The following is a 130,416-nucleotide window of genomic DNA, read 5'->3' as shown; positions in this document are numbered from 1 at the left end:
AAATCAGTGAGTCAGAAGTACTTTCTTCTATATCAAGTGTAGTCAGCTGCTTCTGTCCTGAGCAGAGGTCCTAATTCTTTTCCATCACTCTCAGGAAAGGTGTTGGTCTTTGCTGTTCCTATCACCAAAAGCCACTGTATTAATGCCATGGCTTATAGCCAGCCACAGACTTGACTGCTTGAAGGAACTTCATCCTTTTCCTTCAACAGCCCCGGAGCTTTGCACTGCAGAACCTCTTCTTTGTTGTTGGATGATATAATCTCAAAAACATGTCTGGATCTTTAACCTGCGTTTTGAACAGCTGCTCTGCAGCAGAGGAAGCTCAGAAGTATCTGGTGACTTGTGCAATGGGCTGTGCTGATCTTGTGTAATGTACACAAGTTGCAACAAGGGAAATTCCAATGAAATACTAAGATTTTTTTATTTTTTGTGTGTAAGGGGAGGTCAGACACTGGGACAGGGTCCAGAGCAGTTGTGGAACCTCCGTCCTTGGAAATACTCGGAAATGGACTGGGCAAGGTCTTGAGCAACCTGTGGCTTTATCTGAGAGTGGCCCTATTCTGAGTAGGCATTTCATCTTTTGCAGAATATATTAGTATGTGATTGATTGGCTTAGGCTGTCATTCTACTGGACTTGTGTGTTGCTAGATGACCCAGTCATACACATCTGATGTGGACCAGAGGTGAGTATTTGCCTCTGTTTATGACAAACTAGCCATAAGATGTGATAATGATTTTTTTTCAGCACTCTTAGCACTGGCTCTGTGTGCGTGGAGGGAAGGTAGTAATAACTTTTCCAGCATAAAGCCTAATGTTGCAAAGTTAACCAGTCAGATTTTTTTTGAGTAAATTGGAGCTACCAGAGGTCTTATTCAGTTGATATGTTTATAAATAAATTTGCAGCAGATCATTGCTTTGCATCAGGGCACCACAGCTTTTTTTGGTCTGATACCATGAGCCCCAAAGATGGATATATTGTGTCATGAAACTTTGGCCTCAGAGGAAAAAGAGATTAAAGCACACAATTCTCCTAACGACTCTTTGAGGAGGGTTATTGCATGACATCTCCTTTTTTATGGAGAGTATCATCCTGGGGATTTATGCATTGCTGACCCCTGCTGCGCAACCCATTAGCACTTTCTGCCATACTAGTAATAAATATCTAGTAACATTTATAGTAAATGAAAAAATATGTTAAAAAGGTTATAACAATGATAGCATTATTATAATCTGAGCAATCATCATTTTGTGGCTTCCCTCAGCAAATGTTCATCTTTAGTACAGCAGTTCTGCAATGATTGCGTGTAGTCTGAGCTCTGTTGATTTTTAGTGGGGTTTAAATCCCGTAACACCAAGTGCCTTACAAGACTGAATGTTTGGTCCCTTTAGACTATACAGCACATAAATGAGACCGAAGGATTGCCTTGTGTGGCTCCTCATCACTTTGGCATGTGATTGTCAGCATATGCAAAGGCAAGTGCACTGAAGGGAGCATCCCAAAAAGGAAATGAAATGTAGGCAAATATTAAAAATATTAATTGGAAGGTTTGAGTCAACCCAATAGACTTAGCTGCAGACAGCCATTGACTTCCTTTTTACACTGAACTAACTATTGCCTGAACAATAATACACCTTTTTGTGGCTGTAGCTTCAGTGTTTCTGTGTGTTTCTGCTTGAGGAACTACTGTCACTTTTTGTCTAGCAGCACATTAAATGGAGAGTAGTAGTTCTAATTTTTTTTGTTTCTCATTCAGTCTCATTTCCAGTCAGACCTGGAAAATAAAGTAGCATGCATTAGTGCCCCTGCCAGAAAGGCCTTCAGCTATAGTTGTCATAAAGCAGAGATTATTTCGAGATGAATGGTCAGAAAGCTTTGTTTGGTCTCTATGCCTCTGCTTCTGTGAACTCTAAATCATTGCAAGTTTTTGTAACTGTGGTAAAGTTTGAGGAAGTTGAGTCAACTTTAAGAAATCCTTGCCTCATCATGTGAGACAATAACTGATGGGGTGCATGTGGCTGTTGTAGTGCTGAGTAAAGTGGATACACTCCCCCACAACCCTTCAGCCTTTCCAAGCTCATGTAAGCTCACCAGAGGTAGCACATGCCAAGGATACTCGTACCTAGCATCCTTACTTGAAGAACTGTCCTTAGGGAGATGTGGTAATCAGGGTAAATAGTGTCAAAAGGACTTGGAAAAAATATACATGCACTGAATCGTGCTCACTTTGCACAAACAAGCTACTATGCCGTAATTGTAATAAGTATCTTAATTGTTCTTTGATTTAAGTTGTCTTCAATCAATGGGGGCTGCTGAGACTGACTCAATTGTCTGTAGAAGACCTTCCTTTTTTTTCCCTTAAGCTGAGCTAGCTGCTCTATCTGGCAAGCATAAGTAGTAAGTTACTTCATGCCATCACCTTGTTCTGAGCAATATTTAGGATAGAAGCAAATTATTATTGAAGTAGTAGGACTAAGAAAACCCAACTTTTTTTTTATTTTTAATTTTTTTATGGTTTGGTGTGCTGTGATTACATTCTCTGATGTTTAATAAAGTATGAACTCTGGTTAAAGCTTTTCCTGCAGTTAGGGAATCCTAAACGTCACTTTCCAGTGTGGGATTCTCTGATGTCTCCTACTGGAATTAGACAGTGTATATTAAAGGATCATGTTAATGGGTCAGTGGGGACATTAGTAAGGTCTGTTTGTTGGCTATTTTCATCAAATTTACAGAAATATAATGTCTTTGAGTCTTCTGACATTTCATGTCCTTTACTGTTCTGTCAAATTTGGTTGATACTGTCCAATGTGTTTAACAACAGGCTTAAGACTAGACAGAAATCCACACATGTATTGTGCATGTACTGTATGCAGGGATAAGCTTTCTTTCCTTAGGAATATGGGCTACTGAGAAAAATCCATTTGAACTTTAAAGTAGTGGTATCACAGCAGGTTTTGTGTGGTTCATTTGATAGCTAGAAGGCTATTTCTGTGCATCTTTCAGGTACCTGAAGGTTCCTGGGGTTCCAAAGGCATAATATTTAAGCAATTAATACAGCACTAATCCCCATGGTTGATTGTACATCATTTCTATGAAACAAAGTGCTATAAAAGTGGGACCTGAAACTCTAGCATGTATAAGCATCAACAGCTAACTGTAAAACATACAGCCTTGGTCTCATAGGAGGAAACTAGTATATGAAATCTGAAAGGTCATTTATAGGCTTAACTGATGTTCTTTTTTTTCTTGATTTGTTGTACAGTTTATACATCTGAATATATTGAGAGATACGAATTACAAGTTAGGAAGTATTTTACTTGAAGAGTTATTTGAAAGAGATATATATATATTTGGAGAGGATATCAGTATTGAGCATCAGTATGTGAAGGTAAAAAGGTAAGATTATGTTTAAGCTTCTGGGGAAAAAAAAAGTTTTCTGAATTTCCGAGGCGAGGGATGACATGCAATTAAATGAATTGTTCATCTAAAAGGTGAAATTTTGGGAATGAAAGCCTGTAGCTTCCAAAACCAGACTAATGTTACTAGGCAGGCAGAAGGGTGACGTCTAATTGTGTGCAATACTAGTAATACACGCAAGACAATGTGGGAAGCAGAATTTTATATTGGAAAGATAGCATGAAGATACAGTTAATGAAAATAGGTAAGTCTTTGTTTATGGATTTTACCTCCCATAGTGTAGCTATGATGAATTTTTCACTGGTTATGCTTGTTATTACTAGGAAAGATTGTGAGACATTTCAAACATTTGGGAGCAAACATTTACTAGTTACACATTCTGCAAAAACATCTGGCCCTTGGGTGCAGTAGGTTCAGGATATGAGTATGCTTGTGCTCTGTATTTGTAATGTGAGTTCATTTATTAGAACAAAGGCAGATGGTGAGCCTGTACTGTGGGGAGGCACACAGAAGCATTAGTTGCAAAAATAAAAGCTATTAGTCACGTAAGGTGTTCCATTAGAGAGCTTTCTTCACTCCCACTTCCCAGGCTGGTGTGCACCATTCATTGTGTTTGCAGCGGGGAGAAAATACTGCTGCTGTGAAATCAGGGAAGACAAAGGCACAAGGAAAAGGGTGTGATTTTTTTTTTTTTTCTCCAAATGACTAGTGATTTTGTATACTTCTACTTAAATGATTGTGGGTTGGGAACATTTACTCCCTTTTCCGGCAAGACTTGGGTCTCATCTTTGGAAAACTGAGTCACTTTTTAAGGTCTTTGCCAAAGACGCAGGTGTAACCAATGCATCCTTGTAGAATATGTGAAGTGAAAGATTTGGAAAGGCAACTGTGTGACTGAAAATATAAATCCAGGTTTGTTTTTCTCCCTTGCCTTGTAAGAAGCTTTATACTTCACCGTCACTTCAGTGTTTTTTCAGAGTTCCCACTCTGGGGTGTCTGTGCTGTCTTACTCTTGTTTAAGCTAGATGTGCCCTATCAACTCCAGCTCAGGTTTCCAATGCCTGTAGTATCCAGAGAACTTAGAATGGGATTAACAGGGTAGTTGTAGGGAAAAGTCAGAGAATAGACAAGTCACAGCCTGCCTACTGTCTAGGCTGTTCTGCTTGTTTTATTGGTAAAGCAAATTTCATAGAAACATAAAAATACTTTGAAGAAGCCACAAAACCATTACCACCATTTTTTTCTGAATTACCTTCAGAAAGTTCTGAAACCTGAAATCCTGTACAACTTCTTAGACTTAGCAGTGACCAGCTGGCTGAAGTACCTAAACACACATTTCACATTCAGCATTTGAGAATGCTCTGTAATGTCCTTTAGGACCTGGCCCCAGGGAACATCACGTTTGTCACCTCTTGTCTGGATGAATGTGAATCACTTATTGGAATTTTAATATGCAGATGTTCTAGGCTCTCCATCTGATACAGTAGCATACCCTCTGCCCCACAGTGTGTGCCACCACTGTAAGTCTTTTGTTGGCTTTGGATCAGCTTCCAGTAACAGTTTCAGGCTTTGATTTTGATTTTGAAAGCAGCTAATAAATTAAGGATTAGCAGCTGTCTGTATCTAGCAATTTTTGATCTGTACTTGGCTGGGACATGGTGGCCAAGAGAAAGCCTGTTAGAAATAAGAATAAAACTCAGAAGAGTGAAGAACTAACTTTGAAGTAAACTGAAACAATCAAGGTGATAGAGAACCAGAATGTATTTTAGAAATACTGAAAGATCTTCCTCTTACAAACATACTTTCCTCTATACAAAATACTAGCCTGCCCTTTTACTCAAGGGACCCTTTCCAAGCCACTAAATAAAGGGTTTAAAAAAAAAAAAAAAAAAGAACATAACTGAACCTTAAAGGAAAAGAAAATACCACAAACAGACTCTACAACATGAGCTACGTTTATCTCTTAAAGTAGGCCAGTGTCATTCTCGAAAGCCCACTGAAGACGGGGTAAGCTTGTCTACTGGTACTGAGAGCTTTTACCTTGATTCCATAATGCACAGTTTATATTTCATTCATACAAACTTCTTATGGGAGCTCTTTGTCTGATTTGGTCACCAATAGTAGATCAGTGAGATAGAATGATATTGTAGTTACAGAAGATCTTAAGATGTATTAGTACTTCTGTAAAAGAAAGGCTTCTTGTGAATGACTGATGAATTGAAGGAGCAAGACTACTTTGTCAGTGCTAGCAGCATCATGGTTTGTTCACGTGCCAGGCTAGCCTATTGTTTGGCAGGAAATGCAATGTCAGGCAGCATTCTGTAGTACTGCAATAAAAATCCAAAGATTAATATCCTTAAAAAAAAAAAAAAGCAGCTTTCAAAAATTGAGGGAGAGGAGGTAGAATGTTCCTGGCATGCTCAAAAAGCCTGCAAGTAAAACTGTAGCTGCAACAGTGGCATTATTTGTTTTTAAATACCGAACAAAAAAAGTTGAAGATGTGCAATGCCAGACTTTGCTCCCGGGACACTCAAATGGTTTTGCAGCACAGGTAGCAGTAGTATAACTGTCTATTATTGTGATAATATGGTTTTGTTTCATGTACTCTTGTAGAGAGTTGGAAATATGTTACTGTTGACTACGGTCATAAATATGAGTAGAGTATGAGTCATAAATATGAGTAAAGTATGAGTAAAGTATGTGAAATTTGCTTTTGTGGCTTGATTTGACATTTCCTGGAGCCTTTAACATTGTATATCCTTACTTCAGCGAAGTTTTTCTTGCTATAGATTTTTATGGTGAATGTGTTGAATATTACAGGAGGTGGAAAGAAATACAAAGTGATGAGATGGTAGATTGTACAGGACTACAGGAGAGTCTCTGAAACCAGGGTGAATGGAGCCCAAATGTCAAGTTTAAGATATGGCATCTTCCGAAGAGGATTCTTTTGAACAAATCCCTTTAAAAATGTTCACTGCATGCTTGTTGTGGCAATACCTGGAGACCCAGGAACGGGACGGCATTGTTCTGGGTGCTGTAGACACAGAGAGTAAGAGACAATCTCTGTCCTAAAAATTTTAACTATTCAATTATGCAAGATGGGTAAGAAGAAGAAGAAAGGACATTATCCCGTCTGTGACAAGACACAGAGATTAATATTTTCCCTACTTCAAATTTAAATTACTGTGAAAATGGGACTGAAGAAATTGCTTCCCATGTCTTGGTTCAGTACCTAAGTAACAAGCCATCTTGCTGCAGAGCAGATCCTCTGTTAATGAGAGATACTAGCTCTGATGAAGAAAAACATGGTTCCTGAATGTCTTGTCACTGCAATTTGAAAGATAGGCATACCATTCCGAACCCTGCTGTTGGTTTCCTGGGAGATTTCAAGCCTTACCTCTCACTTTCTGCCCAGTAGGGAGGAGAGAATGAGCTTGGAGTGAAAAAAGGTACATAGAAAACCAGGAGCTGCTTCCAGTGTGAGTTCCAAGTCTTCCTATTTTTTTCTCCTGCTACAACCGTCAAGTTTTTTGAAGTCTAGCAGATGAAGAGGTAACCACAATGCATCCTTGAAAAGGAAAGGATTGGGTAAAAGGGCAACACCGGAAAGTACCTTCCCAGATTGGAAATGGACACGGTAAAAGGCTGCTGCTTCTATCAAAGTCAATGGGAAAACTTCATCTAACTTCCTTGAGAGCCATTGCAACTTCTAGATGGCAAAAAGAATCACACTTAAGCATGGGAAATCTAATGCATCCCCCCCCTTGCTGACCCTTGATGTTGGGAAAAGAGGATCCACTGAGACAGTCAATCCTGATCATAAAAACTGATGAAGTAGGTACTCAAAATCCATGAGATTAGGGGGTGGGGACAGAAAAAGTTATAAAAGTGCCTCGATGAGGGATACAAAATAAATTTTTTTTTTTTTTTTAAGCAGAAGTGTTTCAGCTAAAATTGCATGGTGCCAGGAGCAGACACTATAATAAAAATGTTAGTATGTTACAAGAAGTGGCAGTGCTGCTCTTCGCCTGATCTCTCCTGTCTTTTGTTGCTCTTTGCCTGATCTCTCCTGTCCTTCCAGTTTGTTTCTGGTCAGAACACAGCAAATCCAACACTCATGGAGTCTGTAAGGAGATTGGAGAGTTGGTGATCCCTGTGTTTGGCAGCCTGCTGGATTTGTAGCGTAAATCCCTTTATATTCAATAATTTTAGTGCAACCTTTTCTTCCACTGCTGTTTGAAGCCCGGGGGGAGAAGAAACATGGGTTTTAAAAAGGAAACTGACCTAAAAAAGGAAGGAAAGTTTGTCTGTCAGTGTTGGTTAGCAAAGTCTGTGGCTGACATGATATGTATTTCTTGAGTAAGGGTAACATTAGGTATTGTTTGCAATGCAGTGAAAAAGGAATGGCTTCTGTTACCGTCCGCTGTAGTGTAAAATAACTTTCTTCTCTCTAGACTGTCTCTACTTTGTCAAGCTCTTATCTGGCCTGGTTGGAGGCTTAGTCTCATGTTTTATGCCTAAATGTGGAGCTCTTATCAGGAAGTTACTTATTTGTGCAAAAGTTGGATTTTTTTCCCCTCTACCCTGCTGCATAGGTACAGTTTGACTAAAAAGGGTGAGAGAAGGGTGTTTGGGATTTTGTTCACAAGATGGCACTAGCCACTAACCAGTGCTGCCTTCCTTTTAACCCTAGCACTGAATTGTCTAAATCTTTAACACAGTGGTAGGAAGAGCTGGTAATGATTAAATATAGACAAGACAGCTAAAGTCTTTTCTCATACGCAGTTAAGTCATCTTTTTGTCTACTTAAATAGCTCTTGGATCTTAAAGAAAACGATTTTTTAAAGAAAATGTTGCATCTCAGAGATACTTGTTATTTAGAGGGAATGTTCTTAGCATGATGTGAGGGAGAGTAAGGTGAAATACTATTACTGTCAATGGCAGCAGGGGTTCTAATTGCCTCTACCCATGAGGCTACAATTGGTTGCATTGACAACTTGCGGTTTGTTTCTGTTTGAGTCCCACTAGACTGTTAACTTAGAAACTACAATGACTTAAGATACAGATTTCAAAATGCAGTACCTTAATACAACATTTTTTTTAACTCCTCAGAAATATTAGGCAAATTTCTGTTTGTATGAACTGCTCCTGTTTTCTTCCCACTTCTTTTGTTTTATAGATGAGCTCCTCTCCAGTTGAGCAGCCGCTCCAGCAGAGCTGCATAAGATGCACGTGACCAGAGAGGCGCTCTCTCTCATTAATTACGGTGTGAACTTGGCTGTAGTTTAGTTTGCCATTTTACAGCTTCTCCTACTCTGGTAATCCCCATTTTGTCTCCAGCAAGCCCTCCTCATTTCAAGGGAAAGAGAAAGAATACAATAAAATTACATTTACATCTTACTGGCTTTATATCTCGCTTTAAACATTGTGTGTTTAGTGTAATCCGTTACCAGGCAGCACTAATAAGCTACATGTAAAACTGCCTCAACTGCATTTTACGCAACAGTAATTCTTTTGGATATTAAATATTTGAATTAGTGTAAATGCTAATTACCTGCCAGTGCAGAAACCAATTTGTAAAAACGCAGCTCCTCTCCTTGCCTTTCTTACACTTTCCCTTCTCTTTATTTAGGACTAGCTTATCCTTGCTTTTTGCACAAGTGAGTGGGATCCACGAACCCTAAAATAAGGAGCTGCGTGGAAAGGCTTTTTAGAGCGAAACCTGTCACCAAGGAAAGCACAGAGGCTGTATCCTAGATGCTTCCTTCCCAGCAACTGGATGATAGGCAGAAATGGAGCAGACTAAGAGCTGCTTTTTCCTACTTCCCAGGACAGTGGTGAGTGGGACTAACTGGTGTGTTCAGCCCAGGAGATGTGTCTCTTCCCACAGGCAGCCTCTTCAGGCACAGTTCTTTCCTGGCCCCTCTCGAAGCAGCATGCTTATCTATTAAGTCGTCTTGTGGGCTTTCTTGCTCAGAGCCTTCTTATATATTACCAAGGGCCTGATCCTACAAAATGCTGACTGACTTCCATGGAGGGTCCGCAGCATGCCACGGGTTCAGGCCTTGAGACGTTTCAAGAAAAGGTTACTTTGGGCAGTGAGCAGGAACTGCAATAGGGGTTTACAAGTGACTATTAATAGTGCAGTACTCGAGTTCTAGATAGTGTATTATTCTTCCTTCTCGGTCCACCAAACTTGTCCTGATTTCCACTGTGTGGAAGTAGTATCTGGCCTACCATTTCCTCTCTAAATAGCCAGTGATCAAAAAGAAAAAGTGTCATTGTCATGTCAACATTCATGTGTCTGTACAGGCTGAGAGAGCAGCAGACCCAGAGACAAAGCCAGCTGAGAGTGTACTGGTGTAGTTAGGCAGTACAAGAGGCCTTCCCTTTCTGGTTAACACAGGCTGCAGAGGTGTCACAGAGCCATGGGACTGTGAAGTTTCCCCATTTAGGTCAGGATTGTGTTCATCTCTTTTCAGTAGACACTGAAAGAGCAGTGGAGCAGGGATGTTGAGCGGTACCCTGCACTGTGGTGTTTCTGTTGGCAGGTTGGTCTGTGTCACTGCCTGTGGAGCCATGGCCACCTCACAAGGGAGAAGGATGAGACTGGATTCTACAGTGCTTGCACCAAGCCAGGTGCTCAGAGCCGACAGCCGTACAGCCTGCAAAAGGTGTACTAAAACTGGCCTCTGCCCTTTGTTCAACAGGGTGGACCATCCTGGCACATACTTACTGAGGCTGCATCCAATTCACAGCTAGAGACAACACCGTAACCCTAGCCTTCCTGCTGCTCACCCCTCCAGCCCTCTTTAGCACCAGGCACGACAGCAGAATGACTCGGACAATTTGTATCCTGGATGTGCAGCGCTTTGCTCGGCTCCCAGCCTCACAGCTTCTTCCTTTCTGCCACGTTCCCAGCGTGAAACTGGGAACAAAAGGCATCCGGAGGCCTACAGAGTGGTCGCTCCCTCCTCTCTTCACAGAAGTTGAATGGAAGCACGACTGTTCTGTGTTGGAACTAATCAGTGGTCACAGCTGCCTCTGAGACTGTGCTGGAGCTTTGTACCCCTGAGAAACCGTGGCACGAGCAGTTGGAATTGGATGCCGTGCTATGCGGTGGCTCACATTGTGCCAGGCTAAGCAATTAGGGCTTGTCCACTGAATAAAGCAGACTGTGGCCAGGCTTCTTGGCAGTGTATGACTATCGTATGGCAGATGGTACACGGAGTATAATGGACTAAGAAAATATTCTGAGTGGGGAAAATGCCACAGCTAAAAATGCCACCACAGCTGACGTTCTCTGGAAAAGCAGAGGCCAACTGAAAAAGCCTTTTATGCAAACAGTGGGTACCAGCAAAAATGAAGACAGTCATGAGATTTTTTTTTTTTCTCACATTCTGAATCAGTCGATGTCTCTCAGACTTTTGAGGCATGCTTCACCCTCCAGGACATTAACCAAATAAAGATAAGAGGGGAGGGTGGGTTTTTTTGTTTTGTTTTTAACACGGGAATACAGAAAGAAAATGCAAACAGGCACCAGCTTTTTCCATCAGGGGAGTTAACATAGTCCCTGATGAATTGCCATACGCTGACTGGGATCTGAGGCAAAGCAATCAGAAAAAGATTATTAGTAGAGTAACAAAACTGACCAGTTATATTGATCAATTGTAATTTGCAAAGCAGAGGAAAACACCCAGACCAGTTTATGAAATTTATGAAGGCTGAACAACTGTCCAATACTGCAGAGGTACTAGAAAATGAAAACTACAGATCACAAGTAAGGAGATCTAATGCAGAAAGGCAGGCCAGAGCTCAAAACTGCATTCTCAAGAAACAAAATGTGACGATGCAGAGACTGTGGCGAACGTTGTGAGCCAAGACAATGCAGCATTTGAAAGAAGGATACAAGAACACCTGTGGGTTGTATTATTTGCTAGTGGCAGCAGTGTGTATAGGTTGGACTGGAGGATAGTGAGCTTCAGGAAGGAAGGAAAAGTGGATAATGCTGCAGCTGAAGCTATATAGACTAATCTCCCCTAAAGCAAATAAGACGTGTGTTAGCAATGAGTTAGCCAGTGGGGCACAAACTAATATAACATCAGAAATGGGAATATCAATGTTGAAACAGTGCTGATAAGGCTGAAAAGAAACAGATAAAACCTAAGTGATGATGGTAAGAGATGTGAATTGACTATCTTGATAAGTGGTGAGTGGGCACTATTACAGTTTGCTGGGGGGCAGGAAGGGGGAGGACGGTAATTGTAATGGGAATCTGGGACTTACCTAGTTGTTGACCTCCTTGTGTGGATATACACATTAGAGAGGCGGGGGGGGGGGGGGGGGGGGGGGGAGAATTTCAGAGTGTGTTCACAGATCAGCAATATTAGTAACAGCACCAAACAGAGATAGTCCAACTGTCCCATAATTCACACCCTTAGTAAAGTTCTCCTTGCCCTGAGGCTGAAGTCTGGGGAGAGACAGGCAGATTGACTACACTAGGAATCTCAAAATCAATAGGGGAGCTAACAGAATGGATGCCCATTTGCTCATTATTGTGGGAGAGGGCAAAAACCCAGAATGATCTACTTCATATATGAACCCAAAGAAATTTAATAAGCATTTAGAAAGGGAGCATTTTTCCATGACCTAGAAGAAAAATGCTTTAAGATGTCAAATATTTTTCTTAAGCTTAGTGCACCAGCAAAGTTCTGAAAGATGCTCCTAGCCTAAAAAAAGTGCATGCATGTATTCAAACCTCCTGCGTTCCTGTGACACTGCTTTCGCAGGCTGTAGCTAAACGGTGGGACTCGGACCTGCACGGTGGCCCCCAAATGACTGAATGTTGGGATAAGCTTATTTGTGCACCATTTCTCCTCCTCTCTCTTGAAGTCCCAGTTTTCATTAAAAAGGAGCATAGCTATGCAGGCAGGGGGAGAGCCAGAAGGGTCCCCGCAGATACTCCCGTGTGGCTGTATTATGGAGTATACTCATCCTGATAGCCTTAAGTTGCCATTTGGGATTTCTTGGCACTTGAGGGATTTCACTGGAAAATGCAAAGGACAATAAATGGTAAGAGGAGCGAAGGTTTATACAGAGAGCTGCTTTGGCAGCCTGGGTCACTGCATGGGTCTCTTCCTCTCACAGACAATTGTGAGATAGACATTTTATTAACTGACAGAAGCTCTGAATGATCAGGCCCATGCAGTGTGTGGATGCTGATGAGCACTGGCTGTGCACGGTTGGGAAGGGAAGCAGTGCTGCACCTTTTGGGAGGGTCCTCTGCAGAGTCCCATGTTGCACAGGGGTGCGTGGTTGCAGCCCACAGGCTGCAGGAGGCAGACCTCTGTGCCTGCTTGGCTCAGGGTGGTTTCTGAACCAGGAAATTGAGCCCACAAGCAAGTCATCTCCTATCCAGCCCTTTTCCCCCTTTTCCGTAACGTCCTTCTTTCTAATTCTCCTTCCCTTCATTAACTTGACTTGCCTGGCTTCTTTCTCCCTTCAGTGATACAAGCTACCATGTAACTAGCATTTGCCATTTGTACGTGATAAACATTTCCTTCCTCCTCTAGTTTTATTGCCTTTAGACTGCAGATGTTTGGGGGCAGATTTGACTTCCTTTATGTTTATGTGGTACTTAGAACAATGGAACCCAAATTTGGGCTGAAACTACCAGGATTTAGTCACCCCTGTTCTTATTTATCATTTATAGAAGAGAAGCTCTACTGGTAAATGCTCTGGCAAAAGCACTGCTGCCTCCCTTGGTCCCAGTTCCTGCTGTGCCTCATTTGCAAAGAGGATGTGCTGGAGGAAATTGCTCTACACCCAACATGGGGTTAATTGCTCCTTATTATACCCTTATTCAACATCTCTTTGTTTTTTCTTTTAATTTCTCCTTTTCTATTAAGCACTAACAAAAATGTTGACAATTCAGATTATTTTTCTTTTATGAGCAGTAACAGCCTTCTCTGGCTCCTTGTTACGCTGACTAGTGAGTTCAAACAGCTTCATGTCACTCTTCACATACAGCTATGCATAGTGTGTTATCCAACCTCTTCCCTTCAGCCGTTTGTTCCCATCTGAGCAAGCTCTTAGGCTACTAAAGATCCTAAATTGCATTAATTGGTCTGTGAGCCTACATGTAATGCAGTCTGGTTTGTGAGGCTGCACAGAAAGAGAGGAAACCTCATTCATTGTAAACTTACGTTTTAATTTCTTTCAGCCAAGTGGTGCTTGCAGACATTTGTGCAAGGAAAGCACCTGTTCTCTGTAGAGCCAGGACCAGTGCCTATTTCCCAATTTTGGGTCATGTTCCCTTCAGAAAGTAGGGGTGAGAGGAAGAGCAGCCCAGCTGAAGAGAAGAAGTGAGAGATTTGAGGATGAGCTTCAGCTGTTTGGCAAAACAGAGGAGAAGCCTGTTTGAATTACTGACTCCGGCATGTATGAGAAAAAGCACACAAGCTGGTGGGCTTTTGCTTTGGTTCCAAAAAACAAAAGTTGTGGGATCTTGTTACCACCAGAGAAGCATGGGTAGAGCTAATTATTACCTAGAGAGCTGCTTCAGGTGAGGATCCTTACTATAACATGAACCCAGACAAAAGTCAACAGTGGTGCAAGACAACATAAGTGCTACTGCTAGCTGTGCTCTAAGCAGTTTGCTTTGTTCCTAAGAGTTACTTGGCCAGTGGGATTTACACTGGCCGGGTAACTCTTGCCTAACTAACTTAAAGCTGGCTAGCAAATGGATAGTAGTGCCTTGCACACACAAAATCTGTTTGGGGAAACTTAAATAGCAGCTCCTGCTTCTTGAGGCAAGGGAGGATTAAGCAGTAGAGAGTGATGAGCCAGGCTCGCTAGCAGATGTGTATCGCTGAGCTTGTATACCGAGACTAGCTAGGGCTAAATGGCTGCTGACTGTGGTGCCCTGCAAGGATATGGGCAAAGGAGAAAATGCTGGGTTAAGCAGCTCTGAAGGTATTTTGGGCACTCTTGCAGTCTGTTAAGGACATGAGAAAAGGACCAGAGGGAGGTAGGCTCTGGTTTTCCTTGAGGCTGGAGTTTCTTGGCTGTGTTTGCTTGTTTTCAGCTCTGTGGTTCTCTCTGCTCTCGGGCAGGAGTGTAGCCTGGGTGTCAGACTGGGCTGAGAGCTGCAGGCAGTCAGAGGTGACTCCCCTCTTCTTGTTTTCCCCAAGCATCTCTAGCTGGCTCAAGGCTCTTGGTATAACATACCATACAGTAGCGTGAGGCTCAAACTCTTAGTCAGTATAAATAGTGAGGATTGTTCACTTGGCAAGACTTGGCTTTAGCTTTCAAGAAAGCTTTCATTGTCTTGCCCTGAGTTCCTTGGGTCCCTACAAAAAAGTGTTGTTCAGCTGGCCTTAAAGTAGGGAACAAACACCATACAAGAAAGACAAAACCCACTTTGGACACCATTAGAAGAGAAAATAAGCAAAGAATATGGAAATAAGGTTTCATGTACAACCTCAGCTCTCTAATCTGTGCTGTCTTCCCAATATGCAGCTCACTTCCAGCGTTTCCCTTTTTCTTTTTTCTTGGAGTCCTGGTTCAGGCTGTTGTATTACAAACTCAGTTCTTGTTACCAGAAGTGCAGCTCAGTTCCCAGTCGTCTGAGTTACAGAGCTTGAAACAATGTTATAAATAAGACAGTAAGAACCCCAAAACGAGGCTGTACTGTAAATCTATTTTAAGCCATTTTGTGGGGAGGAGGAGGATAGTTGGCTATACTATGCCGAAGCTGCAGAATTCCCTTCCCCCACCCGTAGTTCTTGTAGATGAAGAGGTGGGAAATGTACCGTGTTACCTGGAATTGATGGGGGAAACCTAATTAGGATTTCTTAATTTAAAAACTGCTGGACTTTTTGTATTTTAACAGAAATATTTCACGAAACTCTGCTGTGTTTCATGTGTGTCCCTCTTCAGTGCTTGTAGTTTTTAAAGGTGTCCTAGGTATAATGCACACAAAATATATTCTGGATACTGCAGGCAAGAATGCATGCATGTAATGACTGTTAGTATTCACAGGATAGGAATCTTAAGTCAGTAGGCGTGTTAGAAACACCTAGAAGAGAGATCTGCTCATCTGAGAAACCACACAGAACTGCAGACTCGAAAGCGAACTGTGTGGCAGATAAAAGCAATCAGTGTCTTGAACTTCTCGCTGACTTTTTATTGCTTGTCAGTCTATGTGTAAAACAGCTATGAGAACCTTTTAATACATCTTTTGGAAGGAAGAGTAGTTTTAAACCTCAAATTTTATTTCTTTCTCTGCATTTATTTTTCCCCTTCAAGGCATACAGGTGTTTCTTTTTGCTGTCTCTGTTGCATGCTCATATTGCAATCTTCCATTTCAGTGCTTGAGGCAGGGGTGGCAGCAACAGCCTGGCTCTTGGTCAGGCTGTGGCAAGCACAGGAGGAGGTATCTGGCAGATCGTACACTTGTTCTCTACCTCTGTTTTGAAACAGCAGTGGGATGGCTCTAGCCAACAGCTCTCCAGTTAGACTGTGTGGATTTGTGAAAATACCAGTTTAAAGTGCCTGGCTGAAAACCATGATTTAATAGAAAAGTATTTCAGTGCGCTTACTAAATTATTCCAATGTAAAGAATTCTTGCAGTTCTAAGAATAACCTTTCTTTACATAGCTCAAAAAAAACCCTACTGTTCCTTTTCTACTTTTTTTCAAGCAGTTTCTCATTGTAAACTATAGAACATAGCTTTCTTAGAGAAAGTGTTTCTATTTTTCTACCGAACAGAAGAATCGATGTTCTTTGTTGTGAAATCAAACTGTAAATATGTAACTACTGAAAGCTTGAAGTTTATCTCTTGCATGAGAAGGCAAATTCAGGTCAGGAATCCAAATGTCAAAGTTTTCTTTATGTACATTTATCTTAAGTTTTAAAGATTAGGATTGTGGATAAGTAGGAGGATACGGACTAATAACATTCCAGAGGAGACTTCTGAGCTCTGAATTTGGCGTTCATCACCAATGTCCAAGTTCCTAAAGTTTTGCTTATTTTTAAGCCATTTATTTGTTTTTTCTGTAATCTAACTATCATAAAATTAGGAAACACATTAGCCACACATCTATTATAAGAGTGGTTCCATCAAAGCCTGATTACAGTAATTTTTAAAATCAGATCCTGTAAGTGAAGTCTGTAGTATCTGTTTTCATCAGGATAAAAAGCAGCACTCTTTCTTGAAGAGGAATCGATCTGACTCTGCACACTTGGATACCAATTAGGAACAAATTCTCACTGTAAAAGCACAAGGAAGAGTGGGTGGAAGGTTGTTCCTCTCTTTAAAAAGGAACTGAAATAATACCCTTTTTACAGTCATGTTAATCTTACCATATGAATCACAGAATATACAATATCTTGAACGCAGGCTTTTGGGTGTGGGGAAGATGCACCTGAAAACAAGCCATAATCGATGAAAGGGTGCTGTGCTGCTCTGCTCCAGCAATGAAATACTGCTAAGTATTAATGCAATGCATTTCTTGTAGGTGAAGGTGTGATATGCAGAATTTTTGTACCCATTTATGTATTTTTGGTAGAGAGCCTGTTTCCTCCCAAAATGGCTGCAGTTACTGTAACCCTGTGTAAACAGTATCATTAGCTTAAAAGGAGCTTAGAATGATGTTGCTGTTCCCCATATGGGCATAAGGTCAGATCCATCTTGTACATCTTGCGTGAAACTTAGGTATTTGAGTCTCAGGTGTGCTCTGCTATGTTGCCTTCATCTCCAGCCTCGTGTGTGACTGGGATGGAGGAGAGGCTGCAGTGTTACGGTGCAGCTGGGGTAGGCTTTGGCGCCAAGGGACCTCTTGCTAGAAGGTGATTTTCTATCAGTAGCTTCATACCATGACGCTTCCTCCATCCTGCAGTTGGGAGCTAACCTTGTGCCCTGCCATGTGATGCAACTGGTGAAGCCTTTCGTGTTGGACAGAAAGAAGGTGGGAAAGGTCTTCACCTTTGTGCCCCTGGGCTCAGATGGGCAAGCAAGCTATAGCGTGTGGGTGGCTCTGCAGCAATTGTCTGTGGGCATACTCCTGTCCTTGGGGAAACACAGGGGACCTTGAGCTAACTTTGCCCTTCTTCTGGGTGTCTTTGTCTGTACAAAGAGGGTTGTACTACATTAGATCATGATTTTTGCATGTAGGCAAGTCATGACTACACCTCTTGCTTCTGTATCATAACATTGTCCTCCGCTGCTGATAAGGCTATGGGCAATCCTTCTTCTCCATAAGTGACCCGAAGGAGGTTACTCTGCACCCTCGTCCTTTGGGGCTCTTCTGGCCTCCGTCCCCCCCAGCTCTGGCATGTTGGACTGGCTTTCCAGCTAGGGAAGGGGCACAGCTCCTTTGAACTCAGTGGAGCTCTGCTAACGTATGTGAGTGGCAGATATAATCCATTATTGTTAGTGTTCCCAGGGGGTGGTATGCATCCAGGTGCTGTTACTGTAGGCAGGGGATAAGAAGCCACAGTTTTGTCCTTAATCTGTATCTTTGTAACGCTGTGGTGGGGGGAAAAGGTGAAGAAGCATCCTGCCTCCTCTCACTTCTGCTAGTATTTACTCATGGATGTGACAAGCTGTCATTTTCTAGTTTGTGTGAAAAGTGACACTTAATTTCCCTTCCCCCCATTGCAACCTTGCCAATGTATTTGCTGCATGCAGATATAGATTTGTGTTCATTTCCCTAGCAGATGTCACAGTGATTCAGTGCAAAATCTGCTTGGGGACATGATTATAATTGAATGGTTCTCCAGGAAGGGGAGATGAATGCATTGGTATTTTCTGCTTCTGTTACAATACTAGAGCTTTGTATTTCAGATCCTTGATTCAGAGTTTTAACTTTCCATTTTGTGCAAGAAGGAGGCAATGTGTGCAACTGTTTTAAACACTTCAGAAATTCTGTAGGACCAAATATAAATAACAAAAGTATCTGATCCTAAAAAATAACTTAGATCTATGCCGATTTCTACAATGAGACTCTGAATGTCCAGGCAGCGGCATATAGTGCAAGCTGCTATTTCTAAGGTGTTTTAGGCAAGGCTGGATGAGATGTACTGATATACCAATGTGAACTCAAGATGATGTTTCCTGCGCATTACCTAAAGGTGTTTAGGAACTGACTTTATATTCAATGCCATTGTGAAGTGACAGTTGTTTGATATTTAGATGCAAGAAAGTGTCTATGTGTAGAACGTGACTACTACTGTTATTTAAAGTAAGGTTTAATTAAATGCAGGCTCCTATTACTCAGAATTTTACTGAGAATGCTTATCTCCTTTCTTTCACTTCTGCATCCAATTTACATGGATAAATCATTCTCTGCTGAGGAAGTGGCTCAAGAAGGTTTGGCATTCTTGTAATGACAACCCAGGGGCACTGCTTCCCCCTTCAGAATACAAGTCAATTATATAGCTGCAGCAAAATCATACAGCAACCAAATTCAAAAAGAATAAAAGGCAATTATTAGCTGCTCACATTGCTGCTGCTATGCTATTGTTTGATAGCTGTATAATTGATTTGTATGGCTGTGATATGCAATCTCTAGTTTGTGTGCATGCTTGATGCCTATATATTCTTTCAGGAGTTCCCAACTGCCTGCTATATTCTGTCGTTACGAGTAGATGCTTACATAGCAATGTGTCTCCAGCTGGCTCTTGACCAAGCCTTCTCAGGGCTTGTGGAAATACCCCTCCTTTAATAAAGTTAATGTCAGCGGAGATTGCCACCTTCAACCATTTTGATATCCTTGGCACAAAGGAAATGCTGTTTCCTCCCTCTGGATGATTAGACAGCATTAAAGCTGCTCTGTCTGTGAAGATCAGCACACTGCTGGGTGGTTGTTTTTTCTCCCCTTCCCCCCCTTGAAGGAATTATTGCTCCAAAGGGGTGCCCACAAGGGGAGAGCTGTACTGCAGACTGCCCGACATCTGCTTTGTTCCTTTCTCTCTCTCTGCAAAATGCCTGCATCTGAAAATCAATTTCATCTCCTGCTGTTCAGAGAGGGTGTTCCTGTGCTTGCATCCCACCGCGCATCCCCGGCACTGTGCAACGGCAGTTGGAGGACCGATTGTGCCACTGCAGCTATTTTTATACTGGGACTCCCTCCCAGTCCTGCTTGCTGGGACTGGGAAGTGGTATGGATGCCAGACGGAGTTAGAGCAACTTTTGTCCCCGTGTGTCAGGACCACATTTGCACTGTTGACAGTTTTCCCAATTTGCTTGGGAAATCTCAGAGACAAGCCTTCTGGGTCCTCAGGATGTTGAGCACACTGAACCCTTTCTTGTGATGGTGACCAAGGAGGCAGATCCATCTCCTTTCTGGTAGGCTTGCTCTTGAGAGATCTGCATGTCAAACATATTCTCAGAATATTTTGCAATATGTGGATCCTTCTCCAAACAAGGGCTTGGATCATCCTCACGCACCTGTCAAACACAAACCCCTTCAACTACCTTCCTCCTTATCTGCATTTTGGCTGGTGACCATGCTGATTTCCTGAGCCATTCAGTCCATTCGCTGAAAACGGTCCTGGCAACAAATCACCTAGGCATCCTTTCCTGTCCTAGACACGGTGCCTGAACACCTCATTTTTACAAAAAGCAATGTGAAAACTTTAGAGAAATTAAGGTACCCTTTCAGATCAAATTTCAGGCATGTAAAATCCCACTGTCCTACCCAGAACCTGCCCCAGGTATTCATCATGCTTGCCATTTCCAGGGAATTCAGATAGTTTGCATCACGAGAGAGTTGCTTGTGCCTTGGCAGCCCGTCAGAAGTGTGGGTGCAGGGGTGTATGTATGGCTTCTGGTGCTAACAGCTCACTTGCAAGGAGTTACCCTGTGGGAGGGTAGGAAATGAAAAGATGGGAGGAAATTTGAGGAAAGGCCAAAGGAGCTAAAAGGGAGGCTCAGGGGTCACATTTTAGATCAGAGGAACATAGTCCCCAGTGTGGAGTGATTTGTGTTCATCTGCATGTTAATGAAGGACAATCTGTCAGGCTCCCCGTGGTCCTCTTGGGCAGGATTTTCCGAAGGGCTGAAGCGTGCTCCCTTATCTCTTCCTGCTGTTGTGGAGCTTGCTCCTGGGATAGGCACTGCCTGTTATAGCTGGGATATGGCCTGCCTGCACATCTGAGCTGGAAAAGTGCTGTTCTGATATAGTCACTGGCTCAGAATAAAGGAATTGTCACCTTACCTCCTTGTGTCAACGGAACAAGGAAAACAAAACAATGAATGGCCTTTTGGGATGAAAGGGAGCAGTTTTTTAATCCAGTTACCTGGCACATAGCAATCCTATGTACCCCTCACTCTTGAGGTCTAGAGGGCATCTCAAAAAAAAAAAAAAAAGGAAAAAAAGTGAGTTTTCTGACTGTTGGGGGGGTTGCAGGGACTCCCAAGGTGAAATGCTTCACTTCTGCCCCTATGAACTCTTATTCAGTGGGACTGTAAAACTGCCCTCATTTTGGAGAGGTTTCAGTGGAGAAGAATTGCTGCACCATATGTTAGTCTTTCCTAGGGTTAAGCATGTTTTCTGTGGCAAAAGAGACTCGTGTGGTCTGGGGAGGATCAACATACTCCAGACAGTACTGCAAAAATTCTCCAGTCTCTGCAACAGGCAAGCAAACACGACCCCAAAGTGGGAGTTGAAATGATGTAGCTGCATCATTTGGATAAACACTGGTGTTGAACCATAGCTAATGGCAAGTGCTATGGAACAGTTTATATATGAACAAAAGAAATCTGGTTTTGAAATAATTTATTACCATAGCAAGAATTACTGGTTTTAGTTATGTAACTCGTGCTATGGAAATCTTAGTGAGGTTTTTTCAAGGACTATGCAGTAGGGCATGGCTCCTAAATAGGTAATTCTAGTTCGAAATGAGAAAAGGCCTTTTGCAGAACTAGAGGAATAGAGCAAACGTGAAGCGTGCCAAAAAGGGGAGTCCAGAAGAGAGGCTAAACTGAAATAAAAAAAGTGACTCTTGGGGTCTGCTTTTGAATTTTGCCATAAGATTCTTATGTGCCTTTTTGCAGTCATTTGGCCTCTTTGTATCTTCATGGCTTTGCCTGAAAAGTAGATATAACAATAATACTAGTACAGGTCTTCTCTCAGTCTCTTGCCCAAAGCTACTTCTGTTGGCATTCTCTGGTACAGCACTTGCTTTTACCATCCAGGAGAGACCATAGCTAGCCTGGCCTTGGGAACAGATTGGTATATTGAATTAATATTTTTAAGCCTAGGTCTGGAACTTGTCTGCACCTGCTGGTAAAAGAGAAAAATCTGAAGCACTTCAGCTAATAGTGAGACCAGAAGCATGTGGTGCAGGTATCTGTAATCTGGTAGCTTTAAAGGTTTGGTCTTGTGCCTTCAGAGCTCTTCAGTTAATGGAGATCTGAACCACTCAGCATCATGAAACTCTGAAGACCCTTTCCCCCCTGGCTCCTGCATATCTATGCTGTACTTTCCAGACATAAAGTCAGTTTGTAGAAGCTGTAAGGATATTCCCTAATCTTCAGAAGTCCCCAGAGCAGTGGGCAGTTTTGTTTTCATTTTTTTTGCAGAACCTACGCTGTGTCTTCTTGCTGCTGCCTCTGTTCCTCCCTAGGTCTCTCAGGCAGCCCCAGCAGCCTCCTCTTTATGCCTGCCTTGTCTGCGTGGCTGAGGGACCTGTGGGGAAGAGCTGGTGAAGGGTGGGATGGGTGAAGGTCAGCCTGAGGATTGGTGTCTAGTCTGGGCTGCAATGCTGAGAGAGCGCTACTGAGACTGTGTTTTGGCGGTGGAAAGTTGGGGTGTGGGGAAGTGAATGAGAGATGGAGCGAAACAGAGAAATGAGAGGAAAATTTTCAGCTGGGGAGAGTGAATAGCAAATTCCACTTCTAGGAGAGGGATTTCCAGGACGTTAAGTTGGGGAGATCGGAAGAAGGGAAAAAGAGAAATGAAGGACAAAGACAAATTAAGGAAGGAGGGAAGCAATGGGTTATATGATACTTGAGATGGTAGAAAGAAGGGCAAGGTATTAAGACTGTGGAAAAAAAGAGGCTGAGCTTGGATGGTGAGGGAGAAGTAGAGATGACAGAGTTGAGGAGTGGGGAGCAGAGGTGAGAGGGAGAGCCTGTTATCTGCACTGCAATCCAAAAGTGTTTATTCAGCTCTTGGAGATGGGAGACACTTGGTCAGATACTGCTGGCAGCACAGTTGTGGCAGCGAGGCTTCAAAACCTGCCCTGTGTGACTGACTTTGGATCGGGGCAGGTTTCACAGCCTTGGTGCTGCTCTGGGCTACTGTTGGGCACCAAGGTGGCAATGCAGGGATGTGGCTCTGCAGCAGCATGCCCCTGCGGGTTGCGGCATGGGGGAAGGCAGGAGAGGGAATGCAGATAATCACTACTTCTTATCCTGATATATAAAGTTGGGTGCTAAAACAGACTCTACTTCACTCCTACACACAATGTGCTCAATCGCTTGATTTTTATGTAATGGGAAGCACTGAAGAGTATGATTCTGCCAGGCAGTGGGTGGAGGGCAGAAAATCTTGCTATTAGTGGTAGGAGAGGGGGGAAAAGGGGCTTTGTACACAGGAAGCATTTCACTATTACAAAGCTGAGATATTTTTTTATTTGAATATTTTAAAGGTTTGTGGATTTTCATACATATCTGGAAGGAGACACTTAAAGTGTGGACACTTAGGATCTTGCAGGCATCAAACTCAAATTTTCTAAACTGACAATTTTTTCTGTATCTAGATACTTGATAAGCTCATATTTTCTGGCACAAGGTAAATTAGGCTATAATGGGCCTGGAAAGGAAACTAAAGAGGAGGGTAGAAAAAACATTTCCTATTTCTCCTGTCACTGCTTATGGGTCAGCCAAATGTGGTTAGGAAGCAAAGAGACCGTGCAAAGACCTTTCTTAATACCTTGCTAATGAGGCTTGGCTGTGGAAGGGCCTGTCCCCATCTCTGGGCTCCCCAGCTGTTTCCCTCTTGGCTGCCAGTCTGCCTTCACAACTCAGAGGCAGGAGTTCCCCTTTGGTTGCCAGCCCTCATCTTTTGTTTCTCTAGAGATAGACCAGGGTTCTGTCTTTTCTCTTTGCACTTGAGCAACTTGATGATAATGAGGTCCCAAATTTTTCTGTAGCTACCTGGTCTACTCAGCGCCCTGTTTGAAAGCTCATTTTGAATAGGTGTCTGTTTCCCTGATCCTCTGGGCCATCCTTGTACTTGAAATGTCTGTGCTGTTTCCCTCTATTTAATCAATTAGCACCTGTAAGAAATGGGATTTGTGCAGGAAACCAAAGGAAAATTACTCCGTGCTGAGTGCACAGAGTAGCCATGCTGTGTGAGGGAAGGGTTGTGGAAACTGCCACCTTTGAACAACCGTTCATGGCTCTCACTGAAGTACATCGGACACATGAATACCCTGAACCAGACCCACAGAGGCTTCACTACCTGGAGTTTCTTGTTTGTCATTACATTTTCATAGTGCTGTGTTGCAGGGACTCCTGCCTTCATCTGTCAGCGTTGCGTTGGGTATCACAAGCAGTGTGGACTGGTGGCAAGAGACCAATGAGGGGATTTTATCCTTTAAATCTACCAGTGAGAAACCTGCTCATATAGTTAAATAGCCACAAGTCTGGAATCAGTCTGAACATTAAGCAAACAAAGGACTGGAAAAATGGGATGTATTCTTGCACATGGCTAATGTTATTTGGGAATTAGAGGTGGTTCTTTAAATAAATGTTTTAAATGTGGTTTGCATAGATGTCTAAGTATAAAGAATAAAAGATGAGGGTGGGTGTTTTTGTACTGAATAGCAATGATGTATCCGCACCACTGCAGAAGCATTACTGCATTGTCAGGCTGGGTAGAAGAGAATGGCACTTACATCTCATTTTGGCTCTCACAAGGCAAGACCTCTTGTCTAAGGCCTTATTTTGAGTGCAGACTAACATCTTTGCATTTGATCCTGCTCCTGTTGAAACTGATGGGAGACTACTTATCGAGGAAAGCAGACAGCAGGACTGGAAACCTGGGTGGATATATTCAACTTAAAAGGGTGCAGTATAGGGTTTTTCCCTGTTCAAGTATCAAGCACTGTAAAAGGGATCTTCCTTATCATTCAGCAGCAGATCTGAGGAAGAGTCTCATGAAACTCTGTTATTTTCTAAATCTGCAAAAGCAGCACACGCTGTATTTTGGCCAGATGAGCAGCGGGACTGCTCCGCTCCTCTGCAGATGTAGTGTCATTGTACTGATGGTTTCCAGTGGGAAATTCCACCCGCCACCTGCCTTGCCAAAAGGCAGCTTGGAGGAGGAGAAAATAAGTCCTGTGATGATGGTGGTTCTTTCCCAATGAAACGACAACAAGCAGGGAAATCCATCAAGCTTAGTTGTGCATTTTTTATATATATATATATATAGGATAGTATATGTGAGTCTGTATATATATTTATAAACTATATTGCATTCACACTATCTGTATAAAGCATCATCAATATCAGGCTTCAGAATAATAAGAAAAGTAGCTCGTAGGATATAAATGTATATCCAGTAGAAATTGGCCCAGCAGGTAATATTGCTAATAATCCTTGTATTTAGTTTTTATGAAAGAGATTAAGATTGGTGTGGCTAGAAAATAGATTGTACCTCTTTAAATGAGCCTCCTTTATTTGTAGCCTTGTGAAGCCTAGAGGGTATTTTTAATCATCCTTAAATGGTGCTTGTTAAAAAGAAGTGAAATTAAAGGGTATTTTGGGATGTAGCTTTTTCTTTAAATACATTCCTTGTAGGTGGGGAAATCTACAATTATTTGTACCATAGATGCTGAAGCTCCATGAATGTGTCTTTGTGTGCATTGTTTGTATGCAAGTTCATAAGGCGATAGCATCTTACAAACCTGTGTAAAAAAGATAATTGATTTTTAGCGCTTTCTAAAATGCAGAGCACAAGCATGCCGCAACCATTGTGAGTATGGAAGCGTGAAAATTTGCTTGAGAAATAAGCCAGAGGAAGTTTTGATTCTGACCACTTCTTAAGTGTTTAATACCCTGCATGTGCATCCAGGGAATTTAAATCTTCCATAAATGCAGTGCATATCTTCAAAAAATGTATGTGCTTAACCTCTTATCAAAGATTCAGATATGGAGGACCAGATCTTCAAACGTACTGTGACTGTGGGCGAGATCCTACTTAATGTTTAAAATGTTTTGAACACGTGCAATATACTTCTGAAAACCAGAAAAGCATACGGGGTTTGAATGTTGACGGAGCAATGTGTTTGCTTCAGTTTGGAAGAGGGAGATGGTAGCTTTGTTTTTAAATGAGGCTTTCCCTGAGCTAAACTAATTTCTGGTGTAACATTGCAAAAGTCAGTGTGGTAAACTGGCCTTCAGGATTAATTCAGTTAAGAAATTACATGGAGGATTTTATGTCCATAAATGTATTTTGGGGGCCATGTTTTTTACACTTTTTTTTCTCCTTAGAATTGGACTGTTAATACTTCTGCTGTGTTTGTTTGATGGTAAGTTATTTAAAACCAAATTGCAACAGTGCTTCAATATTTGAGGCCGGTTGGAAGTTAGCCTCTAGCATCATAATCAATGAAAGCAGAAGAATTTTTCAGAGCAGAACTATTTCTCCAGTCCCCTTGAGGAGAGAGGCAGTATTCTGTAAGCAAGGCTCTGTCTTGCAGGCTGTTTTCTCCACAAAGGTTTCCATGAACTACAAATGTGTCTTCAGTAATCAAATGTGCATTAATTAGTCCTGAGCTCTGCTCAATATGCTGTCAGTGTTCAAAAAGAGGAGATACTTGTTTCTGAGGAAGGAAATGCATCTTTGATTTGTATTTTAGGCCCTTGCCTCTAGTGCTTGGACAGAAGCAAGCTTTGAGGGCAAGTATGAGCAGAAATTTGAATGTAAGATGAGATTTGAAAAAAACCCCAACCCTTCCTTAAAATCCATTCAAAATCTACCATTATCAAATATATGTAAAATTACACTATCCATTCGTTTTGATTTCCCCCCCCCTAAATTAACTATATTCATTAGTATGTTTCCCCAAGCAGTTCTTCACTGATGCATACTTCTTCCCAGCTGATTTTATTTAAAATGCAACTTCTAGTTCCCCAATGTCTATTCAGAGATGTAATACCTAATCTACAAACCATCCTCCAGAACGAGGGAGAGAATTCCTCTCTTTACTGCTTCCTCAAAGTTACAGATGTTTCCCTCTTTCCCCTGCCAAATGCTGCCTGTACACTGAGGATTTCCCTGGGACCAAAAAATGAGGTTATCTAGCAACTTCTCCCAAAAGTAAGACTGTAGCAGTGCTCTTGGCCAGAGCGTCACCCTTTGCCAGGAGTTTCTGTGCTCCAGGATCTGGTGTTAATGATAAGGCTTGTACCCCAAATGCCTGCTGTCATGTCACAACACAGAGGTGTTGCCTGGTGCAATTAAATTGGTTGTTGAAGTAACTTGGATCATGGCTCTTCCTGCACCGGTACCTCTCCTTGTGCTTTTTAGGTGAGCTGTACCATCTCCAGCATAGCTCGTGTCAAGCTGTAGCGCGGCCCTGCACATCTGGGCTAATTCTCCGCTGCGGCCGCTCTGGAATCCCATTAGTGAAAGAGCAAGCTGTTTCTTCCTGCCTTAACTTCACAGTGCTTTGTTCAAATATTGAATGCTTGGGACCAGGGTTTTGAAATATTGATACAGGAGAAAGCACAGACTGTCTCGGTCAAGCCTCGTGCGGGCTTTACTCAGCTGCCTTGGCGCATGTGGGATGTGTGGGGGAAGCGAAAAGGTCAGTATGAGTGGCTTTCTGGGAGTGGGGTGGGGTTGGCAAGGTGTCTGGCTTTTAACAGATCATGTAGGAGAGATTTGCTGGGATGAGATCACTCATGACTTGGCAAAAGTAATAGCCAAACACCGTCGTCCACAGTTGACTTCTTGCACCGTATTGACTTAAGTGGAGCATGAAGCCTGCCTACGTGCTGTGCAGGATTGTTCTGGGATACTCGCAGGGCTGTGCCGTCCTTTGCACGTGACAGCGGTTTCAGCCAAAACTATTTCGCGGGGAAGAGAAAAAACTGAGCATGCAAATAACGTTCTTGAGTCTTTTATTGATCTTCACGTGTACTGAATAGTCTCCCTTTCCCTTTTCCGTCAAATCTTTCCCTTAAGGCCACTTTTCTGTTTATGCCTTAGTGATGTCTGCAGTGATGGCAGACGTATGACCTGTGCATTCTTCAGCGATTTTTTTATATCTAAATCTTTCCGATATATTGGTTTGATCTAAAATAATCTCAGTGGCCTTGGGGCTCTGTGTGAGATTTCAGAGCCGTGGGGAAAGGGGCCTGTGTATTCGTACCGTCTCTTGTGCAGCACTAAGCTCTGCGGGCAGCTCTCCCAACATGCTAATTCCACTGTACGGTTGAGGAAAGAAACAGCTTGCTCCGCCTTGATGGTAGCAGATTGATGAATTTGGCTGGAGGTTTTTTGAGCTGTGACAATCACGGGGACTGTCGTGGTGGCAATGGAAGAACAGGGTCCTCACGCAAACGTTACAAATCCCTTGGGGAGAGCATGTCTGTGCAGGAGCATTTCTGTACCCCAAGCAGCGGGCAGTGCTTTGCGTGACATTGCCGGGGGTCAGACCGCATAGGCTTTGGAGAAACATGGCATAGCTGCAGTAGCTGTTTTACGTAGCCTTGTTTTCTAGAAATGTAAGCGATAACAGCGGGATTGCCAGCATTAACTCTTCCATACATATGCTGCTTTGTGTTTCTGTGCTTTTTTAGGATGATGATAACTTTGGACGTTTGACCACCACGGTCTTGGCATGAGCCACAGCACACCAGGGATGAGAGATGCCAGGGCCCTGGGAACCTCTGGCTGTGTGTACGCATTGAATTCCCTTAATGGGCAGCAGTAAAACACTTGGCTTTGGCTGATTTGGTTTTTTTTTTCCCCTTTACATGATTTCTTCTGCTGTGAGAAATGAAGATGTTGCAAACAACCCATCTGCGTTTTTGCAACACCTCCTCTGTTCCTTGATTATTTTAGTTTGTTGGTGTCACTTTGCATGTTTATACTATTTTCAAACGTTTGTGCCACTCTCCTCTTCCTCCCATCTTTTTTTTTTTTTTTGCTTTACAGTGTTTGGAAGAGCTTGACTTTTCCAGGCTTTTCTTTTGCCTCCTTTTTTACCTTAGGAACATGAATTTTTATCCTCTTGTGCTTTGCTGAGATTTTTTTTCATCTTCAGTCTCACAAAGGAAGCTTCTTCACCACATCTAAACTTCTGTTTTAATTCTTTTAATTTTTTTTATCTTTTGAGGAGTTTTCTAACAAAAATGGGGTTAAATCAAAAGTGATACTTTTAAGGTGGAGGTATATTCCTCATCTGTTTGAAATGACTTGTTACCCGCTCAGAGGGAGTGAGGAAGTGGTTCGGTGTGGTTGGTGTGATTTGAGGAAGGGCCTTGGCTCAGCCAGTTGCCACTTCTTGCCTTGTTTTTCCTACGTGGGTAGCCTGGCCCATGTGCTTCGGTGGTACTGTCTTCTCCGTGTCTTGAGGAGGGAAAAGACAAAGCATCATGTTTTTCCTTTTCAATGACAAGGGAACGTGCTGTTAGTCTCCCTCTGGGGTTGCTGTGAGAAGGGAAGAGAAAGTAATTGTTTAAAATTTTATTTCTTTGCTGCAGCCCACGGAAGGGGTTTCAGCCGTGCCCGAGGCCAGTGAGATGACGAGGCGCCAGAGCCCATCCCTGCTGGTACACTGCTAGTCAGAAGGGTTGCCCACTCTTTTCCCATTAGTGTTTGGGTGCCAGTCTGGTCACTGCCCCCGTGATTAAGGAGACCCTAATCTGGAGTGCTCTGCTAGCCAGGGGCCATGCATGTACAGTATCAGTGCTTCTTGCAGGAAGTTCCTTTTTACTGAGAACAAAAGGACATGTCTTTAGTATGTCTTTCTCTGCTGCATCCAGTAGGTACAATAGTTGCTTGCCTAGCTGCCACACAATAGAAATCCGGGTTTCATTTGAATTTTCAAGGTTGTTGAAAGTGCCTGTATTATGTTTAGCTCCTCCCTTTCTCTCTCCTTTTCTTCTCCATAGACACGTCAGCCCCCAGCAGGGCCTGAAAAAGAGGGAAGAAGAAAAGAAGGGGGGAAAATAAAAAAAAAGAAAAAAGCCACGCAAGGTATCGTTAGCGTTTCTCTGCACCTGAAACTACCTATTTTGGTTTCACGCACTGCAGTTGCGTGCACTTGGTCTGCCCGGCGGGGAGGATGGCACCGAGCACGGCAAAACACAAGCGTTAACACACAAAAAAGGGGCCTCGGGGGGGAAGAGAGAAGGAGGGTTAAAAAGAAAAAAGGAAACTCCGCGATTTTGCGCTCATTTCCTCCTTGCGGTGCGAATGCACAAAGAAACGGGGGGCGCTGTGGGGAGGGAGGGGTTCCCCCCGGAGGCGGGGCCGGGCCGGGCCGGGGCGGCCGCGGAGCCGGAGCCGGAGCCGGAGCAGGCAGCGGCGGAGCGGGAGGCGCCGGCAGCTGCCGCCATGGAGGCGGGGGGCAGGCGCGGCCGCGCCGCCGAGGAGGGCCCGCGCCCCGAGGAGGAAGAGGTGGATCCCCGCATCCAGGTGAGGGGCGCTGCGCCTTGCCGGCCTCTCCGGGGGGCGCGCGTGTGTGTTAATGCTTAAATTTATTTTAAAATGTGTATCTATAATAATTATTATAATGATTGCCTTTTCTTTTTTCTTATTTTTGCTTTTTAATGCCTATGTACGTACATACACACACACACATATATATATATATATGTATGTATTTGCCTGTGCCGGGCGGCGGTGCAGAGCAGCCTCGGGTGTCTCGGCGCCCGCCGGGTGCGGGGGAGGCGGCCGCGGGGCGCCCCAGCCCTTTGTTACCCCGCGGCACCGGGCAGCGCTCTGCGTCGGGCTCCCCTGGGCGTCCTTCCTTCTTCTCCTGCTGAAATCCCCCTTCCCTTTTATTTTTGACCATGACAGCGTGACCTTGCTCGTGAAACAGGGCTGATGCTCAGAAACCCGTAAATGGGGGAAAACATAGATTTTCTTTTTTTATTGTTATTTTTACTTGTTTAAAAAAGGAGCTTTAGTGGAAGATGGTGTTTCCTCTCTATGAATGCCTTCTGAAATGCTTTTTATTCTTGCATGGTTTCTAAACAAAGCTTGTCGCCCCAAAATCGTGTCTTGACCAATTGCCTGGTGCAAACTTCAGCACGCTGTGGTCCCTGAAATGAAATGTATTTTTAGGTCTCTGCAGATTTATGGCTTTTGCCTCCAGCGTTGCTGGGACCGTTTGTCATGAGTGAATATAAGCATGTGTGTACATTGCTGAGAGGATGGATCCTTGGTGTAGGGCCCTCCTTGCTGTAATTGTCATTCTTTTCTCCATCGTGAGCATTTCTTTTCTAGGGCTGAGCAGAGCAATTGCAAAATTCACAAAATATGGTTACACAGAGAGAGGCCCTCAGCCAAAAGCTAGCTTGTTACTGCCCTGATTTTGGGAAGCTGAGCTCCGTTAGTGCCTATCGATCTAATTTTGGCCTTAGGTTCTTCAGCTTGCAACATGTTTCCACATACCTGATTTGCACATTGTTGGCGAAAGAGTGTTTTTGTTGAGTTTTCTGTTTGGTTGAAAAAAACAGGCTGCTGTGTCTGCCTCCGTGAGAGCCATAACGATCTCAGCCTTACAGTAAAAGGCAATTAGGTAATTTCTGTATGAGTGTCTGTTTCAGAAAACATGGATATGCAAATATGTATCTTCCAAATACTAGGAGCTGGAAATGAAATCTGACCTCCAGGGACAAGAGAACTAAACTGTTGCAATTAATTCCTTTCTGATTGTAACCAGAGTCATTCTTGTAATCTAGTGGGAAATTGCTCAAGTGACAATCAATTTACCGTGTTCGGTTTATACAGCTAAACATCTCAAGGTGAGGTCTGTTACACTGGTTGAAAACTAAATCATGTTTGAGTTAGAGAACACTCCCGTTGAAATCATAGGATCTCACATGGCGTAACATGTTGCTCAAATAAAGAAGGCTATTGGAGTCTGCTCCCGGGGGTTGCTTTTTGTGGTAAGAAAGTCATTAAGAATGAGCTTTGTTTTTACAGTAACTTCATTCATGCCAACACCACCTCTAGTAAATATTTATTCAAGGGATTTAACACCTTTGTTTTTGCTGCTTAAGAGATCAAAATGTTGGCACGAAGGCAGGCTACGTAAACATAATCATATGTCCCATTGACTGGTTGTGTTCTAAAATGGTTTGCCAAAATCCAGACTAAAATGTCTCTTGTGCTGCAAGACATATTTCTTATCAATGCTGTGCTTTCACTGTATGTCTCCTGTCATAGTACTAACTTTATGCTAATCCTTTTGGTGGGGGTGTGTGTATCTCACTGGAAACTAGCAGATACTGACTATATTGATTAACAAGACAGAACTTACCATACCTTATGTTTATTTTTAACAGTGACAAATAAGCTAGAACAGGAAATATACTGCCTTAAAATGAAAACACAGAGCTTCTCTGGTTATTTCTCTTGTAAGTAGCAAAATAGAAGACCAGTGGCAAAGTTATTCTAAATGTCTCAAGGTTTCCTCTTTTCACTGAATTTGTAAGCCACAGCCCTTGTGAGCTTTCAGTGGGGATGCTGAATGAGCCTTCTCAGACACTTTTTTCCCCCTGATTTCTTCATATACGTTTGACTTTTCTTTCTTTCTAGGGGGAGCTGGAAAAACTAAATCAATCTACAGATGATATCAATCGGAGAGAGACGGAGCTGGAGGTACAGAATTCATCCTTGCATTTTCCTTTTGTGCATGTTGGATTTTGTGAGCAACAGAACAGTATTTTTGAGTAGGTTCCCTCCTGAATTGTGCTATCCTGAATGTTAATTTGGCAGCTTATGGTCTGGTGATGACTTTTTTAAAGGTGTGAATTGAGCTAACAGCTGGGACAGAAAGGGAGAAGGCAGAGGGATGCTGACAGTGTAAAAACCCTATGTGGAGAACCCCCCCCCCCCCCCCCCCCCCGCAAAACCCTATTTTTAGGTTTTGAAACTAAACTTAGAAAAGTTCTGTTTTTACAAGTCACTGTTTTGGGTTTGTGTTCTTGTGATTACAGACAGTGAAAGTTTACTTGGTTAAGAGGTCTTTGCCATACAATTACCTGCCAGGATCTCCTCCTTGGTGGCTACTTTTTTTCGCTTGTTAGTTTTGCATTTTTTTGTCATTACTTCCTGAGTAAGGAAAGTAATGAAGGAGAGTTGAAGGAAAAGACTTCCTAGTGGGGAAAAAGAGGTTTTCTTGGACACTTAAAACTCTAATAGAAAGTTCTGAAGAAATTGTTTCTAAAGCCCCAGATTTGAGCTTCAGCTACTTGGTGGTTATTCTGGAAGGCTCAGCATTATTGATCTAATAACAAATCAAAACAAACTGTCCTACCTGTGTGTCTAAATTTTCTTTTGTTAACTGCAACACAAAGAAGATAAAGCCAGTGGAAGTGTAAGATGAATATGCTGCCAAAGGAAAACTGGCATAAAATGCTACTTTACATCCTAAATAATTTTTATAACATTACAATATTTTGAATACTGTATCAAAACATGCTGAGATTGCAGCGATGAACATACTCTAAAAGTGCATCTATAGATTTCTGTTCTGCATCTTCAAAATGTCAAAGTCTGTGTTGATTTCTGCGCCCCCCCCCCGGTATGTCTGTTTTCATGAGATGGGTACCTGGAGCATGGGATGGTTCCTGGTAGTATTTTGAAATATTGAAGTATACACTGTGTGCACCGAACAGAATATAGGATTATTAACTTCTTTGGAAACAAAGCAGCCTTGTCATGTGGCTATTTTCTTCTCCCTACTTGTTTGCATTTTCTTGCTTTGTGGCATGTAGATCATGAATTTATTGGCAAATAAACTTAGTGGAATGGGGGACTATTTGTAATGCAAAATTAAACTATATTTCAGCTGTGAAAACTGTTCAGTGTCACTAGCTTTACTTAAAATTTTATGAGTGAACTTTAAAAATCAGTATGCTAGTCTGCAACAGTACCAATTAAATGGACTTCAGGACTCTTTATATACATACATTGGAAAAAAAAATCTTTTCAGTCTCCTTATTTCATGCTGAGGTACTGAAATTGAAAGATGGTGCTATGGATAGTTGCCTGGATTTCATTAATCTTGTCATAACCTTGCACTGAGGACATATTATGAAGCAGATAGAATAGTAATAATAATGCAAATGCATACTCATGAAATAAGCCCCAATGACTTAAGATGGGATTTTACTGCTTGATTAAAATTATTCATGTGTTCAAGTGTTTGTAGAGCCTGGAGATTTGTAGCTGCTGTGTGTGTGACACATGCTGAGCTCTAAAGGCTGAAAGGCTCCTGGATTATATTGTAAATAAAAGACCAGTGTTTCCATGTTAGCTTGGTCTTACATTGTTGCCTACTTAGTCTAAGAAATACTAGGTGTCAGATACTGCAGAGAATGATTATATGATGCTTTCTACCTCTATGTCATTAAATGTTTACTGCATTGTACATGCAAGTACTACTGTCTGTAGTACTTAATGTAAGCAGTGTTTGATGGAATTAAGTTGAAATAACATAAACAGTATGCTTTCAAGAATGTTTCCTCTTTGCTTTTCATCTGAAAATCTTGCTGGATTGAAGCCAGTTTGTGGTATCATGCAACTGCATGATTTTTAATCTGGAAAGATTTTCATTACTTTCGATCTGCTTAAATTTTGAGGACAAATGCAGTTGGATGATGTAAGCAAGGTTTAATTTATATACATGTTGATAAATGCATTTTAAATGGACTTAAGACCTTTCTAGAGGAAAGATATTAAAAAAAACCCCAACACTTGTGGTTAGAAGAAAATCCCTGCATTCATACTCTGGACGAGACAAGAAAGCTTTGCCAAGTAGCCTTATAGGATAAACCCAGAATTTAGAAGGGGGAGTTTGGAACTGGGATCATTCTGCTTCAAAGACTTCCAAAATCCTTGAATGCTGCTGAAAACGTGGGCTTCTGGGAGAGCCATGCTGAGTTTGCCTTTGAAGATTTGCTATTTTGGCTGTTATTAGCTGCTTTGGGTCCCTCTTGCTACCCCTTCCTAGTTTGTGGTGTTGCTGCTATTGCAAGGTATTTCATTAGAAGAAAGATGTGTTGGGTTTTGGTTTTTTTTTTTTAACCAGGCAATGGAGTTGTATTTATCCTATTCTATTATTATTTTCTTCTTTTCAATATCTGATCACAGTTGACTTTAATGGGAACACAGAGAGTGTCATTAGGCTATCTACAGCACAAGATGCTGATTGCCAGCTTCCTGTAGCATTACTTTGTGGTCCATACATTCCCACCGTTGAATTTTTTCCCAGAATAATCTGGAAAAGTGATGGGAGCATTTGCGTAGAAGGTATATTTCTTTGAAGGAAGTTCAGAAAAAGACATCCATGTTTTTGTGACTTGATGTACTCTCTGATAAGCAGGAAGAGTAACCTTGTGGCATCGTGAGTACTGAGAGTCTGTTCTGGACTTCCTGTAGCTTTGCACAAGTCGCTCTAAATGGGACTGCTGACTATCTCCAGTTCCCATTAACTGGAAAAAAAGGCTGTAGGTGTTAAATGCTTCTAAACCCCATGCTTTTGTCCTTGCTGTGCCTCAGGTCTACATCTGCAATATGGAAGTAAACACGCTACTTTACCCAATGGAAGTGTTATGGGGCTGAAATGGGTAGAGGCTTCTAGGATTTTGAGACTACACTTTCTTTGTGTAGCCACAGACATATGTGTTTGAACGATGTAGAAAATATTGGCATTTGCTGCTCACAGAGGTGATAAAATGGGGAATTCTGTTTTAAGTTGATCAGCCTGCTATTTTTAAATTTTTTTTAAAAGTTCTGCACCCAAACTGCCATGTGATCTGTTTTAAGTTGATCAGCCTGCCTTTTTTTAATAAGTTCTGCACCCAAACCACCTGTGAGAAGGGTGGATTTACATGCGTGGCATGACTTGAACAGATATGTTGAAGTTGGCTACATCTACTCTTTTACTTGATATAATTACTCATTTTTTTGCTCTTTTGACCTATCCTATTAAACCCTGGAGAAATATCCTGACCTGATGATGCTCACAGCCTGTTCAGGAGGTGCAGAGCTGCTAAAGGGCACTGAGTGGCTGGTAGCTATATGTTGCGTTAATGTATTGCCTGTTAATGAATCTTTGATTAGGCTTGATTTAAAATCCATAATGCTGCTCATACTAAGTGCAACACTGAGCATTACTGACACAGCAAAAGAATGATAAGGGTCCTCTGAGGGATTTAACACTTGGCTTCACTAACGTCCCTGTTTATGTTTGAAGTGTCTGTGAAGAGGTGGGGGAAACGTCTTGCAGTGGAGATACAAGTATGTTTTGGCCAAATGCAAGTTAGAGCGGCGCCTTGCTATTTGTGGTTTTTTCCTGTTTATTGGAAACGCATCTCCATCTGAACTCACATCAGGAGTTGCAAATGTACTTAACAAATGCGCATGACTTGCCTGTCCAGCTAACTCATACATGTCTTTGGCTGGCTCCTGAAAGTACAATTCAGATGTAACAAATTCACCCAGGGACCCTCTGGCAGCATTGCAGGGAAGGGAAATACAGCACATACCATTAAAATTACCATTGGAATCCCAGCTATCCCAAATGTGGTTTTTGTTAGAGAGAGTTTTTGCATTGTTTGACCTATGAGCTTTGCCAATGTTTGTTAAGGGGAGATGACTGCACATGAAAACTAGACCTGAACAATGCTGCTTTCAGCCATGCTCGTTATAAGTAGAGCCTGGTTAGGATCCTTCTTGTATGCTTGCCTAGTTCCTCTAGTCCTGATCTGCAAGACTTTGTTACTTTTAGTCCTGGGTTTATCCTGAAGGCCACCCTGGGTTGGTGTTGGATAGAGTCAAAGGAAAGGGGTGTATCAGCTGTGGTGCTCTTTCACTTGTGAGCCTTGTCAGCATTTGAACCCCTCTCGAAAGGGGAAGGGCTATTTTATTTAGAGTTGCTCTTCTTACTTCCTCACTAAAATACTTGGTTTTGGGATAAAGCTCAAGCTTTTGACCCTGTCACACAGGAATTTTAAGTAGACTTTTAAAAAAAAAATCCTCAATCTTCCAAGTCTTAGAAAAATGGCCTGTCAGTGGCAGGAATCTCATTCTAGGCATGCCTGCTCGGCCTGGGGAAATGTCCATCCGTAGAAACATCCGCTGCCTTACCAGCATCCCTGTGCAGCATTTTCCAGTGTCTGTAAAAGAGTACACAGATAAGGGAGAAGCAGCTTACTGGCTGGTGTTCCTGCTGGTTTTTGGAGTGCGATATACGTGCATGATGGATTTGTCCAGCACTAGCAGGACAAATCTTTCTATGTCCCTTTATAATCTACTTGTTTCCATAGGAAATGGCTCCTGTGTGTGGATTGCTTGTTGTTTTGCCTTCTGCTTTCATCCATGGATGAGTAAGGAAAGGCTTCTTCCTCTGCTATGGCTCTGGAAAGATTTTGTCGCCCGAGTGAGTCAAAGGGCTTTACTTGATTCATGTTCTTGAAGCAGAGATGGGCTTCTAGCCTGAGGGAGGGAAGGGTTAGGCAGAGAAATCTTGTTTTGGAAGGAGCACCCAGTGCCTTCCCCTGCCTGCTTTTCTCTCCCTTCTTCTAAGAGGCCTAAAAATACCAGTGTATTTGTAGTCTCAGTCTGTAACTGTCTGCAAGCAGGAGGTTAGAGCAACTTCCAAATACCAATTTTTTTTGTTCTTAAATGGCAAATTAGTAGCTGTGTGGAAAAAGACTTTTCCCCATCCTTAAAAATTAAGTGAGATGTTACTTAACCTCTTCCTTGCACTTTGTTTTTAAGGTTTGGTAGTCAGTCTGGTTTACTTGAACTGCTCAGGCACCAATAGATGTTAAAAATGTCATTAACCTGCTCAATGCTCTGAGGTACATGCACATGCATGTGCTCAGAAATCTATCTGGTGTGTATGTAATTGGAAAGCCTACCTGCTTTCACACTTGGATGTTGTTGATACTGATGCTATTTTAACTTGGAAATGAGCTTTTGTAGCTGGTGGGTCTCTCTAGCTGAGGAAGGCAGGTATGGATACTGCCTGCCTCTTGGAAATGGGTGAAGCCTGTCTCTCAGCAGTTTCATTTCCCATGCACCTCCCAGGCTGGTTTAATGGGTTGTTGGAGGTTCTGCACACCAAATTGTCAGAAAGGTCATAGGACAACCTTTGTAAATGAAATTTAGTTGTGCTTGGTACTAAGATGCTTCATACCCAGTTGATGTCTTAAGTTCATTCTAAAAAGAAAATTGTTTGAAAATACATGCTTCATTTGATGGGCAGAAATAGTTATTTGCCTGTCATCTGGCATCTAACACCAGCTCATCACCATCACTCATGAGAAAGGAAAACAAGCATGCTTTATTCTCCAAGAGGTGCAGTGTAACTGTGAAATTGTATTTTAGCTTCTTTCTGCATTTGAGTGTGGATCTCCAAAATGCTGCTGTCTGGATGGCCTGTCATTAAGTGTGGTTCCTCTTTTGGTGCAGTAGCAGATAAGCTGCCCAACAGCAAGCTACTGGGAAAAAGTCTGCTTTTAATAATGAACTATTGCAGCAAAAGCATATATGGGGTAGAAGTCTGGCGTGCTCCCTAAAACCGTGCTTGTGAAATCTATCATTTGGGAGAAAAGTGCTAAGGATTTCCAGGAAGAAAGTTGATGAGAGTGGAGCTCTTGCAGCTGTAGAACAAGATGTTGAAAAGTAAACTGCAGCTGTTCACGTGATACACTAAGTGCTATGCCTGCTAGAGCGTGTGTATGACAAACACCTAGGTAGTGAGAGTCTCGTTATTAAGACTATAACTTAAGTGAGAAGTTTTGACTGCTACTTTTTTTTTTGACCTTGCGACATGCATTGAGGGTAAAGTACCTTAATAGGCTTTTGTCCAGCTTTAAAAAGGTTTATCATCATCTCATTTGAGCAAATAGGAGGGAGAAAACGTTGGAAATGTTAGCCAGTCAGCTTTCAATATTGCCTTTCTGTTTGCAAAATCAGTAACAAGGTGTTCTTAAAAATGATCACGGAAGGTTATGAGCGAGTAGAGGAGGAAATGTGCTTTTGAAATGTCTGGGTGTTTGAGATGTCTTTTGTCAGTAGCATTGCTTCTGTTGCAGTTTATCTGGTCTGTGTATGTATTCAGTGCAGTGATGAGAAAAACAAACCCATGTGTTTTTTTCAAAAAAAAACCCCCAGAAATGATGAGTGTGACTCACAGGGTTTGTACCTGAGGCTGCATACTTGCTTTTATCAATAACTAGCGTTTCTGCTGGGAAAGCATCATCTTTCAGAGAACTGAAATACAGAAACTAGGAATTGAGGACTGTGCTAGAAGAGTTGCATGGCATATGCTGCGCTGTCTTGGTTTTGCTCATGGCAGCAAGCTGCAGGAATTGTTGTCTTTACCTAGCACGCATGGTTAATAGAGAAAGGAAAAGGTCTGAATGAAGCAAGAGTTTGGCAGTTAAATAGTAACACTTGTAGGGAGGCACATCGCACCAGAGGATTTGATAAGTAAGTTGAAGGTGGTGTGGTTGTCTTCCTAACACAGATGTAAGGCTTCCCTCGTGCTGGGGACCGTGGATGAACTGCACTGCTGTGCTGTTCCTGAGCCTCTAAGTTTTTGATATGAGTGTTCTTACAGAAAACACTGTTAAGAGGACTTACAGCTTTGAACCACTTCACATGTGTGTCAAAGTGTCTCACTGACAGTAACACAGGAAGCCAGACATAGAGCAGGGAATTAAATTGATTCCCAAGTTATTGCATTGACCACAGGCCCATCTTTCCCGTGAACCACAGATGGGCTTTTCACGTCACGTGAGTAGCAAGTGCACCAAGCCCAGTGCTCTTGGTGCTTCTGACCTCCCCAGTTTCACATGAAGAGTAAAAATAGCTGCTGCACCTGTATTTCTTATTTAAACTTCCCATGGGGCACCTGCCAGGGGAATTTTGCACTGTCCCAAGGGTGATGACTTTTACAGATGCTCTGCCAGCACATGGCAGGGCCAAGACACTGAGCTGACGCACTGAGTGCGGCTGTGTGTTTGCAGGAGGGAGCTGTGCCCCTGCTCATGGGAGATGTTGCCATAGCTCTCAGATAGGAGCTGCGGTCACTGAGACCATGAGAGCTGAATTGGTTTGGATTGAGGAGGCTGAGTGGTGTGAATGCACTGGGTTGCTGCAGGAGCACACGCGGTGTAGATATACAATGTGGGATTGTTTGCTTTTGTAGTGTAGTTGGGGCTAGTGGAGAGTAAAAGTGGTGCGTGTTAGTGCAGGAGAGGGCATGGGTTTGGCATTACACCTTCTCAGAGACCTCAGCATCTTGTTACTGTGTCCGAAGGGGGCTGGAAACCTTTGGTAGGGGGACTGATCCCAGCAGAGTATGAGCACCTGCTTATTCTCTTACGCAGAAGGTGGTAGAGCCTGCAGGCTTGTGTTCCTGACAGTCAGGAGCCCGAGAATAAATGTCATTTTAAATAAGTCATGTGATGGATGACACGGGTATAAAGTTCTGGGATGTTTTGGTTTTTGTTATTGTTCTTCACTGGAAAAAATGAGGATGGACACAAATAAAGCCTCAAAATAGGAAGCAGGCATCTTTTGGGGAAAATGATAAACTGGAAGTTTGCACCAGTATATTCTTCAGCTGAAGCTCCCTGTTCAGTGTAACTAGCTACTGTGTGAAGTGGGGCTGTGCTCATGGGTAAACATGTGCTTAACCATTTGCAAGACCTGTGCCTCAGGTGCCAGTTACAGGATTAGTTACAGTTTCGTAATTTGTATGTGCTTCATCTGAGTTGGTGGAAGATTAATGGGTACAGAAGTTGCTGTTAGTTTGACTGCTCTGTCCTTGGTGTTTTTTTGGTTTGTTTTTTCTTTTTTTTTTAAACTCCAGGTGGAGACTAGTCCTCTTTTTCCTATTGGATAAGAGTGTACCTAATTATTACATGAATAAATTTGGGGTAGGTCTCTAAGCACAGATTTGGTAGTGATTGTTTCTTTGTTCCAAATGCTTATCTTACAAACATGGGAACTGAATTTTTTGATGAATCACTGCGTAGGGCTTTTTTACTTAATGTGTATACATTTATGTTTTTCTTTAACTATTTGCTTTCCACAACTAGTATCCTAATATGCAGCTTTCACAAAGAAAGTGAAAAACAAACCTTCAGGCTCACTCATTTAGAAATGAGTTTTTAATGAGTTCCTGCACTTGTAGGAAAAAATTTTTTTGTTTAATATACTTCAGTACTTAACGTTTTTCTTGCAATACAGTCATCGTGCTTGCAGTCTTATTTCAGTTACTTGTGAAACTCATTTTGAGCAGTGAACCATGTATCGTCCAGTACTTTAACTGGAAATATTCAAACTCTTCTCACTGAGAAAATCATTGACTCAATACATACTGTTTGAATGATACATTTCAGGCTTTCACTAAGAAATGAGATTATTGACTGGATTGGAGTTAATAAAATAGTAAGTTAATGTGCATTTAATTCTCCATTTTTGACCTTGTTACCCATTTGAATACTTCCTTAGAATAAACTGGAGTACCTTAAGAATCTAAAGGTATTTGCATTGGACTAAAATGTTACCAATGCTGGTTAAGGTTTTAGACAACACTAAAAAGGAAGCAAAGAAGCTTTTACTGAAGTATGCTGCTTTTTCTGTAAAAACTAATATATTATTGCAGTTTTTTTTCCACTTGTGAGAGCATAGTGGTAGGTTCCAATATATTTTAGTTCTTCCGATGAATAAACAGTTGTGCATTCTAGAAATCCTCAACAATAATGACAAAAACCTCCTGAATTGGAGCACTTCTTCAAGCCAGCTGCTTCCTGATAATCAACACCTCACTCTAGCAGTCTGCATAAATCCTGCTTTCTAATTAGAATTACAAGGCTTGTCAAGTGCTCACATGGCCCTTCCTCTTCGTCTCCTTAAACCCTGGGCCAGGTCCCAGCCTGAATTTGCATCTCTCTGCAATAATTCCATTGATATAGAGGCTGTGTTGGATGCTGAGATCGAAATCAGAATCATTTTGCTTAAAGGTGTGGAAATTTCAGTGGAGCAGAGAAAATATTTTAATTCCTTCAGCTAATCATGTAAAGAGCGCAACTCATCCAGTTTGGAAGTAGCTGGAATTTACTTTTCTTAAATGTAGTAAATAATAACAATCAAAAGGAAAGTAGGCATCCTTACCCATTGATACAAACCATAGCTGAAAAGATGGGCTTTTATGGCGGGAAGTCTTGCCACAAGGACCTGGAAGCTTTTTGCTGCTGTTGAAGTAAGTAGGGTGTGTTTATAAAAAGAAAGAGAAGCTGACTTGAAAATATACCATGTGGGAAGTGTCCAGTTCTTCCTGCAGAAAGCAGATCCTGTCCATCCTCATTTGCATTGTGAAATGGTGTCTCTGGGGGGAACAGTACTAGGCGTGTGACATGCTAAGCTTTAGGAGATGCTGATTCCAGCTGATTTGCCAGCCTGCTGTGGGGCTTTGGCCTGCCTGCTAGCCCCATTCTAGCGTTGTCTAGATGAGATGTCTTTGCCATTGAACTCACTCTCGGAACTTGTTACACTGCTGTTTGCCTCCTCACTGAGCGAGTAATTTACAGGCTATTCCTCTCTGAGAAACCTTGCCGGAGGTGACATCTAGCACAGGCTATTGCAGGCTTTGTATAAAAGCTGTCTCTGAAAGGCAAAAATTTGGTGTCCAGGATGCTAGCTTTTGGATGCAGTTCTGAGTTCCTGTTATTACCTCTACTGAAGAATTCTGGCTTAGTCTAAATACTAGTAACTGTTTTGAATGTGTCAGCTTGTGTGTGAGTCTAAAGAGCAACCTGAAGGCAGGAACAAACAGGTAGAAATAATTTTTAAAGCTCTAATCTGTCTTTGTCCTTTTTTTCCTTTCTGCAACATTTTGAAGGATGCGCGCCAGAAGTTCCGCTCCGTGCTGGTCGAAGCAACACTAAAACTGGATGAACTAGTAAAGAAGATCGGAAAAGCTGTAGAAGACTCTAAACCTTACTGGGAAGCTCGGAGGGTGGCCAGGCAGGTGAGAACTTTCTGCCTTGTAAGCTTGTGCTGGTAGTTGGAGAGCACATACTGATTGCATTGCTTTCCTGCTATTAATAACATTTTAAGCATATGCACTTGGCTGACACTGGTCTATGTCTTGAGTTGTACGTCAGCCGTGTGAATCGATGGCAAAAATGTGTTTCTTCACAGCCACAGCTGCACATGTTCTTCAGTCCAGGAACAGCTACAGCAGACACAAACGATCAATAGCAAAAGACTAGTTCTGTTCTCCTCTCATTATCAATGGCCTTTCAGAGCTCTGCTCTTTCCTATCCATAGTTGTAATTATTTGAAAATACAGTGTAGACTTCGCATATCTGCTTTTTTTTCTTAAAGCAAAATGCTCAGCCGCTAAATGGCTGCAACTGGAAGCTGCTGGGAAAGAGGCTGGAGTGGGGCAGACTTGGGGAAACCTGCAGGGTTTGGTGCTGATTAGGTTGTACTAAAGCAGGAATGTGCTAAATGTGGCTCTAGAGCATGTTGGTTTGGGGAGAAACTGAGCTCTGCTTTCTGTACTGTCATCAGGACCTCACCTCCCTTGCCCCAACTACTGCTTGATTATTGATAGGCCTGTGTGGCTGATGCAGGGAAGGAAGCGTGGAAGTAAGGGTGTGATCTACTGGCTGCAGGGAAAGCAAGAAAGCTTGTGAGATGTCAGGCAGCTTCTCACTCTAGGGAAAAAGTAGCTGAGAGTTGAGTGTGTGGTGGCTTAGGCAGTGCTTCTGCTTGGTGTCTGTAATGGGGTTTGCTGGTGTCTCAGGCTTTTTGTTTTTTCCTCAAGGTGGGGAGGCTGTTCCTGGGTGCTACTTCTATTTTCTCTTGAGGCATGGAGAGGCAGAAGTAGAGGAGGAGTTGCACAGAGCTGCTGCTTCTGTGCTCGGCTGGAGGGATGTATGGGGTGGCATCTGTGGCTGGGTAGGATGTGGTTGTGTTCAAGGGGAGAGTGAGAGATGGGGTAGCATATGTAAAATACATGAGAATTACAGAAGGATTTTGTTTGTAAAAATAGGTAGGGGATGAGGTTGAGGGTGAGAAAAGTAGTGTAGGTGTGTGCCAGAAAGCAGAAAGTAAACTCGCAGGGTAAGAGAAGGGGAGAGAGGGGAATACACCCTCAGAACAAGGCACAGGAAAGGGAGGCATGAACACAAGCTTCATCGCTTTGAAAGCAGATGAAGCAGGAATTGGGTTGATGGGATGTGGCATGCAAGATAATATATGACTATGTTGATCCTTTAAATTGCACGGCATTGTTTTGCAGCCATTGTCTCAGGCAGTGGGGATGATGTGTAGGGGTTATTAGGCTTAATCCTTCAGACTAGAAGCAGCGTGGCAAATAGGTAAACTCTGCTTCAAAGCACAGTAAACACGATATCTACTACTCATCTGTAACTGCTCTGAAAGCAATCCCTGCTCATGGGGCCTATGGTGCGTGCTAGAGATAAACCAGTAGTGAGGTAGAGAAAGAGAGGAGAAGTTAGTAACAAAATAAGATCAAGGAATTGTTTATATTGTGTTAACTAGTATGTGCAATTAAAAAAAAAAAAATCCTCGAAACCCCACCTCAAGTATGATCTTATACTTCTATTACTATAAATAGCTATGTAAGGCACAGTATGCGTAGGACTTCAGGAGTTATACTTGGAAAAGTCAATGGTAGAAATGCATGCTCTGCAGTACAAAAAAATCAGGTGACTTTGAGGTTTGTAACTTCAGGCACTGAAAGCAGTGAACTTTGTCCTCTGTCCTGAAGTTGGCAGCAGATTATGTCCTGAAAATGGATTTTTTTTTTTTTTTTTTTTTTTTTTTATTGCTGTGTCTTTGTGACCCCTGAAATCCATTCAGTCATGCTGGTTCAAAGGTGCTTTGCAAGACTGCTAGAAACCCAAACCACTGAAGTTCCTTAGATTTGTAGAGTCACTACTCCTGTATTGGGCTTGTTAGAGAAAACCATATTTTTCTCCCAATCCATTCTGTCGTTAGCTAGGTTTAAATGCTATTTATCTGCTAATTGGCCACGCACTCAATTTTCTTTTAATTCCTTGGTAGCATTTTATTTTTTTTAAAGCAGGGATTCCCCTTCTAACTGTTCATTTCACTTCGTTCCATTTTGTGTTATGGAGCCAGTCGTGGAACAGAGCTCCCTCTTTGTATCTGCTCAGCAGACAGAGCTGGAAGATGGTCTCTGGTTTCCCTTTGGCTCTTTGTCTAATAAAATCTTGAAATAGAAAATGTGAAGGCCGAGAAGAATGTTGGTGTTGAAGGACAGCGAATCTATCTGGAAACCAGGAGATTGGAAAGATTAGTACCAGTCATCAGTAAAGCATCTGCCTAAAGAGTTTTTGTAGTCTTAATTTAGTCTAGAAAAGTTCTGTTTAACTGGGAGCAAATTTGCTATATTAAAGCGGGAGGAAGCAGTGGGTAGGGAAATATGAAACTGGAGGAATGTACCAAAATATGAATATGTTTAGGTGCCAGCCCGCATCTTTATTTTATACTTTGATTTGTAAAGTTGTAGACAAGTCATGGGAATAGCTTGATATTTTTCTGTTCACATTTATAAAAACATCTAGCATCTGAAGATTGTCTTCCTCCTTCTGTCTTTACGGTTATTTTAGAGCCATTAGGCTACCTCTGAAAACATAGGCACAAGGTTCTTGGTGGTTGAAACAGCCTTAATTAAACAATGAGGGGAAAATGCATGACTCTGCTTGTAAGAGAAAGGGAAGTGTAAATTCTTGTTTGTTCTCAGTAAAGGGAAGTAAAAATATGACCTATAAATGGAATTCTTCTGGGAACAAAGAACTGTGTAATTAATGCCATCTAGTTTGGCAGAAATGCAGTTGTCCAGAGTTACTTGCATTTAAGATGTCAGTTGTAGGGTGAGTTGGCTGATGCAAGCTGTATTTAGTCACACCAAGGAGCTTGTTTTCACTTAGCACCAGCATGATTCTCTTCTGGAAATACACATTTCATTTATTAAAATAAAACCCATTAAAATGGTATGAGGGCACTGATGTTGGGTCAGCAAAAACCAGGTCCCTGAGTCAAGTACTTCCCTGGAGAAGCTTTAGGACCTTGAGCCCTTTTGTCTCCTCACCCTTATACCCATCTTGTGCAATCCTCTGTTGCCAGAAATGGTGAATTCAAAACAAAATAATTCTCGCATGCAAGAGTCCTGTAGCATCTTGTTTGTTTAATGTATGCCAAGAGAATTTCAGCTTGGCCTATCTCAGGGTGAAACTTTGCTTTAACAGAACAATGGTCCCTTAGCATTAGGATTTGAGTGCTTTGTCCTCTGAAGTGGTGGCACAGGGAATCAGAATGCTGTCTGTTGGCACCAAAGCAGTAATATTCAGCTTTTGCTGAGAGCTGGCTAATATTATTGCCCCTGTAGATTTCATGCAACTTCTGTCATGACAACTTTGTTGTGATTTCTCATTTGATATACCAGTGGGCCTTTTGTGTTGATTGCAGGCACACCTTACTGTTCTGGAGCATTTTGATCCAAATTTGTTGTTTAATCAAATTTAGTGTATTTCTGCTGCAAGAACTTTTTTGCATTTGGTGTATTGTCTTTTCATGTTGTTCTTTAACTTATGCCATAATGCACATGTGCAATGGAAGAACCTTGGCATATAGCGGAGGATTGTGTATGTACGCAAGCAATGACCACGTTGCAGCAATATGAAATTCCTATAATCCAGAAGGTGGTCCAGGTTCTAAGTGTTGGGAAGATCAATCTTCCCATGTCTGTTTTGGGGTTTTTTGTTTGTTTGTTTGGGCGGTGTTTTTTTTATTTTTGTTTTTTTGGGGTTTTTTTGCTAGTAATCTGCTTCCATGGTTGACTAGTAAGAGACTTAGACTTCTTGCCCAAAGGTAATGGGGAAGAAGGGTGAAGTTGCCAGGAAACATTAATAATGTAAACAACAGCATAGGTCTTGAGCCTCTGAAGTAAGGAGTGTCTTAAGCCACTGTTGACTTAGCATTTTGCAGGGCTGGGGCTGGAAAGTGCCTACGCAATAGTGTCTGAGCAGGTGATAGAGTTTGAGAAGTGTGTTACCTCCCTAGTGACAGCATGCTCTGGGACAGGATGCTGTGCAAAAGCAAGTGTGGTCTATTGCATAAATCACTGGGCTGGTAGGAGCTGATTTTGTGCTGCTGCATGGCGTAGATAAATTACTTCATCTCTCTCTTAGTTCCCATGTATAATGGAGCTGTCAAGCTGCTGTGAAGCTGAGTTCATTAAGGGAAGTAAAAGCACTTTGGGGTCATTGGGTGAGAGGTGCCATTAAAACACTGTTACCCGTACGTCATCACTTGTGAACCCAGGGACAAACTGAACAGAGGACTTGCCTTTCTGCTTTGCTTCTGCTGGAAAAAAAAATCTGATAAAAATGCGTTCCCACCCACCCCCACAAATAAAACAGTCCATGCATTTGTAGTGACCCTAACCTGAATAAAAGCCTTTGGAGTGTTGCTTTTAATTAAGCTTTAGCTCCTATTACTGAGCATTTTTGTTTTTGTTTTGTTTGTTTTTATTTTTTTGGTTTTTTTGTTTTTTTCCCCTCAGAGTGAGGAGTTATGTTTTAGTCCCCAGTACTGGCTCAGATTGGGAGTTGGTGCAGATGCTTTGCTCAGCTTTAGTACTGAGCTTATTTGGGAGGGACATGGTTTTGCTTTGTGGTGTTCCCCTCAGCCCCCACCTCATTGAGCTTTTACAAAAGTGTCAGAAAACTTGCTTCAGGCAAAAATAGATGAAAGATCAATGCTGGGTCATATCTATATGCATCTCTCACTAACACTTGTAGCAAGTGCTCAGAGAGCAATGTGTTGAAGGGTATGCATGTTCTGCTTCCTCTTGGGTCACTCTTCCTGGTTCAGCTTTACAACTAATTCTTCTTTTCATGTTGTTGGCACACTTTCTTAAGCAGCACCCTTTTATCTCAAAAGGCTTGGAAAAACAGGCTGGAATTGGCATGTACAATGGTTCTTCCCTGCTTATATATAGGCATACCTGAGAGGAAATGCAGTTGACGGACAAGTAGGTTGTGTTCAGCAAGGACAGCTAACCTGTCCCATTCACTGCAACTTTTTATGTAGTAGAGCTCCTTCCTCTCACCTCACTAATCTTTCTCTCATGTAATATTTTATACTGGATTGCCACATCTGTTTGAAGAAATCAGCTGACAGGGTAAAGAATTACTAGGGGTGAGCTTTCAGATATTCAGACCCTGGGTCTCCATTCTGCCTGTCTTCACAAAACTTAGGGCCCTTAATCACTGACTGTAGTCAGTGGTGAGAGACAGGTGCATTTGCAAAGCCTTCTGAGGTATGTATATCTTCCTTAAATGCAGAGGGAGTTAAGACATCTTGTCTTGGGTGGTTTAGCCATTTGAAAGTTGTTGGGTGAACCTGCATCAAGTGGTTCAATGAATCTTATATCCAAAGTGAATCAGGATGAAAAGTAGCTGCTGTAATCTTGCAGAACAGGAACTGAGGAGGAACGAGCCACTTGATGGTGAAGGTGGGAGGGGTATAAGCAGATAAATGCACACTTACCTAGTTGGAAGACTCTTCCTCAGCAGATGAGACTGATACCATTCTTTGCAGAAGTCAGGATTGCAGCGCCTGTAAATGAACGAAACTTTCCAAAGTGGCTGTTTCATCTCAGTTTCTAAGTGTTCAGCTTGAGATGTTGGAAAGTAGCGTGGCGAGTGTGGAAAGTTACAGGTGGTGACTTTCTTAGCTCAGGAGACAAAAGCTTTTTAAATTCACATTACTTGGAGGTTCAAAACTGCCAATCACCCTTAAAAATTAATTAGGAACTGAAAACCGTGGTCTTGCAGTGTCACTTCCTGCAGCACCCAAGTTTCCCATGCAAATTTGCTCTGTGAGTGAGAGCTAATTGGATCACAGCACCATCTGACTCTGCTGTAGACAGGAGGGCAGCACTGAGTGTGGGTGACAGCTTCTGGGTCCAGATCCAACAGTGGTCGGTATCCAGGTCTTCCCCTCTGGTTCCTAGGCACTAGATGTGTTATCCATCGGCATATTGGAGGTAGCCATGTCATAAGGAATCTCCTTTTTGATCCTACTTTTATGAGTTGAAGTCCTCATGCTCATGTTTAAGACAACAAGGAGTTAAGACTGATTTGTATTATCTGGTAAGCTTATCTTGGCAAAAAAGGTGGAGGGAGAGGGAACTCGAGAAGCAAAAATTAAATGTCAGCAGAACTGTGACAGACTTGCATTCCTGTTTGGCAACTTGCCATGGACCTAGTAAAAAGCAAAATTATTGGCACAGTTACAGTGGAACAACCAACTGACCTTGCCTGGCTGAAGGAGTGTTTCTGGTTAACTGTTTAGAAACCAAAAAACTATCTGGTGGATTCACATTTTCAAAGCAAGGATACAGAAACTTGAAAATTGACAAACCTTCTACAAATCCTTCCAACTGTTTAAGAAAAAACCCAAACACCCAGAACACTTGACTGCTTTCCATGGCTACAGTTCAGTGTTGTGTTTTCATTGAGAAGTAATGACCGTCTGCACAGCACTGCTGCTAATGGACTGTTAATTCCGGTCTCTCTCATGGTTTGTTCACCTTGCACATGGAGAAAGCAGTAGAAAATGATGTGTGCAGAAGTGTCCCTTTTATCAAACGAGAACAACTCCTGTCAATGTGGGGTCAGTAACTGCCATAGGCTCCTAAGAGTATTTCCACCCATGTTTGTGGTGGTGGAGCCAGCAGAAGGTATTTTGTATGGACGTTGCTCCTCTGGCCATTTGCAATAATCAGTCTAGGCCGGCAATATAGGTTATGTTATTTGTGGTCTGCCTACGCTGATAGTTTTCCCTTTTAATTGAAGATGCTGTATTGCAGCTGCCCTGGTGGCTCTTGTGGGGTGTCACAGTAGTGTGAGGATAGAGGAGGTAATGATTTCTGGTTTAGGAAGGTGGGGTGAATGCTGTGAGAAGTGGCTTGCTCCCCAGGTGTGTAAATCAACCATACAGACATGGCTGTGATTTGGTTTTGGATTACTTAGGCTGGTGGGGTGGACAGGCCACTCAGAGGCAGGGGAGCAGCTCCCTTCCTGAACTGGGACTTACCTGTTAGTGGTCGAGAAACTTGTCTGTGGGGTGGAGGCTGACGTGACGGCTTCGGTTAGTTCTGGGGCAGGCCAGGCACAGGAGGGAGGGAGGCAGGCAGGCAGCACAAGCCTAGCCTGGGAAGAGATGACTGGGGTGCTCCGAAGGGAAAGGAGACATGGAAGTTGCCATATGGGCAATCGGGGAGCCCAGCGCTGTAAAGCAATGATAAGGAGATGAAATGTAGGTGAGCTGTGCAAGAAGCGGTGCCTGAAAGGAGGCTGCGGCTTATACCTGATGGCCTAAGAAATTCTGTGTGTCCTTTTTCCCTTTCTGCTCCCTGTGGACCTGCTCTAGACCTGAACGCTTTCTTCCCACCAACTCTTTCATTTTTTTGTTACAAAACACATCATTAAATCTTGGGGAAACCATATCAATGTGACGTCAGTCCTCTTGTGAAATGTGGAGTTCCCACTGCTGTGATCCCGAGGGGAGTTCTCAGTATATTCATCTCCCTTTCCACACAGTGCGTGGCTGGCTGTGGGGCCAGGCACCCGTCTGAAGAGGAAATAAGCCAAGCAAGGGAATCTGACATCAGTAATTTTATTACTGAGGGTGAGGACTCACTTCCTGGACTCCTACCAGGGAATCCACTGAGTTTTGTAAACTTTATTTCTAAAGTAGGATGCACTTTGGGTTAAGTAAAGAAAATGTTTTGCCACACTCAAAATTTGATGGAGTGCCTCTTGTGCTCTCTTGTCACGTTTGCACAGTTGTGATTGAAATCCTGGGAGTAGCGTGTAGGAGTCGCTACCCTGCGTTCAGGTACGTATGGCTCAGTGTTTCACTGCTGCCAGATGGAGCTTGTGCTTGGTGTGTTCAGTTTGCTCCACTTGAATGCTTAAAACCTGAAAACTATTTCAAGTCCTGCATTATGGTTCTGTTGCATTTTTCTTCAGGCTGAAGTTGTGACAATGCCTAGGAAGCACGGAGCTCAGGGACCTTACCTGGGCGAACCAGCTGGGTTTTGTCTGGCTGATTTATTAGCGCTGTTATTTGAGGCCTTAAATAATTTTACATTTGCGTTCTGGCTCTGTCATCTGGTTGAGCAGTGTGATATTCGAGTGTCTCAAACTAGCTGTCCTTAAACTGCTGAGAAGATAAGAGATGTTGCCTGGTTGGATTTGGAAAGTTACACTGAATATCTGATCTGTGAAGGAAAGCTCCTGAATGTGTTTGTCTTCTCATCAACCCTGCTAATGCAGGATAGTAGGTCAGTGTGACTGGCAGGTTTCTACCCTCTTAATCCTGAGCAGCTGGAAATCTGCCCTGCGTTTGGGAAGGCTAACAGCTGCTACTTCACAGATGAACCGGAAAAAAATCCTTACCTGATTCATATTTAGTGCTCTGTTACTTATATTTCCTGCAGACTAGGTGGCATCTGTAGCAAAACCATCTGCAAGTACTATGTTCTTGGCACCTTTGGATAGTAGGAACTAATTTTTAGCCACTTGGTTGTTGAAATACCTGTATCAATAAATTCTGTCCATATATGTGCCCCCTCTAAAAGTTAGACCTCCTGTGTCTATCTGTGCTTTCTATGCCTCGGTGAACGGGTCTAGTTATTTTGGGTTGGTATTTATACATCCTACATTTTCATTTTATGTGAGCACTATTCTGTTGATGGATTATTAGTTTGTATAAGTTGTTGATGCAAAAACTGTAACAGGGCTTCTCGTCATTAGTAGAAGATGTGCCTTGGAGGGCTGCATTATTTAGATTTGTTAGCTGTGCACTGTAAATTAGAGGTTCTTCCCTCTTCTGCTTTTCTTTCCAGAAGTAGAAGAAAATACTGGTTTCATCTAAGTGTTTTGAAGAATTTATCTAGAAGAGGTGAAGAAAATTACTCTCTTGTTTTGGTGTCTCTTTCTCTCGCTCTCTTCCACCCCACAAAGCGTCCATCAGTTCTTAGTTATTCTGGATGGCAGCAATATAAAGCCAGCTAGCTGTTCAACCTCCTCTCTGGTAATTGTCAACAATGCAATGACCTAATTATTTTCCCTATCCTTCAAGAATGTTTTTTCTTGTTCTTTTTCTGTTGTGAAATACTAGGAAGTGTTGGGCAAGTAGGTCTGAAATATTGGAATAGTAGGGTAAGTTGGTGTAGAAATGCCCTCTGTTCTTTGGAGTAACAAGGAGAGGGCTAGGGCAGGAAAGTTTTGGGGTTTTTTGTTAGATGTCAGCTGATTTAGGCAGAAAGAAGTGATACAGGTGATCTGGCTATTATGCTTAGCCACAGCCACAGGTACAATGGGAGATGCTGGAACTGGTGGGAAGGTGTAAGCAGTTCTCAAAGGGTGCTGGGATGTGAAAATAGAGATGAATTCCTTCTTCCTCTGCTGTTTGAAACTTGATTAATACAATTTTGCATCCTCTTCAATTTGGAAAAACCCAAGAGATTTAGATTGTGGGTTCCTTTGCATAGCTGTAGCACTTTGCATAGCTATTGCCAAAAGGCAAATCTACAGCATTTGAAAAAACGGTAATTTAAGGGAAAGATTGCCTTGCTTTGTTCTCTCTTACCGTTTCCCCTCCCAATCTTTTCTGGCCACTAGTAAAGGCTATTTCAAGAGACTGTAAGCCACAGACAGGATCATCTGTTAAAAACAGTACCTGGCATTTGAGCCTGGGTGACTTGAGGTCAGGGTGATATCCTATGTACCTGTTTTGCGTGGTGATTGCTTAGGGATGACTGCTGAAGGCAGCACAAGTCTTGCAACTTTGGGGAAATTGTTCAGCCACCCCAATCTTTAGTGTGTACAGTGGTCTAAATATGTGGGAGTTTGTTATGAAATGATAAATGCTCATGCTAGGGGCTGCTGCCAAAACAAATCTGATGTGGATGTTTGTTACTGCCTTCTGGGTGTTTCGTTGTATCTTCTAGTAAAACAGTACGAATTTATGAGCTCTTGTCTGTTCTTGCTGGAAAAGATTATCTGAAGAGTCTTAATTTCTCTGTGGCATGCGTGGGAACAGCTCTGTATTGACTCAGTTTCTGTAAGAAAAGTCTCTCAATTGCAGCAAAGTTGCAGTTCTACTGTTAGAAGATAATTTCACTGCTAGGATGTGGAAGAAGTGTCTGTCTTTTTTAGCTGTGTCTGCTTCTGATATTTGTTTTTTCACTTAAAGGGTGCTAATGGTTTGTTCTCAAAGGAGGATTTTATTGCTGTGCAGTGAAATTGAAATTTTGTCTGTTCCTGCTGCTACCTAGACCTTTTCCTTCAAGGAATGGACTTAGCCCTTCATTTGTCCAGGACACCACCCCCAACTTTTTCTTTCAAGTGAAGCAAGCCTGTTATTCACACCATGCCATGGAGACGTATAATTCCATGAGGAAAAATTTTGAAGGGTCAATAGATTAATTATCTTCAACAGGTCCCTTAGGAAAATGACTGTCTCAAAAGTAGCTGTGAGCATGCTGTCAAAGACGTGCAAGGTCAGCCTGGGCCTTTCTTCCAGAGCATGTCCCTGCTATTGAGGATGGGCAGTTGCTGGTGGGTGTGAGACTTTCTGGGGACTGGCAGAACATGTCCAGAACAGCCATCACCCAGGTGAAACTCCTACCCATGCAGCTTTTCTTTGCTTATGTCAGTATCCATGCATGCACAAGGTGTGCTTTCAGAACCAGCCTGACATTTTCTTGTCGACCCTCTGGAAACTTCTGTGAACAAATATTTGCTGTTTTGGTGGCAATTAGGTGAGACAATGATCTGGTATTTCTCCTGAACATATCTGTTGCATCTGTATGTGCTGAACATTTATTATTTTGGATAATCAGCAAAATCCACTGAGGCAGGCTGTGTAAATCTTGCAGCGTGTATTTGTGAGAGTTTGTTCCTTGCTTCTATATTTGGTTTCAGCAAAGGAGACTGCTGCCAGGTGCAGATGAGCATGCAGAGCCTCTGTAAACCTAGAAACCAGCTGTAAACCCTAGACTCACTGAGTCACTGCCTAAGCTCTGAGAATGCAGGTGCATATTGGGGGGGAGGGTTATCTTGGTATTTTTCTCTCTCAATAAGATCTTTTACCTTGGAGAGAAAAACATGGACATATTCTATGATCCTCTCTTCCAGAAGGCAGCAGCTTTATAATTTTGGCCACTAACAAGTGCACAACTAACAAGCAGATGGCAGTGAGTGCCCAAGAAGGCTGTCTGGATGGTATTAGGATGAAAAATTTGTCATATTCTGGTGCCATAGCATTGTTAATTAGTGTGAATAACTCCAGGCAGACCAGCATCTCACAACCACCTCATGAAAAAAGAGGGAGGGCCAAAAGGCTTGGTGTAGTATCTCCCATACAATCTCTGTGCCCAAATGAGCATTGCCTCCCTACTCCTGTGAGGCAAGGAGTTAGATCGATTAAAAACAGCGAGGAGTCTAGTAGGTTTCAAATGACTGAGTGCACAGTGGCAACGATTGGCTCAGAGATGATATTCTTGCCCTCATTTCACAAGATTCTAGTGTCCAGCCTAGATGGGAGCCACCAGAGAACAGCGAAGGGCTGGCAGCTGATTGTTCGGTCCAGTCCAGGATTGGTCTTAACAGCGTTTAAGGAAATTGTATGTTTAGATACTTTCTTTCTCATTTCCTTCCATAGCCCCTAAAGAAGGGAGGTGGGATTCTGTCTTTGAGGTGACCACCTGTCTGTGTGCTGGTAACAGAAGTAGCTAATGAAGTGAGCTGCTGGTTGTGCCCTGAACTTCTTGTCTCTTGGAACATGGCTTGTGATCCTGCCTTAAGGGAGTTACACATATTGCCTAACTTTAGCACAGAGCTAGATGTCTCTCAGAACATGCTTTGTAGGTCTACTCTGATTTCCTGGGCCTTTTTATAGACTACAGGTTTACCAGAAAATAAAACAGAGCCAGGAGTTGGGTCAATTCTATAACAATTGAGCTGTTAGAAGAGGAGGGGTGGATGCATGGATGAGACAAAAAAGCCCAGCACAAGAACAAGACGCCTAATCAAAAGCAGAGACTAAGGGACATCTGGTCATTGTATTCCACAGGCATTTCATTAGTTATGTAGCAGGGAGGAAATGGTTTGTGCTCCAAAAAGCTCTAGCAAGGCTTATTTTCACGTTCTCTTCCCTTTGCCTTCTCCACCCAAATAAAAATCTTCAAATCTGCTTTTGAAAAAGCAAATTTTAACCCGTGTACAATTTTATAGCTTTTCAATAAACAGCTTAAAGAATACAAGGGTGTTTCAGACTCTTGAGAGACTGTATTTTCTGTCAGTGATGCAAACAATCATCACGGATTAATATACAGCTCACAAAAAGCCTCATAGATCTGCCAAAATGAGATCACTCCTGAGGCTTTGGATTTTATAAGTTGTTTATAAGCATCTGTACATGGCCCATAGCAAGAAAGGGTTTCTGTTTTTTACTAACTCTCTGTTCTGGTTTGGCTTGGAGTCTTTAGTCTGTAGGGAGAGGGGAAAGGAAGGTCATGGTCCTTAAAAAAAGCAAACAAAACCCCTAACCGCACCACTATTCTGATCATTCAAGAAAATAAATGCATGGGTCTGAGAATCTAGGAGAACATTCAGCATCACTGAAAATTTTTTGCAACCATGTTCTTTGTTTTTTGATAAAATGTAAGAAAAAATGGTGGTATTTGATAGAAATGCTGGTTGTACAGGACCTCTGGAGGTCATCTGATCCAGCCTCCTGCTCAAAGCAGAACTGTCACCATTGCTGGATTGCATCAACCAGGGCTTTACCAAGTCTTGAAAACCTCCAGAGATGGAGATTTATAACCTCTTTGGGTAACCTGTCTGAGGGTCACACGGCCCTCTTGGTAGGAAAGATTTTTTTTTTTTTTTTTTTTTTTTTTTTTAATGTGCAACCTGAACTTCCAAGCTGCCATCTGTGGCTGTTGCTCCATGTTATACCATCCAATGCTGTTGAGGAGCATTCGTTCAACTCTGTCATCTTTGCAGCTCCCCTGCAAATTTTAGCTGGCAGCTAATTAGATTACTCCTTAGTCGTCTTCTTGCTAGACTAAAAAAGCCCACGTCCCTCAGCACTCCTTGTAGGAGTCATTGTAGGCCTCTGGACACTGCCTTGACAACCCTCTTGAACTGGGCGGCCTGGATGTAGTATTCAGTGTGCAACCTCACGACCACTGAGTTGGGAGAAATGATAGCTTCCCATGATTGGCCAGCCGTGGCCCTCTTAATGTAGCCTAGGACATGGTTTGCCTTACTCGCGATGAGAGTGCACCTTTTCAGCTTTTTCAGCCTGGCACCTGTTGTAATGCGCAGGGCTGAACTTCCCATCTGTGCTGATCATGGGATTATTCCACCCCAGGTGCAGGGCTCCATACTTCTCCTTCTTGAACCTTGTGAGGTTTCTCTTGGCCCAGTCGAGTTTCACAAGGTCCATCTAGGTTGAGGTTCTGCCATTTGCCTTTTCAACCACCTCCTCTAACAGTATGATGTGCAGATTTGCTGGGAGTGCAGCTGTGCTGGTATCAAGATTGTTGTTAGGAGGTTGAGCATTATGGGCCCTTGTGTTGATGTCTGGGCTGCTGCTCTTGTTACTGGCTGCCAGCTGCATTGAAACAGTTTTCCTCAACTGGAGCCAAAATAGCAGCACTCAGTGGCTAGTTACTGTGAATGCCGTAGCAAGCGCTTACTGCCTTCACCTTGTAGGCTTCCGAATTACTGAACCCACTGCAGTGGTGGGCAAGATAGGTATGCTGTGGTCAAGGAGTGGTGATCCTGCTATCCTCATCCCTGCCAGAAGCTTGTGCAGGATGCTGCGGTGCAGTCACCGTGATCAGAGTGATCCCTGAAGACAGGCAGTGCTATGGCAGCTCTGGTGGGTGACTGGTGGAGGAAAGTTCCTGTTTTAAAACACATTCCCTGTTGTACTTTGCACAGCAAATTAACTGTGGTATGTTGTTAAATGAATGAGAGGGGGCCAGAATGGAAACATCTGAAACTCGCTTCCTTCTGAAGAGTGTGACTGGAAGCCAGTTAATCGTTATCTATTTGGTAGTAAGCAAGTAAGTGTTTGCTGGTAGCAATTAAACTATTGTTCTAAAGATTAAGGAGTGGGAGAGACATTGGTTTCACATAAACAAACAAGTGTATTTTAGAGCAAAGGCCTTGGGCCAGCACGTGATGTGCCAGTGCCTTGTTCTGAGCAGCAGCTGTGTGTTCCCTTCACGCGCGAGCTTACAGCGATTTTATAAACAGAGATTGTTCATGCCTTCTATTGGCAATAGTGCAGAGATGCTGAAAGAAAGTGGGCGTCAAGGCCTTGGCAGCGTGATATGAGATAGGTTGACCTGGCTAAATGAGAAGCCAATTTTTAAAATATTTGAAAACAACTGATCTTTGCTGACTGTCATTTCTAATGGGAAATTTGCTGGTTGTGTTAGTGATGCCCTTTTCATGAATTTACCAGTACTTGTGGTCTGGTCCCTTGGTGAGGGAGGCTGGCCAAGGAGAGAGATTCTGTAGCAGGCTTGGCCCCACAAAATGTACCCTCTGCATCCATTTCTGGCAACCTGGCTTGGCCATTAGCTGCGTGCACATGTGCTCATGGGTCAGAGGTTGGGCAGTGTCTACCAGGGTGTACTAGGTATCAGCTAACCTCAGAGGTATCCTATAGCTGTGTTGCACCGTGTTTCGGTGTCAGTGATGTTGTGCAGTCTCATATAACTAGGTAGGCAAAAACCAAAACTGGAGATTAGATGAAATGAGGAAGAGGAGTATATGTCTTGGTTGATGTTAACGCAGAAGATTCAAGCTATGTGTGGTAGGGTGGGAAAAATCCTCTATGAGGTCAGCTGGGCAAGGGCTCTGATTACAAAGGGGGATTGGAGCAATAAAAGCTATGTGGACTAAACAGAAAATTGTATTTCATAATTAAGGAGTACAGGGTTTTCTGCTTTGAAAGTGGACAAGCAGATGGGTCTGTGCTGGCCTGAAAATCTGTCTGTATGCTGCTGCCAATTCCAGAAGAATGACTGCACTTTAAAAAGTGCCTGGTTTTGTTTTCTTCTATTAGTTTGCCATGGCCTAGCTTTTTTGTTTTCATCACTGTCTTTAGCTAACATAATCCAGCAGTTGTGCATGGTTCCCTTCTGTGCAAGGCCCTGTGTAGACAGAGGATTGCCCATGAGGGTGCAGCTTTTATCCCCCCAAAAGGGATTTGTCGGGACTGAGCTCCTTTCAGCAATACATTAATAGCTTGCAATTATGAACCCCGTCAGTACCCCTTTAATTTTACATCATTGTTTATTTTAAAAGTTGACATATTTTATATTGCAGTGCTCCATTTGCTTCTGTGAGTGCTGCTACTGCGTGTCACCTCGGAGTCTTTGGGAGCTGGCTGGGAAGTTCAGGGCTGTGTGTATCGGAGCCAGGGAGATCAGTGGTGGATGAGCTGGTGAGAGGAGATCATCTGTGTGGAAGAGCACAGGGTGGATAGTGGCAAAGAGAGAGCTCTCAGCCATGAGGGGAGGTAGAGAGGAGGGGGCTGAATGGGCAGAGCAGGACTCTTGGGCATGCTGCTTGTTGTAGGGAAGGGATTTACTGTTCTGGGAGACTTGTTTGTAGCAGGTTGCTTGTAGAGTACTGAGTTGCAGAGGAGGGATGAACACAGTGGCAGAAAGAGTTGGTGCTCTGTGTGGAGGCATGTGACAGAGACTGCTGTGATGGTGGGATTCTCCTAAGCTGAGATCTCTGTGGCTGCTTAATTGCATTTCTCAAGTGGTCCCATTTTATATTTTATGCTAATAGGGGAAGGGTCTGCAGTGGTGAAGACATTCAGTTGAGTTTCCTGGCAGAAAGCACTGATGATGAGGCACAACGAGCTCCCGGTCACTGTGGCAGTGGGAGCTGGGGCACAGGTTCCCCAGTTCCCAAGGTGTCAAGGCTTTCTCATTTTCAATAAGGGGTTTCACTGGCCTAGCTCCTTCTGACTTTTTTGAAAGAGATGCTCGCTTTTATATCGGGTAGACTCCATCAAGCACCAGCGATATGGGTGACAGGCAGAAAGTTGACATCCCACTTGCCTCCAACCTCCCTCGGAGCTTTTTGTCCTCATCCCTAGTACGTTTTCCCTCGTGCTACCTCAGGGCTAAACCTCTCTCAAGGCGAACACCAGTTTGTGCTTGAAAGCAAAATAACCTAGTTTTCAGCCATTCGTTTGAATTTTGAATTCTGGTCTTTTGAGAGAAACAGCCACTGTCTAAAATGATGACGTTCATATGCAATGTCAGGAGATTGGACAGAGAGGTGAGCTCCTGTTGTTCTCTGCGGGTTTTAAAAACACAGGAAGAACATGGCTACTCTCTCTTCCATCAAACTGAGTGACCTGCAGGCTTGAGACTGAGAGCGTGAGAGCAATCTATCGGTGATGGTGCAGAACAACTTGTATGTGCTGGAGGGAGTTTTAAATGAAGGCTAATTATTGAGTAACTGTACTAACTAAAAAGTATTTGTGTCCTTTTTCACACTGGCAAAACCACAAACCTGTTGATGTTTCTCTAATGACTAATGTATCATTCTTTACCCTAGCATTTGGCTTTTTTCATTCCCAGGCTTTCAGTAAGTTGCTTAAAATAAGTCTGTAGACTGACTTCAGATAACTGTTGAAGCTAAATTGCTATTGGACTAGCTCTTTTGCTTAAACAAAAAACCATTTTGTGTTCCAAAACAGTGTTTCCAAACTGCCATTGCAGAGTAGCGTTCAACAAATAACCACTGGGAGTGAGTATTTAAGTACGGTTTTGTTTCAGTTTTCCATTTGCTCACACAGTTACGGGGCATGAAGCTGAACGTGGCCAGAGTTATAGGCCTGCCTGTTAACAGCTTCAGCTCTCAATGTCCTACAGGTCCAGGTGCAAGTTGAAATCTAGCTGAATTGTAAATTTAGCTTCTGGTTTTCTTATCATAAAGAACATTTTCCTGCTGCGCAGCCAATCGTGCTTTAGAGGCTTCATCAGAAGAGCTACTAGTACTGCAAGCTACCACTAAATGTTGTTTTCCGTGGGGATTTAGTAACGCAGCTCCTAATGCTCTGCAGACCTTTTGCTGGCTTAGATGCGTTGATCCCTGACCCGGGTATCTGTGCCAACAGAAACTTTCAAGTGCTGATGCAGTTACGGTGAGAAAACTGTACTTCTCCTGTGCTCGCATTGCCCCTGGGATCTGGTTTTACTGGAGTTTCGAAAGCAGTTACTTGCTGGTGCAGTTCTGCCTGTGCTAGGAATGGGTCGCCAGTCTGTCTTCCTGCATTTGTAAGTTGGTTCTTGCACGGGCAGGCCTGCTCCTGCAGCAGGGCAGCCATAGAGCTGAAGCATTCACTGGGCTTTGACGGCCTTATTGCCTGGAAGTTATTGGGACCTGGCTCCCTCTCCTAGGGTCTTCCATGAAAATCAGTCCTGCTCTTCCTTCCAACATCCTCAGCACTGTTCTGCAGTACTTGGTGCAGGCTCTTACTAGAGTCTTGCATTTTTATTTCACTTTTTAAAATCCCATCTCAAACTATTTTTATGGAAAACTTTTGGTCTTTATTTGCATTTGATCGCTTTACTAGCATAGGTCAAACTTACTGGAAGAAAAAAGAAGTTGTGAATTTTCAGAGAATTCACCAGAAGATATTTTGGGGACTAAGATTCAGGTTTCTTGCTGCGTCCTTTGTTGGAAGCTTAGGTTGAGCCTTGTTTAAAGATCCTCCCATGGCTTTCCTGTGCTTGGTGGGTACCATGATTTAAGTTAGTTAGTGGCTAAATGAAAATATTCTTTAGTCAGGCTTATTCTGAATTTATAAAATGTATTAATGCATTTGAAACAGGCAGCTGGTGACTGGCGTGGTGAGGAGATGCAATGTGTGGGTTTTTTTCTTAGTCTTTCTAAGAGACCATATTAACAATGAATTTACACCAGGATGCTGTTTATCCACTAATATTGGCCCAAAGCTCTGTGCTGTTTTGGGATGTGCAGTGCTGCATGGAAATGAACACTTTAATGCCCTGGCTCTTCATGAAGGCTTTAGGCAGGGTGGTGTGGTGTAAGCTGCCTGAAAGCAGCAAAGGGCATGGTTAGATGAATTTCTCTTCTGTGGAAAACACCAGCAGCCACTTCAGAAGGAAATGCATCAAGGACCTTGGTTGGAAGGAAATTACTGCACTGATTGTGATGAATTTGATTTCCCTCTCCAGCTAGTAGCTGAAGGACCTCTGACACATAACTCCTATTTTTCCACAGTCACTTTGGAGTGAAGTACCTCTCTGTGTGATAGGGGGAAGGAAGTAAAAGAGCTTGCTGCTATTTCAGGACACTGTGAGGGAAACTTAGCGTGCTTTATTTCCTTTTGAGACTTGTGTTTAAATTAGGAGTCCGTCTCCCCTGCCATGGGGCAGGGAGGGAAGGGTTTTTTCCATTACTTTTACAAATAACTGTGGTGTCTCAAGTGCGAAACTATTTGATGCAGCTGGTGTTCGGGAGGCATAGCCAGCTGTTTGCTGGAGAAATGCACCATTGTTCTACTTATTTCCCATTTTGTATCAGGGATTTTTAGCCACTTCCCAAATGACCACCATTTCTTCACACTAAACCCTCTTCCTTTATTCATAAGACTTCACCTTCCTCAATTTAGTATTCTGTATGTCAGAGTCCTTTCCCCCGTTTCAGCCTAAGACTCCTTCTCCATATACCATGACATGTACAGTTTTATTCATTATTTTGTTCTGTCAGTCATGTCTGGTCTAAGACATTTCCCATAGGTATAAACTGGGTAATTCCAGTTTATTTTTAAAAAAATTATTGAAGTGTAAATGAAAACTGTCTTCACAGTGCTGGATGTTCAATTAATTGCATGCGAACCTTACATTTGAAGGGTGGTGTTTCAGTGCAAAACAGCTCAAAAATACTACTTTAAATAGAAATTTATAAAATATGTAATGTAGAAAAGTTCAGGTAAAAATTCTACTTTTGAGCTAAACAAGGTATTTGTGCATCAACTTCAAAAGGACTCTAGGGCAGTAAAGTGCTGATATAGTTAAGAGACAGCAAACGAACACAAAAGCTTCAGAAATTAAAAATTTCTGATGAAGGAAAACAATGTGAAACCTGCATGTTTGAAAGCCTGAATGTTAAAATTGCTAGTCATTCAGTGATAACTAAAAAGAGAGGACATCTCTATCTTATTAAAAAAAACCAAAAACCCAACCAACCAAAACCCAGCCAACACCAGTAATTTCTTAATGGATATTCTTTGTCTATTTGTTGTAGAGTCACCTATTTTTGAACATTTAAGACTTGTCACTGGTACTAAAGTGCAACGCTGCAGACTGCTGAACTCTGTGATGACTTTTGTCACCACGGTACTACTGAAACCTGCTGTATGACTGGCATTATTTCTGGTTTATTGGCTGCTCTCCCTTTTTGGTCTGAATAGGCAAGGGCTTGCTGCTGCATTAGGGACCCTGGAGGGCCGTTGCTCAGCTGTGAAAAATGGAGGTGGCTCCAACCTGCAAGATGGGATGTGAGCATTTTACTTTAGGACTGTTCAGAGTGGGATTTGGATATTGTGAGAGCGTTGTTAAAACCTTCAGGAGAGATGAAGGTGGTCTGTAAATGCAGTGTCTTGGAGAATTTTTTTTGGTCCAGAATAAAAGAGATCACAGCTTATTGGTTAGATAGCTTCTAAGCTGTGCTTGCTTTTCTGGGAAGGTTGTATGTTGTTTTGGAGGAGTCTTTGCTCTCACGGCAAGAACCATATAGTTCACCAGAAGACTCTGTTCTCCCCTGCTTCCATGCAGACACTTGAAAGTGCTTCCCTCAAGCTCAAACTTTGTGTTATTTTGCTGAAAAGAAGCAGCAGTTTCCAAAGGACATAGCAGGGCCTTTATCTGTGTTTTACATGCATTGCAAATTCCCTTGGTTACCTTCGTGTCTGTGTACTGGGGACTTGCTGCACCAGTTGTGTCCCAGCGATAGCAAAGTAGGAGAATGTCCAAAGAATTAGCAGCCACCTTCTCAGAAAACTTGTTTATGCTTTATAGCAACGTACTACATCCAAAACATTTCCTCAGCATGATCAATGGTGCACCAGATAAAAATCCACCCTGACTAAACTCAGGGAGTGCCGTTCTCAATGTGTTCTTGACATGCTACAAGCTTGCTATTGCGTTTTCTTTTGTTGTGTTTCTCAGTGATTAAACCTACATCATAAGGTATTTATCTCTCAGCCAGGTGCTTATTTGTAGGCCATCAGCTGTGTGGTTTTTTTGACTATGAACACCATGAGACAGTTCTTTGCAAATTACCTGTTTGGGTGGGAACTGCTGTCTTGGCAGTACTTACTCCAGTGAGGAAATATGTGTCACTGCCAAGTAAAAGGTTGGGAAACATGAACGCTGGAGTAGTGTTTTTTAAAGTCCCGGGATTAGCGTGGTTGATCTTCTAAAGGTGACTGTGAGGGTTCCTTTGTGTCTGATCCCAGCTTCTCTTTTTATAGGCACAGCTGGAAGCTCAGAGGGCGACTCAGGATTTTCAGAGGGCCACTGAAGTGCTGCGTGCTGCAAAAGAGACCATTTCACTTGCTGAGCAGAGGCTACTGGAAGATGATAAACGTCAGTTTGACTCTGCCTGGCAAGAGATGCTCAACCATGCTACTCAGAGGGTAATACAAACTTGCCCCAGCATCTGTCTTTTCCATATTTTGTGTTCTCTGGTGGTGTATGAGGCTTAGTTTCTAAAAGACCAAATTTTTATATTGGTCCAGATACATGACATGTAGGAAATGAAGCTACAGAAAATTATGAAGCCTAAGGTTAAATGATTTGGGCCTTGGGCTGCTACTGGGCAAGTATAGTTCTCTATCTGGCTGTGCTAGTAGCCAGCGGAGTAGGTCTCTAAAGTTTTCTTTAACTTTTTAAACTTTTTTTTTAATTACCATCTATATAATAGGGATAAACAATGTCTTAAGGCATATCTGCATTTGGAGTTATGCCAGAATAATTGCATAGGGATGGCTATTCCTGAACACACGTGTTATGGAAACTCTTACTCTGGAAAAACAGGGACATGTTCCAATTTTAGTATAACCTGTTCTTAGTATGAAATAAGTTGAACAAGGCACTTCGCTTCAGAAATGTGTGTTTGAATGTAGAACTACTCAAAAATGTATGTTGCATTTTAAGCTTGCACACTGCTCTATCCTGAATTAACTTTCAAATTTAGACAAGGTCTTACCTCCTTTGTAAAGTCTTTTTAAATCTACAGAAGAGATGCACTGTCTAACAATGAAAGGCAGTATTAATTTTAGCAGCTGTCAAGAAGAATTTTTCTGTCACTTGCTGTGTCTCTCTTTTCCTGTTTGTTAAAAAAAAAGGGCAGAAAGTTTTTTTTTTTTTAACATGAAAGGACCAAAAATCGAAGTTAAAAACCTTTGTTCTGTCAGAGTTCCCTTAATATGCCAGTGAAGCTGAACTTGCTATTCCAAATATGCTAGCGTGCCATATAATGTTCGTATTGTCTTGCAGTCCTCAATGCAGCAGCTCTGTTCTGTTGCAGAAGCTTCTCAGTTATAAGAAAGCCTCTATTTCAGAGTGAATTGTAAAAACCAGCTGCCTAATGAAGAAACAGGGTGTTGGCTGTGTGTAGGGGGGAGATGGAAAACCTGGTATATATTAAAAAAGAGAAAACAAACTCCAGGGTCTTGTTTGTGTTATTGTCCCTGTTATCATTAGGTATTTCAGATCTGGTAACCTCTGTGTGTTTCTGAAGGGAGCCCCAACTTTGCAGTGCGTGTGCGCCAGGACACCAGCAGCTGTCATTTTCCCTAGTTGTTATCCCTGTTCAATATGAGCAAAGTCCAGAAATGCACACACAATTTTTGATTCTCAGAATAAATAGGTGAGAAAACTGGAAGCATCGAAGGAGTTGCTTAGAGCTCCTGACTGCTAAACTGCTGAGATCTGGTGGAGAGTGATAGCAACCACGTATCGGCTGCCTCTCTCTGGCTGGCATAATGCAAAATTGTGTTGGGGTGGGTGAGGAAAGAAATGCTAGCAATTTTGACAGTTCAAATGGATTCTTCTTTTCCTTGGATATTTCAAGGGGATCCCTGTGTCCTTCTATAACCCTTACTCCTTCCCTGACAGTCTGTGAGAGGATTACACCTGAGATGGGCAAACCCAGTGATTTAGAGCAGAAGATGGCTGCTGACAGTGTTTGGTGGAATCATGCTGGTGGTGTTGATACGTATGATCACTGAATGCAGAATATCTGCTTGTTGGAGGACTGATTCAATCCATAATGTTTCTGATGGTTACAGCTGAACAGTAAATAGGAACCTTAGGTTTATTTACTGCAGTTATAAAATCTCCTAGACACAGACTGGATTGTAGAGAGCAGCTGGTGGCTCCTTGAATGGAAAGTGTGTTACTCAACTCTTCCTGGCGCTTAAAGTAGTCTGGGTAAGCTCAGTTCCCAGAAGGCACCTATCTGTACCTTTCCAGGGTACAGCAGATTTTGAAAGTTATATGGAAGTTTGTCTTGTGATTTTCGTTGGCCATACTGGAGGTCTTAAGGCTAGGGCCAGAGCCAAGAAGGGTGAAAATGCTGTTGGAAGGCCTGAGTGAACAGACCCAGCATTAGTTTGTTTGGAGTGCTTGACTGGATTTTATAACTTCTTTAGGAGCAGAGTGAATACTTCCTTGGTTTCATGTGCATGTGATTAGTGAAGTGCTTAGTGTTCAGTGAGGTAAACAGAATAATTGGGGTCTCGAGGAGCAGAAAACATCATCATTCCCTACCAAGCTATGAATGAAAACAGGCTGGAGGATGAGATCTACTAGAACAAAAGTTCTTGACTGCCACAGTGTTGCTGTTAACTTAGATCGTTAACTATTAATTACATTAGAAATTACTAATGGCAAAAACCCTCAGCCTTCACCCTCAGAAACAGTTAAGAAATAGAACTTCTCTACTTCCACATACAAAATCACTCTTGGAGGAAGTTTTTATGCTCTAGTTGTTTGGATTTGCTAGCTTTTTTGCATGTATTTATAAATGATAGTTGTACTGGGCAGAGAATAATCTTGCACTGGGCCTTGTACAGCAATGAATCAAGTGCAGAAAAGCACCTCTGTGCCAAATGTTGAAGTGGGCTACTAATTCATTTGTTTCTCTATTGATAGAAATGTCAGGCAAGAGTAAAGTGTTTTTATTTGCTTTTCTTAGGCAGAGGTAGCAGGCTGTATTGAATTAATCTGAAATTTGGAACAAAATCCTAGCCCTGTAGCAGCTTGGTAGCTGACAAACAATGCAAACACAGAGCATAAAGGAAAAGGGTAAGGAAGAGAACAAACAAGACACTTATGTTTTATACAGGCATGTATGGAAATACTGCCAAGTTACTTTTGCACTTGACCCAATGGATGTGGACAAAGACTTGGGTTCCAGAGTACCAAACAGGAAATGCTGTTTGCAGACCCTCGCTGGGAGGAAATGGAGATAAGGGTTGCATGTTGTAATTGCTTTTTGATTTCTTCATAGATTGAAAAGCTATTAACACTATTTTTAATGTGATAGTCTAACAGGTTACTGTAAACAAGGCTTTTGTAGCCACTGATATAGAAAATCATATAATTAAACTGATGAGAAATGGGAGAGTTACTGAAATTTTGCTTATCCTGGGTGGGCTGGAAGCAGAACACGTGGAAGATGTTTTTATTCATGGAGCAGACAGGACCAGCATGAATAGGTGCAGGGAGTACAGGCTGTCACTCAGCAATTTTTTCACCTTGCAGTTTGAGCTATGTTTCCAAAGGAAGCTGGGTGCCTAAATAGGAGCTGGATGCCTGCCTGTGAAGATGCAAGTAATCCCTGTAAATGTCTGTGCTTGAGCTATGTGTTGACCACAGTGAAGCACAGGACTGTGAAGCGATCGTGCAAGTCAGGCAGGTGCTTTACCCACTTCTACTCTTAACTTGATGTGTATTTTTGGGTAAATTCCTGTGTTTTTTTCTAGATGTTCATTTCTCCACAGATCTGAGGTAAGTGTAATGACACTTAGGCTGGGATTTAGCTCATCAGTTTCAGGTGTCTAGAACATTACTTTGTATGTCCCAGTTACTTGCCTAAACTTCCCTTATAGTCAGAGGAGGTCTGATCAATAAGTCGATGGTGTCTGGAGAACAATTCATGTGACCAGAGGGGCAAGTTCATTGTAAGATGAATTCTCTGTTGGTTATAATGGAAATGTAGTCACATAGCTTGCACGTAGACCGGTTTGATGAGCTTTTAAGCTGCCTGGAGGAGAAAAGTACTGTTCACTGTTAGCCATTGGCTTACGAGATTTTTGGTAACTGCAGTTTGTCTTTAAAATTTTGAGAAAATGTTTTTGGGAAGTGGAAGTGTGTTGCCTCTCTGGTAGTACCTTGAATTATAATGCTGCAGTTTGGGGTGCAGAGAGCAGGGCTATAAAAGGGCCAAAGGATGGAGAATTTTGGAGGGATGAAGGAGAGAGATCTTTACGTTTATACTCCTGTTGAAAATCATTCATAAATGTGTACAAAATGAAAGTGCTGACAGATGTGTTACCTCAAGTTTGAGACAAGCTGGAGCAGAAAAGATGATCGTGAATTTCAAGAGAAATTGCTAATTTCTAATTGCCGATGCAATGCAATCTGCAATCTTAAAAAGGTTCTGCTTTTACAGTCTTTCCTGAGATATGTTCAGTTTATAAATTCTGGCAGGGAGAAGAAATGTTTTGGCTCTTGATCATGAGACATTTTAAAAAGGAAGGGATGAGGGGAGAGTAAAGAGGGAGGAGGCATGCTCCCTCTTGGTTTAATTTGGCTTGTGAAGCTCCCTTTGATATTATACTGTGAAGTACCATCTGTCAGTGTAAAACACGTGGGTGCTTTCGTGATGTAGAGAGAAGAGATACTTCCTGCAGATAGAAATACTTGGAGAAAAAGGGGAGGGGAAGTCTGTGAAAGAAACAACAAAAATATCCACATCCTTCCCTGCCCTAATCTCTCTGTCACTTCACCCTGGAAATGCAGGGGTTAAATGCAATCCCTTGTATTGTTGATTCTGTCCTCCTGGTTTACTGATCTTGCATTGTCTCTTACCTCTTTTATTTCTAATTCTTCCCCTAGAAAAGCCATCAATTTAATTTTTTGAGAAAGAAACAGTTGTCCAGAGTAACTCTCTGGCTTAGATGGTCAGCTTTGCTGAATTTCACTGATAGATTTTTCTTTTGCATCTGTTGTTATTACTGAAATTTTGCCTGGAGTCCATCTTTGACTTCATATCATGCAAATCTTTTGGGCAGAACAAAGCTACTTGTGCAGACTTATTCACTAAAAATATATACTCTGCACCAACCTTTCTTTCCCAGACATAGAATCATAGAATAGTTTGGGTTGGCGGGGACCTCTAAAGGTCATCTAGTCCAACCCCCCCTGCCGTGGGCAGAGACATCTTCCACTAGATCATGTTGCTCAAAGCCCCCGTCCAACCTGACCTTGAATGTTTCCAGGGATGGGGCATCCACCACCTCTCTGGGCAACCTGTGCCAGTGCTTCACCATCCTCAGCGTAAAAAATTTCTTCCTTCTATCTAGTCTAAATCTACCCTCTTTTAGTTTAAAACCATTCCCCCTTGTCCTGTTGCAACAGGCCCTGCTAAAAAGTTTGCCCCCATCTTTTTTATAAGCCCCCTTTACGTACTGATAGGCGGCAATAAGGTCTCCCTGAAGCCTTCTCTTCTCCAGGCTGAACAACCCCAACTCTTTCAGCCTTTCTTCATAGGAGAGGTGTTCCATCCCCCTGATCATTTTCGTGGCCCTCTTCTGGACCCACTCCAACAGGTCCGTGTCTTTCTTACACTGAGGGCTCCAGAGCTGGACGCAGGACTCCTGGTGGGGTCTCACCAGAGCAGAGTAGAGGGGCAGAATCACCTCCCTCGACCTGCTGGCCACGCTTCTTTTGATGCAGCCCAGGATACGATTGGCCTTCTGGGCTGTGAGTGCACATCGCCGGCTTATGTGCAGCTTTTCATCCACCAGTACCCCCAAGTCCTTCTCGGCAGGGCTGCTCTCAATCCCTTCATCCCCCAGCCTGTATTGATACCGGGGGTTGCCCTGACCCAGGTGCAGGACCTTGCACTTGGCCTTGTTAAGCCTCATGAGGTTCACACAGGCCCACTTCTTGAGCTTGTCCAGGTCCCCCTGGATGGCATCCCATCCCTCTGGCATGTCGACCGCACCACTCAGCTTGGTGTCATCTGCAAACTTGCTGAGGGTGCACTCGATCCCACTGTCTATGTCATTGATGAAGGTATTAAACAGTACCGGTCCCAATACGGACCCCTGCGGGACACCACTCGTCACCAACTTCCATCTGGACATTGACCTGTTGACCACTGCCCTCTGGATGCGACCATCTAACCAATTCCTCACCCACCAGACAGTCCACCCATCAAATCCATACCTCTCCAATTTAGAGAGAAGGATGTTGTGGGGGACCGTGTCAAAGGCCTTACAGAGGTCCAGATAGACGATACCTGTAGCCCTTCCCGTGTCCACTGATGTAGTCACTCCATGATAGAAGGCCACTAGGTTAGTCAGGCAGGACTTGCCCTTGGTGAAGCCATGCTGGCTGTCTCGAATCACCTCCCTGTCCTCCATGTGCCTTAGCATAGCTTCCAGGAGGATCTGCTCCATGATCTTCCCAGGCACAGAGGTGAGACTGGCTGGCCTGTAGTTCCCTGGGTCTTCCTTGTTTCCCTTTTTAAAAATGGGGGTTATGTTTCCCCTTTTCCAGTCAGTGGGAACTTCACCGGACTGCCACGACTTCTCAAATACGATGGATAGTGGCTTAGCAACTTCATCTGCCAGTTCCTTCAGGACCCGTGGATGGATCTTATCAGGTCCCATGGACTTGTGCACCTTCAGGTGCCTAGATGGTCTCGAACCTGATGTTTTCCCACAGTGGGCAGCTATTCCTTCTCCCAGTCCCTGCCTTTGCCTTCTGTGGCTTGGGCGGTGAGGCTCGAGCACTTACCAGTGAAGACCGAGGCAAAAAAATTGTTGAGTACCTCCACCTTCTCTGTGTCCCGGATAACCAGGTCTCCCGTTTTGTTCTGGAGAGGGCCCACATTTTCCCTAGTCTTCCTTTTATCCTTGACGTACCTATAGAATCTTTTCTTGTTGCCCTTGATGTCCCTGGCCAGATTTAATTCTATCAGGGCTTTAGCTTTCCTAACCTGATCCCTGGCTGCTCGGACAATTTCTCTGTATTCCTCCCAGGCTACCTGTCCTTGCTTCCACCCTCTGTAGGCTTCCTTTTTGTGCTTGAGTTTGTCCAGGAGCTCCTTGTTCATCCATGCAGGCCTCCTGGCGGTTTTGGCTAACTTCCTCTTTGTTGGGGTGCATCGCTCCTGAGCTTGAAGGAGGTGATCCTTGAATATTACCCAGCTTTCTTGGGCCCCTCTTCCCTCCAGGGCTTTGTCCCATGGTACTCTACCAAGCAGATCCCTGAAGAGGCCAAAGTCTGCTCTCCTGAAGTCCAGGGTAGTGAGCTTGCTGTGTGCCCTTCTCGGTGCCCTAAGGATCTTGAACTCCACCATTTCGTGGTCGCTGCAGCCAAGGCTGCCCTTGAGCTTCACATTCCCCACCAGCCCCTCCTTGTTGGTGAGAACAAGGTCCAGCCTAGTACCTCTCCTTGTTGGCTCCTCTGCCACTTGGAGAAGGAAGTTATCATTGACGCATTCCAGGAACCTCCCAGATTGCTTATGCCCTGCCGTGTTGTCCCTCCAACAGATGTCGGGATGGTTGAAGTCCCCCATGAGGACCAGGGCTTGTGAGCCCTCCTTGAGGGCTTGCTCCTTGAGGAGCAAGCACCCTTGAGGCTGCTCCTATCTGTCTATAGAGGGCCTCATCTGCTTGGTCTTCCTGGTCAGGTGGCCTGAGGTAGACCCCCACCATAATGTCACCTGTCCCTGCCTTCCCTTTAATCCTGACCCACAAGCTCTCGGTTGGCTCCACATCCATCCCCAGGCAGAGCTCCATGCACTCCGGCTGGTCATTGACATAGAGGGTGACACCCCCTCCTCATCTCCCCTGCCTGTCCTTCCTAAAGAGCCTGTATCCCTCCATCCCAACACTCCAGTCATAGGAGCCATCCCACCACGTCTCCGTGATGCCAATAAGGTCGTAGCCCTGCAGGCGTGCGCACGTCTCTAACTCCTCTTGTTTATTCCCCATGCTATGTGCGTTTGCATAGGGGCATTTAAGTTGGATTGGAAATAGAGGGTAAATATTATCAATCTGGATTGGAAATAGAGGGTAGGGAAGGAGAGAAGAGGAATTGATTGATACCAGTGTTGGGGTTTTTGTTTTGTTTTCCAATATTTGTATCTTGTAGCCTGTGCTACCTGGGAGAATGATTCTGCCTGGAATAGGTGATCTAGTAATTAAGGGCAGGTGTGGGCTACAGAAATGTCCAGTGAACGTGTGGGCATCCTAGAAATTCACCCACCTTGGATGTTTTTGTGTAAGAGTACATCCCCTGCTTGACCCAAGGGTATGAATAGCAGGTACGATGTAAGGAGGAGAGGTGTGTCTTGAGCAGTCTTAATTTGAAGAGGTGTCATCCTCACTTTTATCTCTGCCTTTTTCTAAGTGATGCTGTTGCATCTGCGATGGCTTAGGAGCATCAACAAGGCAAGGTTGGTGGTAGAAGCACAGTGACTTTTATTAGACAAAACAGCTTATTCGGTAACTGTGACCAAAAGCTTGTTTACAGGTCCATATAAGACTGCTTTTTCCCCAACTGTATTATTAGGTCTGATAAAAAAGTACTTCTTTCCCCCACAAGCCTTGTTGGTCATTTTCTAAGACCTTTTTAAAAGGTGAGAGGTTTCCCTAGCTGGTCTTATATCAAACCTCCCAGACGTAGAGGTGGCAGCATGGTTTGCAGTCTGTTTCTGTCCACCTGTCCTGATGGACAGTTTCTCTATTTAAAGGCCGTTTGGCTTTTGGGGGGGGTGGATGATCTTTTTGTTTCTTCTTGTCTGAATGAAATGCTTAAATGCATCTTGGCAAGTGATGGATCTCCACAGAGGTACCTCACAATCTTCCTGGTATTGTCCTGAGCCTTGGGTGTGCACCTTGAGCCACTGTCCCAGGGGAAGCGGACAGGCTGCCTCTGGCCTCTCTGCAGACTTGTGCAGGTAATGTGAACATGATGATGGAATGCCCATAGGAAAACAAGGGAGTGGGGGGAGATGGTTTTCCTTACATCACTGATTTCTCAAAAGGATGAAGTATGCAGCCTTTTTTTTTCTTTCTGGAAAGGGTAATGAACGTGGGTATATATGGCTGGCAGCAAATTCCATATTTTATCAGATATTTTGAGGTGTTTACGATCTGTCATCCTCAAATCCCAGTTCTGCAAGGTTCAGCATTTCTGTGATGTTTGATATGAAAGATGTGCAAAATCAACATGATACTGGACACCTAACCTGCTTTATGACCCTGATGCTGGTAGTACTTATCATGTGATTCATCCCAGATATCAAAGTTGATGCTAATTTTGCCCCAAGAATGGATGTTAGGGATTGACATTTAATTGAGCATTGGCAAATGCCAGCCGCTCCATTATTTTGTAGCTTCCAGCATTTTTAAATTGCAGTTTCCTTGCCACACTACAAAGAAGGCGAACCAGCTTCTGTGCAGTCTTTGGAGCCTGCATTTTAATTTAAGACACTTCCATGCTAAAACCAGCCTTGTCTGACATATTTCACTAGGGAAAGTCATCGCATCAACCTAGCTTTCAAACAGTTGTTCAAGATAAGAGGCTGCAACTTGTTCTCAGGATGCAGGACAGAGCCTGTTATGAATCTGATAGATTTTTTTTTTTTTTTTTTTGACCTTTCTTTGAAAGTGGATGCCTTATTTATACATAAAATAGTTGAAGGGTGTTGGTGTTGAGTATATGATTTTATATCTAATCAAAAGAGCCTTTGGAAACCTTTCTTTCTCATAGTTTAAAGTTCTGTAGCAACTTCTTTGTTTAATAATAAATGGTGTGTGCAGATGAGCAAAACGTGGCCTCCAGTTGTGGCAGCAAGAGCTTCTAGTTGATGCTCATGCAGTTCAGCTTTGGCATGTAGCAGTTTCACGCTTTCATTTAGGCATCAAAGGACAACACGACATTTTTCCTGAGAGGAGCAGCACTCCGAGCAAGTCAAAGTTGACCGTGCTCCTTCTCCTGTTCAGTTCAGCCTGAGGGCTAGGACACTTTCAAGAAATTAGAGCTTTGTGGGTGAGGTTATTTAAAATCAAGATATCTTGAATATTCTCTCTCTCTAGATCCGAGAGCTCAGATGCATGTTCTGGTGGTGGGAGCCAGCTGGAGCAAATTTGCTTGAAGTTGTGGAGCAGTTGGTTTCACATTTGAGACATTTTGAAATCCAGTACTGGAGAAAATCAAGTCCTGCCACTTTTTGTATGGATACCTTCATAGCTGCAAGAGGGGGAGCCTGAAAACTGCCTGCTTTCTCCTCATTGCCAGACCAATGGAGAGGTGTCACTACTTCTCTTGCTTTAAACAAATCGGTTACCTCCCTGTCTGGATCTTGAATGCTAATGCATTAAACAAAACAAATTTTGTGACTTACACCTCTGACATCTCAAATTTGCACAATAAAAGTACCCTGGATAGAATTACTGGCAAAGCGTGACTATGGGATATGAGCAGAGCAGCTAATGGAGGGACATTTACTTTTCCTGTTGCTTTTGTAGACTCCTAATTGCTGCAGAATGCCACGGCAGTGAGCATTTGCTTATAAAGCTCTGAAGAAACGATTGTTCGAAGAATTTGCTAGCTGGTGTGCAGGGCTGCAGCCTGACTGGCTGGGGAAGGCCCAGGCTGGCTGTGGAGAGCGGCTGACATGCTGGGCCTGGGACTGCTGCGCGTTAAGCATCCGCCTGCCCGGATAGTGGGCTGGTCATCAGCATAGCCTCCCCCATCTGCATGATAGGGGCGTCAGCTCAGGGCTCGAACCTCTGTGCATTTTCGGTGTTGAAACCATGATTTGAGGCTGGTCAGCTGTTTTAAGAGAAAAGCCAGCTTCCTGGCCTTCTGCAAACAGGCAGTCATTGGACACGCTGTTTTCTGGTGACTGGTGATTCAGGCTGAACTGCATTTCAGTCCTCCCACCGCTGTGGTTGGTTTTCAGCCCTTTCCAGAGTGGTGGGACTGCAGCCAGGGGCTGAGCAGCCTGCTGGCTCCCTGCTGGGAAAGGCAGGCTCTCGTGAGAGAAGCAGGAGGGAACTGAAACAATGCTGTTAAATGTTGACTGGGTGACTTCTGCTAGTGCTGCTCTGCTCCTGAATATCTAGCTGGGTTAAAAAATGGATGATCCCAAAATTCGAAGCTCTTCTGAACTTCCCGTAAGAGATATTATGCAAGAAGCTCCAACACCTCTGTCGTAATTAACACAGTGTTTGCAAATCTGACATATTGCTGCTCCTTTCAGGGAAGACTTTTAAATAGGTTCATTGAAAGTAATTTTTTCTATACCCTCACTTTCCTGACATGAGCTGATTGGAGAGATTATGAAGATGCTGTTAATTAAAATGATAAGAAATGGATCATTGTGTCTTGCCACTCAACCTATTTTTTTCCCTCTCGAAGGTCATGGAGGCAGAACAGACCAAAACGAGAAGTGAGTTGGTTCACAAGGAGACTGCAGCCAAATACAATGCTGCTATGGGAAGGATGAAACAACTGGAGAAGAAGCTGAAAAGAGCCATCAATAAATCAAAGTATGTTTTATGTTTGGAGACGAGTTTAATGGTGAAATCTGTTTGGCGGAAATACCGATTCTGTGGGGTTTTTCAAACTTGTGTCAAGTGTGTTGCCCTTTGTACCTCTCCCTTTGGGCTCCTGTCTGCGTGCAACAGCCTCACAGCACAATTGGTACTGGTATTTGTCCTTGCATTTGTTGTCCTTCTAAGTGTCTTTTGAAGCACCTGACTTGATAGACTGGTGAACTAAGCAGGATAAGAAACCTTTTCTGGGCATATTCTTGGTCTTGTTCTAATGCATTGAACCCTTTGGTGGCATGTGACTTGAGAAACAGGCTCATGGGATTCACACAGATGCTGCCTACAGAGCTGCAGAGCTCTGTGCGTAGATGTTTTGCAGCTTAGGATTGTTTGCAGTTTAGTTCTTATTTTTAGTTAGGAGAGCAACAAAGCAAGTGACAGAAACCTGAAAGGTGTGAGACTGCATCAGTGTAGCATGCTGTACATCAGACTTGTTTACTTCCTAACGCTGCTGTAGCACAGCTGTGCAAGAACTGTTCTCGGGGAAGGAAATGCACTTCAGAGAGCATAGCTAAGCAGCAAGCATCGTTAATAAATGTGTCTGCATTTGATGTGCAGTTTTGCTCTGTTGTGGAGCAGTGAAACAGCTTTTTGCTCAGAACCTGTTTAAAATTTTGGCCCTGTTTACAACCAATTCTTAATCCTCTTTATATTTCACAGTCATTTTCTTTATATTTCCAGACTGTAGCTTGTCTAAACAATCTGCTTGCTGTATTTAGCTTTTAATCCCTCCATCTAAAAATGACTTTTTGGTGAAATCGGTCAAGTAAAAATCTATTTTGATTGGTGTTTGCTCAATTCAAGAAAAGATTAGCTCTTCTCAAGGAAGATTCAAGCATGTTTGCTGAAACAGTGTAGCTGCGTGGCTTCATAGAATGAGCTGCATGCTGTTCGTCTAGCACTGCACAGGGACTGTGAAAAACATCGTCAGATCACTAAATGACAGATTCCTCTGGATAAGAGCAATATCTGAGAAGTGGGTTGGCTGCTAGGAGTTCCTTCCTTACAATAAGATTTAAAATAAAGACCCTGATAAGTTGTCAGTGGGGTCCTACATACCTTTTTATAACAATGACGGTGCTGAGCCTGATGCCCCAGCTGCCTCTTGTGTGATTTGCCTTCTAAGTCTTCATTTCCATGCTGAAACTACTCTCATGGGGGTGTTGTCTTGTGTCATTCTCCTCAGGACAAGCTGGTTTTCGCTTGTGTGGAAGGATCCCAACATACTCCTTTGTCTCACAGCAGGTCTGACTGCAGCATAAACCACCTAGGGTAGGGTGTTTTGGAGATCCTTTAATAAGGGGCGTACAGAAATGCCAATTCTAACCTAGTATTAAAGTGGAAGATGTCTGATGGCACAAACAGGCTTATCGTGGACGTATTTGAAGTCATACTACATAGGGATGTTGGAACGGTCAGTCATCTCTCGGCATTGCAATTTTCACATAAAGGAAAACTGAAAGTGAGCTGAAAACATCAGTGCTGTCAAGTGGCTACATAAAACTGGGAAATGAGGCTGCTGAATTTGCGGCTGCTTGTATTGTAGGGTGTAACTGGCTACTAGCTGCTTTTCAGGAAGGATTTAACACCAGCAAACTGCTCTGCCCTTCTCCCTGGGTGGTGCAGGAGGGGTGGCTGTAATGCCTGGGCCTTTCAGGCCCATGTTGCCCATCCTTTCTCTCCATAAACTTGTGGGTAGACATGCTGAATGAGTTGCTCTTTTCCATGCAAAAAATGATTTGCTTTTGCTCCTCACTTCAGTCTGGATTAAGATGCTTAAAGCGTTACTATTTGAAAGTAAGACTGGGACAGCCTGGAGGAAAGTAATTTAGATGATTTGCCGTGTAAAGTTGATGAGTGGATGATTATTGGATTGTTTTGTTTTGATTTTGCTTCTAATTTTGTTTCTGGGTGCTTACTTGTAAGCATAGCTTGTAAGCTATGAATGTGCATATGGCTGCATGTTCTTAACAGTCACCAGATCTTCTGGCTCAGTGCCTCTGAACTGTAGGATAATGAACTTGCCTGTGTTAGCTGGTTTTTGGAAGTCACTTTCTGCTCTGGTGACTTGGGCAAAGTGCCTTTCACTCTTCTGTCATCTACTTAAAAAGCACTTTGCTTGACTATGCAATGTCATAGACTTAGACAACTGATGATGTAGGACACCGATTGCATCAGTGAATGATTCGCCAGCCCTGCTGTGTCATGGACCAGGTTTCAATAGTTACAGGGTTGTGGATATAAGAGAATGAAGTGACCCGAGGAGATGCGAGTCCCTACCCTGCCAGTGCATTGCTTTCTGCTGGCATCAGATGCCTGGCTGTGTGTTAGCAGCGAGTGAGGAAGAGCGCTTACATTTGAGCTCCTACACGTCAGGCTGTTGGTATCCTTTTCCTGGCTTAGGTGGCATCTTTCTTGTCTGTCACCTGTAAACATGCCTGCTCATATGTGCATGTATGTATTTGTGCATACACATACGCGTATATACACACACACATACATGCATATATATATATTATTCTTTTCATACCACACAAACGCACAGGTGCTTGTTTGCTGATGGAAAGGGGACTTTTTGCCCAGACTTGTGGAAGCTGATGGGAGGTTAGGATTCCAGTCTGGTTGTTCCCTCCCAGTTGGCACCAGGGTAAGGAAGGGAGAGAATCAGGTTGTTTGAGGTGAGCGGGTTTCACTGTTTTCCCTGCACACGTTTCCCTGCAACACCATTTTGTCAGTGTCTCTGCCCTCCCATTGCTTTGGGGTACGGCTGTAGGAGTCCTTTAACTATTGGATCCAGACTCCCAGCTGCGATGTTTTACCGTGCCTGGCAGGTCCATCTGTGTAGACTTTGGCAGGGTTATGTCCCAGCAAGGGAAGGCAGAGGTGCAGTTTGACTGGATGGATGACTGTCACTTGAAACATTGCAGACTTGGCTGTGCGTGCCTAGTCACGGTAGGGGGGTTGATTAAAAACATAGAAGCTGTGAAATAACCTAGTCTCAGGGAAATGCGACTCGGTTATTTTGTGTATGACTGTGTAGTGAATTCAACCCTTAAAAGCATATAGGATCAGAAAGCCACAGTTTTACACTCCTGAATTCTGGTGCATAGTCCAAAATGTAGCTGTAGTAGGACTTACAGCTCAGAAGAGGCTTGCTGTCAGGGTAGAAATATGATAAGGGTAGTTAACATTCTATTTCATATAAAACCATATCTGATGGTTTATCTCTCCCATACTTTCCTCCTTCTGAGCTTCTTGAGAGGTGAGGAGGGTAGTGAGCCCTGCTAAAAAATCAGGGCTTTTTTTACTGCCCAGTGTTACATCAGATGATACTGGCTTGTGGGCTTCAAAACTTCAAAGCTGGAATGTGGTTTCTAGGCTTTGTATTGCACCTCTTGTGCCCCTATCCTCCTGCAACCTTTATAAGCAAGTTTTGTTGTCTATAGTGGGAAACAGACTGGGTGTGACACTGTCCTCTGTGTCCAAGCAGACTGTTGGAGAGCCGTGCAGTGGGAGGGAAGTGCCTGGTGGGCCACTGGCGGGAAGTGCTGTGCCCTCACATGTGGTGCTTTGACCTCCCTTCATCCCCTCTCCTTCACTGAAAAACCTAAGAACTGCCCTTCCGCCTCCACATCTGAACAGGGGGAAGTCTAAGGTTCACCTTCTGTGGGGAATTTACATGTGCTGTGGGCTCAAAAATTAGATGGATACAGGGAGGATGCCTATGCCTGAAGCTGGACATAGCATTTAAATATCTTGCAGAATCCAGGCCTGAAGGAATTATGCTGTCAACTCCAAAAACTGGAATTTTGCAATTGGTATTTAGGTCAAAAGACCCATGAGAAATAAGTATATTAGAGGGGAAAAGAGAGACATTGAGAGCACATGTAGGTGTTCTATCATCTAGATACTAGTGTCTCGGGATTACAGTGAAACTTGTTTCATTATGTTAATGCTACAAAGAGAGCAACTCCCACTCCAGTACTCTGCATTCAGTCCCAGTGATTTTAAACAATTGTTCTTTGTTTTTCCATAGACCTTATTTTGAACTCAAGGCAAGGTACTACGTCCAACTAGAGGTACGTATGTAATTCAGATCCATCTGAAACTCTTTACTGCTTACGGTAAATACTGAAATTACATCTAAAGTGCTCTGACAACTGTGTTGCGCTTCTGTACAAAACCAATTCAATTCAAAACCTCTTGAGCAATTTGCTAAGCACATTTTAAAGATAAAAGACTGAGAGGCTTTGTTTCCTTGTGAAATAAGAGTGTTTGAACCCTGTTGCTTACTGCCAGAACTGAACAAATACGGTTTGACCATCTTTACTTCTTGTAGTTTGAAGTCTCTGGGGTTTGCTTGGTTTGTTTCCCCCGCTATGTTTTATGCATCAGACTGTTTAACTGTGCTTGGGGTGCTCTTTTCTGTTCACTGGTTGGGTCAATTAACAGAACAAGTAACTTGCTTGTAGTAATCAAACATCACACAGATGTGAATTTCTGATTTTGGGTTTGGCAGAAGTGGGATTTTGGGTTTGGCTGGATAGGCTGCCAGGGCTTTTTTTTTTTTTTTTTGCATCTCTGCACTGCACTCTGTGTGGTGCAATGATGTCTAGCCAGTGCTTGGGCACAGTGCATGCCTTGCAGGGCACAGTGGCCCCGGGGTGGGCATGGCAGTTGTGCATGGGATGGTAATCCCTGCTATTACAGCCCTTAGTCTTGGAGCTGCCGGGGTGGGAGAACAAAGTCGCACTAAAAATTCAAATGCAAGAATTGCTCTTTTTCTATTTGAGTGACTTTTGCTGCACGTGCCCCCCCAAAACTGGGAGCCTGGCTCCTCTGAGTTTAAGAGTAGTGGCGGGTGCTGTAGGTGTGTGGGATGTGCATAGGGTCTAAGTGGAGCACATTGCCTTGCACTGTTGGCCACGGGTGCAGGAAGGCTCCAGCGGGGTGCTAGGTCAGCAGGAGCCTAGCTAGAAGATTGACATACCTTGCCTGGGATGCAAGGTATGTCTCACGCTTTTTTTTTGTGTGTGTGTGAGCCTTTCCCTGGGCTGCCTGAGATGCAACAGCTCTTTATAAGCCTCAGAGACTCTGGCGTGCACCTTTTCCTTGCCAGGATCCAGGCTTGGGCTGCACTCTGCTCCTCTGTCTTGCCTGCCTGCGTAGCTGTGGTCAGCAGCTGCTGCTGCATGGAGCTGAACCCTAGCCTGTCCTGTGCTGGGTGCCAGCCCAATAATCCCTTCTGGCTAGAGGCATCTTTTGAGAAATCCCCTTCTCTCCATGGGCAAAGGCCTACTGTTTGGGGGCCTGTTGCCTTCTCCATTACTGTCGTTGCTCAGTGCCCTCCTGAAGCAGGGTGATTGTGTAAAATATAATACAAAAGACAGCTTGCTTTTAATGTACAATATAAAACAGAGTTGAGAAAGCTATGGATACGCAAGCAGTGTTTTACCTTTGGGAGACAGGGTGTACAGCGCTTTTGTCCTTGCTGTAGAGTGGGGTTTGTGCCTGGGGACGCGGAAACTGCTGTATTACAGGTTTGAGGCTTGCTGCTTTCTGGTCTGCAGGTTTAGTGACCGAGAAGCGATGGGTTTGGTGCTCAGAGGAGTGTGAGGCTTAGCCCCTGTAGGGACGACCCACAGCGCTCAGAGGAGTGTGAGGCTTAGCCCCTGTAGGGACGACCCACAGCCATGCTGTGCCCTGCAGGCAGGGGCTGCCAGCAAACCCTTAGAGGTGGTTGTGGGATAAGCAGCGACATGCTGTTGAGAGCTGCATTCATGTTAACAAGAGATCCTGCTTGTTAATGGGGGACCCCTGCTCTATGCTTAGTCAGGGGCCATTACCACACTCCAGAGGCAAGTCCCAGCCCCTGGCTCCCGTGGTTTGCCTTGCTGCTGTCTCCTTCACAAGTGTCACTGCTTGCGCTGGGGTGCTCTTGAATTACTCTCCCAGATACCAACCCTGGTTTATGCTAGCTTGCCTGTGCAGAGCCAAGTCACGTGGACGCATAACGGAGAACTGCATACTGTGCATCGTTTGTAATGAAAGCACATCTAATACCTGTCTTCCTTGTTAGCAACTGAAAAAAACAGTGGATGACCTGCAGGCAAAACTGGCCCTGGCAAAGGGAGAGTATAAGACTGCCTTGAAAAACCTGGAGATGATCTCAGATGAGATTCATGAGAGGAGACGATCCACTGCCATGGGGCCCCGAGGATGTGGTGTGGGTGCTGAAGGGAGCAATACCTCTGTGGAAGACCTGTCAGCAAGTAAATCGGAGTCGGACACCATCTCCAGTGAGTACAGCGTGCTCCCGTGTCTGGGCATATCCCATGGGCATTGTAAGAAAAGCTGAGATGAAGGTTGCTCTGCGTATTCTGCAGTTTGAAATTTGCTGGCTGTTGTGGGACTGTGGCTAACTTGTTACACTTCTTGTTATTACAGGAGTTGATTGTATTCTTTAATAGCCAATTTTCAAGGGGAAGGGATATGAGTTGAAGGGCATCAGCTGATGCCTTAGCATCACTGTTGTTTTTTGTACAGTGCTGTATGAAAGGAACAAAATTAATGCACTGCAAAGCATGCTTCTAATTTTTAAGCCAGTGATGCTGCTGCCAGTGACTTGCCTGGGGTGGTCGCAGGCTGTTGCAGATCATTCAGCCAGGTTGCTGAGGTGGCAGTGCTGTTTGGAAATGGGCCTTTTGGATCAAGCGCTTGTCTTGCAGTGCTGGGCCTGTGGCAGAGGGACTAAAGTTGCGGCTACAGTAGTACAGAAAGGCGTGATGCTCGCACAGAAGGGGTGTAAGGATAAGCTCCTTCGCACTGCAGGATCTTTGCCAATATGTGATTTCAGCAGAGCATGTGTGCTGCGAACAAGGGAAGCGAAGAAGCAGCAATATGCTAATGCCGTGTACTGAGAGGCTCTGTATGGGAGACGTTTCTCTTGGGTGACAGCAGCAACCACCGAGCAAATTCCAAGCCTAGGTAACCTCTGCTTTCTGGTGGCATATGGGAACCTTGGGTTGCAAAGACTGGAGCAGTCTGTTGTATTGTGAGTTTGCTTCTGTCCTGGCTCTGGGTGAAAGTGGGTAGATGGACATTGCATATGGCCTACTTTTTCCTCCCTCCTGGACACTTTCTCCTCTTCTTGATGCAGAAAGTCATCTTTTGCTGCCCGGTCCCACAAATCCCCGTTTAATTTGTATTTCAGCTCCATTTCTGTAGGATTGCAGGAGTTCATACACAACCCTGGTGCCCAAAGGCTGAACGTGCAGCTCCCTTGTAGGCGCTGGTGTGTGCCGGTGCCAAGGCCTTGTAGGTCCCTGGTACAGCCTGTCTGTGCCGTGGGAGCTGGGAGGCAGCCCTGGGCTGGCCTCCATCCTCTGCAGTGGCAGGAGTTTTCGCATGATGTGCTGGAGCTCTCTCAATCAGTACCGTGCAGCTGGGACCTGAGTTGCCACAGCAAGTGAGTGCCGTGTCTGGGCCAGCTGATGCAATGGGGTTTCGGTATGGCTGCATATCTTCTGCCACCCTGAAGTCCCGAGGCTGAGCCTTTCTGAATTAGGCAGGGATTGCCTCTTTGGATACCCACAAGCCCCCCCTCCTCGCACAGAAGGCCTCCCCAGAGCCTTAGGTATAACTGAGTTGAGGGTTTTCTTGTGCTGAAGGAGTTCAGGGGCCTGGTATGTAGGGGCAGAAAGAGCCAGGAAAGTTAACTCAGAGCAACCAGTTGCTGGCCCTCCTGGCTGCTGGTGAGGCAGCAGGCAAGGACTGGCAGCACGGGCTCATCCCTCTCTTTGAATTGCACAGTCTGACATAGGTGGAAGGACTCCAGGTCATATCTAGTGCCAATGCAGAACCGGGTTATGACAGGGCAGGACTAACAGCCTGCCAGACATAATAACCAAAATAGCCTTGACAGGTTAAGCTCTCGTGCATTGTAACGTGTGTGGGGTTTCCACCAAGGCCCTTTTATATCTTGATTTCTGTCTGCTGGAGTTGAATAAAACACCTCATCATCAGCAAGAGTTTCTTGGCCCTAGCAGATGCTCCCGTGTGTTACGGTAAGTTTAGGAGGTGATAAGTAAGCTACGGTTTAGGTTGTGCTTGTAGACGGGCTGGTGTTAGTGCTTCTTGCCAGGTAGAGGACTCCTGTGATTGGAAACATCTTTTTTTGCCCAACCTTTTTTTGCTTTTACCCCCTGCAAAGTTATCTGTATTGCTCACTGTATATTGATAAAATACAGCAAGTGAGAAGAAAGGCCACTCTGCAGTCTTGGATTTAACATCATTAAAAACAAAACCCAAACCACAACAAACTGTTTCTGAGCACAAAGTGTCCCAGAGGAGGCTCAGGAAAGTGGATAATGCTGTTACCCGTTTTATGTTTGAAGCCTTTTAGGTCAATTCTGCAATGTGTAAGTACAGCTCTGCAATCTGCAAATACAGCAGAAAGAGGCTGAATGTCTCTGCAATAACCATGACGGTAGCTGCCTCTGTTGGCACCCTTCGTGTCCGAGTGGTGCACGTGAGCCCCAGGCTGCCGGGGTAACAGAAGAACTACTTTAAACTTCTCCTTTGAGCCATTTCGTTAGCGCTGCTGCTTTGCTCCTGCTGCTCTTTCAAGGCGGTTCTGAGCCTCTCTAACAATGGCAGGAATTGCAAGGAGGCATAACTGAAGATAACCTCAGGTCACTGTAAATGTCTTGCTATTTGTGGGACTTCTTCAGACCAGTGTGATTCCAGCACACGCTTTTGTGTGCTGGCTGATGCACGTAGAAAACCTTCTGATCCCAGTGGGGGACTACTTGTGTGCAGAAGTCTTTGGTTCATAGGTCCCCATCCCGCAATGAGCCAAGATTGAAGAATGTTGAATTTTAGCAAAATCTACACCCCTATGTTGCACAAAATGGAACCTTCTTTAATGGATTCCTCCTCCTGTTGCTAACAAAGAGCCTGCAGCTTAATCTAGCCAGGCAGTTTGGAGTTGGTTTGCTTTAATTAGAATTCAGATCTGAGCAAACATGAGCAGGGAAAATGATACATGTGGGTGAGGCTTTTTTTAATTTGGTGTTGCTTGGTGATCCTCATCCAAAAAGAGATCTTGGGAGTTCGTGCTGGATTTTAACTGCAAAAGTGGGAAGATAAGGTGGAAGCAATCTGCCCCTGAGCTGTCTTTCTAATTAGTGCCCTAAATAACCAGGAGTCTGTGCTGGGATCAAGATGGTGCTGGCTGAGGTGGGCACAGGGGACTAGGCCCTGGCCTAAGTTATGTACCGAAGACCACAAGTGAACAAGGCCAGCTGGGCAGGGGGCAGCAGGGACAGTAAAAATCCATGAGCATCTTGGCATGAGGAGCAGTAGCTAGTGTAGAGCTGGTCTTGCATGGCATGGCTGGCAGGTGTGCTCTTCCTCAAAGCGGAATCAGGCCTTCACGATCCACGTACGAAATGCCAGGTGTTAAGGCTTTGCAAAGGGGGCAGAGTACGAGAAGAGGCAGCCCGTGGGTTAGCAGTGCATGCCTGTACAGAAGATGCCAACCTGAGAAACTGCCTTTGCCCAGGAAGGTGCAGGAGGGGGGTAGGTTTGCTAACTGGAATATTCTTTGAACGTTGCAGTGGCTTCAGAAGTGTTTGAGGATGACAACGGCAGCAGCTTCGTATCCGAAGAAGATTCGGAAACTCAGTCAGTGTCCAGCTTCAGCTCTGGTCCTACGAGTCCCTGTGAGGTGCCCACTCAGTTTCCTCCTGTGACGCGACCTGGAAGCCTGGATCTGCCCAGCCCTGTGTCCCTCTCTGAGTTCGGGATGATCTTTCCTGTCCTCGGCCCCCGAAGCGAATGCAGCGGGGCATCCTCCCCTGAGTGCGAAGCTGAAAGAGGTACGCACAGCTGGATACGCCCTGGGCCAATGTTTTTCAGCTTTATAAAGGGAGCAGGAAAACCTTCTCAGCTCCCCTAGGCATATCGCCAGCTCACTGAGCTCTGACCCCGCTGGCCGCTTCCTTGGGGAAGGCAGTTCTTGAAGGCCCTGCATCCCACAGTTAACGATGACATCTAAAATGTTTTAATTATTCTTCTCCTGGCTGGGAAGGTTCCCCAGTTCTGTCTCAGTGGAGGGGTTTGAGGTTTCTCATGAAATAAGTGATCGGTGGGATTCTGATGGTATGTTTAGTTTAAGGAAAATCTGAGTGTTTTTTGTTTTTTGTTTTTTTTTTTTAAATTATTCTCCTGCTTGGTGAAAATCCTGCTTTCCGGGAAAAAAAAATGAAATAACGTGCCAAAAGGAACCTCTTGCAGGCTCTGCCAGCCCTTGCTGACAAATTCAGACTAGAGGATTACCACCGCTCTTGTGTACTCCAACCTAAGGCTGTTTACACTGTAATTTGCTGATGCAGTGCACAAGACGAGCGCGGCTTTGAAGGTCGACTTTGGTTTTGTTAAAGCACCTTGCTCCTGCTCCTATATTTTTTTTTGCACGCTTTGGCAAAGGAAGCTGCAGAGGCACCCGCTTGAAGCTTAAGTTGCAGAATGAAATCCGGGTTTAACATCTAGTTTAATCCTTTCTTTGCAGGGGATAGGGCAGAAGGGGCTGAGAACAAGACAAGCGACAGAGTGAACAAGAATAGGAGCAGCAACAGGAGCAGCTCCACTGAGGGGCTGGCTCTGGATAACCGAATGAAGCAGCTCTCCCTTCAGTGCATGAAAATCAAAGAGGGAATATGCGCAGGCAGAAAAGCTGCCCAGATTGGCTGAGTCCTTCTTGTGCCCTGTCCTGATTAATGGGAATATAAATATTTATACATGAACTTCTAAGTGTTTGAAGAACATTGTGCCAATAATATATGCCAAATCCTAAGCGTTTACTCTAAGAATTTAAAACTGCACTAAGAGGTCTAATTGATGTGGAGGGCTGAAGTTTTTATTCAGTAAATCCTTTGCAGGCCAGACAAGTTATCAAATGTTTAAGCTGTGCTCACATTTCACAGACTTTGTAAATTGTTTTGTAGCAGCCTGGCTGAAGCAATAACTAGTAACGTTCCTGTGTAAATTCATGCCAGCAGGGGGTCTGAAATTCAAGCCAGACGTTTGCAGAGAGCGGTTTGGCTTCGGTTTTGTAGAATGAAGTGCTCTCTAGATACAGTGGATCTCTTGAGTATGTGGCATATTCTTTAAACATCTGTATTTGTCTGTATTATGCTGAAACTGTAGAAATATTTTGTATACAGGAAAGCTGTTGCATGTGTGGGGTCTAAAAGCCTTCGCTCTTCCCTTGGTGCTCACAGAAAGAATAAAGATGAGTCACGCCTATAAAAACTGGTGTTAAGAGACAGGGACAGAAAGGGGATGGCAGCACTCAGTGGTGGTAGGCCCTTTCTAGCCACCTTCCTGAGTCTGGCTTGGACTCTGAGGGTGATTCCAGTGACCAAAAAGAGTCGACTGGCCCCTTGCCCTTCCCCTCCCCTGAGAAGTGAAGTATTATTTTTCAGCACTTTAAGTGTTTTTTTGCTCAAAAATGGGAGTCATAGATGTTTCGGGACAGTTACGATAAGGGATTCACCCTTGAAATATGCATGAAGAAAAGGAATTGCCAGTGTAGATTGACGATGTGTTCTTAAGCTTCTCTGTAGGTTGTACTGTGTGGGGTTTTATAACTGTTAAAGGGACTCGGGATTTTAGTATGCCCTAGAGAAAGTGTTCAATGAAACTAGAAAGGGCACGGGCATGTTTTGCCAGCAGCTGTTAGGCAGTAGTAGTGTCTGGTAATTATGCTAATAAGTGGTAGTAAAAATCCTAGGACTCTTCAGTTTTGGTGGCTAAGCATTTCCGAAAGCACCGTTTTATCGAAGATGTCAGTTTAGATTGTTAATTTGATGGGAATTTTAGTATTGCCCAAAGTATTTTCTATTCTATGTTTTTGCAGTCCTGTTGTATTTCGTCCCTGCCACAGCTTGTGTATCTATTCTCAAAGTTAATGTAAAATTCTTCACACTACAGTAAACATTTTTGTTTTCCACATTTCGAGTCTGTGCAAGCTAAGTTTATCTCAAGCGCTAAGAACAGAATCTTCTCCTGCAGCAAGCTTAGTCTTTAAATATCCACTTCCAGTCGAAGACTGCAGCCCGGTGTCACTCTGGTATTAGAATCCTTTGCAGTACATGGACAACTGTTACCTCCTTCCAGCTTCCGGAATCCCTGCATATGTGATTCACTTTTTATTCTGAACTGCGCAAGGCCAGAACTTTAGTCAAGTTTTCCAAAATCCCTTAGTACGCAGGAAAGAGGAAGGTATTCTGTTACCTAACACCTCTGTACTTAACGCTGCTGAAATTTGCTGTAAGGCCATGCGGAATTGAAGGTAAAGAAACCTGTTTTCATAAAAACTAGATTCAACACGTTATAGCCGTTAAGCTGTAATAGCTTTAAATATTTATACAGACCTGAAGGCTGAACTCTGCCATTGGTAGCATTTCCCAGCCCAATAAATGCTTAGGAAGGAAGTCAATGGTTCCAGCTTCTGATGTGACCAATACTTGGGGAAAAGCTGGAATTGACAGTATTAAATACGAAATGAAAAGCAGTACAGAAGTGCCACATTATATTAAATGTTTTTACTTAAACTGTGCTGCACAGTTAGAAAAATTAGTAGAGGTATTTGTGGTCGAATATCTTATTTTTGCAGACTTGCCAGTCAAACCCCTATTACGCTTTCCTGGGTTGTTTCGGTATTTTTTTTGGTTTGGTTTTGTTTGGTTTTTACCCTCTTTTGCTATCAAATTTCCTCTCGTCTTGCCAGTTCTGACTGGAAACCCCAACTCCCTGCACTTGGGCAATGAATTAATTTTATGTTCAGCAGGATCTAAAAATAGTTGCGTGCGCTGCCTTGCATATGTCCTGATTGGATTCAGCTCCCAGCAGGGTAAAACCATTGATCAGGAAGTACGAAAGGGTGAGGGACCCACCATACCCTTACTTTTACTCCACGCTTCTGCAAGATTTGTTTAAAGATCTTGCTGCAGCCGCCTTCCTTCGGCGACCCCCCGGACTTGGCAGGTAAATCACACTTCAAATGTGCAAGCAAACAGGCAGAACTGCGTGTCTAATAAAATGAGGTTTCCATTAATTTATTTTAAACTTCATAAAAGCCATAATTATAAATATGACAAACTTAAATGAACATACATCACTACGGAGTACAGGCAAATGAACAAGCTTTCTCCAGTAGGAGCTCTTTCTGCATTCTGAAGCGTAACATGATGCTAGCTGCCTTCATGGGTATAAAAATAAGCCTCTGGTGTATCAAAGTATATGTGATCACTTCAGCTGCCCTGAAGTGAGAATGTATAAAGCAATTGTTAACCTAGGAATTCTACTCCTCTTTGGTATTACCAAACAATTTAAATGTCCTTTTTGACTAAGCGATGAAAATCTCTACCATATGTACACAAACTTAATTCTAAATAGCTGGCTGTTCAAACACCGCATAGATTGTGTGGTCAAGTGCATAATTACTGTACAAAATAGTTACATGAAACTTGCATCAGGAAACTAGGACTGAACCTCAGGCTCACGGGGCAGATGGGATAGAAGCTGTTGATACCACTCATCCATGCACTACCGCTCACTGAGTCCTTGAGAACTGATGGATTGATCCGATTAACCAAGGACTAACCTGTGTCTTCCTAACAAAACAAACTGGGGGCTCTGTGTGTGTGTGTTTGTCTGTGGGGTGTCTCACCCTGAGCTACAAACAGCAGCATTATGGGGTCTTGTATGGAGCTTTAAGGTAGGATTTAAAAAAAAAAAAATACACAGAAAAGGCTTTGCAGTCTGTAAGTAGGGGGAATGTCAAAACTTCTGAAGAGGCTATCTCCAGTTAGCCCTCTGCACCACTGATGATAGAGAATTAAAAATCATTTCTTTGCAGTAGTCTTCCCTTAGTGAATCAAAGAAAGTGGAAATCCTCTTAAAGCCCCTTACAGCAACTGGCTTTTGCTTTGTCAGTTATCCCCCTCATGCTGTAGCTCAGGTGGTAGTTCAGAACTGTACGGTGTGTGACAAGCGACTTAGGAGTGCAGGATGCTTGGTGGTATATTTTATGAGGCTTTGTATTTTAACGTTTAAAAGCTTGAATTGCATGTTTACAGGCAGAGAAGACTTAGACAGGACTGTCTAACTGGAACTCAAGTAACATGACCGATGTACCTTTGTTACAGTCCGAGCTGTTGTGCAGCTATTTCAGTTTTTGCACACATGGGTCTTCTGAAAGTCTTGCTGCATGACATTTCTGTGCTTACATCAGCATCTAATATTCTCTGTCCTATGCATCAATAATGCTAAATGGTGTAGGCGGGGAAAAAAGCTTAACCTACATATTGGTCTGAGGCTGTGTTATAATCTAAGGATCATTTCACTCTCCAATAATTTTTCCATTTTTATTTGTGGAAAAAATATAGAAGTATGTATCTGACAGAAAATATCAAAGCAAATCTTAAGTGCTTACATGAACATTTTTTTCCTAAGAAAAAAGGGCAAGAAAATTTTGTTGTAAAATTACTTTGCCACAACCAGAATCTGCAGACTTATTTTTAAGAAGATTCTGTATTTTCTTTTAAATATTCCACTTGAGCGTTCTGTCCTATATGTGAAGGGAAATGTACAGCGATGGTATTCTAGTAGCCTATGTAGGTGCAATGTTTGAATAGGACTTGCCTTATAAAGGACACTGATACTAAGCTTAAATCCTGTGCAGTTATGGGGATGAGCCCAATCCACTGACTGTGCTGTATGTGTGAGTAGTGTGACTGTATCCTGGTGGAGACAGGATCCTTTGTCCTTAATGCCTTTGTCCAGTATTCCTTGCTTTTAGTTCAGTACAGTATAGACGTTGAGCCTGGCGCTTGTTTCATCCAGCATAAGCTTTTGGCACTAGCTTGTGCTTGGGCTGGGGGGTGGGGAGAAAGAGAAAACCTTCCTGCAGAGTGGAAACCAACTACAGATTTTACTGTAGGGAAGTCTACCAGCTTGATCTCAAACAGCTGAGGATGTGCAAGAACTTGGTACTAAAAGCTGGCAGTTCTGGCATCTGCCTTTTGTACTGTCAAAAATATACTCAGTTGAGACTTCCTAACTACCTCTAACTTCACAGGTGATAAAATATATGCAAGACTCCACTGCCACTCTGGTTTAGCCTGGGCTAAAAACATAACACAGATTTGTAGGGAAAATGTGAGTTGAATGAAATTTTAATTTTGTAGGGATGAAGCAGTCCTTGGCACATATTCCCCAAGGCTGAGGATAACCACAAAGAACCTAACTTGTTTTTTGCTCAGCTTGAGCCCATGCTGTTCCTGTGTTGATTTGTTGCAATAATCATCAGAAACTTCCCTGCAAAAGAAGGTAAGTCACACTGTGACAAACTTGTCACAAATTTCCTAGCCCAGATGGTCTTTGAGGGAACTGCAGTCAGAAAGGCGTGTGTTTTCAATGCCCTTTTAAAGCTAGACATTTGTTAAGCAGCTGTCTGATGAAGGAAATGAAACAAAAGGGATCTTGTACTTTCTGGAGAGGGCTAATAGCAGACTTCTGTGGGAACAATTTTAGCTCACAGATAATATTTCTGGTACTCCTGTAGCATGTGTGCTCAGTTTCCCAATGACCAAATGGCACCTGTGCTCTAAAATAAGATTTAAATGCTATCTTTTTGCTTGAAAAACTGCCAAACCAACCTGAATGGCAAAGAACCTCCTATGGCTTGTTTTAAAAACACCCTCTCCCCCAACTGTCAAATACTGTGGAATTTTAAGTCTGCCGTTTGTAAAAAGACAAAAACCAATGCATTTTAGGATCAGTGAGGCAGTTAGTATTTAAATGAAAAACTTAGTTATCTTTAATCCTCTTCAGATACAATGTATATAGGTCTTCTGGAGGAAGAGCACAGATAGTAGGCTTCTAAAAAAAACCTTATTTGTGAAGTGTCACTTCCACTATTTTCTTAAGAACTCTGACCCTACTCCTGTTGATGGCACTGGCCAAGCGCTCAATTCACTCACTGGTTTCAACTCAGAAGAAAAAGGTACCTGTTAAAGGATGTCTTGTATAATGGGATGAGCAAGTGCATTTCTTGCGGCTGTGGTTTATTAGGGGGAGAGGTTTAAATGATCCTTCCCCTACAAGCTGAATACTTATAAAAATGTCAAGGATAAAACGTTTCTTTGCTGGGATGCTGACGGTGGGTAGTTCCCTACCTCCTCGCACCAGCAAATGAGACTACCTCAGTAGATACAGAGAATCTTACAGTGCAGCTTTAGATGAAAGCCTTTCACACCTGCTAACTAACTGAAGGGTGTGCTGTGCACTGTCTGTACGCTGCTGCTGGCTAACCTCCCGATTTTCCTGCTGATCTGGATCAAGCTAGGTCTTGCAGCTAGTAGGAAGAAAGCCACAGAGTACCTTGTGCTGTAATATTATGTATAAAGTAATACAGATAGGAGTAACAGCTCTCAAAGTACATGTAACACGAGTGAAGCCATTACTTTTCTTTTAGAAATAGCTAAAGCGGGAATCTTCCTTTTCCTTTACTCCTATGTACATATTCTAGATAAGCTGAGCATGTTAGTCAGGAATAGTATATGCTCAGCAGCAGTAAATTTTCACTTCGATGCGAGAACTAGTTCAATGTGGAAAACATTCAAGATAGCAGCACAAATATGTAGTAAAAGCTATTTGGTCCTGAGACTGAATAAGCAGAATACACAAGAATATTTTTTCTTATATGTTTACTTTTAAGAATAAAATCTTAAACCCATATACCCTGTATTTTGGGAGAAGAGAATTTCAATGTTATTTTTTCTCTTGACTCACTAGACCTCAATTTGAAGTGTGGAAAAATTGCGATAAATTGAGTTCTGCCAGTTCATTTGAATATAAGCATTTTAGCCCGTTCACAAGCCTGTTGAGCAGTGCTTGCTCCAATACCATAGCAGCAAAAACCACAGCTAACTGTCTACCACAATTAACTGGCCAATCGGTGATTCCATGCTTTTGGCTATCACTTAGAATGTAATTTTCTTATACGCGTGTAGTAAGAGTTATTCACCTGTTCTCAGACTGTAGGACAGATCAAAACCACCTCCTTAAACGGTAATGCACAGATCTGTCTCCTCACTGCAGCTGTGATACCTTAAGAGGAGTAGCACTGTTAAAATCTAAGAAAAAAGGACCCTCTTGCTGAGGCAGGAATGTGGTGGGGATAATGTTGTAAACTCCAGCAAAGATGTTCTCCACTTCCAAGTAGCAAAATCCACACCTATGATTAAAAAAAACCAGCTGTTAGAACTAAGATCTGAAGTATATCTCAAACCTCTAAGACTTCATTGAGTATTACCTGTAGTCACCACTGCTCTTTTTCTGAAAGCCATGGGAGCCAGGATCTCCTACTGTCGAGACCGTGACGAGTTCAAAACCAACGCTGTATTGCCTGCAAGTGATGTGACAGGCTGTTACTTTAGTTATTTGGGTCATCAGGATTACCATGAAGAGGGCTATTCATTAAGAACTACACAGTATAACTGGAAGACATCTAAAAGTTTTGTCACATTTGTGATGGAAACACTAAGTCAAACTTACCACAACATGAATGTAGAATCTGAAGGAAGACGGAACACGTTTCAGGTTCAGAACTAGGCTATAGACTATATGGAAAATGCCTGCTAGACACCTGCCTCTGCACTAAAGCAGACTTCAAGTAGTTAAACTTGTGGTGACATACTCGGGTGCCACATGGCACAGATCCTGGGGTATGATCTGATCGCTGTCAGAAGAATCACTGTCAGTGATCTCAGCTGAATTTCTCATGTTGCACTGTAACATGGGACAGTTTGTCTACTACCTGTTAATGCATGTGACAGGCACCACTGCCCCTGTCATTCAAACTACCCAAATATGATCTGCAAGTGCAGAAAAACCCCCCCGCTCAATTAGTGGAACAGTAGAGCCACACCTTTGCACTCGTCTTCGTTTCATGAGAGGAGGAGTTTCCTCAAAGAGGGGAGGGTGGATAAAGAAGTGCTGCCATTTTGTGGGGCCCACTGTCCAGCTTTGCAAAAGACAAGATAAAACACTTGACTGCATGTCATGAGATGTTGCTATTTAGAAGCACTGTATACTGGTATTTTGAGGCAGATCATGAATTTTGCCAAAGGAATTTGACCTGCGTAGGTCTACTCTATAGGGCACTGACATCCAGTACTTCCCCTGGCCTGCTAGTGGCAGCGTAAATGCGCTTTCAGAGCTGAAGCTACTGCAGAGGCCATTATTTGAGAGCCTGTAAGGGTTTAGTATCCCACATATTAGCTCTACTACAAAAGAAAAGGAATTATGATCGTAATTAGTTTAAGAGGAAGAAGTAATACTCTTGCTGTGTTGATGCACGCTTATTCTCTACAAACCTCGGTCCCCGTAGTTCAATTAGTAATGGCCCATTCTTGTCCAGCTGGAACTGATAAATGGGGTTATTTTTGTAGCTGTCTCTGAAATTTCCACATCCTCCAGCACTATGACCTTTCCACTGTCCATTAACCTGAAGGAAGTCAAAAGTACAGAAAATATACTTTATATCCTGAGGATTTGTATTGCTGATTTATACACAAACAAGACCAGAGGCTCCTCTCGCTTTAGAGGTCACTGACTTTAGTAATCTCTCCTAATTTTTAAAGTGCAAGTGAAAGACGCTGTTAAGTATTGAGAAAGTTTCACTGCAGTCCTCCACCCACCTCGATCAAAGCCTTAGATCATTTATGTGTACTGTATTTTTCAGCTTATATTAAATAAGTACCAAGTGACTGTTTCTGACTATGACAAATTGCATCTAACGAAGGATCTCTATTCCCATCTATCCCATGACTACTGGACTATGCAGGTTTTTTGTTTTTTTTTTCCTCAGACACTCCTCTGTTGTGCTAAATGAGAAACAGCAGTAGCACAGGAAGTACAACACTACTTGTGTTGTAACCTTTCCTTTTGAAATCGCTGCTGCCAGCATTGTCCATTCACCTCTACGCACTCCGAGAACCGGCATTACAGGGACAAGATATCCGTAAGGACAGATTCTGCAAGGACAAAGACATACAGGAGGAAAAATGCTGCTCAGATTTTGAGAAACAGCCCATCTGTTTGCAAGTTCCTCCTGCTAGCCATTAAACCGAAAGGTTAGATTTGTAAGACACGCCAGGCATTCACACAAATTTATAGCCGAGATCCATTTCTCCTGTTACTTCCCTCCCCTTTCTGTCAAATCAGCAAGGAGCAACATTTTTTTCTTGTGATTTAATTTCTTTTTACTCAGTGTCCAAAAACCTCAAATATGGCGAGTTTGGAAGCAAAGGGGATTTCTCCCCCTGCCATACTACTACCCAGGAACCTAAAACTGCTGTGTGCTGTTAGCTTTCCAGGGCTTTTCCACCTCTGCTGCGCTTAGTTCCAGGAATCCCCCTAGGGCTTGGTGAGCTCCAGAGGTGACCACTCAACTTTAGTATAAAAGAAGATATCTAACAGAACTTGCTTTTACTGGTAAACTGTGAATTAGTTATCTGCTTGTTTTTAAGCATGATGACTGCTAAGCAAGCACCAAATAAGCATTAAGCACAGGCAACTAACTTCTTGTATTTAATCAGAGAGACAGAGCTGGCCTTGGATAGATAGAATGCGCCTTTTATTTGAATACGAGACAGACATCTTCAAATAATTAACGGGAGGTTTCCACATACTTAATTTTCTTTTGAAACATAATACAACATAAAACAGATGTCCTGCCTCAAACAGGCTGGTCACCTTCAATGAGTTTTTGACCTCCTAAAGCATTTCCCCCAAACTGAGCCCAGTTTTTAAGAGCTAAAAAGAACAATGGTTTCTGGAAGAACCAAGCAAATTGTCTCGCTGTTCCCAGGACTCTCTCTAGCCACTTACCGTTCTCCAGAACGGGCTAGCTTCAAGGGGCTGTTCCAGAAATAACAGTTGGTACGAAACACTGTCTGAACTCAAGAGCCTAGCCAACATGTCCCCCTGACCACACAAAGTAATGTAATCCTTGGCTTCAGGCATGAGTGTTCTAAAAAATAGACTGTTCCACTGTGGCTCAAACTAGCCTTGTTTCTCTCCTCCAGAAGAAGTTACTGTTTGGACAGAAGACTTCTGCCTGTAGTAGGATTCCCCAGGATATGCATGGTAGGTACAGAGATTAAAGTTAACAGCTGCTGGCTTATTCTTTCTTGAGGATAAAATTGCTAATACATGAAAATACATGCAAGTTACTTTACCCTGTGAGCTCTTGGCTGTATTTATACTTCAGCTGAAGGTGTAACTGCAGCTCATGTTGACAGCTGAAAAACGAACAGCAGCTGGCCCCAAGACTGCCTGAGCTTCTGACCTAATTTCAGTCAAGTTTTTTGCTCTTGCCCCAGCTATGCTATGCATTTCTACATGAAATGTGCCATGGGTATATTGCCTTGACCCTGTTCGGCAATGTGAGTGCTTATCCCAGTGGTTACAGACCTTTGGGATGTCTTTGCAAAATTTAGGAACATATTAATGTATTGTGATACTGCCATCCTAAGTCCGTTTGTCACAGTCTTGCTACTGGTGCCTTCGGTTTGCCATTGCTGACTTTGTCCCATCGTGCCAAGAGTTTTTCCAAGAAAATTATGCAATTCTCCTAAGGGAAAGTGAGCAACGCTCTTGCAGGGTTTTTACTCTGCAGTAGTACTAGCACAACCTGATCTCTGCAGAGTAATTACATGTTAGGGTACAGGTTGTTATTCTAAAGGCCAGTCTGTTCTACAAAGGCTTTGCAGTATATCTGCAATGGTACAGCTGTAACAACACACTCTGCAACAGAGGTGGAGCTTATATACCAAATGCCAGTGAAAGTTAAGCCACCATCCATCCAGAGTGGTGTGAACAGCGTGAGTCAGCCCAGGGAGTTCTATGTTGGTATGAATGATGCTAACAGTGCAGCTAATTGTTTGGCAAATTATATGTAACTTGAGTACAGGATTGGTCTTGTGCTAATGATGTTTAGATTAAGCTTTAGTTAAGAAGTTTCATTTGTTAAAAGATGGCCTAAGCTGACATTTTTGGGCAGTAGTATAAAAATGTATTTAAAAACCTTGTACATCTCAAATATGGAAAAGCCAAAATTATTATCCAGTGACCCATAAAAGAAAATAGTGCTTTACCCGTTTGGAAACGGTGTAAGGTGTAGGAATCTTGGAAAAGGTGAACTTGCACAAGGAATACACCTGTGTTGTAAAAGAAGCAGCTGATCACACATCCATCTTGCACTTTTCATATGAAATCACGACACGTTAAAAAAAAAAGCAGAATTGCCTACACATCATTTTTAGATACTTGTTCACTACATGCCTATATTACTCATCAGACGACCCCATCTGAAACTCAAAATCCAGGATAGTGCTGGGACTAACAAGACCTAATTTTTATGAAAGAAAAACGGAAACAATCTGCATTTTACTTTTTTCGGTGTCAAAAAGAGACATGTAGCACTGATCATCACATGACTCAGCAGTTAACAGAAAAACCCAAATACTAAGTCCAAGGACTTAGAGAAGTCAAAAAACTTTAAATCTTAACTGGGATCTAAAATAGGCTTATTTTGGATACACAGAGAGCCAATGCTCTGCCTGTACACAGATGTTAATTTTTTAGTCTAAGAACTAGAAGTATTTTTCAGCTGATTTCATTACTAAATTTCATTACTAAAACCACACACACTATATTGTCTTAACTACAATAGAGAACATTATCAAGCACTTCATCCGGTGGTTCTGCTCCATCATTCATAGCCTCCCTCCCCAAAAATAACAATATCGATCCAGAAGTACACTTTTTTCTCAAACTTGCAAATGAAGGACACTTTATAGCTTAATTGTTTACATTCATTATGAAATCAACACTACATACCCTGATGGTGTAATGGATAGTGTTTTGTTTCTCATACTGGGACACCACCAAGGTAAACGTATGGGACCCTGGAGAGGTCAGCTTTATCTTGGTCAGATAATGAGGACTGTTGATCCGAATACCATCGATATAAGGAGAAGGATCAGCTGAAAAAGAAAAGGATGAACACTTTTCCAGGATCAAAAAATCCCCCGGCTTGGTAAACTTCTTAGCCATTTTATATCAGTGAATTTTGCCAGGAAAGTCAGACTGTTGGTACTAAGGTTAGACTGTAAGCAGACTTGAGTGCTCTCAAAAGAACAGAGCCTCAAGATTTGCTCATAAAAAGAACAGTTGCTTAAGAGCAACTATTATTTTCAGGAGAGGTACATCACACATGACAGGACACAAATTCTGCACTTGAAAGTACGGCGTAAATCCCATGACTTGCAAGTACTGCTTATCCATCTCCCACCAATGTCACTATTCAAAGGAGACCTACTGTGATTATGTTGAAACTTAAAGAGAAAGATAAGGAATGTTTGAGCACTCTCAAAATCTGAGGAGTCTGTTCTTTCTCTATTGGCTGGACAGTTCCAGAATGCAAGCTGCCAAAATCTTTGGCCACTGGGTAAACAAGACTTTAAAACATGTTAATTTCTTTAACTGACACACACTTTGTCTCTCTCTCTCCAAATCCTTGTGATCATTACACAGATGTAGTTGCATCCCAGTACCAATGTGCATGCGGTACTTATTATAAACATCCCAAATACTTGCTTTTACAATTAGACAATGTAATTTGTTATTTGGCCTCTAATTGGTTCTTTCCAGACTTCTTTTAATTTCAGCAAAGCAGGACCAAGTCTAGCCAACTACTTCAATAAACCCAGGATCAGGTCCTTTTATTTTCTTCCACAAAGCAACATGGGAGAGGGGAAAGGATTAATATAAAACAATGAGCAGCTTAGGAATGGGAAATCCCGGCCTCAGTGCCAAGGGATTAACCTGCTTTGTATGGATCTTATTTTAACAGATGGTAAAAATAATACTGCAGCTTGACCAATCTATTTCCATGGAAAAAGGTTTTAAACGAGTTTGAGCTCGTGAGATTAAAGTTTATAAAAGAGTTTGGGTAGCGGGACAAAACATATGAATCATCCAGTTCTTGCTAGTGGTCTTGCTGGAAGACTCTCTTTCAAGCACAACCGAACAATTCCCTCCACTATACAAATGTGTTTGGTTTGCCCAGTTAAGAATGTTTTCAGTAAGACAGACATGTAAAATAAGCACTGCTACAAGTACTAGAAACACCAGAAGCATGTCTTGGGCTGTAAGGAGAAGCAGATGCTTTAACAAGATCAGCTCTTGCAAAACAGATGATGATTTGGTCAGGTCTCAACAGATGCCTTCCACAGAAAGACAGCTTGGATTCTAAGGGAATTGGATGGCAGAGTTCACTGAACAAGACCAGAGATGAACAATGCAACCCTTACCAGCCGTTCCAATATAAAAAACCCCACGAATTCCACTCTTGGTTGAAAAGAGCTTTAAGAGCTACTCTCTAATTAACTGTTGCTATTATCTGTTGCATGAGCAGCTACCTGAATGCAACCCTGGTTCTAAAGAGGTTCCCTATCTGTAAAAGCAACAGGCCGAGTCCAACCTGTCCTAGGAGGCACCTTCACTGAATTCTCCCAAGGAATATTTTTACACTGAGACCTCTAACTTGATGTGAAGAAGAAATAAAAATATGACACTATTAGCCATACCTTAAAGTTGCAGTCTACCCTATCCATTCAACCTGGGCCTTACCTTTACTTCCCGTGTCTCAACCTGTGTTTCAGATCTGCTATCTGTCTTGAAATAAACACACATGGCTTTTTCGCAGCTACAACAAAGCTCCAAAAGCCAAGGTGAGTAGAATCTGACCTATAATGACCAAGAGTAATACTCTGACAAAATTTGAACATCTAAATATTTTTCTTAAACATTCCATACCTGGTACTTTGAAATATGTTCAAGTGTTCAGCTGTATCTCATGAGCTTGCTTAGGTACTTTACTAAGCCAAGTTCATAAACAATTAACCTTGATTATTTTCATTTAGTGGAAGCCATAAACCTTTAAATAATTTCATAAATGTGGGAAATAATTGTGCTATCAGGTAAACAGAAGCACAACACCTGTTCCCTCTAAGCATTAACTACTGCCACTGCAAAATAAACAGAATAATAAAGAAAATGCTGTGCCAAAGTAAGTGTCAGCAGGACTACGTAGACCTCTTAGTGTGCTTCTGACATGTGCAGCTCAGTTTGTTCCTTCAGTGTAGACTGCTGAAGGTGGTCAAACAGGGCTAAACAACTATTTCAGAAGATGGACCTCTTAGAGCGAGGCATCTAGTTTTAAAGCAAACTGTGCCTTTCCTCTCCACAATATCCTTTGCAATTCTTCATTTATTTCTAACATCATCTTCTTGACAATTAAGGTACACTAACCTGGATAGTAAACTTTTCTGCCGTCAGTCTTGTATACAACCATTGTAATGAATTCCCGATTGTGTGCAAAGTCATCCTATAAAAAACACAAATCAAGTAGAGTTGTACACTTCTGTGGAACGTAACTAATGCTTAATCAGAACCAAGCAGGCGTTCTATCATCCCCTTCGATCACCACACGTTATGATCTGATATTTGTATTTATTGAGATACCCCATCCAATTCTTTTCAAAATACCTGAAGTAAATAAACTGCCACTAATTTCACTTCTAACAGTTCAGGCCCCAGGATTCAAAGTTACTTCAGAACCTTTATGGTGGAATATAATCACTTAGCTCAATTTTTACTCTGGGTCTGTTTCAACAGTCTTGTTTGTAGGTACGTGTACCTGCTGAATTTAAAATTTACACATATCCATAGGCACACATACCCGAACACGAAAACGTAAGCAGTAATATACTAATAACAGAAAGCTATGCAGAAAGATTTACGGAAGACGTTGCAGAACTCGTAATACAGGAAAAGAACCCGGCACCTTATCTGTGATGTGCCTGCTAAGCAGAACCCAGACGGCAGCACCGCCTTGTGGACACTGGACCTCTAGCTTGTACTGAGGATTATTGGCCAGGCTGTAGGCATCCTTCACCGGACCTTGCTTTGCGTCCCAAGTGCTGAAAGTAATACAGAGACGTTATGAGATGAGCAAGATGCTATTTTGTGCTTTGAAAACTAACTCCAAATCCTACATATACACAGAGCTGCCCATCAGCAGTAACAAAATTACCGAAGGCTAATTTTCTGCAGGAAGCTATGACAGTAGTTACGTAATGCACTAGTGTCAAAAGCATTCTCTTACAGTTTTGTTTTATAAATGACTTCACTACAATACAAGTGTGGTAACAAAAAAGCGCTAAATACAAACAGATTGGCTGTTTGCTATGGTGACTGCAACCACACAAAGCACAGAAAAAGCTGAGCCCTTCAGGGAGCCCAGGCTAGCCAATTATTGTAATGATTGCACACACCGCATTTATTATGAAGGGAAAAACACCGATGCTTTTCTAACTGTAAGACTCCGTATGTAAGCTATGGTGAGTTCCAAAAGCTTGCTAAATTTTTCCCTCCAGTTTTTTATTTGGGTAATTTTTCTTTTAAAATTTGATCTGTTTTATGTTTGGAAGAGTGCCTGCATGAAGTGTTAAAAAAAAAAAAAAAATCTGTGAGGTACCCTATTGCAAAATCTGCCTGCTGCCTCGTGAACTGTCTAGGCAAGGAAAATAAGGTATGAAAAAACAAGAAGTGCTGATGACTGAATGCAAAGCGTGGCATGCGGGGAGCTGAAGTGGATAAAACTACTCATAAGTCCCATTGACCCTCCCACACTTAAAACTGAACGGCATGTGTGAAAGGCCACATTATCAACTAAGCTTTAAATTATCACCATCATTACTCCGCTTTTTACGGCAATTGCCACTGTGCTAGGCATTTCCCTACACAGGGGTTATGACAATCACTAATATAAGGAAAGACAGACTAATAGATGAGCTTTGAGATTAGCATACACATTACCTCATCTTGCTACATCATGTTCAAATTAATTCTAAAATACACTGTGGTGAAGATGGAAGGAGCCGTTACAGATAAGCTCAGCAGTTGCACTATGGATGAAGGAGCTTGTGCAGAGCTAACATGCACAGAAACAGTGTGGAAGCAGTGGCAAAGTGCTTTCTGAAACTGAGACACACGCTTATCCTCAAACTGGGTGACAAAAAGACTGAATGTGATGGATACTAGGTAGGAGACAGGTATCATGTTCAGAAAAAAGTCAGCAGGCAAGGAAGACGACTTAACGATAACTACACAACTGGTGAGAAACGGAATTAAACTACTCTGACATCAGTGAACACACCCTCTAAGACAACAGGCTCTGCAGAAATGACTTGCAACTGGCCAGGAAAATGAATTCCAAATAAAAACTAGGTCACTGAAGCACTGACTGGTCACTGCTTAAAGATGGACTGCACAAAAATCTGATTTCTGTTCTGATAGAGAGATGTGGGACTGAGGTCAGAATCTGGTTACACAACCTTAGGTCCACAGCAACATCACAAAGGTCACTGGAGTTTCAACAATGTTAGAGAAGTAGTCAAAAACAAAGCCTGGGCTGAGAATTTAGAAGTGTAAAGTCAGGCTCAAGAGAGCACGGTTGGAGTTCAACCTCTTCAGCTGTAACTAGGAAGAATGGAAGGAAGGAAACACCACATCAGAACATTTAGTCAGATATCGACACAAAAATTTTCTCTCTTGGACCAACCTGTGAATACATGTAGATTCTTTAAAAAGACTTGGGTTCCAACTCAAATAAATAACATCATAGTACTGGCACAGGTCCTCCCAGGCAATCCAGAAAATGCCTAAAAAGGAAATGCTGTTATTGTTTCCTTACCAGACACCTGATTTTACTTGTTTTTCAAAAGTCTCTTTCCAGGCAAATGATATAGCTTATATAAACCAACATATCTGTAAAACTTAGTAGTAACATCTGCATTGCCCAAATTCCTAAATTCCTAAATTTAACCCCCTAAACAAACAAGCTAAACCAAGAAAAACAACTTAGTCTCTGCTTATAATCAAGGACTTTCTGAAGCTGTCAGAACGCTTTTCATTACCAAGCACTAAGCAGAAAGCATGAGAGAATCTGTTGTATTGAAAGAGACATTAGGTGATTCTGACCCACCTCCCCCCTCCTAGGTTTCGGGGGGGGGGGGGGGGGAATTACACAGTCAAACAAAGGTTCCCCCAATTCAACAATTCAACAACCTACTTCAGTAGTCATCCAGCACAACCAAGTATTCAGTCAACACGTGAGTATGTTTGAATGTATTTCTAAGATACTTCATCCAACACCTACGTGACTTGCTTTGGCACCCTGAATCAGCTTCATCTTTACAACATTCTCATGCATTTATTCTAATTCTCCATAGCTCCCTTAATTGCAACTCCAGCCAACAACAATGCCTGCAAGCTGACAGATTCCTGATGAAATGAACTCTCAAAAAGGTAACAGCCTTATAATTCAAGTCTCTGACATAGGCAGTTGCAGATCTTGCAGCACTAAAAAAAAAAAAAAAAAAAAAAAAAGCAGGCATAATAGCTACACACGTAGACAACAAGACCAGAGTGTAAACCCAGTCAGAAGAAACAACTCCCTTAAAATTATTAATGTAATTTTATATAAATTTTAACTACTAGATGTTACAGATACAAATTCCTTACTAAATGAATCGGTAAATAAATAATAAGTTAATCCCTCATAACTGTCACAAAGCCAGGGCTGCTATTCTTATATTTAAATAAAAAGTTTTCATTATGTGTTTGCACGAGGCTTATCAATAAACGCTATAATTTAATGGGTTTGGATGCATACTGTTGTCAAAATAGAGTGGCACTAAACAAAAGGGCTCCCTCACAGCAGATATACACAGACAGCAACTAGGATACTATAAGAAGAGCAGACATCTCTTTCTGAATGAAAAATGCAGCTTCTGCAGAATTTCTAAACCGTCAGCAACCTGCCCTTCCACCAGCAAACCCACAGCGACTTTCCAGATGCTACACTCTGCTGCTCCCTAGGGAAGATAGGACAGGACAACACTGGGCATCATTCCAAGTGGTTTCCCTGGACAGTGACATAGTAATACCACTGTCTCAAAGACGGATCTCAATCTATTCTTACAGCTGGAAATAGAGTGTATGTAAAGATTTGTTTACAGATATATAAATGTCATGCAAGGGAAAAAAAACCCCACTTTCCTCCAGTGCATAACCTCAAATACAGGCGAGACTAATTTAAATACTGATTACAGTAAGCATGTTGATACACATTTGCAAATGTTGGAGGAAAAAACCCACAAAAAGTCTATTCACATATTAAAAAGCAGCATTACACAGCTTATTGTCAGAATCTTACCTTTGCACTGAACTCCCCCGCACCCAGATACTGAGATAGCAACACTTAAGCAGGGAGGTAATTTCTTGTCAATGAATCTGAGATATATTAAACAGTCCAGATTACTTAAAACCCCAGACAAACCTGAAATGATGGATTTAAATACACAAATACTTCCTAAACCTTTGGGCTATTTAGTTTCTAGTATTTGTTTTACTCTCCCTCTCCTCGTGCTTCAGCATTTCTTTCCACCTTCCTGCAGGGATACACCACAAAGACCTACATTATCTGAAAAGACAGTGGCTTTTTAAGCCTTATTACCATTGTCTATTTTCTGAGCTGTTCTTGGATCAAAGTTCAAGTATTTTTGTAAGTCTGGGGTCCAGTTTCTTGTGTCATTTTCACTGTATCGTCCCTTCCAACGTAAGTGGCTCCAGGGATTTTTCAACTGAAGAAATCGAAGTCCCTAAAGAAATAAAAAATAAAATTGTTGGATTCATCTTGTCAAGGTAATTTTTATATTTATATTAACATGCAATATGGACCAATAGCTCAAGAAAATACAGCATCATTAAGCTTTTTGGAATTTCCCAACGGAGCTCAAGACAAAATAAACTCTATTAGCCATCAGAGCAAAAAATCAGTAGCTAACCATCGCAGACAGGTTTCAAACAGGCATCTGAAAACATCTTCAGTTTTACTTGATACCTTATATTCTCTTATATCCAGGACTGCATATGCATGGGTTGGAACTAAACCCCATTTTTCTCCTTCCTCTTCAGACATCACCCCTGTTGCTGTTGTGATAAGGACATCTCCCTTGTGAAATCTGTTCAAAAAGAGGTGAAAAATAGCTTAATTAAAATCTTGCAAGTTGCAAACTAACATTTGCCAGACACTGTAATAGTATGTTTTTACACTGTCCGTTAGCGTGACCCTGCTTTATAAAAAATGGAATACTTTTTTTTTGTCAGCAGAAATCACTCCTGAAAAAGCTTGAGAAAGTGGAACCATTTTCTTTCAGTATTTAAGTATAGGCTTTAAGTGAAAAATTACTATTTTCATATAATTTCATATTTTCTATAAATAAAAACTCAGCATTTATCAACCTGAAGTTCAATCTGTGACACTTTTTAAAGCTACTCTTCACAGATCTTCAGCTGAACACAAATGTGGTTTCATCAACACGTAGCCAATCACTGTATATAGCAAATTAACAACTCTGTCACACCCCCAGGATTCTGAAGGAGCTTCCCAAAACCTTAAGAATTCATGCTTCTATACTTTTGCAGGTGTTTACACTGAAGTTTTGTGTCTGCCAGCAAGGGCCTTACAGGGTCTGAATTGCCAACTCACAACAACTGAGTTCTGCAATTGTTCTGAATTGCAATTGTTAATTTTGCAACAATTATTGTTGTGAAAACACACTAGCATGCTTCCCAGCTCACGCTAAAATGCAAGTACATACCCAGCGTCCCTAGACAGTTTACAGGGTCACTGGACTATGGATCAACACATTTTCGGTCTAGCACTGGTGAACAAGTGATGCTATAATGGCTAGATCCCATCCTAATTGCAATCACACCTCCAAATGGCAACGCCGGAATATCTGAAGAGTTGTTGACCATCAGCTGAGAGCTCCTAACCAACTGAAAGACCCCTGCAGAAAGTCACGCTCTTTTATCATGAATGCAGATGTTTCAGTCAACAGAATATCCCCCTTCTACTGCACTGAAATGCATAAGAAACTGGTCACACAAGGCCGTTTTGAAAGAAATCAAAGTACTTGCTAGCTGACATTTATAAATTACAGCTATATCTTTCACCATAAGTAGAATTGTTATGGTAGGTCTGAAGATCAGTATTGCAGTTTTGATAGACTTTTGCTGCTCCTCCAGGAGATTTACTAATGGGGCATAATAACCAAGATCTTGTGATATGATTAGAAATACTATATTATATCTGCTTGCTAAGGACAGCAGATCAATGCCAAAGTTCTGGGGAACTGTGTGGGAACACAGAACACATTTCCTTCTACTCTTTAAACACTTTTAACTTGTATATTGGTTCCAAGCTGCTCTTCTCTGACTCTGTATTCTATTTTCTTCATCAGGAAGTGGGCTACTATTTTTTCTCTTCATATGTAAAGAAAAATCACCTCAAACAAAATTCCACAATATTTTACTCTTCTGTTCTATCAAAGCCACCGATACCTCAATTCTTCTTCTTCCAGAAAGCATATGGAGGTTTTATAAAGCATAATTTGTAGTAGTACCAAAATGCTATCGAAGGATCTGTGGTGACTGTACTGCGTTTACAGTGGTAACGCAGCTACTACACAGCAAACATTTTAATTACTTAGGAAAGAACAAACTTCTACCTCTGATAAAGCATTCTGAAAGTACTATCTTTATTGAAAGCTTGATTGTCAGAGTGCATAGCAATTCTTTCAGGTATCCAACCAGTCAGTGCATGGAGATCAATATTCTGAAATGCAAGCATTCAAAAGAAATCAGAATAGATAATCCATCTGTAAGCATATGATGTCTGTACACAAATTATAAAGGCACCTTGAAAGAAATCAAGTATACACAAGTTACAATATATCCCTACACATAAAAGGCTCAAGATTAAGACTATATTAAAAAAACCCCAACCAAATAAAAACTTATTTTATTAGTTTAGAACAACATTTCCATTTCCAAATAGCCTCTAAAAAAAATGCTGGAAAGTGAACTGATGAAACAAGCTGGAATTTCAGAGCAATGGAAGCATAAGAGAATGATCAATCATGCTCAATTCTATGATGTGTTCTATTTATTTCGTTGATTCACAGACTTTTAAAGCACAGTCTCAGAAGCAATATTTGGAACCTTGCTATTATATATGCATTTTAAATAATTTATGTTTTACTTCTAAGGCTCAGGGTTTGGGTTTTTTATTCTTTTTGGTAAAGCTGACACTGACATATATTTCCATAAAAAGACGCTTTAATCTCCCCATTTCATCTCCTTGAATCATTGCTTATTCCTTTTTCTTTTGCTTTGCACTCCTCAAAGCAAAAGCAGAGACTATAAATGCTTGAAGTGTCAATAACCAGCACTGGTGGGTGGGAACTTGAGGAATTACAGTACAACACAGCCAGTAAGTAACCCTGATTGTACAAAGAAGCTATAATACAGTTGAAAACAGAGGGGACAGGAAGGGTGAAGATTAAATGTCGCAAGTCAAGCTGTTTTTCCAGATAGCAAGTTAGAGGACGACAATGGGAATAAAACGCAGCTATTCTCACCAGCTTCTGTCCTCCAAAACAAAGCAGCCCAACACTGACATAAACGTACACAAAAACGTATGCTACAATTAACCCCTTATACAAAGCCACATTTGTCTCCATAATAATTTTTCAAAAGGTGATGATTACCTAGTATACTCTCCAAGAATGCAATTATCGAGACACCAACTAGAATGTGAGCAGCACCATGAAATCAAAAATATACTGTTAAAATTTTAAAAAATTTTAAATTAAAATCAGAAGTGCTTCCTAAGTAACGAGTGAAGATTATGCGGGCTACTCATTTCAGTAAACCGTCCCTCTTTAAAAGAATAATTTGCATGTCAGCCTAGCTGCAGTACGATGACTGTTTCTTTAGTAACCACATTATAGGAAACCATTACATATTTATGTAAATGAGTGGAACAGTCTGATAAACAAACTTTCACAGATCAAAGTACTTGGCTCCCTCTATAGACATGTACTAAATGACTAGCTTGTTCCTTTTCTAGCTGACTCCCCTACCTAATGAGGGAGAACTGTCCTATTTTTTGAATGACAGTAAGAAACCAAAATCAGCAGTATTGATATGGGCAAAAAGAATTATGACTTTACCCAACACTTCCATCTAGGCTCTATATAAACACATATACTTCCCAACTGTAAGTGCCAAACCTGCAGTCAGAGAACTAAGATTAACTCTGCCCATCAAGATGTCTTGCTCATTCTATTTTGATGGAATAAATCTCATCAAGTACAGCTAAGCGTATTTGTGAAAGAAAGAAATAGAAAAAAAATTCAAGAAAACGTCAAACCCAATACTTGCCTCCCCAAGCAATTCATTTATTTCACTAGAAGGAAAGTTATTTGACCCAAGATAATCTAAGTGGAATTTTTGCCTCTTCGAAATAATCTAGTACTTACAGAATTTGATCCAGGAAAATCATATCCTCCCATGACCTTCATGTAAGCCTTTTCTATTAGCGATACCCATAATTCATTCTTATTGTTAGAGTAAGAGCAGAGAAGTTCCCCATTATGATCAACAGGTAACTGGTCATCTATGATTACCTGTGTGAAATAAACAAATGAAAAATCATCATGAAGATAATAAAGTATTTTGGAAGTATTTAAAAAAATAAAACCAAACTCTGATTAATATACAGCTTCTCAGGCAGCCAGATCTGACCATCGCTCTCAGATGTGGACACCTCTATCAATCCTGCAGTGGTTCGCCCAAGTGAACAAGAAATTCTGTTGCCAGCTCTTACTTGCACTGGTCCACTGGGTGACCTGTGATCACCTGCCTCGCTTTCCCCTATGTAAAATGGGGATGATGACAGTATGCTCTTGTAAAGTGTCTAATACCTATTGAAAAAGGTAGCCACAGAGAAGTTCAATGTAATTAACAGCGTTAGAAAAAGGAAAGAAAAGCCTAGCAATATCCCACACCTAATTAGGAAACAGAGCATGGACTGTGCTTGGTAGCCAGCAGAAAAATAAACAGTTATTTATCTATAAGGAAATGAACTATGTGTCACATCACTTTCATGGTCTCTAATTCAGATTTAAATTTCTTCTCTCTGGAAAGGAAAAAAAACCCCAAAGCAGCAGTTGTGAAAGTATCAACATTTCTTCTTTAAATTAGGTAGAATATATTCGGCATTATTACAGATTGTTACTGTGGTATTTGTAGTGGTCTGGAACAGTTTCCCAGAACAGATGTTTCAGTTTCACGTTGGCATTAGTCCGTTACCAATACGGGCTACCAACACAGCACATTTTCTGGTCAAATCCTGCCTGTGCAGGAATGAATAATCCTTTTCATAGAAGAGCAAATGGCCATTCATCCTAACAAAAGGCAGCCATTAGGAGATATTTTGGAAAGAGTATTAAGAGCAAGGCAAGCACATAAATGATACTTCCCTGAAACATTCAGATTCCAAAATTTTGCAACTCAAGTACTTCCTGACCCAGAGGTTATATCTTAGCAATTAATAGCCTTTGAGGACTTTCCCCTTACTCCCCTGCCCCGCGAATACGACCACTCAACTTCTGAACTCCCATAAACATTCATCAGTCACTATGATCTGCAATAATCAGTGCTACAGTCAAGTATTATATGAAGAAATGCATTATTTTATGCCCTTATTTATTGCACTGAAAAGAAAATGAAGTTGCTTGTGTGTTTACGAGGTTCTATCATATATCTTCAGGCATCTCCTCTCCTTACTAAAAATCTGTGGTCATTTGAGTTACTCCTCTACGGTCATTCCATGTCTATACTCTTCCTGGATGTCCCCCTCTGTACTTTTTAGTTCTGTAACTTCCTTTCTAAGATGGAGTGGAAAAGCGGATTACTTGCACACCCTATTCATAAATATAGGATGCATAATTTTGTTCCTTTATGGTTTTCATAATTCTTTTAAGCAATATAAGGATTTTTAATGAATTTAATGTAAGGCTATTTTCATGAATGTCTGTAGAAGAAATACCTACATTCTGTTACATACTTCACAAACAAAATGAACCTCAAAAGTTTTAACAATTAAAAACCACTTTCCAACAAAATCTATCTAAAGTTTTTGCTATGCAAGCATAGCTTCACAGTGAAGCAGACCAAGCCTTTAAAATATATGACTTAAGCAGTAACACTACGAAGTCTCCCCAAAACCATTTACCTTCCTAGGTACACCATTGATATGAAGCTTCACCATGTATTTGCCACATGGATTATATTCTGGTTCTCCTTTCTTATTCTGAGGGTAAATTATACTGTTAAAAAAAGAAAAAAAGAGGAGGAAATTGTGACATAAATGACTTGACTGTACATACACTGATAACAATAAAAGTGGGATTAACATAGTCTGTTTCTGGAATTTACACTGAACATAACTATGGAATTTTTAATGAAAGAGCAACTCAAATTTAGTAAAAATGACAAATGATACTTAAATAGGTTTTATTTTTCAGGCCTTGCTCTTGCTGCAGTTCTCTGCTTAACACAGTAATAAAAAGAGCATAAGTAACCTGTTTCTCCAACAGAAGCAAGGCAAACAAATTTATCTTACTATTAAACAAACGGTATTTACATATCTGTAGTATAAATACAATATTTGCCTGAATGACAAGTCAAACATTTGAAGAAGGAGAAGACAGTGCAGAACTCACTGCTCTTGAAAAGAATACAAGTTCAGTTCTAACGAGTATAGGTTAATACAAAAAAAATCCAGGAACAACATTCACACACTGGTCTGGCAACAGGCTCCCGGCAGATTCTGCCAAACTGCGCCATATTTGTCACAGGATGCCAGTCGAGTGGAACCGAGATAGTATTGTTAACGTTAATTCTACAATGAGATGCAAGATGGACCACCTGTTGCACAGCAGTTGGCATAGCAAAGTAGGAAAATAAACCTATAAAGCATTGTAAGTAAAATTTCTATTAAAAACCAAACAAAACCTTCTGAACTATTTATTCCTCCTCAAAGCACATATGAAGTTAAGACTCCAGTGTCTGTATACATATCTATGTAAAGTTAGCTTCCCTCTCAGAAGTGCTGAAGCCACATGAGTCCCAGGGAGATGAAGGCGAAACAAATGCTAGTTTTTACTGTGTCCAACTGTCATAGAACATATTGCAAAAGCTTGGCAGTATTAAGTCTGAAAAGATCTTAGAAAGCAATGGCTACTTACCTTGTGATCAATTTTTTGTTATATCTTCTTTCATATGCTGCACTGATAGCTAGTGATGCCACGAAAGAACAATCTGACACTATCGTCTATAAAGAAAAGAAAACCAGTGAGGACATTTACTAAGAACTTACATACTGAAAGACAAACGGGGTGTGTGGACGGAAAGAAAATCATCAGTTAGTAATTCCCTTCAAAAGGGAAAGATTTGAACCAAGAGAAGCAAAGTTACTACCTAAAAGGCAGGAAATGTATGCTTGCTCAACACGAGGCCCCTACAGAGCAAACCAGAGTTAGAATTATTTATGACAATCAGAGCCAAATGCAGATACCTCAGCATTCACTCACTCCCTCCTCCCCCAAAAAAACTGTGTAATATAAACCATAGCCTATGGCATAATCTATTGCTGATTTCGGAACAGCTTGGGCCATCTGCAACTTCACACTAAACAAGACATTTCCACTATTTTCAATGGGCCACTCTGCTTCCTGTCAAATAAAAAATTGAAACTCTTGCCCGTTATTTTTCCCATGCAGTAAATGAAGTGAACTATTTGCTGCAGAGTACACCTTGCCTTTTTTCATAGTAACCTTACTGCTATTTCTGGAAAACAGGATTTTCAGCTGGAATTCAAATTCTGATTTTCCACTGCTAACACACCTGTTTATTCTGCATGGAATCTGAAGTGATACTATTTATTTAATTTCACAGGAGCTGAGGAAAGCACTCTCACATTTGGGGATTCCTTTTTGAACAAGAAGGTCTTATATCCCCTGCAATAAACTGCTAGCAGCACACATTTCTCTTTAGGAACAATTTACCTGCTTTATGCTGAAACTTGATACAGTATAAATCATCGTAGGGTTATTTGTTATGTCATCTGGTCGCACCCACTTGGCAAACATTGCTTTCTGTTTGGGGGATAATGGTAACTTCCCACATCTATCACTAGGTTTAAGAGAGAAAAAAGTAGAAATAAATCAGTATCAGTTTATAACAGCTATTCATGGTATGTCCAGTCTTCTATGTGTCTGATAGATGGTGCAAAATATGCACAAAACGGTTACACAGTTTTGTATACAGAGCTGTAAAACAATTTCAAAGAACACTACTGCTAAGTTTGTGATTCTTAGGGAAAAAAAGCAAAAATATTAAAAACATGAAATAAAACCCAAGAGCTTCCTTCATACAGGACTAAACAGGAGAAGGAAATTCCAAAAAGCCATCTACACCAGCAGAACTCAAATTCTTCACTTTATTTAAGTATGATGAACTAATAATAAAAAGTTTCTTCAGTTCTGAAAATATTGAGGCTTGTCTGATTGACAAGCCTATAGCAGAAGATTGAACAACAACAAAAACCCCAAACAAATGACAAACCCAAACCAACCCCAGGCGTCTTTGTCTATTATGGCTATGTAATCTTAACATATTATTATTGCTCATGAATGAAGGTCTAGCAGTTACATATCACTCTTCCTCGAAGTAGTCCTTTACAGAGGAAATGGCTACCACCTTCATTTTACAGGTAACTGAGGCAGAGGGAGCTAAACTCGTTAGCGTGCAGCAGAATCAGGAAACGGACCCAAGTTGCCAGCCCAGCCCAAAACTCCAAAAAGCCAAATACAGTGTTATTCTTACAGGCCTGAAGACATAAATGCAAAAGCACTGCAGAGCAGGATCAGCTTACATTAAACAGTTTTAAGATCAGACTGGAAAAAGGAAGTGGTAGTATTTAAATATCTCTGCCTGAATTATGCTTAAAAGCCTACTTAAACAATTTTAAACTCTGAAAAAGAAAACATAGAAATACCAAATACGGGGAAGCTTTGGAAATAAAAACAAAAGTTCAGTAATTGAATCACACTTACGAAAATGGCATAGGGAAAGCAAAACGTTCCCTCAGATCAACGCTCATGAAAGGTACATATTCAATACCATTAATTTTTGAAGTCTTCCTGCAAGTCATAAGAAAAAAAAAAATAGTTACAAACCTATCTATCATCTTTCAAAGACTAAGTTCCAGAAGGTAACAACAAAATTAGTTTTTAAAAACTAACAAGATACAGTGCTTCTGAAAATAAGACAAATACCTCTTGAAAATGAAACCACCGCTGTATTTATTTGGGTTTGAAATGTGCAGTGCTTGATGGCTCAGTCACTAATCCTGCAAGACTTGACCTGCGGACAAGTCACCATGCCAGGATAGAAATGATTATCAGCCACAAAATTCTTCATAGTTCTAGAAGTCACATTTAAAACTACATCTGTCTAAATAGAATTTCTCAAGTCACTTAAGCCTCTCATTAAAGAGACTCTTAGAATAAGTTGACAACAATTAACAATTAGCAACACTTAGATTTCATCCAATTGGTGCAGTGTTTTGGAACACTTTGCCAAACAGTAACAAAAATACTGCACATGTGTATTAGTACATTTTTGACTAAAGCGCACAGAACACTTTCTAAAAAAATGAAAATCATATTTAAATGTGAATGTAATTTAAGTTTCAAACAAGGAGTTAACTGAAAAAGTTATGTAAATTTTTTTTAAATCAAATGACGATTAAAGATGTGAAACAACCTGAAGTTCTTTTGCAAGACTTAAACAAAAAAAACAAACAAAAACAAAAAAACCCAAACCAAAACCAACACAAAAAACCCCCTCAAAAACCACTCAAACAATCCACAAAACCAGAACCATTCACTGCATAGGCACTACAAGAGGGAAAAAGTGAAATTTTAGTAAGGCAATTCTTAATGCTCTGCAACTTTTGAAACACACGTACATTCTATCTTCACGACCACATCCTCAGTCCATTTAAGTCCCCTAAAGTCAACAAGCAGACTAAATGTTTTACAACCAAAGCCTGGACAGTGTTGAGCATCACCTCTGTCACAATCTTTTTTATTGCATGGGGAGGAGAAGGTAGGCTGAAACACCTATGAGACAATGCATTTATTTTTTTAAAGATATATTTGATAGTTTTCAAAATTCATGATTTAGGCTAAAGGTTTTATGGATTATTTGTAGCTTATTCCACCTATAATAAAAATCAAAGCAAAAGGTACTGGATGCAACCGAAGTCACAGTCCTACAAAATATTATGCTTTCTCAATTTCCAGTGAAGTAATAGTTGTATAATCTATAAAAACATCTTTGTACCTTGGCATCTCAGAGACAGATCTTTCATGATCTCAGTCAGGTAGGTTATGTGTAACGTACAAAAATAAGGCTATGAAAAACAATCCTGGCAGTCAGTTACAAGAAATGGTCTTCTAAATACACTCTAGAAAATACGGTCTGTGAAAAAAAGCCACTAATTACATTACCATAGAGAATACAAGAATTTATTAATGTGTAGGTAATACCACCAATGAGGTTTGTAAGAGGTGGTTTTCCAACCTCTGTTTATACGCCTCATGCTTCAGCTGTTTCAATCTACTGTGTAAGATGCACAAAGGATGTGAGCACAAATGATAACATTTTGGAAAAACTTGTCTTCAACTTACCTGAGTACTTCAATCTCCTCTGCAGTGTACCTCTGACCTTGAGGTTCACTAGCTTGTACTGCTCTGATTGTCTGTGGCTTATCATTTAAAGAAAAATCAGGTCCCAATGGAAAGAATGTTCTGACTGGCTGATTTGGTTTAGCTGCAGTTGACTTCTCCTTCTGAGATGACTTTGACACAGATTCCTTCAGTGCCTCTGCTCTAAAACAAATAAAAATGCATTTTGTTTACAACTGATAAAAATATAGTTATGGTTCAATTATTTATTTGCTTGGTTCACGTTCCCGCATATGTTAAATGGAATGAACAAATGCCCAAGTTGACCAATAGCACTTTTCCTAAGAAAAATCAATCTCTGATGCCAGTACTTCTTTATTTTCCTGTTCTAGAATCAACTAAAATATAGCATTTCCAATTCATATATAAGCTACTTTTGGCAGAACTTGTTAGATTTTTGTTGCCTTCAATTATGCTAATAGGAGAATTTATGTAAGTGTTCATTATCTGGAACCTCAGAACAAGGCCACTGAAACACAGAGAGAGAAAACTGATTTGCATCCTCATACCTTCAGGATTTAATTTGTCTAGCAGCTACAATAGCAGTAAAAACCCACTACCATTCTCATAACCCAGCATTTCAACTGCTTGAAGACTGTGTATTCAGGAGCTGTATTTTGTTGTTGTTGCATTAAGCTGCTGGATAGTCACACATATGCAAAATATGGGGTTTTTTTTGAACAGAGACTGAGAAGTGCTGAAAACCAGCTTATACTGAAACTTAGCCCAACATAGTCTGTTATTCGCCATCATACAGTTGATTTAAAAAGAATTACATTGAACTTACACTTGTGTAACTTGTTTCAGATACAGACTCCACTCCGCTAGATCTACCCATACAACTAGATTGCTACTGTCAAGGTAAGTATTTCCCAGTTTCCAAGCTGTCTTCCTTATGAAGGGAGGCCGACACCCTGACTTCGTGCTGGCCTGAATTCAGCATTTTTAGATATATAAAAACTGTAGTAGAGTACTCTGATTTATATCTCTGAAGACTGAAGTAGTGCGTTGGTACTAACAAATACACAGTCCTTTCCTAATTCTGCATGTCCCAAGATTCCCAGAGGGTTGGCACAACAGCTGCTATATTCAGCAGTATCTGCCAGGAGAACTCTACAGGAGCTAGGTCTGCCCAGAATCCATACTCTTTGCAGTACAGAACAGACACGCTAGATTGAGAATCCAACTCGGAGAGTGCACTTAGACCTGACAGCAAGTATGTTTACTAACATTAGCAATACTCACCTATCCAGTGCTTGTCGAGCCAGCTGTTTCAGTTTTGACTGGAGGCCTGCTTCTGAAGTTTCAGTAGCCTTAAGTGCAAAATAAAAGAAAAAGCTACACATCCAAACACCCGCAGGTTTTATAAGCTCAGTTTGTCAAATTCCACACTTATAGATTACAGCAAGCAGTAACTAGCTATTTTTTCCAATTCTCTTTTGAAATGAGCAAATATGGTTTTTTTTAAAATCTCAGCATAAAAAGTGTACTAAGCAAGCGAATATCATTTTGCTGTTCTAGTGAATGTTCATGGAACGGAAGTGATATTTAAAATTCTTCACCATGGGAAACACTGTATACACAAAAAGTTTGCCAGAAGAATTAACCATATTAAAAGACTATGGGCAGAAAGAAGACAAAAACAAATGTTACATATACTACGGAGCTTAGATGTGTTCCAATTCTTCTCCCCAAATGAGTCAAAAATAATCACGGTAACTTAGGAAAAAAATTTTTGAATGTTTACTTTCATAAAATACAAACAAACAAGATTGCTTGCAAGTTAAAAATCTTATTCTTGCACATCTAAGGCATAAAATAATCTATGCCAGGGCACCAAAACAGATATCAACAGTGCTAACTTCTGTTCCCAGTTGGGAGGTCAGCTATGACAGTTTACCCTTTTGTTTTCCTTACAGATGAAACATGGCTACTGCAGCTAAACACTCTGCAAGAGGCACAACATGAGGTGTGGCTTCTCCTGTGACACCCACAAGCAGGTTTCAGGTTCTAGCTTTGTACCTTGACCGATTCTCTCAGGTCAGCTAGGTCAACTGAGGAAACAAAAGGCAAGCTACTTTCACCCCAAGAAACAAAACTAGAAACATCCTCTATAAGCAACTGTTTTCAATTGCAAATAAATTACACTCAGAGTTCCTGGTTGGAAAAGACTTTGAAAGATGTATGAAGGTAAGCAGTGTGGAGGTGGAACACCAGCACACTCATCTAGGAGTCAGCCATAGAAGAGGAAGAATGGCTGCTCTTTGAGTACTTCAAGGGTAAGGAAGAAACAAATCTCTCCACCTGAATATACTGAGGAGAAAGACAGAAGTAAAGCTTCAAGATAGCAGAATTCCTTCAATCTTCTTTCATCCTGGGAAGAAGAAGGTACTTTTTGATCACCCTGAGGGACAAAGCCTACAGTCATCTCAACAAAATAATATGCTAGTCAAAATTAAAAGAAACTTCAGCAGTATCTGTACCTAATGAAATACCCGATAAAAGCAGTTGTTTATGAGAGATAATTTCAGACTAACTTCAATATATTCAAGTAATATTTGCATGCACTGACACAACAGAAGGATGAACACAGCAGAGGAAAAACAGTATGCCACCGCAGTAAGTTTTATGTAACAGACTGAAGACGTTCTGCTCCAACAGCTCAAGTGGAAAAACTAGAGCAGTTCTACTAACTCTTCATCTGGTTACGCTGTATCACCAGGGTTTTTTAACCTACATAAAACCAGTTTATAGAATTCAGAGAAAAGAAGATTTTACTCTAGCATGTAGCAAAAGGAACATTCCCCTCCCAACAACCCACATATATTTACATTATAAAAAGGGAAGAGAAGGATAAAAGAAAAACAGACTTGGTGGAGTTACATTATGATGGTGAGCTCTTCCTGTAATGAGTTAGTTAAGGCAACTGGACTTAAGGGAAAAAAGCAGTACCTGTAATTATATTCTCCATCATTTATGTAATGGCCAATTCATCCTTACCATTAATTTCAGTGTGAATTGAATTCCCCTGTAACAGCTTTAAAGTTGAGCACTGAGTAATCAAGTAGTATTTTTACTAGTTTTGGCATCAGTAGGCCATTATGTTTTCAGAAAGTGTTACACACAAAAATTTCCTTTAAATTACTTCCTTTAATGTAGTCAGAAAGTAACATACCTGACACATTAGCAAGCCATCGTCAGTTTTAACTGTTTTTAATTTCTGTTTTAGTGTTGCATTCACTCCAGGGCAAAAATTAACATGAAAAAAGTTCCAGAATATTTCTAGTTTTTAGTATAATCCAGTTCAGGAAAAACACATAAATCACAAGTCCCCATAAATTTACAGTGTTGAATAGCAACGTAACATAAAGACTAGAAGAAATACTAAAAAAAACAGTGAAAAAAAGATTAAAAACCATTTTTTTTAGAAATACAGGTACTCCATTTTTAAGCCAGCCTTTAAGGGTCAGTCACTTGTGTAAGTGGAAGAATTTCTTACCATCACATAATTCCACCAAGTTAACCTGTAGCTTAACATACTGTTTTCAAACAGAGTTCCACCGCTTCTGTGTACAACTCTATAGCTTCTTCTGCATTGCCTTTATCATCTTCATCAAAAGCCTGTGTAACTAGGAAGTGAGCACGCTCCAAGTCCAACTGTTGTTTTGACTTCAGAGGGTCTGTGTTCTGCAACTGGACTAAATGAAAGAGAAAGTATTTAGCTTTCTACAGCAGCAGACATGTAAAAACATCCTTAACATGGTACTGAAACACTAGCAGTTCTAATCAGATGAGTAATATCTATTTTTTTGGCTGGAAACCAAAACTTTCTAAACTTTGCTAAAAACATCTTTGCAAGGACAAGAAAACACCACCACCCCCTGAAGCAGAGATACACTCTCAGGATATTTCACATGTCAAATAATGTAAATAAAATCTCTTTCATACTACACTAAGGACAAGGATGTTTAATTATGTAAAATATTGCATCATTTGTGAAAACACATCACCTATGGCAATATATAAGTTCCTTAGGTGTCTATCTCATTTACTACATTTATTAATGACCTGAAGGAGAAGATGGAGTGCACCTTCATCAAGGCTGCAGACCCCACCAAATCGATTCACTCAAGGACACAGCTGCTATTCAAAGGGACACAGACAAGCTAAAGTAACAGGCTGACAGGAACCTTGGGAAATTCAACCAGGACAAATGCTGTGCCCTGTGTCTGGGACAGACTAACACCCTGCAGGGTACAGCTCTGCGGAGAAGGGCCTGGGGGACAGCTGGGTAAGCCTGAGCCAGCGATGAAGGCGAACAGCACCCTGGGCTGTGTCAGCAGAAGCACAGCCAGGAGATGGGGGGAAGCAATTACCACCCTCTACTCGGCACTCAGTAGACTGCATCTGGAATACCGCATCCAATCTCAGGTCCCTAATGATGGTTGGGGCTGGAGGACTTGGCCTTTTGAGAAGCAGCTGAGGGAGCAGGGCTTGTCCAACCAGGAGGAGAGATGGCCTTGGGGGGCCAAAGCCTTCTCTAATAGCAACCTGCCAGTAACTGCGAGGTTATCAAGAAAATGGATTCAGGCTCTTCACTGCAGTGCAAAGAAAGGGAATGAGAGCCAGTGGCTATGAATTGAAACAGGGGAGAATCCAACTAAATATATATTAAAAAAAAAAAAAATCACTAGAAAGACAATTGCACCCTGGAACAGGGGCCCAGAGGCACTGGGGAATTTCTGTCCTCAGGTGTTTTCAGGACCTAACTGCACCTGAACAACCTCGTTCAAAAACCAATGTCTACCCTGCTTTGAGCACGAGATTGGTCTATAGACCTCCCAAGGTCCTTTTTTGGCCAAGTGATTCTGTGATTTTAACTGAGAATTGCAGGTGTGCAAAAATTTGAGGTTTTGGTCTAAGCACAAACACTGAAACTGGATCAAACAAGGAAACCCTTATGAGAGCAAAGAGCTCTTTTGCCCTCTCAAAATTAGTAATTCTACAGAAATACCAGAACCCACTTGCTTCAAATCCATCATGCAGCTGAGGCTTAGATGTGACTTTTGATTTGTTCCTGATCAATTTTTATTGCTATATTTAATTACTTTCTCAGGTTTGCTCTGCAGGTGTGGTTCCTAAGAATATTTAAAAGGAAAGAATACCAACACCCAAGTCCTTAGGAAGTAAGTCTCCGCTCCATTTCTGATGCATTTCAGAATTCAAGACACTGATGTGTTCATTGTATTTGTGGTCCTTCACAAAGGACAAGAAAATTAGAATAATGAAAAACAGAGCAAACATCATTGATACATATTTCACAAGCACTGAAAGGCTTTCCACTCAATTAATTTAAGCAGAGGTTTAATTAGAAAGCTCCTTACCCACCTGCTGAATGGAGAGCTTGAACTCTCTCCAAGTACTCATTTATTTTTTCTTGAATATTTTCCAAGTTGGACCCTGCCATCCCAGCATAAATCAAGGCTTGTGCAGCTTCCTGCAGGGAGAAGAATTTGAGACAAAGTTAATGTTTGCTGCCTAGAAAATTACTTTCCATAAACAGAGGGCCTACAGCAGCCATGAGTTGCATGAAAACAAGCCCCTACATCTGCAAAAAGACTCAGTGGCTGCAGGGAAATTCTGCTGGAAAGAACAAGTTTCAAGTTATGAGATCATGTTCAATTTCTCACACATGGGACAACCTATAGGACTATAAAAAAAACCTTTTGAGGTTCTGTAAGGCCAGATCTTAGGTCTGTCTGTAGAGTAATGCATAGTATTAGGAGACTTTAAGTAAAATTTTTCAAGCACGCACTGAAATCAGTTAAGTAAAGCTCACAAGCCACAAACTGCTTTTATTTTTAAAGCTGCAGATTTAAGGGCGGGGGGGGGGGGGGGAAGCTACACACTAGTTATTTGCATTTAATCTGATAATAATGAAAGTAAACCAATATAAAAGCTTTTCAAAATCAAATGCATAGAATTTTGGTTTAGAAAGTCTTTTCTTTTAGTATTACATAAAGCTATCAAATCTGGAAAGTCTACAAATTTAAAGTTTCCTAGCTCCTCAAACTTTGTTTTTTAATTGTTTATATGTACACAAAACACTGGATATTGATGAAAGTCTACTTCCAGGAGGGAGCATAGGCCTCCAGCTCAGAAACACAGTACGTTATCCGCATTAAGGCTTTTTCTATACTGCACAAATTTATTAAGAAAAAACACCTTCAGTTGCATAAGCCATCTACCCATTCACTAAATTTATGAAAAACATGTAATGTTTGGCAGGGTTGTAATAACCAGTCAGAGCTGACACAGTCTCAGAAGCATATGGAGAATTGAAATTTGTCACTCACAAAAATGAGGATAAAAACCTTATTTTGTCCTCGTTATTGGCATGGGAAAAAACCCACGCTTTTGTGGCAGTGCTCGTCTTCCCAGCAGCAGTAGAAGAGAGAAGGAGGCGGTCACGTAGCAGGCTGACTATGTAGGAAGCAGAACAATAACTAGAGAGGTGCTCCACAAAGAGGGTGCTCAGAGAGGCTGCTCTGCACAGGGCAAGCACAGAGCCACGGCCAGAGCGTCTCTTGTGTACTTTATGGCCATGACTTTTGTCAAGCTTAGCAGTTTGCTCCCATACACATCTGCCTAGTTTGCCCAACCTTAAAACTGATCCTGGTACAGCTTGTACTTGTTATCAGGATAAATTTTCACTGACAAGCTCACAGAACTAAATACCGCATATTCCCTGTCAACATCCATCACCATATTATATCGCATAAAATGTCCACAGCAACAGAAAGGTAAATAGAAGTACTGTGCCATTTATATGTAGCAATTAACTACCGTTAAGGTTTAGCATACAACTATTTTTTTGGGGAAAAAAAATGCACTACTGATATCTGCTCAAAGGATGTATATATTTGTCTGTGACATATCACAAGGACAGACTGACAGAACAGGTGCTGTATTATAATGGTAAGTTGTCTATGTATGACGCAAAGAACAAATGTGGATTTTCAAACTAGTGCTGCAGAAACAATGCATAATTGATGTTGCTTCTGTGATTTCAAGCACAACTGTTCTGCCTGGTTTTAAGACGTAAACATAGTGAAAACAGTCTTTTATAAATTAAGGCTCTAAAGGACTGAAGCGGTTGACCAACTGCCTGCAGAGCCAGCACGCCAACAGTTTCCAGTGACAAGATAGACATGCAATTCAGAGTTGGTATTTATGATCTCTTCAATGCCACTGCTGTTCTTTGGCATGAGTAGTGTGCCACAGTCACGCTAAGTTAACTACTGATCATCAGTTGCAAGTTGCTAACTGCTGGTCAACAGTCAAACTTAGCAACCATCTTCAGCAGTTTTGCTAAAGTCATTAGGTGCCCAAATATGTTTCTGATATTTCTGCATAGCACCGTTAGCAAGTTACCCTACGCTGGTTCACATACAGCCCTCCTCTAGGGATCTATCAAAGTTACATGACAGCAGAAAGGGAACAGCACTTGCTAGCTGTAGGAACTCCATTCAGACAGGTCCACTTGTTGTCTATCAGTAACAAATAGTAGCATTTTCCGTGCTTCATCCTTAAGGTCAAGTTCTTGCAGAATACAGTTCAGCACCCAACTTTTCCACATGCTTAGTAACTGCACCAGTGGGCTCTGAACTGCTTAGAGCAGTTGATAAGGAAGTTGGTGACGGGCCAGAGCTTATTTGCACTGTGCAAAAAATGCACAAAGTACCCCCAAAATACTAGATGATATTTTGTAACTACTCTTGTTTAATCTAACACTGACAGCGATTCTTCAGGCTACATCTGGAAAGCCAAACCTATCTAGGCTAAATCATACCTAAAGAATTATGCTCTAACAATACCTGCTGAGTTTGTTCTCATTCCTTCTGATCACAATAGGTTTGAACACCAACACCTTCACATATAATCTGACACAAGAGTCAATACCTAATCTTGGACTGCCAAGAGTCACCTGTCTGAATACCAAAAACCTTAGCTGCAGAGTTTTGATTCAAGCTTTCCTCACACAAAGCAGCGTTCATAATCATGCTGCACTGTGGCCTAGCTTTTGCAAACCAGAAAACATTTTCTAGATTACACTCTTTGTCATGTGTATCTTGAAGCGCACCAAGACTGCTAGGGATGCATTTTTGCACTTAGCAAGAATATCACCCGTATGCAGCAAGTGAAAAAGATTTTCCATACACTGTACAAAAGTGTACGAGAGTGATTATTTACACAAAAAGATGGTTTTCTTCTGAAGAACATTCAATAATTTCTTCCAGATATTCTGAGAAATGTACCGTAATAAAGTAGTACCGCACACAGCTACCAGACCATATGCACACACTGTTGTGTGTGCATTATACACATAATAATGTGTGTGCACATTAGTATGAGTAACTAACTTTTGCATATATATACTTTACATATATAAACTTAGTTCACCCTACATTAACAACCAGGTTAAAAAAAACCAAAAAAGATACCCCTCTTCCTATCCTTTCACACCTACATGCATAGGCCACCATGTAACAACACTATGCTTTTTATACATTTCAAAGACACCTAGTACTCATGAAGTAAAAGGCCAGCTACAGAGCTGTTGGCAAGTTATGGAAGAGAATTACTTTGGCAGGATAATGGGATATGTGGAATGATTACTGCAACAAGGATAAACATAGGCTTCAAAGAAATCCCTTCTCGCAGGTGAGAAGTAAAGCCAGCGGGATATGGAACTTCAACGTAACTTTGCAAAACATAAATCCAACAAAATGAGACAACTTACACAGGTAGAAAAATGCATAATGGTTGCACAGAAGCTACTAAATACCAGTAGTGAGTCTATAGATATCGAGCAAGACACTGAATCAACCTTGTCACACCCTTGGTCACACCAACCTGAAGCTGTATTGAAATAATAAAATCAGATCCCTAATAGAAAGAATATTCACATGTGGTTAAAAACATGTCACAGGCAGCTTGTGATCTGAAGCTAGCTTACTGCTGGGCATCTTGTATTTCCTCATGTACTTCTCTGCTTACTTGATGACTGATTATACAACAAAGTTGTTTCCAGTTGGACACTCAAGAGCTGCAACGTGCCCACTTGCAGCTCTCCAAAATGCTCAGCGCTTACATCTCCAACAGAAAATTGAAGAGTCTGTCAGGTCTGGCGGGGGTAGGGGAGAGGCCGGGAATGAAAGTGGAGAATCAGCCGGGCAGGGGCGTTTTTAGCTCGGTTCCGACGAGGCTTCCCGAGAAGCACGGAAGGGGTTATGTATCCAGGAGCTGGAAGAAGGACCCGTACCCACTTTTCAGGTACCGTGGCTGTAGCGCTATCCCTAAGCCCATTAGCAAACAGCGGCGCACGGGCAGCACTTGTTCCCACCTAAAAATAAAACGCAGGGAAAACGCGTTTCGCAACCTGCCCTGAAGGACGCTGCTCCTCCGGAGACAGGCAAACTTTCGACGCGCACGCCCGGCCTTCCGCCTTCTTCTCGGCTGGAACCGCCACGTCTTCCCCGAGGCCAAGCGGCGCTCCCGTCTCCAGGGCATACCCGCCAAGGGCGGGGAGCGGCGGAGGCAGCGCTAACCCAGCGCACCTCTCCCCGCCGGCAGGGCCGGGCCGGGCCGGGCCGAGCCGGGCCGGGCCGCAGGGGCGCGGCGGGCCACCCCTCCCTCCCCCGGCCCTCGGGGGGCTGAGGGGAGGAGCGCAAAACTACCGGTGGCTCAAGGGCCTCAGGGCGGCGAGGAGGAAGGGGACGCCGGCACCTCCCTCCTCCCCGCCCCCCCCCCCCGTACCTTGTAGTAGAAGACCGCTTCCTGGTAGCGCCCGCTCTGGTCCCGCTGCACCGCCAGCTGCGCGAACTTCACCGCGTCCAACTCCAGCGTGGTAGCATCCATGACCGGTTCCCTGCCGGTGCCGCCACCGGCAGCAGCACCCCACCAGGCCCACCCCGCCGCCGGCTCCGCGCCCGCCCGCCCGGCCACTTCCCCCGCCTTCCTGACCCCTCCACGGCCGCCGGCCCCGCCCCCATCCCAGCCGCCTTCTCCCCTGGCCACGCCCACCTGCCCTGACAGCGGCTGGCCCGGCACCCGAGGCCGGCCGCGCCCCGCCCGGGGCCGCGGAGGCGGAGTGCGCATGCGCCCAGAGGGTTTTGGGTGGGGTGTTTTTTTTAAGGTGTGGGAGGATGGCCGCATACCGGGCGGCGTGAAGGTTGCACTGCGCATGCTCGGGCACGCGTGGGAGGGCGGGGTTCTCGGGTTTGGCGGGCGCGCTGTGCGTGGTGCGCGACGCGCGGTGGTGAGGGGCCGGTGAGGAGGGGCAGCGCGTGCCTGGCTGTGGCGGCTGAGGGGCGAGCGCGCGCGGGGCCGTGAGGCGCCGGCCCGCCTGTCCCGCGTTTGTGAGCCACTGGTGAGGCGAGCCGCGCAGCTGGGCGGGTGGGAGAGGCCCGAGGGTGTTACTGCTGTGTTTTAAAACTGGGTTGGTTGGTTTTTTTCTTTCCTCACTTTTTAACGGAGGTACTTGAAATACTTAGTAGCTTCTTCAAAGCCCTAAGCTCTAGAGGTGGGTGTTTTAGTTCTTCATAGTTAATGTTTTGCTCTTGAGGATAGTTTTTTTAGCCTTGGAGCATTTTCAGTGTATATCTGTATGTCACACAAGTGTAAAGTAGAAAGCAAATAAGGTGTATTGTACTGCCCCCTCTTTAAAAAAATAAAAACACTTCTGGTGCACTTCAGGTTGGCGGTTTTGTAACCTAGATCTTTTACAGGATGTTCAGGATTTTTTTTCTTTCTTGGGAGCAGTTTAGGGGAAAACAGCCCTTATTGGGAGGTGGCTGCTGGTGCTTTATTTCTTGTTTGCATTATAGCACCTGCTTTCCCCTCTCCCCCAGCTTGTGTTGCAGGATGAATTCCTGAGGCTGAGCTGCTCTGAGAGCCCTGGGCTGGGAAGCCTTGTCTGTATCCCTTCTAGAAGCAGTGTCTTCAGGGCTGTGCCCTGGAAGGGTTGTGTCTGTGTTGCACTTCAGTGTGAAAACTAGTTCAGCTAGATGTTCGTGCTTTCAGAGTTTCTACTGAATAGGAGGTGGAGTCCTTGGGGGGTGGAGTTTCTCCACAAGGAGCCACATGGCAAAGGCAATGGGTAGAAGTTGCACCAGGAGAGGTTTCATCTTGACAACGAAAGAAATTTTGTTATAGTAAGAACAACCTCCCCAGGGACATGGTAGAGTCCCCATTGCTGGAGGATTTCAAGATGGTATTGATAGGGTGCTAGATAATTTCATCTATGCTCTTTTTCCCACGGAAGATTGGACCAGGTGCTCTTTTTAGGTCCCTTCCAACCTGGGCAATTCTGTGATTCTACAGGCTTTTATTTCTGCCTTAGGGTTAGGAGTATAGTTGATGTTTGTGGAAAAAGTATAAGAATAGGACAAGCTCAGAGCAGTATTTTGTCTCGGCTTCCTGCAGCCTGTGGGTTGGACTCACATCATGGCTTCTGATAGCTCTTGCTGGGCTTGTTTTCAATGAATTAGTCTAATTGTTGCTATAGCGCATTTTGGTTTTGGCATTCAAAACATTTTGTGGGAATGCACTCTATAGTTTAAATATGTTGTACGAGAGAACATTCCCTTTTTAAAAAGAAAAACCAAAAAACCCCTGTCACTCAGTTTAACTTTTTGCCCCCTCTCCTCTGCTTGTAAGAAATTACTATCATATCTGACAGTTGCATCTTTTAGGTTGCCTGTAAGTTTGTGTTGTTCTTTGCTATCTCGTCAGTTATTTCTTTGTTCACGCATTTAATCTGTGCTTGAACAGAATCCTCTCAATACCTTTGATTTATCCTTGTGGCTCTTTTCAGTCTTCCCTATGTTTTACTTGAGATGGGGTGACCAGAATGGTGTGCTGTATGAGAGTTGTATCATTAATTTTGTATCCTGGTGTACTGTTTTATTCTGTTTGATTCATAATCACCCCTAACACTGTATTTGCCTTTTTAACCACTGCTAAGCATTGACTGAAGTTCTGAGAACTCTCCAGAATGACTCATCTTTCCTGAGAAAGGATAGATAGTTGAGCATCTGTCATTATGTACTTAATGTGGTGTTTTATCCCCTGTGGTTTAGCAGCATTTAATTTCACAGGCTGTTTATTACATACACAGTGATACGAGATCCTTGCGGAACTTTCCATAGTAGGCTTTCACAAACCAGAGTATTTTTATCAGTGGCATACCTCTTCACCTTATTATTTCCCACCAATTCCAGATAACTTCTGAGTTTTTACAGTACTTGACCACTTTTTTCAGAAACAGAAGTTGGATATGCTGTGTTCAGGTTCCATAGAGACCTCCCCCATTGCCATTTTAAGAACTGGCATCCCATATATTTTACTGATGATTACATTTTCCTCCATCTTCTTGTTAAAGAAAGGCACTGTGTGGGAACCTTTGAGTGCCCCTGTGTCGAACAGCCTTCCAAATTCTCTCTCTCTTACGAGCGACATAAGAGACGATCCTTTCCTTAGCGCTCTCCTTTCACAAGGTGCTTTCAAAACCTTCTACACGAGATGCTGTTCATATGCTGAGCCTGTTGGTTAGCCAGGACAGTGTTATCTCATTGCTCCTGTGGACTGTACTGTTTTATGTCTAGTTGGACTATAGGTAGTTGCGTTCTATTTTTACAGTTCCAAATACAGCAGGACTATGATAGGAGTGTCACTATTGTGGAATAAATAATTAATCACTGTATTGGATCCACCCCTTTCATGTCATTTGTATTATTTTAGTCATGTTAATTATGTTGAATAATCTCTTTATTTTGCATTAAAAGATTGTAAGCTTGTGTTATCCAGTTAGATTCAGTATAGTAAGTACCAGGTAAAATTATTTTAGACGTGATGGTTAATGCGTTAAAGACACGGGCAGGCCTTAGACATGGAGGCATGCACCAAAGTGACAAGAAGTTAAGGAAGGTAAAATAGCTCACTAGACAATGACTGCTGTTTTTTTCAGAACATCATTGAAAATGAATACCTGTTTCATCAATAAGTTGTTGAACCTGTATATGCAATTGTTAAATGGATTCTGCAATAATTCAGAGAAATGTTGCCTATATTTTTATAAGCTGTGTAGGAGCAACTCCTGATATCTATATTTGTGGGCCTGCTTTGGTTGGGCTGTTCCAGAGCAAATCTGTTTTAATAGATGATTGGAGTTTGTGTATATTCTTCAGTGCATAAAATGTTTTCTTAAAACAGACTATCTGATCTTGACCTATTTTTATGCTAAGTACCACCAATTTATTGTTACATAGAGTACCTAAGTATTGTATTTTCAGGGCTGAACCCTTACCTATTCATTATATTAAACTCTTTTCCCTTCAAAATGAAGCTTTGAATTGAAGGCTTCTGAATCTGAACCCAGACCCCTGATTTCTACTGATGGTACTTTTATGAAATTAAGAAGGCAGGTAAAGCACAGCTGAAAATAAAGCCTTTAATAATTAAAATACCATATACACACTTAATGTGCTAGAAAGCACTTCTATTGATAGGGCTTTTTATATATGAAGCTACTTCAAAAAAGGAGTCAATTATATTACATCACTAGATGTCCATCTACTGTTAGATTGAAGCTAGTTTTTGCATGGTTAAAAGAACAGAAGTTGAACAAATATATTTTTAGTTTGGCTCTGGTTTAGTTACAAGTGTGGCTGAAGTTGCTTTGGTTCATTTTGGTTTTGAAGTTTTCTTGACTCAGTCACAGAGATTTAGATTTGGTTTTTGCAGTCAAACATCCCGTATCCAGAGTGGCCAGAAGTTTTGGGTCCCCCTGCCCCCTGAAGACTAGATAGGGAAATAGTATGAAATATAAAATCATGTTACTGTAATGCTGTAGGTAATTTTTTTTTTATAAAATAGCACTGTTTCAGCAGAGATTATTGCAGTCCTAAAATTTCTTAAATTTGTTTCTTACAAAAAGTACTATGATTCTGTAACAGTAAAGAGTTCCTCCTTACACAGTTAAAACACTGGCTTTCAACTTTATAGGCTATAATTTGCGGCATCTGTTTGGAAGCAAATGGTCACGGTGATAGGGACTGTGATCCTAACTATGGAAAGAGGGAAGAAAATGAGAAATGTATGTTGATAGAAACAATATTCCTTATCTTTGTAATTAGTAAACACACTTCTTTTGGGAATTGCATCTGCAGAGTCTTTCTTCTGACTGTGTTGACTGGGAAAAGAAGCTTAATAATGAAATAAAACTTCGTATGAAATAAATTGGAGTGGAAGGCACCAATGACACTATGAATTATTGCATTAACTAAGAGATCTCCATGTGCTATTTATGCATAAATATAATTAATCACATGCATCACAATCTGATGTAATCTTGTAAAAAAAGTAAGAAAAATTTCTGCAGTGAGTTACGGCAGGGTGGCATTTCTCAATTTACTCAAGATATTCTTGGGTTGATGACTCTTTGAATTTAGTCATCAGAGAATTTAGAAAATGTTAAATCCTGAAACTATTGCAGTCCTCTCCCATCTACTTAGATTTCAAAGATGAATTCTGGTTTTAGAAGGAGTCTACAAAACTTGATTTTGGTTTGTATGAAATCTGGTAACATTTTAAGAAGAAATGCAGATTATTGAACAAGCAGAGCCAGAACCTTTGTTGTGCTTTCTGAAGGAAGTTAATATAAAAATATTACGGATTGCAGTAGGGAGAGGAATACAAGTTTTGTTCAAGTCTCATATATGTGAGCTTTGATGTGTTAAGACTTCATGAGTCTATTGAATTGAGGTGAAATTTTGAGTCTGTTGAGTGACTTTGCCAGGGACAAGATTTCCCTTTTTAGGGACTGGTGGGAGAGACTAATGTAACTGCATTTGATAATCAGAGGTCTAGCTGGAATCATTAGTGCCAAAAAAATCGTTAAACGCTATTTTCTCTGTTAAGTGTGACATGACAAGTATGACAACAATAGTCGTACACATATAAAGGTGAAATGTAATTTCTATCTTGTCTTTCACTTATTTATGTTGATGTGGGACCAGAAGAGTTACTCTGTTGTGCACCAAAAGGTATCTAGCATGCTGGTCAGTGTGCTCTTTGTAATTTAGTTCAGTTTCTTGCTGTGGGCTCTCTCCTCTGACTTTTCTTCTTTTATCGCACTCACTGTCTACTTTTCAATGCTAATTTTCTCTGTTCAGTAAATGAATTACAATAGAGATATATATACAACAATGTCCTAATAAAAGCCAGGTTGTCACTTAACAGCAATTCTTACTTCCTGTGTGCTGCATTATGCACGCAGGAAGTGCTCTGGAGCAAACTAACACCTGAGCGCTGATAGCTTCTTGCTATTAACATCCTCTGTTATTCCTCAAAATTGCCAAAAGTAATCAAAATAATGAACATAACCCTAGTTAATTTTCTCAGTTTCAAGAACAGAAAGGTTCTAAAATTGATGCTCAAATGCATCTCTCTCATCTGTTGAAAAACACTTCTGTAATGAAAACAGTATTGTTTACAGGATAGCAAATTTTTACAAGAAGCAACTCCTAAAGTGTTTATATAGGCTGGTATTTTTTTCTTTTTGAAGAAAAATAATAAATAATTCAGTCTCTATGCATTGGGGGGGGGAGGGGACTTTTTTAAGGTGCTATTTATTTTCTCATTTCCAATGAGAGGTTTTTAATTAGCATGAATAATGTTATTTGCAAGAGACTTGAATTTAATCAAGCAAGTCCTTTACTGAAATAGCTTATTACACTGTAAGATTTGTACTCCCAAGGCATTATAAATTTAAAGCTTTATACACATTCCTCATTGTGCTGGGTTGGCTTCAGTTAGCAGCCAAGCTTGCACACTTCCACCCCCACTGCAGGACAGGGCTGGGGGAGGAACAGAGAAAACAGGAAGAACAGCAGTGAGAAAACTTATGGGTTAAAAAAAAGACAAGGAAACAGACCCCAGTTGGGGAATTTTTAGCAGGGCCTGTTGCGACAGGACAAGGGGGAATGGCTTTAAACTAAAGGGGGGTAGATTTAGACTAGATAGAAGGAAGAAATTTTTTATGCTGAGGGTGGTGAAACACTGGAACATGTTGCCCAGAGAGATGGTGGATGCCCCATCCCTGGAAACATTCAAGGTCAGGTTGGACGGGGCTCTGAGTAACCTCATCTAGTTGAAGATGTCCCTGCCCAGGGCAGGGGGGTTGGACTAGATGGGGGACCTTTAGAGGTCCCTTCCAACCCAGACTATTCTATGATTCTATGTTAATTTAATTTATTGCCTGTTAATATAAAAAATTAATTACTGATTTGGGCATTGGAAAACAAAGATAGCAAACATTTAAACACTTTGGGAAAACACTTTTATTTCCCTTTTTCCAGGTTTAACTTCACTCCAGACACCTCTCCTCCCCCCTTGTTACTGACACAAGTTACACTTAGTACATTCAGTGAGGTGATGGGTGCCGCAGGAGTTGGGGTCAGTATGTAGCGGTTTCTCTTTGCTGCTCCTTGTTTCTCTTTTCTTCTGCTGCTCCTTTGTGCTTACTTGTTTGCTATGCTCTGGTGTGGGTCCTCCACTGCTGCAGTCCCCTCAAGGGTGTACCTGCTCCAGCATGGGCTGCAGTCCCTTTGGGGTTATACCTGCTCCAGCATGGAATGCCTCCTACTCTGACCTTGTCGCTCCTTTGGTACACTATGTTGGTCTTCTCAGTCTTAGC

General features: G+C 42.2%; 2 protein-coding genes across 6 annotated transcripts; one reads left to right on the top strand and one right to left on the bottom strand.

Annotated features, from left to right (window-relative positions):
* The first annotated feature begins 29,969 nt into the window (after positions 1–29,969).
* SH3BP5 (SH3 domain binding protein 5) lies at positions 29,970–117,609 on the top strand. Of its 2 annotated transcripts, XM_076331086.1 has the most exons (10): positions 29,970–30,081; positions 32,212–32,274; positions 42,542–42,670; positions 63,328–63,492; positions 74,528–74,658; positions 78,758–78,800; positions 80,801–81,020; positions 84,342–84,602; positions 114,465–114,518; positions 115,577–117,609. In XM_076331086.1, exons 1-10 carry the CDS (start codon positions 30,001–30,003, stop codon positions 115,642–115,644), a joined length of 1,215 nt encoding a protein of 404 aa, XP_076187201.1. In that variant the 5' UTR covers positions 29,970–30,000; the 3' UTR covers positions 115,645–117,609. The 2 variants fall into 2 exon arrangements, with proteins under 2 accessions (XP_076187201.1, XP_076187200.1); XM_076331085.1 differs by lacking the exons at positions 114,465–114,518; positions 115,577–117,609 and adding an exon at positions 85,295–86,739.
* CAPN7 (calpain 7) lies at positions 87,830–123,618 on the bottom strand. Of its 4 annotated transcripts, XR_012994704.1 has the most exons (22): positions 123,477–123,618; positions 119,046–119,154; positions 117,198–117,355; positions 114,903–114,970; positions 113,601–113,801; positions 111,960–112,046; positions 110,910–111,036; positions 110,091–110,176; positions 109,076–109,169; positions 107,319–107,465; positions 105,504–105,610; positions 103,832–103,952; positions 103,445–103,589; positions 101,489–101,588; positions 99,710–99,845; positions 99,175–99,250; positions 96,700–96,845; positions 95,955–96,017; positions 93,171–93,301; positions 92,108–92,200; positions 91,820–92,029; positions 87,830–90,108 (listed from the first exon to the last, which is right to left on the bottom strand). XR_012994704.1 is itself a non-coding variant. In XM_076331081.1 (21 exons), the coding sequence occupies exons 1-21, from the start codon at positions 123,576–123,578 to the stop codon at positions 91,885–91,887; spliced, it is 2,442 nt and encodes an 813-aa protein (XP_076187196.1). In that variant the 5' UTR covers positions 123,579–123,618; the 3' UTR covers positions 87,830–91,884. The 4 variants fall into 4 exon arrangements, 3 of the variants coding, with proteins under 3 accessions (XP_076187196.1, XP_076187199.1, XP_076187198.1); XM_076331081.1 differs by having other exon boundaries at positions 87,830–92,029; XM_076331084.1 differs by lacking the exons at positions 96,700–96,845; positions 99,710–99,845 and having other exon boundaries at positions 87,830–92,029.
* Between the last annotated feature and the right edge of the window lie 6,798 nt (positions 123,619–130,416).

Source organism: Aptenodytes patagonicus, chromosome 2, assembly GCF_965638725.1.
Source record: "Aptenodytes patagonicus chromosome 2, bAptPat1.pri.cur, whole genome shotgun sequence".
Classification (NCBI taxonomy): Eukaryota; Metazoa; Chordata; class Aves; order Sphenisciformes; family Spheniscidae; genus Aptenodytes; species Aptenodytes patagonicus.
Note: the sequence above shows the minus strand (reverse complement) of the source record. Positions and strands in the feature narration are given on the sequence as shown.

Bases quoted from the DNA above. Each gene is read 5' to 3' on its own strand.
- SH3BP5 (XM_076331085.1), top strand. From the start codon at position 30,001: ATGGAGGCGGGGGGCAGGCGCGGCCGCGCCGCCGAGGAGGGCCCGCGC. The intron at 63,493-74,527 runs GTAATACAAACT...TCCCTCTCGAAG, and splicing joins TCAACCATGCTACTCAGAGG to GTCATGGAGGCAGAACAGAC. The intron at 78,801-80,800 runs GTACGTATGTAA...CTTCCTTGTTAG, and splicing joins GGTACTACGTCCAACTAGAG to CAACTGAAAAAAACAGTGGA.
- CAPN7 (XM_076331081.1), bottom strand. From the start codon at position 123,578: ATGGATGCTACCACGCTGGAGTTGGACGCGGTGAAGTTCGCGCAGCTG. The intron at 117,356-119,045 runs GTGGGTAAGGAG...TCTTTCATTTAG, and splicing joins TCAAGCTCTCCATTCAGCAG to TCCAGTTGCAGAACACAGAC. The intron at 112,047-113,600 runs GTAAGTTGAAGA...TATGACTTGCAG, and splicing joins GAGGAGATTGAAGTACTCAG to GAAGACTTCAAAAATTAATG.